A 144,179-nucleotide genomic window follows, 5' to 3' on the forward strand; every position below is an offset into this window, starting at 1 on the left:
GCAATGTTTTTTAATACTCAAAATTAATAAAAATTATTAAAAATATATTGATCACTAATTAAAAATTATTCTTAAAAAATAAACATTTTTACCTACAATTGATATTGTGCAAAGATTTTCAAATTTTTCTTTGTCTTTTTGTTTTATAACAGTAATTTTCTTGAGACAATCAGTATGATAACCGAAGTAATCAGTTGTTTCTACTGGTAATATAATGTCATAATATTCATATTTTTTCGCCGAAATGATAACATACAGAAACATTTCTGAAATGATACTTCTATAAATTTGAGTAAATTATTTGACTTACACAGAAACAATGATGTAAGTTTATCAAAATTACATATTGTGGAATAACGTGGGTAATAGGCAGTCTTTACCACTCGCCAAGTGCAAGTCATGCTACATCCTTAGAACATCTGGAGAGAATATGAACATTATTTCGCTGATGATGCCCTAGTATCGGCTAGTGATAAAGATATAAATAAAGCTATTAAAAAAATGAATGAAGCATTGAATAATATTGCTATATATTAACTATATAACTATCTATAAACTAATGAATTGAAGCTAAATGCAAACAAAACAAAGGCAATGATACTTACTACACTGTTTAAATACAGAGAAATAGATTTAAATCAAATTGAAATAAAAATAGAAAATGATAAATTTGAGCTCATTACTGAATTAAAATATCTAGGATTCATGTTAGACAATCATCTATCAATGAATACCCAATTCACCTACATACAAAAAAAATTTGAAGAAATTATATTTTTTCATAAGAGTATCCCACGGATAACTGTATATAAGACAATTATACAACCACATTTTGAATATTGTCCCACTCTTCTATACACAAGTGATTTGAATAAAATGAGAACACTACAAAAACTACAGAATCACGCAATGAGGATTATTTTGAGATATGACAGGAATACCCATATATCTTTAATGTTACATACTCTATAGTCTATTTCAAAAGAGTGTAGAGTAATAAATCATGAAGTGTCATAAAATTTGCCTGAATTTCGTTGTCGTCCATGGGCGTAAGCAAATATTAGGATTATTAAACTTAATAATTAAAGTAAATTAAAAATTACAGACATAGATAATAATAAAAGGCCATTTTTGGGAAGTAATTTGGTCTAAAACTAAGTACCTACATGTATTTAGGTAAGTAAAATTTCTTAAAAAAAGATTAAGATTAATTTTAGTGGTTCTTGTAAACTTATTTAATATGCAATTTGGGTTCATATACTTGAGCATGATTTCTCAAAAAAGGGTTAACACTTAGTTCCGAGGTGCCATGTCATTATAATAATCCCTTTTTGACCCTGCCCACCAATCATGCAATACCTATTGAACCCAGGTAATTAAGAAAAAGGGTTTAAATATATTGTAATGGTGTCTTAAACATTCGAGTTACAATAGTAATTGTTACTACACCAATTAAACGTACAGTGATATTGTGATATAGAAATAGTGAAAAAGTTATAAAATGGGGACATTTACTCCAAAGAAAAGAAGTGTAAAACATTCTCCGCTATCTGTTTGCGAAAAAGTTATAATTTTAAATGTATATGATTGCATAAAACACGATCACCCTAGTTTGTCTGTGCAAGAAAGTGTTGAGCGATGTGCCCGAATGACTGGAATTGGACAGTCCACGATTTTTAAATTATTGCGAGAAAGAAAGATATCAGGCCAGGTAAGTCCAGGCAAGAGAAAATCAGGAAGACCAATAAAAATCTTAGATGAAGACACCAAATGTGACATTCGAAGAAAAGTTCATTCGTTTTATTTTAAAAAGGAAATACCCACTCTTGAAAAAATATTTATCGAGATAAGCCAAGATAACGATATTCCTTTGATATCCAGAAAACTTTTATGGAAAACTTTAAAAAGTATGAATTTTGCCTGGGAAAAGCACAATCGAAAGGCACTATTACTGGAAAGTGATGAAATTGTTTGCTGGAGACGAAAATATTTGACAACTATAAAGCAGTACCGCAGAGAGCAAAAGAAAATTTTTTATCTTGATGAGACGTGGATAAACGAAGGTTATATAGTCAAAAAAATGTGGCAAGATAAAAATATAACAAGTTCTCGCCAAGCTTTCATAGAAGGCCTTTCGACGGGTATTAAAGTGCCTTCGGGAAAAGGGAAGAGGCTTATAATTGCTCACATTGGAAGCGAAGACGGATTTTTAAAAGAAGGTTTGTTAAGCTTTGAGTCGTGCCGGACGGGAGATTATCATGAGGACATGAATTCGGATGTCTTCGAAGACTACTTCGGGGAAATGTTAAAATTTCTTTCAGCTGATTCGGTCGTGGTTATGGATAATGCAAGCTACCATTCAAGGCGCTTAGAGAAGGTACCAACTTCAGCTTGGAGAAAGCAAGAAATTATTAACTGGCTGTCAAAAAAAGGTATTCAGTTTGAGACGAATTCAGTAAAGAAGGAACTACTAGCCATAGTAAAACAACATAAATCTCGCTTCATGAAATATGCCGTAGAAGATGTAGCAGAAAAGTATAAAGTAACTGTGCTGCGCCTACCGCCATATCATTGCGAATTAAATCCTATAGAACTTATATGGGCACAAGTTAAAAGATATGTTGCAAGGCACGTTACCACATTTAAAATGAAAGATGTCAAGGTATTGTTTGATCAAGCCATTATGGAAATCACATCAGAAAACTGGCAAAAAGCAATCCAGCATGTTTTAAAAGAGGAAGATAAAATGTGGGAACTGGACAACTTGGTCGATCAGGTGGTTGACCCTATAATTATAACACCAGGGGATGATGACAGTTCTTCGGATGAAGACTATACTGATGTAGAATAATTTAATTTAATTGTAAATATACTGTAGCGGGATAAGCAATCTGGACAGAGACCAGTGTATCAGTGACAGTGACACTTTTGCTTAGGTTAGGGTTTAGAATTAAGGGTAGTCTGAATAATTATTTTCTCGGAAGGTTCTCGAAAATTGTACCTAGTAATCTCTAGAACATTCAATTAGGGTATAAATAGAGTGTTGTTGAACGTTAAGGGAAGTTCACAGTTTTAGTATTGTTCAAGTGTCAAATTGTAATAACGTATCCAGTAAAGTTCTTGTCGTTTTTGTGAATAAATTGATTTAAAGTCCCCACAAGTGTTTCAATACGTAAAGTTCGTTCGTGTGTGTTTGTGAGTATTTCCCGATTTCGGTTCGTATATATTTTATTGTTACATTTTATATTTTTTTAATAACACTGTTCTGCTGTATTAAATTTTTATTTCCTTTAATATAATTTTTATGAATGCATATTCTTTTGGCAATTATCCCACTAGCGCGCCTCTGGCTCAGTATTTATCCGTCGATAACAATGGACAAATCCCTTAAAACAGGGTGATACCTACCTGCTCTTTATGAAACGACATAATTTTGCAATGCGGACTAGGGAAGTGACAGAATTTATTGACGGATTACCCTGTAGCGCTTTTGAATACTTAATGAGATTTTATTACTCTACACTCTTTTGAAATAGACTATAGAATGGTTATCTATAGAAAGTAGGCTTACATATTTAACGATGATTTATATTTTCAAAATGTTACATAACCTTCTACCCTGATATTTTGACAAATTTGTAATTTTTAATAATCAAATCCACCAGTATAATACTAGAATAAAAAATAATTTGTATGTAAATAATCAAACAAAAATATTCAACACTGAAACATTAATGTTCAAAGGATTTATTAAGTATAACAGTCTACCTGAAAATGTAAAGTCTTCTAACAGTCTTATTCTGTTCAAAAGAAATTTATTAGACCATTTAAGAGACCATTAAGGTATTATGTGATATTTTTTATCTTTTATTCTTTTTTTGTATTTTCAATTATCGTAGGTAAGACTACTTATATTGACAAATATAAGTAGATCTTTTTTGTATTATTGTATTCATATGTATATTAATGTTAACATTACTATCATTGTTGTATATATTAGGATGTATCCTATTTGAATACAGCATTTCAGTTTCAATTTCAGTTTACTGCAGAAAAAACACTTCGAGATTTTGTTAATTTAAGCTTTACATAAACAATAGTAATAATATTTTAATATTATTGAAACAACAAGAATAAAAGTAAAACGTATCACTAACTGCAAAATAGTTTGGTTACGATTTATAATCAATACAAACCCTCAGCTCAGTTGCTTGACTGAGAACCCTATTTATCGAGACATGCGCAATGGCTCAAAAACAGCTACAGCTGGTATTAAGCGTCCTTGTCTAATCAGTAGCGTCGCTCACTCACTTTCTGTCACTTTATTTTCAGTACCTAGCATCTTTAAAGTCAGGAAACTTTCATTTGCGAAGTACAGAAAAAAATGATCTTTAATGTGGTGTAAATGAAATAAATATACATAATAAACGAAAAGTTTAAACAAAATCATGCATATTTACACCTGGCTGCGTCAATTGATAATATTTCAATTAATAGTACTGGTGGGTAATTACTAATTGGCACCTTATGAGAAATGAATTCTCCCACTTATGAAATTAAATTTTAATTGCCTACATTATTCTTACATAATTTTGCAGTGGGATCCTATTCTAAAAGTAGACGAAATCATTACGAATAATCCAAAACTGGACCTATTACATAATTTGTCGTCTCAGCATAAAAAAGCGACAATTTGATTCTAAACGGTTGCGAAATATTGATTACGACACAAATTTGGAAAGTGAGTTATCTGCATTACTGGATTTTTCTAATTCTAATGCACTTGAAACTGAAGCGTCCAGTCTCTAGTTGCTTAATCCACTAATTCATCTCTTTATATGGCGAGTTACGTTACTTAACTGATTTGTGAGAGTAATTTCAAATCATTGCGAGTTCTCAACGTTAGGTAATAAGATGAGAGGATATTGCATTACAAAATGTGTTGAAAGGTCAGCAACAGTCGCAATAGCTTCATTTTCTAGATGATATTCATTTGAGACAAGAATGTAATGTATGAAAGTAGCAATAAAAATCTGTCTTCAAACAAACTTTACGCATACGCATATATTCAGTGAATCATTTATAATTCGAGTTTATACAGAACGAAAAGTGATTTATGATCTAGTCGTGTCACTGACATCGTTTTTTGCTCGTAGTGAAAATTTGGGAACTTCCATTGTTTAACCGAACGATCCTTAGAATCTCAGTATTGGAGAAAGTCGAAAACAGGTATTCACAAGTTGATGGAGTAATTAGAAACACTGAAAATGCAAGAACTAATCATACAGGTGAATTGGTGAAAGCAATATTATATTGCTGATATATAAAATGAACATATGAACAACATAGGCAACAGGTTCAAAAGTGATGAACAACTATCAGATGATGGATAATACTTCTGTTATGACATAACGAATAAATGCTTTGTTTTTTTTTCATGATGAAATCATAAAACTTTCGGAAGAATAGGTGACCTTCCAAAATATTGAGTTTTGCTCTGAATCGTTCGGGAACATTATAAATGTGAATATTTCCATATATTCGTGAGAACCTGACATGCCTCAGATATTAGTTGAAAGAGGAGGACTACTCTGAGAACAGTTCAAGACAGTTCTATACAATAAGAGGATTTTGGCGATTATCGCGAGGGTTATAGTTTGATATTGTTCTTATACAAAAACTGGTGAAAGTCTACTGAGTAGACAAATTACAGCTCATAATTGGCATCAATGCACGCCCACTGATCTGGGGAAACAGAGACACCAATGAAAAAGTTGAGCATTCGGTACAGATTTTCATAACAAACAACTTACACATCTTGAACTGAGACAAAACGTATCTTCATGGTCATGATACTTAGGACAAAAATAAAAGTAACTTTAGCCACTACAATAATAACTATCGAAGATTGTAAATGTTCAACAGCCGGAGATGATTGTGTCAAAGCTACTTTCCATGTTCTCAGGCCGTGGTCTGCAGGTTTTTATGTCTGACATTTCGTCTACGATTGTGGTAGACATGACTAAAGGTGCAGCACCCCTTCCAGAGACAAATTCCAACCTTGTGATGTCTGCGTTGAGAACAACTATAGTCCGTTCATAATTTGTCGATAGCACAAAATGAGGGCCCAAGTCATAAAACGGTCGTAAAACTCGTAAAATCACAGGCGGAGGTTCCTGAAGTGTTTATTCATTAAATATAAAGCTTCAGTTTATATTCGAAACTTGCCTTGAAAGGGTGAAGTTGTTACGAACGAAAATAATTTTTGGTTTAGTACATTTTTTAATCGCATTTAATTTACGGCTCGTTGGTGTTTCGGCGTCTACGGCAGTAATTAACGTCTCTAATATTTATTTTGCGAATTTTGTGCAGTGCGTGAGTAACTTTTTTTCATATTCCCACAAACATATACGTACCTTTCGTTCCTGCTTGTTCTGTTTGATTGCTTGCGATGGCTTTGTCATCATCATCAACATCATCAAGTTTTACACCGGTACTGTTGCGTACAGTCAGTAAGTCTGTCTATTCACCAAGAGAGAAGACTATTGTTTTGAACGTTCACGATGCTCTGGTTTCTCAGAATCCCACAAACACTGTTCAGAACATAATCAAGAGTTGTGCCAACATGACGGGCGTAGGGGAGTCAACAATATATAGGTTCCTATCAGAAAGAAAAAAAAGGTATAGCTAACCCAAATACAAACGAATACTTAAAGAGGGGGAGAAAACCTATTGAAATTGATGAATTTGCCAAAAATGGTATTCGAAGGAAAATTCACGAATTTTTTTACAAAAAAGAAATACCCAACTTAAACAAAATTTTACAAGAAGTTAGAAACGACCCGGATTTGCCTCATATCGGACGAACCAAATTGTGGCAAGTTTTAAAAGAATTAAATTTCCGGTGGGAGAAATCAGACCGAAAATCACTTTTGATTGACCGGGAAGAGATAATATGTTGGAGAAGAAAGTATCTAAGATCTATACGAAAATTTCGGGCTGAAGGAAGGCCAATTTACTATCAGGACGAAACGTGGGTAAACGCAGGTCATACTCTCACAAAAATTTGGACAGATAAAAATATATCAAGCTCCAGGCAAGCCTTTATGGAAGGTTGGTCTACTGGTATTTCCCCACCCTCTGGTAAAGGCAGTAGATTAATAGTTTCTCACATTGGCAGTGAAAAAGGATTTGCTAAGCATGGTTTGTTGGAATTTGAATCCAAAAGCACAAAAGACTATCACGAGGAGATGACAGCTGATGTTTTCGAAGAGTATTTTGAGCAGATGATTGAACATATACCACCAAACTCAATTGTAGTATTAGATAATGCACCTTATCATTCACGACTAGTTGAAAGGCTTCCAACGACTGCGTGGAAGAAACAGGATATCATTGACTGGCTGCGGAATAAGTCCCTGCCTTACGAAGATGGAATGGTTAAAGCAGAACTTTTAAAAATGGCCCGGCAACACAAATCTAAGTTCAAGAAATACGTAGTTGACAAAATGGCGGAAAGACGAAACATCACAGTCCTTAGACTTCCACCCTACCACTGCGAATTAAATCCAATTGAACTCATTTGGGCACAAATGAAAAGCTATGTGGCTAGAAAAAATACGTCATATAAAATACAAGCTATACGTGAATTGTTATATGAGTCTTTACAACATATTACAGAACAAAATTGGCGAGATGCAGTAAGACATGCAATAGAAGAAGAACAAAAAATGTGGGATCTTGACAATATAATTGATGCGACTGTAGAGACACAACCGCTAATTATTAACCTGCAAGACGACTCGGATTCCGAAGATGATCCTGTTTATTTTGAATTTGAATAGTTTTGTAAGTAATCGTAGTTTATATCATTTAAAAATAGGTATTAATTAAATAAATGTATCTTTTACAAATTGCAAGTAACTTATTATTTTTGAATAAAATAAAGATTTTTTTTTTAAATAAAAATACAATTTACACTACCTACAGTTTAAGAATATTAATATATTTATTTATTTAAAGTAACTAATGTTTTAATCGTATACTCTACGACACTGGTCACTCATTTCCACTCAACATACCTACATAATTGGATTAAAAGGTTTATAGCTGTATTGTATTTCTTCAGTTACTAGGTGGGTTAGTCGAAAACATCTTGAACTGCCAGGTTTAGTTTGGTTTTTGTTATTATATCATATTAGCTGTCCTCTCTGTATTTCAGTTCTCTAATTAGGGTCAAACTTGCAGTGAGCTATCAACAAATTATGAACGGACTATAGAGCATTTCGACCATTACCTCATCGCCTCTGATTATGTCTACTGCGGTAGTAGACGCAATGTTGGCATGAAAACCTGCATACCACGGCCAAAAACCAGGAGAAAAGCTTTGACACATTCATAACTATGTTTCATAACCGTCGTACTGATTCATTCATTTTCTTTCTGAGTGAAATAATGTTTTCCATGTACTTGTGATGCACTGTTTGGAACCTTTGTTATAGTAATGAACATTACTGGAGCTTTTTCCCTACACCAAACGTTATTTTAACACCTCGACACGTGTTTCGATCACCAAGTGATCATCTTCAAGAGGAAGATCAAACACTTCTATCTTCCTCTTGAAGATAATCACTTGGTGATCAAAACACGTGTCGAGGTGTTAAAATAACGGTTTGGTGTTAGGAAAAAACTTCAGTAATATTCAATGTTTTCCATGTTTGCAGGTACGTATAAGCCCGCAGATTGTTAAAATTTAAAACGTTTACCTCTTACTTTTTCATGCTAACGGAACTCGTTTTCTCTACACGATATGTCGACTGTGTATTAACTTCTTATTCATGCTCAGAGTGGATTGAGCATGAACAATTCAAAAGTATATATTTCAAAAGTACCTCAAATTTTTGTGTCAGGGATATTAATGATTTGTTTGTCGCTAAAACTATCAAGAATACTATAACTAATGCTGATGCATTATGCATCTTAAATACTTGGACTCTTGAAGACATTTTAATATTGTAATGGGGTAAGGCGGTCGTGAAAATACTATACTAAGAAGTTGAATTCTGTGGAAAATGAAGATTTTCGTGAAATAATTATCTATTGATATCACCTAAAATACTAAAACTAGCCATGCAATGTCAACTGTCACGAGTATTTAACACAATTCAGGTTATAGCTGTTCGGCTGCTCTGCAGGTCCGTGTCATCGATGATATCATTAGAGAAACAGATAAGAGAATCTGTACTATACTCATTTTATCAGATTTCAGTAGAGCATTCGATACTCTCAATCCCTATTTATTATTGCTCATTTTGAACTGCGAATTGCTGCGAATACGCTGCGAATTGAAAATTACCTGAAGAATAGATCCCAAAAAAATTTTTTTTCAACGCAATCTAATTATATGATTTTACAATACGGAGTTCCTCAAGGACCAATTCTTGGACTACTGTTATTTGCTGTGTATACATTTAATCTCATTATAAGTATTCAACGATGTAACATTCACTGTTATACAGATGATACACAAATTCATTTTTTCCCTTCAGAAACTGATACCTCCTGTCGTATGCTAATCAGAAAACTGGATATATTTATCTAGAATGCTTCAGATCACCACTTGATTTAAAATTTCTCTAAATCGAAAGCTACCCTTTCCGGTTTAAAATATGAACGCTGAGGTTTCTTTAACATTATCAATATAGTTTTTAGTGATGAAACCACAAAAATTGTTGAGAAAGTCAAAGTTTTGGGTGTATTGTTGGATTTCAATATGAGATTCGAGAGACATGTCAAATTTCAATGAATTGTCACAAAGAGCGTAACTCACCATTCCTGTAATATATGGAATCCGGCATTTTCTACTGCCAAAGCTAAAGTTATACTTTGTGAAAGTTTAGAGTTGTCGAATTTCAATTACGCAGATGCTGTTCACGGACCTGTCATAACTAATTATCGAAAACAAAGAATTCAAAAAGTACAAAATTCATGTCAGAATTCATGGAATAAGAAGACGCGGAAGATTGTCCCATAAATTTCACGAAGTTGGTTGGTGATCCAGGAAAATAGGAGAACATCACGTTGTGGTCTTTTTTATAAAATCATTTGCAGATTGACGCCTTCGTATTTACATAAAAATAACCTTTCGTATTACGGATGTGCATAATGTTAATATAAGATATTAGGGAACATTGTTTTCGTCCTCTTTCGACATCAAATACTTCAGAAAGTCTTATAGTCTTCAAATTTCCAAAATTTATGAAATCTTTCCATCCGATTTCAAAATAGGGAGTTTTCAGTTTTTCAAGACTCAGTCCAAACAGTATTTATTCAACCTTTTTTGCTAATAATCTTCAGAATCCTTATTTCAAATTGGCAGCTGTTTAAAAAGTTACAAAACATGAATAATATTTGTTTTGGGGTGCATTTAGTTGCAGTTAGTTTCGTTTTTTCGATTCTTTTGTATAAAAAGTTATTTTTGATGTGAGGTTAGTGGAAGAGTAACAGAGTAGCATTTCCTGCTTCCGAGTTAAACTTCGCCCTGTATTATCTTTACATGTCTATAATCTGAAGTCCTACTGTTAACCATGTAATGGGTAATAATACAGATTATTATTATAATTACCTGTTGGAAAAACGTTTCACTCACCGGAACAAAAATAGAGTCCATATTTAAGAAATAGTCCATAGCTCAGTCCATAGCAGTATCAGAATCAAAACAAAATGGTGTCTCTCGACTCGCATTTCATTACCTATATTAGCATCATTTCCTGATGGCTAGCGGAACGCCCGTCGAAAAACAGCATTTTTGTTCTGGTAAAGGAACAGGGTTTTCAATTTTCATGCCACAGGTTCTTAATTGTAATTATCAAATATGTATTATATTACCTTCATACGCTATTCTTATTTTGACGGTCTTGGAATAATTATTGATACTATTATTTATCAGAGTAACTTGTGTAATGCTGTGTACGTAGTTTTCTCAGATGATTACATGAATAACAATTTCAATTCAATAGGTATTATTAATTTGCCAAGTTAACGTTTATGACCCAAAACATTATATTTATATTACATTATTACAGGAAATACGTGTTTTGAAACGCCTTATGCAATTGATTAGCTATAATATGTTCGGTGTAGTTGAACGAAATTCATTAAAACTGAAATGAAAAATTCTTTAGGAAGTCAGGAGTTATGACGTACTCGTAATTATAACAAATCCGGTGATAACTTAAAATTCAAACGTCATTCGTAAATTGATCTTAATAACTTGTGTGAAAGTGGAAAATACTTGTTCAGGAAAGAGATATGTTTTTCGAATTTTTCTGGTATTTTCTTCTTCCACATATATACCTGAAATCTCTAAAGAAAAATACAAGTAGTAAGTACATTTCGAGTGCTTTCCAGTTAAAAAAGCACGTCAATTACAATTCGATGAATGAAGTCATAAAGTCAGTAGTTTCTCAACAAGATGGGGTTCCTTTCCATTGCGGAATACCAGTGCGAAAATTCCTCGATGGTAATTTAGGGATCGGTGGATTGAAGGAGGGCTTCCATAAAAAAGCAGCCTAGAATCTATGATTTGATTCCACTGGATTTTTTTCAATGGAAATGATTCAAATCAAAAGGTGCTGTAGGATTCAAACATCAGATATTTCTCATAATGTGATGGTGGAAACAAAAGCTCGTATGATAGTTGATAGCGACAAGTAGAATTTGGAACTTCTGGCATGAATTGAATCTACTGAAATGCTCGAGTAATAATCATCTCCTGATGAGATAGCACTCCTCTTCTGATGAGGGAGAAGAGTTTTCAATAGACTAGTTTTCAAACATTTAGTCGTGTGAATTTTCCTGTTTAGATACATTTTCTAGCCTGAAATTAAATAAAAACTGTGAAAAAGTATTTCATTATTTTTTGACATTGTTTATCGTTGTGAGGTCAAGAATGTTTCAGGGTTGAATAAAGAATTTAAACACCTATTCATGCTGGCTCGTTCCAACCGAAATACACTGCAGAAATATTGTGAATGAAAAAAGTTGATTTTTATACTATTACATCGATGGCGAGCTTGTGAACGAACCGCCACTGTCGTAGTCACGCTATCGTTAAAATGTTTCTGAGGAATACATATGAGAAAATTGAATTGGTATAGCAAATATACGAGAATTTTTGGAATATCTTGTATATACTTCACAGCATCAGGCTGCAAGTCACTTCAAATTAGTCCATAAAATGATTAAATAGTGAAGAATGCCTCAAAAAAAAGTTGAATAATTGCAACCATTACAAACTGTAATTGAAGTACAATGTTCAGTTGACATTTGTAACATCGAATACATTTTTTATATTTAAATGAGAGTGTAGCTCATTTATTATTAGGAACTAGTGTTGTATTAGAGCCGGAGTCAAAGCTCAAAGAGAGCCGATATGTATTTATTCGAGGCCCAGCGCGAGCCGGAGGGTCCCGAGTCGAGTTTTCGAGCCATTTAGAGCTTCTTCAAACCATGAGAAGGTTCTGAGCCTTTATCACCCCTTAGAGATGGATTAATGTAAAACCCAGATAAAGATGTCCTTGATTTTTTGACTGAGTGCAAGTGGAGGGTCTCTAGGTCCCATTTCAACTCCTTAAGGCATTACATATGGATACCGAAAGTTGTAAAGTGGTTGTCCTTCTGGTGGAGATAAAGTAATAAACAGTATGGTCAAAGCAGTATCTAATGATGAAGTTTATTTCCAAAATCATTTCCATTTTGCAAATTCACAATCACGAAGGTTCGCGCATACTCAGAAGGAAACCGCGTAGATCTCGATGTTACTGTAATCAAATTATACCAAAATTCTGAAAAAGTTAATAATACACAAACATCAGCTAAAAAATAACAGCAATGCATTCCACAATGCCAACTCTAGTACTCAAAACGTTCTTTTTCTGTACTAAAAAATCGTATATTTTGGAGCTAAGCTCGAGTCAAAGCTCGGCTTGACTCGGCTTTAATACATCCCTATTAGGAACCACCGCTTGGACATGATATTTGTGACATATATTTCGTAACTGTGGTGGCAGCGGTGGGATAAGTATCGGTACTGATAGTCCTGTCATTGAAAGTAAAATACGGCGACACTGTAAAATTTTGCCAAACAGCACCAATTTGCACAAAAAATTGGATATAGGTTTTACTTACTCTCTACTTCAGAGTTGACCAGAAATGTTTCATAGATAATAAGTCTGTAAATAGATATAATGGTTAATTCTAAGCAACTTTTGTTCTATGAAGATTATTTCTGAAAGTCAATATTTTTTAATTGATTGGCGAGCGGAAATGTCAATTTTACAACCAATGAATTCACATTTTGGGAATAAATTAAAACGTTACTAAAAAACTATTTCCACTAAAAATATAGCCCATACAAACAGACTAATAGCTTGTTGAAATTTGTTCTCATTAATCAAACGCTAAAATTGAAAGTTTCAGCGTGAAGTAATGAAAAACCACCGAATTTTTGGATGAAACTCATGTAACCTTTTTTGAACAGCTACAAGAAACCTTCATTTTCATTTTTCATTCAAGTCTCAAAACGAAGCCTCTTGAACCAGTTAAACTTCTAGAACATATTACAAGTACATAAGTGAAGTGACTCGCGAAATGGTAATAATTATTTTCAATTGGAATGGTAATAAGGGGCGGAACTTTCTGTTTTTTGTCGGAAATAGGAAATAGGGATCAACATTATCATCACCATAACACGCTTAGTTTTGATGCTAGAAATTTTTATAAAAAAAGCAGAGGTAAGCTTTTCAAGCACTTCAAAAATATTCTGAATTTCGCCCAAAAACATTGTTTTATTAGTAACTTCAAAAACTACACCTCACGATTTGATCTCCACAAAGTTTATTGGAATATATATATATATATATATATATATATATATATATATATATATATATATATATATATTCCAATATATATATATATATATATATATATATATATATATATATATATATATATTCCAATATATATATATATATATATATATATATATATATATATATATATATATATATATATATATATATATATATATAGCACAGTAGCTTTCAAATTACTTGAGAAAGCTACTGGGCTAGCGAAACATGTTGTGATATACTTTTCAAATAAAGTTTGTGGAGATCAAATCGTGAGGTGTAGTTTTTGAAATTACTATGGATCTTCATGAAGTAACGGCCGAATCAATCAGAAAATTATTAGTAACTATACGTTGAAAATGTCAATTTAAGCATTTGACGAATGAGAATCAACCCTCAACAAGATATTACTCCGTTTCTTTCAAGATTACAGACACTATATCTATACCATTATTCTATTCAGATAATTCATTATTCTACATTTCAGATAATAGCCAGAATGATCAGTAGAGGATCGTGGAGTCTCTGGGAAGCAATACGGTATACTTGAAGCAAATATACCAAATCCAGCTGACCAAAAGGACACAAACAACCAAACGAACTTTATAGAAGTACGGGACGGAATAATGTGTCCTCTTCCCTAGTCCTGTGATATGCAAGTCCTGCAACAAGATAGATATCTGGCAAGAAACGATTGATTGATGGTTGAGTTCCGGCCTACGAACATAGTTTTATGAAGGATGGTAATGCACTTGAGAAGGTTTATTTTGTGAAAAGCTTGTTGGTGGTACAAAATTGGCACAATCATATCGCTGGAATTGCAAAGGCTGCTTCAAAAGCGTGGAAGAGTGTTTCGAATCAGGAAACTGTATACACCTCAGCAACTTTTGAGGCTTTACTAAGCTCAAATAAGACTTTTTTTTGGGTTATTGTTTTCATGTATGGAATTCTGCCCCTAAGCATACCCTAACAGCCTGGCCACGGGACACTCGCCGATGCGATTATTCGCGCGGTGCGAACGGCGAAGCGTCTAGCGACTGAAACAAACGCATAACAATATACTTATGAAGCCACGCGCAATGGCGATCGGCGAAGCGACCGGCGAAATGTACCGAGCGAACCGCCTGGGCGACTTGCGGCGCGGTGGGCGAGCAAAACAAAGGCATGAATCAGTACGGCGCGAGCCACGGAGTAGAGCGGTAGTTGTGGCGAATAGTGCAGTGTTCAAACTAGTTTAGTTGTTTTCGCCGCGAAAAATGAACACCGAGACTTTTATTGCTGAAATACTAGCTAGACCATCTATTTGGAAGACTGATCAAAAAGTTAGAAATTCATTATTCATTCTACCGTCAATTACAAGTTAGAAGTTGTTTTTTGTTTTAGTTTCACGAAAAATTACTGTCATTTAATTTAGATTTTTGCAATGAATAACATAATTATCTGAAAGTGTTTTTATTTCATAAAATATCAATATACAGGGTAACATTCAATTAGCTGATAATATTTTGGGCAAAGATAGTTCCAAATAAAGTTAGATATAAAAAAATCCGTTTGCCACCATTACTTTCTTGGTAAAAGTTGTTCATATTGATGAATACTATAGGTAATTCTCCAAAATTTGATCAGCTAATTAAATATTACCTCTATACATAGGTATACAGATGAATGCGTAATGTAGATTAATATAGATGGATATGTATAGATAGGTAAGTACATACCTTAATGTCAAAAACAATTTTTCAGCGGCACTTAAAATTCTATTTGCATTAAGTTTTTTTCTCCAATTCTGGTTGAATATTCATAAGAATATAATCGAAGGTTTCAATACTCATCCTGATATACTCAAAAAAAGTTTCTGGATATAATCTGTATTTCTCGTACTTCTTGTGGAATTCTCCATCTACACCCCGATTCTTATTCAAATCATGTACTCCACAATCTCTTACAAATATTAGGTCTTGAACCAAAAAACTATTACTTTCCATATACATTTTTATATATATGATAATATAATTTGAATCATATGACCTTCCATCTATTCAATGACTTATAACCAAAAATAATTCCCCTCTGTCAAAAGATGGTTTTGCAAATGTGGAATTGGTCTTCACATTCATAAAATTTCTCCTATGCTCTTTTATTCTTCACTCTTTATGACACGACCATCTTGTGTTACATTTGGAAGAGAAAAGATTGAAACGCAATCTTTTGGAATGCTTGAAAATTGATAGATATAGGAATTCTGGAAATTTACTAAATATCCAAATAAAATTGAATCTCTACCCTCTATTCTATTATGACATTTGAGTTCGTGAAATTACTTTCCTAATGTTCGAATTTTCATTTAATTTTTACTTGAACTTGGGTAAAATTATAAATTATTTTGTAGGTAGAACACAACAAAGTGTCACTTGAATAAAATATGTAATAGTAGTTAATAATAAATGAAAAGTAGACAAGCATTCATATTTTATTCAATCAATTTATAACTGCTTATTGGAAATACATCGACAGTCATAATTTTCAAGGACCCTTCTGAATGGATGTTTCATGTCATTTTGAACATTCTCTTTGATCATATCCTGAACAATTTTATTATACATCTCTTCCTCCTTTCGTCCTTCTTCCAGTTGACGTTCCAGCTCTTGTCTCTCTCGCTCCTGCAAGAATAATTATGTTGTGTGATTATTTTTTACATTGCGGAAAAAAGGTGAAATAGTTGAAGATAAGATAACTTTCATATTAGTCTTGTAGATTAAATTCACTACACTTGTTTGACCGATTAAATGCGCTCAACCTCTGCGATCATTCACTTGGCAAAAGTTCGAAAATTGAGTTTGATGCACTTGAAAAAAATGTTACTACAAGTATGGAGAAACTTTCTTTATTTTTACCAAGAATACAAGTACTATTCTCAGTAATGTGTGTTACATTCCAAATTCAAAAATGGGGGTGGCTCAAGTCAGATGACACTTTATATAAAAGATTCATGGACATATTCTGATAGCCCACATCAAATGCAAACAGCAAAATGTGGACAGATTTTCAATATGTCTGCGAATAAAGAAGATATAGGCAAAAAAATAATTTGGGATTTTTTGGTTTTTCCTGTATATCTCCAGAACCAAAAGAGCTACATTCGATTTTTTTACATCATTGAATAGGTCTCTAAAATACGCAACTTTGCCACGTTTCAACCGACACTCTATCTATTTTTTTCAAACACTATATCGTGATGACTGATACTTATTACAAATTTATTGGTTTAAAGATAATTAAGTGTAATTATATGTGATAAAAGTGGTTTATACATTTTACATTTAGTACGTTTGTAGAATTTGAGGTTAGTTGATGGTATTAATTATTTATCAACATCATAAACTAAAACAATAATTATTTAATATGCAATGAGTGTTCAAATTAATTAATAAAAGATACAAATAATAATTATTAAAGTCTGGAAAAATCTAAAAATTAATGTAAATATCAAATTAAAATGAATGTCTCTTTCTTAAAGTAATCTTACAATTTCAATTGATAAAATGTATCGTCAGGTTTTCCCATATACAGTACAAAATGACGATATTATCAAAATGAATTTTAATAAATATTCGAAATACACAAATACATAAACTTTAACAAATAATCAAATGAATCACAGCAACAAATAATTTTTAAAAAACGAAGTATAAATTCTTACGTGCGTACATGTACACACACACACACTCTTTCTCCAAAAGTTTCAAGATTTGAAAGAAAAATGTATAATTTTTCCTGGAGGGAGGAAGTAAATATTTTGTATTGTATAATGATGTTGACTAAAACGAACACGATATCAAATCGAAATTTTATTTTCAATAGTTATCACTCATTTCCGCTTAATATTCGCAATAAGAATATTTTTCCTAAATACACTTCTAACTGGATCTACTAGATTTTTCAACTGATCTCAATCTCAAATTCTGAAATTTAGAATTCAGAATAGAATAGAAATTTATCTATACTGAACAATTAACACAATGGTTTCCACTTACATGATGAACAGTTTCTTTTTAAAGTTCTTTATACATAATATTCATTGAGTACCATTGATACAGTTAACAATAAACAACAATAAATAATAAAATGCCCGTAAAAAATCCAGACACATTTGAGCATTTGAAGGAGTTGTCCCTCTGTAATACTGAATATATCCAGTTCATATTTCCTGGCCATTTTTTTAACGATTTCGAGACATTGTGAAGAGGAGACAAATTGTTTGAGACACAAAATATATTGTCTGTTCTTCTCAGTTTCACGTCACTTTTCCAAGAATGTTAAAAACAAAAATCACTTCCGAGGACTCACAGCAGTCTTTAAATTGTTGCATATTGAATTCTTATAATTGGCTGGGATACGATATAAATAAAGGCCAGAACATTGTGTTTTCTGAAGAAGAATGTTCTTAATAATCGTTTCTGGACTTTTTCTATAGTATCAGAATATAAAAAAGGTCTTTCGATTCCAAATGACACAACCATATTCCAGCTTAGAATGAACAATGAAGTTAAAGAGTAACAAACAAGTACCGTGATCGAATTCACGACTAGATCTTGAGACAAAGCGCATTTTTCTATAACATTCAGATACTATTGTGCCGAGAGACACTGAACACACCCGTGAAAATGATCCCAAAATCTTTTTTCTTATTGATTCTCTGTAAATTGGTGTGACTAATAAAATAATTCTTGATAGTGGGCGACTTGTTTCGTGTGAAACTCATTATTTTGCATTCCGCTTCGTTGAGAGATAGGTCAAAAAGTATTTAGATAGATTATTGAGATCATCTTGAAGCATATCAGAATCTTTTTCGATTTCGATTATTCTAAAAAGCTTGAGATCATCGGCATAAAGGAGAGGTTGAGAATGCCTGATATACCGAAAAACGTCATTAACAAATAACATGAAAGAGAGAGGTCCCAGAATCGGGCTTCGCGGAACTCCCGAACTAGCGGTAAATTCGATCGAAGATACGTTGTTGAATTGTACGAACTGTATGCTGTAGGATAGATAGCAGAAATTATGGGAATATTTCAAACTTACCCTCAAAACGTTGTTGTGTTCAATCTGTTTCTGAAGATCTTCTCTGTACTGTCTTACTGCCTCAGCTTCCAAACGATCACTCTCAGCTTGGAGGCGTTCGTTCATTTCGAAAGCCATTCGAAGTAACTCGTTTTCAGCTTGCTTCAGTTTCAATTGGTTTTCAGCTTCCTGTCGTTTGTGAACAAGTTGCTCAGCTCTCCCTTGTAAGACATCCTGAAAGTCAATCATTTGAAAACGTATAAATTTCAAAGGTATTGAAACTATGCACATGTGAAGTGTTTCAATGGGGAATACGACCATCTCGTATATTTTACTTCGAATGGATTTAATTTTGATAATAAATTCTTACGTTCATCAGCTACTTCCAATTTTTTTTCGATAGCGAAGGGGGTTGAAAGATACTTTATTTGAAATATCTCTTGGCATCTTTTGATCTCTGGATTGCAAGACCTGCTCTTATAGTGCAGGTCAATTTGTGAATTTTCATTTTCGGAGTTGGAAGAAGCCAAACTTTCTTCATAAACAATTTGTGGATTTGTATTTCTACAGAACTGGTGGCATATAGTTCTTGACCCAATCATCGCATATCTCTGTGTGTGGAGTAGTCATTAGTAATGCCGGTGCACCTTTCGTTATTATATACATCTTCGGTATATAATAGATTAGGTTAGGCCTATTCGACCCACCACTGCAACCTGCAAGGGTTTATTGTGACTCACACCTATTCAAACTCAACCAAATGAACCCAGCTTCTTGACGAAGCCGATTAGTTTATATGGTGAGTGATCTTTCAGGTCAGGTGGTAAAAATGTAGACTGTCTTTCGACAGTCCGAGTCTCTGTATATGATGATTCAGACGACAGTGACCTGTGAGAAGGCCTGTAGACATCGTAGTTCATCCCTACTGAAGTCCAACAACTATTTGGTTCCAAGCTTCGAAAGGTGAATGAACGTCTGGGAGTGAGCCAATCCTGGAAGATTTTGCCAGAAGTCTTTGAAGCTTCTTGCCATCCAGGTGTTCAATGTATGTTTGGCAAACCTAGAGCAGTGCCAATGACAGGTTCTGATCCGATGAAATTACTTGCAGCTCTCTCCTTTGCAAGGGAGTCAGCAGCCTCATTGCCTTCCAGGCCAATGTGGCCAACTTAGGCGTTGCTTTGGTAGAAGTCAAGAGCTTCCAACTCCGCTTGACTCTCCGAGAAAATTTTTATTGATTTGTGTGTGAGGTTTGTGTTCTACTATATAATAACGACCACGAGATGAAGACTCTCACAACCGACTCGGGTCAGAATCAAGGTGGTGGGGCCCAACCCGATGTTTTTTCTATTGATGACCACAACAATAACAAAGGACACTTTGAATGGACAAGTGAACTGAGAGATAGCCTGTTGCATTGTTATGAGTGTAGTGAACACGGTGAACACGCATTTGAGTCGAAATAGAAAGGGGTCACTTCCAGAGGAGGTGTATTTCATGGAGATTCCATCAACTCCCATCTCTTCTCCATCTCTTTATTGTCATTATTGCTTGTTCCCAGGAATACTCTTGTGTACAACTACGGAATCTCCGGGAATAGAAGGTATAAGTATAACTTATTTATTTTATATAGATGATCTATCAATCTGTAGAAGGAAATCTTCATCAGTTTCCAAATGTTGTAGAAGAGTTCACGTATGCTATCAATTAAAAATTTAGAATAGACAAATTTGCAATGGCCCATCTCGAAAGAGAATGATACAGGGATTATGGAGAGGATGTGCTGCTCGTGAAAGGAAGCATACTACATCATTTGGATGCCAAAGAGTCGTAAACTAATCTTGGGGTGGAACAACGCCACTCCCAAGAGGGAGGTACCCCAGAAAAGTGTCACCGCGACATACCCAGAATATGCGGTGATAGCCTATATATACCGACATAATAAGGCCATTAGACTGCTTTACTACAACTTGCGGCACTCCTACGGTATTGACGACACACCGTTGTTGACTAATGCCTAGGAGATATTGAATCCGTGGTGGAGAATAAGAGGTGCTGAATTCATTGGAATTACTCATTCCCCTCCTTCAGGGAGATAAAAGCTAACGAGCTTGATGCTCCTTGTTCATCAGAGTAAAATGATATCCGTCATGGAGTTTTCCTCTTCGAATGAAGCAAATATCGTCCAAGAAAAGAAGTATCGAGATTATTTTTCAAACTTCGCAGACTCTACTCAGATTACTGAGTAGATTACTGATTACTGAGAAATGATTGTTCTGATTATATGAGTCCTATGTGGAATGTTGCCTACACTATTCTTTCATCTTAAGAACCGGATTGCTTCAAAACGGTGAAAATCTTAGACAGACAAATGCAGAAGGATGTTATTCTTGGTTCGCTACATATACCCAGGGAACCCAATTTTTCCCTCCATCCATTCCATTCCATTTCTTTACGTTTATGGAAAGTGAGCCTTGGTTTACTATGCTGCCACGCTTTCTGAATGTGTCGGAGCTTCAGATACAGTGTCTGACTCTTAACACCTTTTAGATAATGATATTTTATACCTAACAAGGTAGAGTTCATACAGAGTGGGTCACTAAGAAAGAGGCTGTATTTCAGGGCCAATCCCCCAATCCCCTTTTTCTGCATCTCATCATTGCCATTATCCATTCTACTCGAAAATAATTGGGGTACAACTGCGGAAACCGAAGGCAAAAGGTATTTCATTTACTTTAAATTAATGACTTCGAATTGTAGCTGTTCTATTTGAAGAAGTAGAAACTTGTGCGAGCTAAGGCTTAACGAGGTCTTACTTTTCAACGTGTGATTCATAACACGGGTTGGACGATAGCAAGTGAAAATCGATTGTTCAGACTAGGGATTGAACCACCGACCAACTCGGCAGTCAATTCGAGTGAGTGAACGAAGCACCCACGTCGAACCGCCTGGCTACCGACCGATGTCTCTGAGGTATGACAATATGCCTTGGGTACCGGTACCTTTGGTTGAGTCACAGCATCGTTGGCCTTATCGAAGAATTCGTGCATAGCGCAGCTGCGTATGGGTATTTGGAGACATTTCTCGCATTGAGAGTTGTCGGTAAACTCAATGTGACACCCGGGCTTTCTGGTGATAACGAACGTAGATATTAGCTACTCGTTACCTGCAGATATGTAATAGACAGTTACTATTAGTTTTGGCTTGTTTGACTGGGTACAAACTCTAGAATAAATTGTGATAACGCTTCCTACGGTAGTTTTGGTTGCTGACTACATTCCAGCCTGAACTATTTGCTTCCCCCCTGAACGCTCTAGAACCTATTTTGTTGCAGAAGAGTATGATCTCCTATAGTCCTGAAGGGTACACGCATTTTATCGGTACAACGGTACATCTCAGAAGAGGACGTTGCGTGTTTTACGGAGATGATGTATAGGTTTTAGATAGAAATATCCTGCACAATCTAGATGCAGGAGAGACGTAGACTCACTTCAGGAACATATAGCATCACTTTTAAGATATGACCACCGTAAGTGTCTGCAAGTGCAAGTGTCATCAGAATTTCGTAACCTCTGCATTTCTTCTTGAAGCAGCTGCACGAACTGCCAATGAACTTGGTTGAGTTTTCTATACTGGACGAAATGAAAAACTTCATTACCAAATTGGAACCCGTTCAGTAGATGTCCCACAGAGATCACTTTATTTCTACGATGGGGTCTTCTTCAACAAATTTGGCTCACATTTGCTCATAAAAGTACTACACTTTCGCTTTCCTCGGTTGATGTCTCTACACCCATTACGCGTCTACCGTAGACGCGTAATGGGTGTAGAGATTCTTAACACCAGGTTCTGCCATGAGACGCCTGAGTTGTGGTATTTTCAGCAGCAGATGTGACGTATAGGAAGGAAGGAAGAAAAACTGATGAAATATCGAGATTTTCTCTACGAACTCGGGTCCGAGCGGGTTTGGACCACTTCGAACTTGCATCTCTTTTTGGTGACAGTTCCTCATCATCTCTTTGAACCAGTTTGTTCCATTGAACCATGGACACTTTAAGTGTGCTATCAACATGTGGTTCTTTTTTGCCTCACAACAAGTTTGTTATTTATTTCGTAATTCTTTGAGAATTTGTGATTGTTTTGGAGTCATATCGTAGTTGATCTCCGTGTCGGAAAAGGAAATCGATAGGTATGTAGGAGATTTTATTGGGTTGACAATTTTGCCGAACTGCATTCTTAAACGAGTAAGGGGAGACCATCTATGTGAACGGAGTTTGCATACTGAAGATATCATCTATCAGCCACGTTTTCAGGCATCAAAGGCGGTAGAAGTTGAGAAGTCATGTGTTTTTGGTGAATCGAATTGCAAATTTGAAGAAACCCGAAGAAATCCTAATATTTAAAAAGTAATGATTCTTTTTTTTCAGGTAGTGAAAGGAGTTCTGACATACTGATGGTGGCTAGAAGATAGTGATAGGTTTTGTACAAAGAATTTTCAGTTCCGGAAAAGTCAATATCCAAGTACATACCAACAAATTATGGTTTTCATATCCTATATCATCAGGTGCAGATTAATTGCGTTAACTATGTATTTGCAGGTAGTGATTAAAAAGAGCTGTCTATCATCACAAAATTTTCAAAGGTAATAATCTAAGCAAAAAAAATTGATAACACGATTTCCTATTATCGAATCAGTGTTAATACAATTTGTCGATAATAATACTTTTCATGTACATTAAAGAAAAAATAATTGGTCAGTTCAATAAAATGTGCTTTTATTAGAAGCATTTATTCTTTATGATTTTATCGTCATAGGAAGTAAAGCAGATCTCTCATATTTGTTCCGGTCTAACTGTCTTTGACCACTATTTCTCGAGTAATTAAGTGCATTTACACAGTCATTTATTGATGTAATATAAAACTCATAGGAAATTCATTTATAGTTTACTTATTAGTTATCAGTTGAAAAAGGATCAATACGAAACAAACGAATTATAGAAAATCTGTATTGTACTAATTTCTTTCAACATTATTCATTTATCATAATTTTCAGACAAAGTGAATAAATTACAAAATTGAATAGGATACAATTTTTGACAACTAAAAATAACACAAGACGTTTTAGTGTCTTTCGGGTTACTATCTAATATAAACCACTGAATATTCCAATTAATTAGTAATTTTTTGGAAGAGAAAGTATCTTCAAATGGATTCCATAATCACTACAAATTCAACAACAACACAAGTACCTCACAACTAACATCATACCGTATCTTCCCTGTTTGTCTGAAAAATTGAGACGAATTGAATACAGATATGAAGTAAGAACAACTTTTAGAAAAACCTACACACTGAGATCTCTTTTGACACAAACTAAAACCGATAATACGGTTGAAAAAACGAAAAAGTATATTCAGAATATATCTTGTTCTTGTAGAAAAATTTATTAGGTGAAATCCCAAGACTACTAGATGCGAGGAACACTTAATATCGTCAATATACAGGGTGTTCCATCTCAGACGAGCCACCCCGTATATTTCTTATCCCATAGTGAGTGGAAAAATTTCCCGTAACACGTCGAATGATTTTGTTTGGGGGACATTTTTTGACGTATATTTTAGGCTTGAACGAGCAACCCCCTAATGGAGGGCTCTTCAACCTCTCAAACTTGAATAGGGGAGAGGGGTTGAGTGATACTTTATTTGAAAGGTCTTGGAAGCCTCTTTACAACGGTGTATGGAAAACGTAAATTTGATGAACCATTTTCGCCAAAAATCTATTTTGCAGCTCAAATGACCCACCTTGAATAATTTGGTTATTTTTACAATGTACAAGCCAATTTTCATTAAGCCCTTTTTACAAACTCAAACAGTCGTCAACCAGATGAGAACTTTCTAAGCAAAAAGAAATTAAGGCAAGATTAAAAAAAATCCATTAGTTTGAGAGAAAGTATTATTGTATGGAAGTCAATGAAGGACAATTTGAACATTTGATTTGAACACGCAGATTTCATTTTTTTATTGTAAGCATGACGATAAAACAATTCAATTATTTCAAGAATGTGATTTTTTGTAGATTGTTTGAGTTTGTAAAAAGGGCTTGATGAAAATGGGCTTGTACATGTAAAAATAACCAAATTATTCAAGGTGACTCATTCGAGCTGCAAAATAGATTTTTGGCGAAAACAATTCATCAAATTTACGTTTTTTATACACCGTTGTAAAGAGGCTTCCGAAACCTTTCAAATAAAGTATCACTCAACCCCTCTCCTCTATTCAAGTTTGAGGGGTTGAAGAGCCCCCTATTAGGGGGTTGCTCGTTCAAGCCTAAAATATAAGTCAAAAGATGTTCCCCAAACAAAATCATTCGAAGTGGAAATTTTTCCACTCACTATGGGATAAGAAATATACGGGGTGGCTCGTCTGAGATGGAACACCCTGTATAAATAGAAGACAGATAACAGGATCGGGTATAGCAGAGTATATTCTAAAATCAACTGGTGATCATGCAATAAAATTAGGAGAAACGAAGATTGTCACCAAGGAATCTTATGAAAAAATTAGAAAACTGAAAGAATTGGCATATATCATTTTAGTAGGCAACAAGTGTATTTCAAATAGCTCTGTGTAAATGGATCGTCGTTGGATCAAGGCGAGAAGTTGGAAATATGACCTTGAACCGAAGTCTCAGGAAAACATTCTTAATTCAGATTATCGAATATGACATCTGGACATTTCATGCTTTTGACGTGTCACATGGTATTTGAGTTATGAGTATAAGAATAAAGTCATTCAGTTTTACTATTATTATCATTATATAAAAGATTCTTAACTAATATTATTATTGTTATAAGTTACATCACTATTTAGTGAGATTGGTTGTTAGGTTACTATCAATTAGTAATACGTTATTGTGAATATACGAAATTGAAAAGTTATTGAAATGTTAGCAATCCTTTTAGAAAACATAAGTGGCTCAGACTTCTATAATTTTCAATAACAACAAACATAATTTTGGTAGCAAAGCGTTGCAAATAGTAATCAATTGAAATTCACCACAGTATAAAACAAAAACATATTTTGGTAACAGAGCATTGCAACTTTGGCAATAAGTCAATTGGAATTATTTTAAAAAGGTACAATCATTTCTATTTCGATTTTTTTTTCAATCAGTTCGAATACAAATATTGACTTTTTAATTAGAATTGATAACAAACACCGTTCAGTAATTCAATGTATTTCATATACCAGCAATCAGCTGATGGGTGCTCCAATTTCAGAATAGATACAGAAATATACATCGTAAAGAAATCATTATAAAACTTCAATGCCTTGAAAAGCCAAAAAACCATTATATTCATTATAACTTTATAACGAAGAATAACTTTTTATATTATTGAGTCAATATATACAGGGCTATTCAAATTCGTTTCTGTACATGAGGATCTCGTAAACGATTTTAGAGACCTATTCAATGAGGTGAAGAAATCAAATATAGCTCTTTTGGTTCTGGAGATAGATATACAGGAAAAACCAAAAAATCCCGAATTATTTTTTTGCCTATATCTTCTTTATTCGCAGACATATTGAAAATCTGTCCACATTTTTCTATTGGCACTTGATGTGGGCTCTCAGAATATATCCATGAATCTTTTATACAGGGTGTCATTTGACTTGAGCCACCCCCATCTTTGAATTTTTAAATACGGACCTGTATTTTTTGTTGTAGTTTTTGGATCGTAGACGTTCACTTCATACTGAGAAATCAAATTAAATTTCATGTTCCAAAATTTTTCGGTAATATTCGATTATAATTGTATGAATTATTCCCTTTTAAATCACGGCCCTGGAAATTGGTTGACTGAGTTGAATAAAAATCAGAATAGCAACTTTCACGTCTCCCTATGTACCGTAGAGTTTTTCGAGAGTTTTTTTTTTCATTTTTAGGTACCTATTCATATTTTTTCCATTGTTCTGAGCGTTTTCTACAATGAACTTCGAATAAAAAAACCTTTTATGATTATTTGAAACATATCTACAACAAAAATATATTATATGTGTTTTGATGAGTAGAAAAAAAAATGGTAGCAATAATAACATCCGAAACGAACACTATAATTATAATGAAAATTGAAATGAAGTAAGTAATTTATACACAAAAAAATTAATTTTGCAATAAGTCCTTCCATATCGAGACAGATAATGGGACAATAAGATGGTCTGCAAGATCACCAGATCTTACTATTTTGGACTATTTTCTATGGGAGACATTGAAAAATAGGATACACGCTGGCAGAGAGATAGAAAATGTGGAAGACTCGAGATTGAGGATTTTGAATGATTTCGCAACAATGCAGCAAATAAGTCTATTAGGGGCAATAAATAATTTGAAAAACCGAGTTTAAAAATGTCTCGAAATGGAGGGACTCCAATTCGAACATTTATTGTGCCAATAATTTTTTTGGGTACCTATATTAATTACTTCATTTCCATTTTCATTACAATTATAGTGTTCATTTCGGATGTTATTATTGCTGTCATTTCTTTTTCTGCTTATTGAAACACATATAATATATTTTTGATTTGGATATGGATAGGTTTCCAGAATGTATCCATTTAATAGGGATATTTTTCCGGACAGTGAATTTATGGCTGTTTATGTTACAGGTAGACCAAATCCTGAACAAGATTTACAAGATATTGAGCAAAACGTAAATCCTGGTGAAGTATTGGGAGTTTAAGCAAATCTACCTGAACTTGGTCAAATTACACCCATCTAAGAGGCTTTAAACCGTGTCGACAACCCCTTGCCAGACCAAGAGATTAATCCCAACGAAGACGTGCAACAAGCTGGACCAAGCAGAATTGCAGAAAGTAAGACGCCCACGCCCCAGAATTCTCAGTGTATCCAGTCATCTAACAAGGTAGCAACATGTAGTTTTACAGATCTCGAAAAGTGAAGCCGTTTACAAAAGCCGCAGAAAGGAAAGTGCTACGGGGTCGCACAAAAAGAAAATCTGAAATCTTGACAGATACGCCTATTAAAGATGCATTAGAAGAAGAAAAAAAGAAAAAATAAAATAAAACGAAATCGATAAAAAAACAGGTCTTTGGTAAAACCAAAAAGAACACAAAAAACAAGCAAATGCGAAGAATTCAAAAATTAAAGACGATTCAAGCAGTGATGAAGAAACCTTCTGCCTACTTTGCTTTGAACCCTGGTCAAATAGTTTGCCTAACAAGAAATGGATTCAGTGCACCCAATGAAAATTGTGGGCACATGAAAAATGCGCAGATGCGGGCTTGTTCTACGCATGTCATAATTGTGATTCGGATGGTTCTGACTAGATTATTCACTTTTTTAACGGATAGGTACCGTTTTTTTTTTGAATTATAATTTTTTTTTCAGGCTGATTCTTACATAAAAAAATAAAAACAATAATCATTTTCTTAGTTTTTGCTTCGACCAACCAACCCCAAGGTATGTACCAACCATCCCCAAATACGGAGTTACTTGGTACACTTGCATCCTTAAGGAAAAAATCAAATTATGGATTTAGGATAGGTCCAAACATTATGTAATTTGAAATTTATATAAACAAACCAACACTAATCTGGATATCAAATGTATTTTCTTGATGTCTATCAATAAAACAATTAGAGGGGCTTCAATTTGAAAAGCGTACCAACCAGCCCCGGTCTCCCCTACCTTATCTTCAAATACATAATTCATAATGAAAACGATTCACTTTACATGCGAAAGAAACTTCAACACATAGCGTTATTGGCAAATTCCGAGATTCATTGTTTGATTCCGTCATGGATAACTGGGTTTTTGGAGAAAAAAGCAGTATACATATTCTTTAGTTTTTCACGCATTTCTTACCGTTGAAACCGCTGATAACTATCAGTAGTACATGGTGTGAAAATTGCTAACGTACTAGTGATTGGTTTGAATATTCGAAAAACAAATTTGAGTAAGTGACGATAAGAATATATATTTTTTGTGGTTACAAAAATTACTAAAACTTTGTATAATTTGTAAAATATCAGTTTTTTTGTATAGTATACAAGATAAAATACAGGGTGTTCCGTTTGAAAAAGTTGAATTATGTCTGTTTGAAAATGAATGGAACGTGACTGGTTTTACCAAGCACCCTATATATCGTTTCCAAAACTTGATATTCCAAAAAATATCATAGATTGACGAACTCATATACTGAGTGTTCTATTTAAAAAACATAACTTTGGTTGGCCACGCTCTTTTGAATCACCCCGTATGCGATAAAATAATTTTGAAAGATAGTATTTATCGATAGGGCTGCAAAAAAATTGATCAGTTCAAAAAATTGTTTTCTCTGATAGCAATGAACCGAGGGAATCTTGTTGACTCACCCTGTATATCGTTGATGATTTTTCAGATCCAATATAAATAGAGTTTGCTTTGTATGTAGTTTCTAGGTTGGGAGCTAGAAGAACTTTGAGCTAAATTTCACCTTGTTGTATTTTATCATCAATGAATACCATTAATATGATCATTTTTATAGTCTCCAGCAGGCATATTTGTATGATTCACATGTTCAGTTTTTCAATCTCCACAGAAGTTTTCGATTTAATTTAGGTAAATGTTTTTCTTAGTCATAATTGAATTTTTGTCACTTCGAATCAGTAACTGCTGACAAGGATTTTCGCTTGATGTTTACGAAAAAAATCAATAATTGTTTAAAATATTACATCTACAATCTTCAAATTTCTATGAGATAATGGCCATTAAAATTACATCTATTCATTTTAAATATGGTAAGATTCATAGTATGAAGATAGTAACTTGAATTCTTTATAACAAATTTAAAAACTCAATGATCGCAGTTAATAATATACGTTCGTTTGAATTATTGGGAACTCACTTTTTGCAACTTCATTTTCGCTTCTGCCAGTTTACATTTCGCCTCATCCTGCTTTCTCTCAATTTCTTTGCGATGTATGTTCAAGAGTTCATTCAACTCCTTTTCCTCTTTCTTCCGTTCCTCTTCGAGTTCCTGTAGATGTTTTCTGTAGAGGGCAGCCTCCCTTCTGTATTGAATTGTGAAATCCTGAACGGCTTGTTTCTCTCGTTCTATCTCTATCTCAGCTAGCTTGGTAAAAGCTTGATCCACCGAGTCCTCTTCCTGTTTTCTTTTGGCTAGTAGCTGTTCCTGATTGGCGATTTGTTCCAGAAGTTCTTTCGCTGTTTTATCTCTTTTTCTTCGTTTTGAATCCAAACCTGAGGGTATGAATGTATACTTCAATAAGGTATGGATTCATTAGAGAATGAATGAAAATTTCGTGAAGATCAGAGTAGCTTAAGTATTAAAACAAGTCGCTTTGGGAAATCATCTTTAACCATTTTCTAGAAAATCTTCTCCGGACAGAAAAGTGAGGATCTCTGGAAGGGAGATCGACTGGCAGGCGCTGGTAAAGTACCTCGGTTTTTAAATAGACCGTAGGCTCTTCTGGAACCTGCACATCATAACCGTGAAGGCAAAGATCGAGGGTCGGATCGAAAGTCTGTACCCTCTGATCAATAGACGATCCAAACTGAGCCTAAAAAACAAACTGACTATTTACAAAAAGTTGTTCAAGCCTGTTATCATGTACGCCTCAGGCGTCTGGAGAAAATCGGCTCCGTCTAATATCTACTTTCTGGAGAGATTGCAAAATAACTTGATACAGATGATTGTGTATGCTTCGTGGTTCATACGGAACGAAACCATCCGCAGAGATTTGCAGCTGCCTTCCATTCAGCAATCCAGTCAGTGAAGGAATCGGCGGGTGAACAAAATCCTTCATCCACTTACCCCCGCCAGGCAGGGGTTCACCGTGAAGGGAGGTACTGATGTCTGAGGACATTCATGTCACCATCCCATGATCAGTTTTGACCCGTTTGCTCTTCTGACAAACTCCAGTTGTGAGGGTAAGGAAAGTGAACTCATACGCTCATTTCCCTATCGATGTCGACTAACTTTTATTCAACTTTTTTAGTCGTGAATTCCATCGTTAGGCATATTCATTTAAGTAAGGTACTCCAATTTGCTCAATATTTCTTGATAGAAAAACTAGCCTTTCTGAAACTTTCTGAACAGATGGAACAGATAAATAATTATCTGATAAGTAAAATTTTCTTTTCTTCATTGAGACGGGATTATATAATAAACACACAATATTCAACTTTCTGATATTATATACAGTTTCAACTGCACATCCGTAATTTGCCCGATTCCTCTGAATAAGGAAAAAAAACTTTATTATTAGTCAGTGGACTATGCTTGAAGACTGGCAGTAAACAAATCTAAAGAAATTAACTTTAAACGTTCAAGCCAGTCTCGAATATACCTACACAGTAGGTTGAGACTGGCTGTGAAGATTCCTGCACTGACGCCTGTCGGATATAATCCAACCCTTCGTGGTATTAGCCAGGGGAGTACTTGTTTTCTGATAGGCGTTAGGCCATTCAACCTACTGTGAAGGTATATTCGAGACTGGCTTGAACGTTTAAAGTTAATTTCTTTAGATTTGTTTACTGCCAGTCTTCAAGCATAGCCCACTGACTAATAAGAAAATAATTGTAAAGGGTTTGAAGTTCAACCTGAATTCAGCTTCTTGAAGGAGACTTACTGGGATTTCCTTTTACATTTGCAACCATCTATTGCATTTAAAATAGAACAGAAGTGAAGCAAGTAATGCATCATTTGTTCCTCACTACTCAGCAAAACATTTCCAAATGATTATGAAGTTATAAAGAAGAGACGACTTTAAATATCAAATTGAACTCGATTCAATAAGTGAAACAATCGTCGAAAGAGCATAGAGAGTATCTTCCCGTATTTCAAGAGGAACAACGGAACCGAAAGTTGCTATCCGGGAGCTGAAGGATGAACAGTGTCACCAATTTGAATTCCAAATAACAATAACAATTCTACAAATACCTATAGAAGAAAGTTTTTCAGCTGGGTTCTAGAATATACTCGCTATTTTGTACTTTTCCAGATCAATTCCAGAAGCTCGAAAAAACTATGTAATAGATAGATCCGTTTAAATATGGAAAAATAGTAGAATGTGAATATTCGGTTTCATTGAGCTGTAATTTTCTGGAGACAAAGTTGAATCCAACTTTGAATCGAACCTTACCACTTATTTTCAAACTCAAGAATGATTATGATTGAGAAATACTAAAACATCAGTTTCCCAACTGAACCTTTCTCGAAATCAACAAAATTCTTTGTTTTCTGAAAATTCATGTTGTTTCTTCAAACAGGAAGGCTCTTCGCAGAATGAAGCTTCAATTAGTTTTCTCTGAGAGAAATTATAAAAACTCTCAATTTAATGAAATCGTTAATGAAATAGTTCAGATATTTCTAGAGGAGGTATTTTTGGTGCGGCTGTCAACTTGTTGATCGTAATAACATGTATACCAACCCTCTATTTCTTCCCTTCGCAACTGTTCGCGTAACTTTTGCATTTCTAGTCTATCTTCTTGAGCTACTTTTTCTTCTTCTGCTTTCAACAGTTCCTTTCCTCTGATTTGTTTTTCCCAAATATTCTGCAGATCTTGTTGATTTTGCTTTCGACCAATCACTTCTTGTTGTTCTCGGTCCGTCTGAAAATTATAATTGATTTCAAAATAGAAGCTTTCATTCATCAATATGCAAATCATACTGAAACTCAAGAACAAAATAACTACATTCAATTCTGAGAGTTGATGAATAATAATTATTCATTTATATATACAAATTTAACAGGCAGAAAAGCAACATAGTACTAGTATAAGAAAGCAACATTTCACATAACTCACTGCTGGACTGATACACAGTATTCATATTGTTGGTGAATGAAATCTCGAAATATTTATCTCTCCCAACTAACCTACATCGTAGGTTCCGGTAAATGTCTGCTGGAAAACAACTACTATATCCCCGGCTAATACCACGCTGGATATTGAATTATATCTGACAGACATTTACGCAAGATACCTCACAGAGGTAAGTCTCACATACGTTTCTCGTTCATCCAGCAACAGGACCATGCGTATATAAATTAAGTTTTTCGAAAATATAGAAACTATTTTGAAAGATATTTTTTATTTCGACAATATTCTAATTTTTCTTTTCTTTATGGACAAAACACAAGCACTACAGAATAATCCTTAAGGCGTTCTCAGAGCGGTGCCTGTGCGGAAGTAGCGATTCACATTGGATTTTAATCGTTAGAAGTTTATTCCACATAAACGCAATTCTCCAAATGAAAGAGTTCTTAAACAGTGAACTTCGAAGTGTACTGAGTTGAGCCTCAAAACTCCAAACTATCAAGGTTGCAAGTGATGTTCGCGTCTCCAATCAGGCGAATGGCTCTTCTTTGGGTGGAATCCGCCGCGTAGCGGCGGAGCTTTATACATGAGAACAATACTCCAAAGAAGGGCTGATCTAAGCTTCAAAAAGCATCAAAAGTTGTTAAGGTGTGAACAGTTTTCTGGTTCGGAACAGTATTTCAAGATTTTGAGAAGCAACCTTTGCAATTCCAGCGACATGATTGTACCAAAACATATTGGTTTCCATGTCAACCCCAAACAAACTTATCTGAAATGTCTGTTCGATGCTTGGGTTTTTGTGGCATTGCATCGAACCTGGTTAGTTTCACCCCAATTCGAAATCACTTCAAGATCCTCATGGTGATATGCAACCTCCAGCTACCGGTGAAGATGTGCATCCGCAGACGATGTACTGGAATCCAACTGGAATGATGAGACAAGTGTGTTATCGTCAGCAAAGCAATATATTGGATTCTCCTTTTTTGTCAATAAGTCATTGATATACACTGAAAAGAGGATTGTAGACAATAGGAATCCATGGGGAACACCAGCGTTGATGGTAAAAGTATTTGAGAGATATCCATCGACGGCCACTTGCTGGAGAGCCATCCACAAAAATGATCCGACAAGCAATAGCATCGAAGTTTGGCCAGCAAACACTAATGCCACATGCGTTTTTCCAAATATTGGTGACATACGACAGAAGGTTGCCTGCCTGTTGATCTTTGTTTCCGAAAGCCATATTGATGATCGCTCAAGATGTTAAAGCCTTTCAAATATTCAAAGATATGGTGATTTGACGCTTTTTTCATGATTTTTGATATTACTGATAGCCTCTTTTTTACGATTCAGGTCAACATTTTCGGTAACTTTGTATAGTCTTCAGGAAGGAATGTCTCATGATTTTCGGAATATCACCTTGCTTGCTAACATAAAACAGATGAAACAGGAATATGATCTTAATTGATATCCGATAGTAATCAAATAAATCTGACGATTGTGTCAAATAGAGATTCATATGTATCAAAAAAAAATTTAATTGAGACAGAAAACTGTTGTGAACTTGCACAAATATCTGAAGGATATAATCTAATGTCTATAGTGGTACTAGTTCCCTAAGGACCTTCCTAAGTAGTTGTTTTTCGGCATGCTTTCATCTGTGTAGGAAGGTTGAGAGAAGTCAATGTTTTGAAATTCCATTTTTTTTTCGGCACGGTGATTAGATTTATGTTATTTCTGTTTAGGTTTTGGTGTATGGAACACTTTCTTTACAATATATATGTTTTGGTAATTTGGGTTGGGAGTCTATGAAATCAGTCAAGTACTAGACGGCACTACTGCCTGTTCTAGATTGAGTAACTCTTCGAAACCGGCCTTTGAGTGATCACTTGATTCGTTCCATTGGAGTTCTGCTGGTGGACGAACGAAATGCATATGCAAGAATCTTTTCTGTGAGATCTGTGAGAAAACAATTTAACATTGTTATCAAATTCCAAGAAATTTGACTCTAACATTCCATTCATCATTCTAGTCTTAGTTCTCTAAGTAATCAGAAGTGACATTGGGATGGTGACCAGTGAATAGCTTCCTAAGACCCAATTGCGAAAAGAATCTTCTAACTAGCAGAACAAATTGTCAGGTTGCATTCTTTTTAACTAGTTCAGCGACACTTTTTATGCCACGCCAGAGGCGCCAAAATCTTGTCTCTCCCGCAAACATTTCTACACAAAATCCCTGCTTCACTCCTTCAAGATTCACACCCTATGCGTAACCGACACCTCAACCAAGAATCCTCCCTACATTTCTGGCTACAACACAATCCATTGTTCTGCAGATGCTCTCTCTCGTGGCAAAGCCATGGCCTTGCCCACAAAACCCACAACCTGCCTCAAAATCTTCAGGAATCAGAACCCCTCGCAATCAATATCCCTACTAATTCTGGCCATATGACTTCCTTCACCCTATACAATCATGTACACTAGAGCCTTCTTGGAAAAATTGTTGAATTCATTTCCACACTCCCCAAAGCCGCCTTTCTTTCAGGGGACTTCAATGCTGATACAATTTTAATACCCAAATTTCAATCCCAAAGAGCGCCCACTCCATTAATGTATGAATACCTGTTTCAGGAACCAACCTTTCTGAGCCATTGGTCATAGATCATATCCTATATTCAGAGAACCTTGTCGATATTGTCGTTGACGATATTTACTTAGGGACCACTCCCTTTTTTAAAGGCCGAGCCTATTATCCATGTATCCCCAAAACCTCATAATCATCTTTTTAAAAATGAAAAATTCATCGACAAAAATTTCTTTCAAAACCATATGAATCAAAACCTACTACTCTTATATATGCCCACCCTAATGTCAATCAAGACAAATCTACTCACAAATAAACAAAATACAATCATTTATTAGCGATGCAGATAATGCAGCTACGCCTGCAATGACTAGAAAACTAGAATAAACACCACAATCACCTCTCCTGGTAACATTACTCCATAACGCACTAGAAACCTGATACTAAAACAGAAGTGAACAAATAAACGCATGCATATGTCTCTTCATAAACCAATTCACACAAAAAAATATGGAAAGAGGAAATAAGCCAACTTGGCTCTACAGACTCAACAGACACCCCAGCCACATCCCACTGGACCCAAAACGCCTACTCAGAGAGAGCTCCACTCCTCAATGGAATCTATTCATTCTGGTAAAAACATCGCTCCTGGGCCGTAAAATTCTAGAAAACCTTCCCAACACTATCCTGCCTTACCTCAGCTATATCTCAAACTGCTACCTGGAAACGAGCAAACACCATTACACCATTCCTGAACCACATGAAACAACACAAACCTCAAATCCTACAGACCCATCAGCCTCCTAAGTTGCCTAGGTAAACTACTGGAAAGACTACTAGCGAAGAGGTTTAACGAATTCCTCTACTTCTTACTAGACATCTCTTCTTGACGTATCAACGGTTGATACGTCAAAAAAAGTACTTCAACTACACCACTGAAGATGACTGCCGCAGTTGCAGCTGAAACGTTTGGAGATTGTAACCAAAAAAGACCACGGCAAACCCGAAAAACGACCAAAACATTGACGTCAGCCGTGAAAGCCTAAATTCCTATAGAAGATATATTATTGTCACTCAGAGATACAACTTTGTGACAAAAGCTAAGCCGGATAAGAGCTATTGTGAAATTGCGATCACTGGTACATTCTTGTCTGTTGGTACTGATTGACAGGCTGTACGAGTCCTGGGAAGTAACAAAATAAGTTACTGTCGACAAAAAATTTGAGTGTAGCACTATGCAGGAATTCACCACCTCGCCGCACCGTTGGAATCCACTAGCCAAGGCCTCCTTCGACGTATTCGCGTCACCAGGACCGAAAACATCTACAACCTACGTAGCTTTGCCACTGCACCGGTAGCTGAGGGGAGGCCCTTAAACACCCGTGTGCCTGCGGAGGCTTTTTCATAAGGCAGATCGAGGGGCGAGGAAGTGTGTTGGTAAGGTTAGGAACTCGTAGATAAACTTTTAATCCGACCAGTCACACCCCTTCTGATACACTGTAGTTCAAAAATAAGGATGTACCGTTGAAAATACAAACAATTTTTCTAACTTACGGAAATAGCTTCGAACTGCCTAAACCACAATAGTATTGGGATCACAATATGCCGCAGATAACCTAAAAAAGTCAGAACCTCCACTGTCTCAGAACCAACCGGTTCTGGTCTGGAACCGGGAGCCAGTTTCGGAACATAACTAATACTTCTACAATGAAAAACATTTTTAATCGAACACTGGCTCGCCGTAACGGTGAAGCAAGTATCAGAAAGCACTGCAGCACTATACTAACGAGGAATAATACTTCAAAACAGATGTGTAGGAGAACACTCGATTGATTTCAGTGAGGTCTTTTGCTGGACAAACGAGAAGTATCTGCAAGAATTTTCTCCATAGGGAAACTTGGAAAACAATCTGTCGGAAATAATTCGATGTTCCGTCATGGTGTATCAGTTGTTCTACAGCAGGCATCTGGCAAATGCTACTGTGTAAAAAAGTTCAGAGAGGTGAATGTTTCGATAGATCAGTTGGTTCATAAAAATACTACCGCTACTTCTACTTACGATTCCATTATCAGTGAATGTTTTGCATGGTCTTAACATATTGTTGTGTAATTAATAGAAGCAAAGTCAGCAATATCCATCACAGTGTTACCGCGTGCGAAAATATCAAATATTTCACAACGAAGCCGTAATGCAACTAGATTGCGAATCAATTCACTGCAGATGAAAAAGAAATCGCACAAGGAGCGCCATGTTTAGCGGTACGAAGTTTACCGGTTTAGTTAATTCTATGAATATTTCTATTAAACTCCAAATAGAAATTTAGACACGAAAGTTTACATATAAACTTGCATATCAATCTATCATGCATAGGACATTTTTATAACCTTTGCTTGCATTTCTTTGAAAGACAAATCATGCCACATCTTATCCAGTTCTCTCTCTGCCTCCCTTCTTGCTTCATTATCTCGAATTTGTTGAAGCTGGCAATTTTTGGTCTCGATCAGATGTTTTTTGATGAGTGATGGTCGAAGTTCTTGACATCGGTCTCTAGAAATTATTCATTTATGTATTTATTGAAACACATCAATCGATATAATGCTTTCGATGAATTTGCGAAGAATAAAAACTCAAAGTCGTCTCCACAATGTATTATCACCCTCGGATGTTAGATTGGTATAACCATCAATCAGTACATATTTCCAACCTATATAGGTTGGTTCCTATATAAGTTCATCATCAGCTAGTTATTGAAAATTCTGGAGAAGTAAATATTTTATGAAGAAAAGTAAATTGTCACATGTTAACAATGAAACAAAAGGTCACTATGACATGTTAATCATAATGATGAAAAAACTATTTTTTTAAGGTAGTGAAAAGAAAAACTGAGAAATTTATAACATCATATTTCTCAGTGATTGAACTATGGGCGGCTTGAAGCCTTTTAGTTTTTATACTTCGCAAATCTACTGCACTACAGTTTGACAAATAATGGACTTCCACCACTCTTTTTATGAAGCTTATAATGGATCAAGAGAAATCAAACCTAATTTTCTTGACGAAGCTTTGAGTAAATATTCAAAGAAAAGTTGTTTTACTTCCAAGTATTCTAGAATCTCTATTTGATAAATCCTCAAAAACTATTAATTTCCTGGTAATGAAAAAATGTGTTTTTTAATTGTACTTATCTATCTGGAATTGCAGTGAAAGGGTAAGTTCCTACATAAAGTAAAATAGATGAAATCATCATGAAATATCTTTATAGTCTTTCACTCCTTCGGAGTTATTACTCTTCGACTTTTTAGAAAATGAGGTGAAATAATTGAAGTCTTCCAGAAAAATACGACGTCATAGAAAATAAGATCCTATTTTTATTTCATCTTCTCTTTTTCTTGGAGACCTAGATTTTTGAGATCTTGACTTAAGGAAAATTCGATATTTAGAAAAACAATTCTAATGAATTATAGTTCTTCTACGGCCTCATAATGAATCGGGAAAACCCCACTGATTAGATAATAGCAAAAAAAATATTTAATGTTGTATTCAAATTTTGAATGGTAGCTGCATTTGGAATATAAATATCTACTCTTTTAGATGAATCCAGAGAAGATATTCTGATAGAACTGCGGTAAAAACGGAACTAGACAGGTAATTTGAACAATAATAAAAATGTTAACTATTTGCAAATATATTCTGATATACTTATACGATGTGTTCACATCTGATATAGAAAAAAAGATGCCAAAAAATAACTTGACTGAAAGTTCAAACGATATTGGGAAATGTAATAAGGAAGGAAAATGTTGACAGGACGACTCAACTGCAAATTATATGGTTGAAAAATAGGCTGAAAATTCAAACTCATACTTTAATATCCTCTTCATGTCTCAATGTTCTCCAATGGTGACAAAAATTACTCCTGTTGCGCCCAAAACTGTCTCAACATGAAGCACATTCAAATAAATCTTTAATTTTTTTCAATCTGAGATACTCGGATCTGATATTCATTCATAGCATTGCACAAGAAATATGATAAATATAATTTTTAGTTGAGTTATTCTAAAATTTTCAAATAGGTAATTTTGAAATTACGGAAACGCGTATTCCTGAATAGGTATGCAACCATAATTTCAGTAATATATTTGGAACGATGAATAGTCAGTGGCTTACTCTAAAAAAATTACTCATATGACATAGGTTTCATACCAGAACAACACTTATTAATATTATATTCATATAAATATAAATTTGTTTATCAATGCTTTAGAGACGTCAAAGTAATAAGCGAATTACAAGGCAACCATCCGTAATGAGTCTCGTTAAGTTGGTCGCCTACATTAAAATCAATTCTTCACAGAAAATCAATCAAGTTGTCAGTTTTCGAAGTGGATATAATAAATTAGAAAGTAAAACATCTTTTCGTCACAATTGGAACATCGAAGGACAAAAATATGATGTGTGATATTATCATTGTGAATATTTTTCAGGGTTAAACGTGAAATGTTCCGCAAATATTTGAAGTTTAATTTCATGAAATTTCCAGAAGAAATAATGGAAATTGTATATCTGAATGGATAATAGTACAATAACTTTGATAACAATAATGATGGTGATAATAATTTTTGGTGATAATAATTCATCAGTAAACATAAATATGGAGTGAAGTATGTGGGGTACCTACATTATATTTTGATGGATGAACTGATACATTCACTGAACTTGAAACCCTATGTGTGTGTAAAGAATAATTGGAGAAAAGAATAATTATGACAAGTTGAAAAAAAGATTCAAAATACTTGGATTAGGATATAAAATGAACATTAAAATTCAGAGTTTTCGTGTAAATAAAAACACTCCAATAAATTGATACAATTAAAAGAGTAACTGAATAAAGCACATTAAATATAAAATAATCACTGAAAGTAGAATTTTTTTCAACTCATATAATTTTACGTACTTCTTTTCTTTCTTTGTTAGAAATATTTTCAATTGATTTTGGAATTTTTTTGAGGGAAGGTTTAGTTTCCAAAGTTTCCGGCAGGTAGTTGACTGTTTTGTTCTTTGTTTGGAATACCATACCCATTCTTCTGTCTCGTACTGTAGAAATGGGTAAGTACTTTTAGTTTTTCTGTGTTTGAATATCAAGTGTGGATCTAGAAATATACCCGAATATTTTTTTTTAAGTTCAATATTTAAATCTTGTGCAATGGTCAAATCAAAGTGGGGAAAAGAAGTTTCAAGATCACTGGATGGTAAGTAATATGTTTTTTTAATATTCAACGAGAGAACTCTACTGTCGAACCATTTCTTTGAATTTTTCAGGTCATCCTCTGCTTTGACTTTCAAATCATACCAATTTTCAGCTGTGTAAACTATCACAGTATCATCTGCAAAACTAAGTGTTTGTCCATCTTTTTCCTGCAGGGAGAGGTTATCCATATATAATGAAAATAACACGGTGCTTGTCATGTTTCCGATTTATACTTTCTAATATACACACATCGGAAAAGTCTAGGGATATTTTTATAACATACTAAATATCATAAAAATAAATGCATGAGGTCGTTTAATTTCGATTAAATTGGTACACTCGACCACCCTGTAGATTTCTATGGGTTGAACGAAGCCTGCAAAAACGGTAACTAATCTTTTATCAAGTTTTTTACAAACTGTAGGTTTTCGGCTAAAATGAATAATCTGAGTGTCGAGTTTGTACATTCTATGCAGTTCTTGCTCAGCAATTGAACTGGAAATATTGTGTTTTAACATGGAACGCCATCACTTACCATTGGCTGAGATGATTAGAGCTGTAGGGCTTCTTCAAGGTGGCATGCGACAAAATGATGTAGCTCTTCTTTCGGGGGTCTCCCAAAGTGTTATCAGTCGATTGTGGCGGCGTTTCCGTGAAACTGGCAGTCCAGTCGAGCAACATCCAGGGCGAGTATGCGCTACAACTGCAGTTCAAGACCGATTTTTGGTCTTAACCGCAAGAAGACAACCGACAATCACAGCACCTGAGTTGGTTAACGTGTTGCAGCAGACGCACCAGGTAACCATTGGTCGTGATACTGTCAGAAATCGACTGCATGAAGCAGATCTCCACAATAGAAGGTCACTTAGATGTCCACCTTTGTCGAGAGGCAATCGCGGTAGAAGATTAGAGTGGTGTCAAGAACATCAAAACTGGGATGCAAATGATTGGGCCTCAGTTTTGTTTACAGACGAATCCAGATTTGGATTTCATCCAGATTCTCGTCGAGTAAGACTGTGGAGACGACCTGGAAATAAAGAACGTTTGAGACACGTCCAGGAAGTCCACACATACAGAGGTGGTACAGTAATGCTATGGGGCGGAATCATGATCGGCGGCAGAACCGATCTCGTTTTTCCAAATCGCTTCCTCACAGCTCGACAGTACCTCGACACCATTCTTCTACCTATCGTCCGTCCGTTTGCTGGTGCTGTTGGTGAAAACTTCCACCTAATGCACGATAATGCTCGTCCACATGTCGCGCGTCTAGTGACTGACTGGCTCACCAACGAAGGAGTTGATGTATTGCCATGGCCAGCACAATCACCGGACCTGAATCCCATCGAGCATGTGTGGGACATGCTTCAACGAAGAATTACTCCGCATATGGGGAACATTCACACAACGTTTCAATTGAGAGAGCTTTTAATCGCTGAATGGGCAAATGTACCTCAACAAGACATTGACAATCTCATTTTGTCGATGCACGATAGATGTAAGGCCGTAATAAACCAGCGTGGAGGCCATACTTTGTACTGATTCCAATTTTTTTTGTATTATGATTTTTTTTCGGGGTGCCAAAGAAGAGCCATTATTTTTTTTAGTTTTGCTTATATGCGCACTCAGTATTTTTGACCATTTAATAAATTTTGTTGTAAGTTACATTCGTTTAATAATCACCCGTCAACTTTTTTTTCCCTAAAGCGATCTAAAAAAAAATTATTGCCATTTTAAAAAATATCCCTAGACTTTTCCGATGTGTGTATATTACTCAAATAACGTTTGAATAGTTCTAGGCTGCACCCCTGATGCCAATGTCATGCAGAGTAGTCGAAAGTATGCCGTGGTAAACGGTATCGAATGCCTTTGATGAATCTGAAAACACTCCTTTGGATGGTACTTCCTGGTCCAGAAATTCATAGACAGTATTTGTTAGCGAGTGAACTGCGTCCTGTGTAGACTTATGTTCCCGAAAACCGTGAAGCAAACAGGATGCGGTATTTGTTTAGAAATTCATTGAGTCTATGTTTAATGATTTTTTTCTATTTTTTCACTGAAAAATTTTATAAGTGAGACCGTTCTGTTGTAATCTGTAGTATTTTATCTATCTTCTCCTTTATGTACTGAAGTGAAAACTGATAGCGTGAGAGCATCAGGGAAATGAACTAGTTCGAAAGATTTATTTATTATATAAACCAGAAGAGAAGTAATAATATACTTTGAAATAATTTTTAGTGTTTTCGCTTTCATGCCATCATATCTTGGAGCTTTTTAATCGGTTTTATTCAGCTTGTCCTGTTTGTTTGGGTTGAATTTAGTAATTGAAGTTTGACCACCTTGAATTTTTTTTTAGTTTAGTTGGTGAATTGATTGTTGAATAAAAACCATATTCGACATTCTTTCACGAATAAAACATTCAGCAATGAAATGTTTTAGATCAGTGTTATATATAGTGACCAAATCAGGAACTTTGTTGACGGCATACTAAAAAACTTTATTATTTTGTTTCGTTTTTTCTGCACTCATGAGTTTTCAACAATCTGATAGGTTCAACATTCAAGATTGATAAATCTGCCAAAACCGATGCTTATTTATCTATTGAAAACACATACCAGAACAAAATTTTCTAATGTGATAGTCGACGCATGTTTTGTTATCGTTTTCAGAAGACTGAAACTAAATGTTACAGCTATGTTAGAGCTTTCATATAGACCTGGACGAACCATCAGCTTAAGTAATGGGTGTCAGTCACTTTGAAATCACCTTTAGATCCTCATCAAGATTTGTAACCTCCTGCTGCCGGTGAAGATGTGCCTCCGCACCCGATGTCCTACAATCCAAATGGAATGACGGGATAAGTGTGCTGTCATCAGTAAAGCTATGTATTGGATCCTTGGTTTTTCCAATAAGTCTTTGATATACAATAAAAAGAGAGTTGGAGACAATATGGCTCCCTGGGGGAACAACAGCGCTGATGTTGAAAGTTTGGCTAGCAAATCCTCATGCCACACACGGTCAAAGGCCTCAGAAATATCTAGCGCAACAACTCTCTCCATGTTTCACGATTGCGTTGTTACAAATATGGATGACATAAGAAACAAAGGTAGCCTGTTGATCTTTGTTTCCGATAGCCATATTGATGATCGCTCAAGATGTTAAAGCCTTTCAAATATTTAAGGATATGGTGATTTACGGCTTTCTCCATAATTTTTTATATCACTGATAGCAAAGCGACTGGCCTATAGTTAATTAACGAACTTTTCTTGCCCTTTTTGGAAAAAGGCTGAGCGCGAGCATCTTCCAACAATAAGAAAAAACCCTTCCTTGTAAGATAGGTTGAAAAGTCTGCAAAATACTGGTGCAAGTTTATTGGCGCACTTTTTAAGTACGATGACGGGCACTTCATCAGGACCAGACGCCTTGTTGATATTAGGCTGTTTCAAAATCGCCTGACTAGACGTTATTGAAAAGTAATTGTTTGGAATGGCACCTTTGTCGCTGTTTAAATATCTAATTCCATTATAAAAAATTCCAAACATTTTTACTTATATTGTGTTTATTTCTTGTAACGTGTTATAACGGTCCACTTTTTTGACCAACATGAATTTTGAATACATTATGGAAATTCATCAAGTATCGATCGATTTCATCACATATAATTTTTGTCGTAATCCGCCTGTCTTTCGGGTTACCCAACATTTTTTGAAGGGTACGAGCAATTTTTAAAGCCAATTTCATGTTCAAATTTTCGAAAATTCGTATAATTTTTTTGGTTATTCGAGTTTTATGAACTTGAGTCTTATTCTCTCCGGAAATCAAGTATTAACAAAGATACTCTCTAAATTTTGTTTCCTGATCTGACTATGTTTGTAAGATATTTTATATGTTTCCTTGATTTCTATTTTTTTTTTCTTTCTGATAGCATATCCTTCTTTGTCTAAAGACAACATGTTCAGCCTATAGACAAGAAAATGTAGTCCCACCATTTTTGTTGTGAACAGTTGAGGGAGTTGTTATGGATATATCTGAAAGTGGTAATTCTCTTCCCATATACATTAAATTCCAAACCTTTTTCGGCGCTTCTTATAACTAGAACATTCAGTAATGGTAGCAGTGGAAAGTAATTCAACTCTTGTCTTGCTTCCATTTCAGATTAGCCATGAAAAGAGACAATGGGTTTCTTATTGCCGTACCCTCCAGCTGCTTGTAGAAACAGCAAACTGAAAAAGATTGTTTGAACTGAACATCACATGCTCGTTTACCTATTAAATATCCTAAAGATATTCAATTGTTTTTGTAATAGAGACACTTCACAATAATGAAGATACTCCAAAAGATACTGAAAATTTACCATCTCACAACCTTACATCTTTGTTTTTTTCCGTAATTTGGCGATCTTTACCGGTGGGAAATCTACAGCCGAGTCAAATGATCGCACCGATTTGCCTGGCTTATAAATTTCTGGCTGATCGTATAATTTTGATACTGTAGGATTCGATACTTGCAAATTCCCACCCCAACATTATGTAATCACTTTTTCATACTACTTGAGTGTAGTTTTAACTTCTGAAATCATATCAGGCAGTGATTTTTTGCATTTCATTGTAAAAACCGTTCTAAATTGAATTATCAATTCTATCAGCGACAGCTGATTAACGGAAAAATAGATTTTAAACAGATTTTTATCATAGTAGGGTAGACTGGGTACGGTTGAAACAAAGGACGGTTGAAACAAAACGAATATCTCGCAAACCGTTGGCGGGGCGGCGAGGGGTCCAAGGGGAGAACGAAGCGGACGACAGTTCTAAACACGAATCTTAGTGTTGCGCCACTCTCCGCGCGCTTTGGCTGTTTCTAGGGGACCCTATTGTGTTTTGATAACCAAAAGTAAGTATTTTTGCTTGGAGATTTTTCCAATTATTGTCGTTTTTATTCAAGTGACAGCATTGAGGGTGCGTTGTTGTTTGAAATGAAGCTCGCGGAATATGACATTGTGACTAGTTTTTGTGTATCATTAGTGTTACAATGACTAATAACTGAATTTTACCTAAAGTAGGAGTTGGGGACGGTTGAAACATTTTTTTTGGGTACGGTTGAAACAGTGTAATTATTTTTTTTCTTGTTTTTTTAGATGCCTAGAGTACGCGTAAGAAAGACATCGAGAGGGCAAATAGACTTGTCGAAGTACAAAGACGCATATGAGGAGGTGAAAACCGGAGGATCATTGCGAAAATCGGCAGAGAAGCACGGATTAAACCAGTGTTCGCTTCTAAGATATATTCGAAAGCGAGATGTCTCTGGCGAGCAAGAAAATCCAGACATGGGATATAAAGCACACAACCGAGTTTTTAATGAGGTGCAAGAGCGAGAGCTTTCAAAGTACTTGATTCGATGTGCTGATATATATTTTGGACTACCTAAGAAGGAGGTAAGAAAACTGGCGTATGAACTTGCAGTTAAATATAATTTATCAAGACCTAAAACTTGGGATGATAACGAGCTGGCAGGTGAGGAATGGTTTCGGATGTTTATGAGAAGAAACCCCGAACTGTCTCTACGCGCAGCACAAGCTACTAGCCTCTCCAGGGCGACTAGTTTTAACAAAACAAATGTAGATTCTTTCTATGACAATCTGACCACTGTCATGAATCGTCATAAATTTGAGCCTCAAGATATATATATAACGCTGATGAAACAGGCATAACCACTGTTCAAAAGCCCGACAGAGTAGTGGCTAGGCGTGGTGCTCATCAAGTAGGTTCAGTAACTTCGGCGGAAAGGGGTACATTGGTCACAGTCGCCTTTGCAGCGAATGCCATTGGAAATGTTATTCCGCCATTCTTCGTCTTCCCGAGAGTGCGTTATCAAGAACATTTTATTAGAGATGGGCCCCCTGGCTCTGCTGGAGCTGCTAACCCCTCCGGCTGGATGCAAGATGAAACATTTATGCATTTTCTGGAACACTTTAAAAAACATACAAATGTATCTCTGTCTCATAAGGTGTTACTTCTGCTCGACAATCACTCTTCACACGTCCACATTAACGCACTAGACTTTTGCAAGAACAATGGCATTATCTTACTATCTTTTCCACCCCACTGCTCGCACAGACTCCAGCCACTTGATCGATCGGCATATGGCCCTTTGAAGAAAGCTGTCAATTCAGCCTGCGATGCATGGATGCGAAACCATCCAGGAAGGACAATGTCCATTTACGATATACCAGGGATTGTAGCGTCTGCTATGCCAGTTGCTCTTACGGCTTCAAATATTCAAGCCGGCTTTCGCAAAACAGGAACTTATCTGTATAATCGGAATCTGTTCACTGAGCTTGATTTCGCTCCTGCATTTGTTACGGATAGACCAAATCCCGAAAATACTACAGAACCTGTACCAAATACTATCCTACCTGTAGAGCCTGTATTTGTAACGGATGTGCCAAACCAAGAAAATGCAGCAGAGGTAGCAATAGTTCCTGTATCAGTTACAAATCCACCTGAAGACGAAACTCCGCCATTATCACCTTCTCTATTGAATTACAAACAACCCGCAGATATGGTCGCTCAACCAGGAGCTATCAATAGTTCATTAGTCCCTATAATTGAAAATCAGGAAACTGTAACTACACCACCCAGACACCACAGCAGCATTAATATTCAGGAAACTTCTCCGAAACCCAGTACAAGTGCTCAAACAATTTCTTCTATTATTCCCGCTGTATTTTCACCGGAAACAATACGACCATTTCCGAAAGCTGCTCCAAGGAAAAATAATAATAAAGGGCGCAAAATCAGGAAGTCTACTATTTACACTGATACTCCAGAGAAAGAAGAGATAAGAAAAGAGCATGAAATAAGATTGAAACGAACAAGAGCTAAACAAGTGAAGAAGCAATTGGATGGAGGAAGAAAGAAGCAATTGAATAGAGGAAAAAAGAAGCAACTTGATGGAGGAAAAAATAAAAGAAACACCATAAAAGGTAAACAGAAAAATATACAAGAGGAGGTATCATCAGAAGATGAGGAGTACTTCTGTCTTGTCTGTATGTCTTCATATTCAAAGAGCAGACCCGGAGAACAGTAGATCCAATGCATCAGTTGTAAACTGTGGGCTCACGAAGAATGCACAGAAAGTGGTCTTAGCTATATTTGTCAGAATTGCGACTCTGATTGATCTTTAAATTTGGCTTATCCTAATTGGACTAATGAAAGCCAAAAATTGTTTTCTTTCAAACTTTTTTTTTAAATATTATTGTTTAGTTTGCTATGTTTTAAAAACAAACAGTTGATTTTGGTTTAATTTACGTAAATTTTATATCAATGTTAAGTAATTTGTAGTGACTTAGTTTTTTGATGGTTGATAATATACCTATATTTTAAATAGTGTGCTTTAAAACATTAAAGGCTGATTAAAAATATCGTTTCAAGTATATAAATATTGAAGACTGATTACTAATGTCAAAGAGTTACTTAATTATACTTAGATTTAAAATAAACAATTAATAAAACGTGTTGTAATATTATATTTTGTATTATTCGCATGTGTTTCAACTGACCCCATTCACTGTTTCAACCGCCCCTGGTATGGGGACGGTTGCAACAAATCCGATTTATTTTTTAATTTGATCTACTTTTAAAAATAACACACCTGGGACTAAAAACATATTGCCTATTAGTAGACAGAAACATGCTCTTTTATTTAACATATCTTCTTCATCGCTCGGGTTATAAAAAGCAGAACTATGGACGTTATAAGTGAAACTGTTTCAACCGTACCCAGTCTACCCTAATCAAATTTGTCCAAGATCACCACTATACTGCCTTAGTCAGTGTTATCAGATAAAGAGATTTCTCTCCTTAAATGTCTTGATGATGTTTTTTTCTATGATTGGGAATTGTTATTAGTTTGATTCTTCATGAGTAGCAAATTGTTTGCAAGCTTCACGAACGAACTCTTCCGATGTCTCCGATGTCAGCTGAATTGCACCCTCACCACAAATCACGACATCTTCAAGACTTACTCCGGAGAGGCCTAATTTCGAGTGTGTTTTTTAGGACGAGATCTTCATGATCAAAGAAGTGAGTCAAAATATTTCCTACAAGCTTTTTGTATCTTCTACTTGCAGATGAAATTTTCCTTACAAATTATGATTCGAAAACAACGCTGAAAAATGATCTTTGATATAATTTGTGGAGTATTTTTTGTCTCACTTTTGTTTTCCAGTCCTTTCAGACGATCTATATCTTTGAATCTGTAGAGTGAGTGTGGGCCCACAGCACTTAGGCCACATGTGACCCATTGTTGTCCTCCTGTCCTTTTCAGGAAGGTGGATAGGTCACTAGGAGACATCTCCTTTATATCGGCATTGCTGCATTGTTGCGAAATCATTCAAAATCCTCGAGTCTTTCACATTTTCTGTCTCTCTGCCAGCGCAAATCCTATTTTTCAATGTCCCCCATAGAAAATAGTCCAAAATAGTAAGATCTGGTGATCTTGCAGGCCATCTCATTGGCCCATTATATGTCTCGAAATGGAAGGACTCCAATTCCATCATTTACTGCGCCATTAATTTTTTTGTGTATGTGAATTACTTTATTGCAATTTTCATTACAATTATGTTTCAGATAATCATAAAAGGTTTTCTTATTCGAAGATCATTGTAGAAAAAGCTCAGAGCAATGGAAAAAATATGAATAGGTATCTAAAAATGAAAAAAAAAAACTCTACGGTACATAGGGAGGCGTAAAAGTTGCTATTGTGTTTTTATTCAACCCAGTCAACCAATTTCCAGGGCCGTTATTTAAAAGGGAATAATCCACCCAATAATAAATTCAATTTCTCAGTATGAAGTGAACGTCTACGATTCAAAAACTACAACAAAAAATACAGGTCCGTATTTGAAAATTCAAAGATGGGGTGGCCCAAGTCAGATCACACCCTATATAAAAGATTCATGGAAATATTCTGATAGCCCACATCAAGTGCAAATAGCAAAATGTGGACAGATTTCTAATATGTCTGCGAATAAAGAAGATGTAGGCAAAAAAATTATTTGGGATTTTTTGGTTTTTACAGTATATCTCCAGAACCGAAAGAGCTATGTTCGATTTTTTTAATCATTGAATAGGTCTCTAAAATACGCCACTTTGCCACACCCTATCTCTTATCGTTCACGAAATCCCCATGTTCAGGAAATAATTTGAATAGCCCTATATATAGCATATTGGAAGAATCTCAAACTGAGTTTATGCACATTCATCATTTCCTTCAAAACCAACTGAAAACATGATAAGTTCCATTCGTGACTGGGTCGCATTTGCCTCATATAGGCAGAGGCGTCACTATGTTTTACAATTAAGATTATTTTTTTAATTACATTTATTCAATGTCGTATTAACCTCGAGGGTTATTAGCGACAATTCAAATTTCATAAAAGTATTGATTTCTTACAATAAATTTCATATACAGCTGCTTTATACGTCTTAAAAAGGCAATTAGTTTTTCATAGTTACAATATTGTCCCAACGCTGCTCCAATTGAAGGGTGGATGTCGTACTCGACTCTCTCGTTGTAGTAAGATGCGCACTAAGATAAAATATGTTCGACACTTATGACACAGTCACAAACTTCACATGTTGGAGGGTTATTACCATTGAGGATGTATTCATATGAGTAAGGCGAGTATGCCCTAGTTGAAGACGTGACAGAATAACTTGCAATTTTCTAGTTTTTGGAAGTGATTTCCTGGATAAGACCATTGGTTTGATAACTTAGAGTTGGAGTCATTCCATTGCTGTTGCCGTACAAGTAAGTATTTGTTTGTAAAACGGTTTCAGGTCGGGGTGGGCTATTCTTTTTTCAATACCTGTGAGTGGTTTAGTAATAGCATCCTTTGCAGCTGGTCGGCCTTTCCGTTGCCTGCTATACCAACATGTGATGGAACCCACATAAAGTTGATATGTTAACGTTTCTCAATGATTGAGTGGAGCTTATTAGGAGTACTGTTTTAGATAACAAAGAAATATCTAAAAAAATGAAATATCACACGTTCCCGCCTAATATCAAAATTTATTTTGTGAAATCTAACGTCAGTGAAAGGATTTGCACATATTCAAGTATCTTTCATCATGAATTATTCATTTCTCTTCCAATTTGGATTGTACCCATAAGTATATGACATTCTGTTTTCATTAAAACATGTCAATATGAAATTTGTCCGCTGGAATAATTAAAGAAAGTTACCTGTATTGCTCTATCCTCTTCTGTTGAACAATTTTCAATCTTTCTTCTTCTCTTTGTCGCTTCAGCAAATCAACACGTTCTTTCATTTCTTTCATTTTCATTTCGTCCATTTTTTGTGACTTGTCTGTAGTCTCATAATAGTACCCTTGTTCTTCTGTGCAAAGCATCTCTCTCAGCCTAAGTTTTAGATACATTTTTCAGAGAAATTGAATTTATAAAAATAGCTACGTAAACGCAAGCGAAACATAAGTGGAACCACCTATTGGTGTGACACCCAAGTCAACTTGCCAAGTTTTTATGCCAGTGTTGGTGGTTTGACCAATCAACCCACAACTGCGGTGGCAGAAATTTGGGAAGTTAACCTGAAATGTCTTCGGAAAATGAATCCACATGTTTCTAGAAATGATATGAAATCGAGAAAGGTTAATGCAGTCAAGCTGCTGGGAAATAATTCCATGAAAATCAAAAGATAAATAGATTAGTACTTTTTGATCATTGCCATATTGATTCCAATTTAAGATAGATAGATAGATAGATAGATATTTTATTCGTGTCATTACACAGAAGTGCATATACATACGTCACATATAATAGATTCAAAAAGTTAAAATGTATAAATGTAAAATATCACAGTGAACAATTAAAAGTAACACAATTTGTCAAATAATAGAACATATATAGACACACTATGTACATATGTCTTGTAAATAAATATCTTCCTCACGAATATTACATAGACTTAACAGACAATAATCATTAATAAAAAATAATTACATATAAAAATGGTAAACCTGAGGTATATATAAAAGTCAACATATATATATATATATATATATATATATATATATATATATATATATATATATATATATATATATATATATATATATATGAAATAAACATATAATCTTGATAGTCATCCTAAGAAATATACATAGAGGGAATAATAGAGAACAAATAATATGCAACGGTCACAATTGCAACGAAATTGAATATGCACAGTTGAACCAGATAGTACTGAAGAGGGTCGTTTCAATGATTTATTTTTTTATTAAATATAAAATACATTGAATTCTTGAAATTAGGGGCGTAATTGATTTTCTATATTTGAATTTACATTTGGTTAAATTGTTGGGAAGTTACGATAATCGGAATTGACGAATGTAAGTTCGAATGTATATATTTAATAGATTGATGAATGAAGCCGTTACTACGTGGTAGGAAATTATCATGAAAAATTTGAATTGAAACTTCTCATGTTTTTATACCACTTTCATTTGTAACTAACGTTACTGCAGAATCGTCCTACAGGGACTTTTTTAACAAGTTCATTGTATTCGTTTGAAAATGTCCTTGTAGGATGAAACTGCAGTAACATTCGTTACAAATACAAATGGTGTAAAAAGTTTCAAATCTCAGTTTCTTGTGTTTATATTTACGTTGTTGTTAAATGAATGGTACTGTATGTATTGTTTTTTTCACAAATTGACGTAAATTTTATTGAGTTTTGAATAAGTTAGTTATTGATATAAAGATATCTTACAAGAGATAATGCAGATTATATCAATACTGCACTGACAGGCATTATTGAAAATACTAATCGGTCCTAGAGGACCAGTGGTGTAGCTTCCGAAATCACCTGATTTAAGTCTGTTACATTTGCTTTTGTGGAGCGTCTTGACAACAAATTATAAAACTCAATCAGCATATTTTCACATACATGATTATTACTTAATGTCAGCACATTACAACTGAAATGCTTCAATAAGAACGTCTGAAACTGCTTTGGGCAAATACTTTATTACTTTATAGAAGTAGCAAGATCTCTTCAATAATTGAATACAGAGAAATTTTGAATCGTGATATTTTTTATTATTCCTTGGTAAGATCAAAACATTAATAGATGAAACAATTCCTACCACACTTTTGAAACTTTTGATTTTTCATATAATTTGAAACCAGAAGGTTTTTAATTATTTGTTTGAACAATATAAATGATATTCATTTGGTTTTACGTTGCTTCTCTAACACGTTTTTATTAGCTTCACTTGTATGTTTGTTTGGACGCGAATTTGACTAATTCAAAACGGACAGATTTATTTCAAACTTTGAAAACTTATCAGGAATCTTGATAAGGATCGCCAGGATTATATAATTTCGATTGGTCTATTGGCGGAGTGGGTTAATGCTCAAGTCGTAAACGGCGCGAAGCAACGGCCTCACCAGGCGTGAGTTTAAATCTTGGACTGGAAACAAATATTCGTTTTTTTTCAGCAATTTCTGGAATTGATGCCTTCCTTGGATGTGGTAATCATGATTGACATATAATCTACCATTGACAGTTGATAAGGCAGAAATTTGAATTATCTCAATACCCTAGAATTACTAAAGTAAACGTGGGTACGATCTAATGAACCAGAACTCATTCAATGAGCCATTCACGAATTCACCTCAATATGATACACAACAAGATAACTTTGACTAAATAGTCACATGATGTAATAAAAAATGTATCCCTCCATTGCTACAAAATAAATGATTTCGTATTGAGACTGACAAATATTCACATATAACTCTGGTGGTACAGCCAGGAAACGACTGAGTTGTCTCCTCAAGAGCGAAGCACCTTATGAAACCGCCTAGCACCAAATTCTTGAGCGGCGTACACAGAATCTGTCCCAGGTGGAGGAGTAAACCCCTCATGAGCAGTTTAGCGAACATTTGGGCTCAAATGATGATTTACGAAAACCAGAGGCGAGAAAGCCCTGCACGGCTGAATCTGAGGCATCGTCAGGTGTAGCTGACGTGCAAGGTTGTCACGGGTATCACGGTGGGAAACATGCACCTTGATTATCCGAATACCTCTTTAACGGCCAATCAGCTGGAATCTTTTCAGGGGGCTATTTTGACGGCTGTAGAGGTTATTCCAGATAATGGGCCACAGGTACAATTCCAAAACTGCGTTTTTCGGCCTGGAAGTTTACAGGTAATCTGTGAGGATCAGGTTAGTGCCGACTGGCTTGCGGGTGTGGATAATACCATGCAACTGTGGGAGGCCGCTTCTCTAAAATGCGTCACAGGGGACCAACTTCCGAAGCTACCCATCTGTGTTGCTTACCTACCTGAAGGAGGCAGTCACAGACCCATCTCCGACCAGGTCCTCACTAGATTGAGGAAAATGAACCATGGTCTGTCAACCTTGGAGTGGACTATTTTCTACAAGGAAAAGTCAGTTCCTGATCAAACATGGACCTTTGCTGTTGACGATGGATTCACGGCCGTGCTGGCGAGGATGTGTTTCAGACCCTTAAACCCGGGCACTCTCCCAGCAGGAAACTACTCAACCGAGTCACATTAATGTACCCGTTAGAGTAAATAAAGCATGGCCGAGTAAGTATCCGTGTATGGAAAGGAATTCAATCAAATCTCCACCCAAACGTAAGGATAAACCAGCGGCTCCCATCCATCCCTAGGCTGGGAAACCAGTTGGTTTTCAGGATACAAAGACGGCTAACGTCTCGTCGGGAAAATCAGGAAAAAAGGCTGGACTTGGCTCTTCGAAAGCGATGAAGAAAATCGTCTCGTCGAAGGGATCCAAAAAACCAGCAAGTAACTCGAAGAAGGCAGGAAGGCACCTCATCATCTGAGCCTACTCATCCCCCGATCTTAAGAGATCGTTCTTGGGAGGTGTTCTTAAGTATCTTCTATCTTCTCTCTCCTAGGGTTGAGGAGTTCTAAGTTTGTGGCAACACTTCGTTAAGTATAAGTGTTTGCAGGCAATTTTACAACACGCCAAGGCCGCTTCATACTTTCTTGGAGAAAACTTCAAGGACGAATTAATCGACCCTGCTTTCCTTCAGGAACCATGGACAGGAAATACAGGGCGAGTAACCGGACTGAGCAATATTCCTGGTGAGGTAATAGAGTACCCTGGGGTGAAGCCCAGAGCATGTCTGGTCATCAGGAAGGGTATCAATTAGTTTTTGCTTACTGGCTTCTGCACACAAGACGTAGTGGTCATTTGAATTTCCCTACTGGGCAGGAAAAGTAGGACGAATATTATCGCCTGCTCCGCCTACTTTCTGGGAGATTCGGATACCGTACCTCTTCTAGCTGTTAGACCACTCATCGACTACAGCTAAAGAAACAAACTCCAAATCGTAATGGGATGTGACGCCCAGTCACACCATACAGCGTGGTGTATAAACCATAGAGGTAAGTTACTCTTTCATTATGTACTAGGGGGAAAGCTGTCTGTAATAAATGAGGGCTCGGAACCAACTTTTGTCCCTAGGCAATAGGCAAGAGGTATTGGGTTCAACCATCACTTCACATTCTCTAAGCAACATGATACACTTGAATGAAATGAATAAAAAACTTTTGTCCAAATACCACTGGTGAATTTTATTTATCCGACCGGTTTCGGGTTTGACCCCATTATCAAGTATAAAACCTAAATCTGTATTTTAAAATATATATTATATTTGAATTTTCAGGTATGTTGCAAGGACTGGTATTTGAAAAACAGGATGCCAACTTAAAATACCACCCTGAAAATTCTAGGGGTTGTTAAACCCATAAATTCCAGAGAGGAGACCTACATAAATCAAGTTGCTCGTTTAGGGGTATATGTTTCTGATTTTTAATTGATTTGTTAATTTCCATGGCCTCCAACAGATTAATTTTCCCCCTTTATTACACATATTATAAGTTTCATTTCTCACCAGTGACCCACCACGGCTCCGTACGGGTGCAATGCTGATTCTGAATATAGCTTCACCCATAGAAAAATTTAAGAGCATGAAGAAACAGTTATGAAAAGATAATTTCGTTTCATGCACGCGCCTTTTTCTCCGCGGCTGGCGCCCTAGTTGGAACATTGTTATTACTCATCTACATCATAAAACGAACCTACATACAAAATTTCAGCCTTCGAAAGCATAGCGGTACGGAGCAAAACTGATTAAAAAGTAATTCTCATATGTTGAGCCACCCCTTTTATTCCTAGGGATGACGTCCGAGTTGGAATATTTGAAAATTTTTCTTATTGCACATCTATAACATGAAACGAACCTACAAACAAAATTTCAGCCTTCGGAAGAAAGTTAAGCGGTACCGAGAAACAGTGAAGAAAAGGTAATTTTCATATGTAAACGCGTCCTTTTACACCTACGATGGGCTACCCAGTTGGAATATTTGAAAATTTTCTCTTAGAGCGCATCTCATACTTGAGAAGCACCTATATACCAAATTTTAGCTACCTAGGACTCACCAGGACTCCTTTTTCAATATTCCTGTTAAAATCATAACTATTACCTACTTTTTCCTTCTTTTTTCCACAGTTTCTTCGTACGCTTGAAGTTTTTGCTGTACTCGTTCACGAATCAATCTTTGAAATTGTCGTTCCTCTCCGTGTCTATCATATTTTATCATCGTCAAATCTCGGATCGCACTCTTTATCCCCTTGTGCTCTTGTAATCTGTCTTCAGCATCTTTTTTCTGTTTATTGTACCAAACTTGACTTGAGTTGTTAGTTTTTGGTTGTCTTGCTACCTGGAAAAATCAATTATAAATTTTCAACAATAAATATTTTTGTCCAAAATCCGTATCCATCGTAGAAAAAAAAAGTTGAAATTATATATATTTTCTTTCTGGTGTCGTACGACACGGTCCCTATAAACCAAACCATTGAGTTCTTCGTGAATTTATCCATTTCATTATATATATATATATATATATATATATATATATATATATATATATATATATATATATATATATATATATATATATATATATATAGAAAGCTGCAGAAAGAAATGATTTTGGAGTCTATAGAGTGGCTCAAAAAAGTGTGACATATAACAGTTGTGATTTTTCAAATGGAACATCCTGTATTTTGTTACACTTTTGAATACGTCAACAAAATATCAAGATTTCATATAAGATACTATGTATCTATTTATAACCGTTCTCAAATTATTGATTTCTTTATGAAAATGCCACATATGGCTGTGGTATGTAGATGGCGTTTTTGCGATATTCGATAAGAAAAAATCAAATATTGACGACTTTGTTTCCTTTTTAAATAACAGATTTCCATCAATAAAATTCACGTATGAGTTAGAAAATGAACGACAACTTTATTTTGCTGACGTTTTGTTATTGAGGAACCAATATGGAAGGCTGGAATACGATTTATTTAGGAAAGAAACAAGCATGTACACGTTTATTCCTGACAGTTCACATTCCTTTCGCGGTGAGTCATATGTTTGGTGTCTGAGATAACGGTCAGGGCCCGCTTCAGATTCATTACATTGTCCCCTTCTTAAAGACGTTTCGTCCCGAAATGTCATCCTTGGCGTGTGTCGATACATGCAGGACTCCCCATATCTGCACTGTAAATTTCGATGGAAATAACACTCCCCTCCACACTCTGTCGTTGAAGATGGTTACCGCACACCAAAATCTGGATCTGAAGATCGTTTCCAACATGCTTCTCACAATTCTCCAGTCCAGCCTGTCGAGCCCAGAGGCTAATTTCGGGATTGCCAAGTCCACGAGATTCTGGTCGAGCATCGTCTCCTTCAGTCTAGTGAGACTCCTCCAGACATCTTCATAAGACGGTTTGTCACGAGGATGTTTTTTGGTCACCAAGTAGAAGATATTTCTCTGACCCTTCTTCAACTGTAGCACTCCTTCGACTTCTGAACTCTGTTCTCGTAATGTTTGGAGCTGACCGAATTTCTTGTTGAATACCACTGCGATACCCTTGGACATTTGGAGATCCTCTGCCACGTAGTGAACTAGTGCGTAATCAACTGGAACCTTGAAAAAGTCTCATGGCTCTTCTCGAGTTACCCCATGTACGACCTTCTGTTCGTTCGACATGAATTGCTGGAACGCCATTCCATCCTATGGTGGTTTGAGGGCGCGAACCTGTTCGTGATTTCCAGCATAAGGAGCCAATCTATTAAAATGGACGACCCTAGGTTTTCCTCGAGGTGACTTATGGATTCGGTAGACGAGGTCATAAATCTTTCTCATGATTTTGTATGGACCTTCCCACGAGTTCCACAACTTCGGTGATAAACCACGGCGTCACTTAGGGTTGTACAGCCAAACTAGGTCACCGGTTTCGAACTCTCCAGCATTCGCCTTGATGTCATAGGCCTTCTCCATTCTATCGCTGGCACTCCGGATGTTCAGACGAACTCGTTCGTGGATGTCGTCCATTCTCTGCCGAAGCTTGTTGACACAGTCTTCCCCCGCAGCGGCAGCATCCCAAACTTCAGGCCGCAAGGAAGCCGCAGCTCTCGGCCCATTATAATACTGGCAGGGGTTTGGCTGGTTGACTCGTGCACTGCTGAACGATAAGCCAGCAGGAACAGGTGGAAGTATTGGTCCCAGTCTCTTTGATGGCCAGAGACTACCTTGGACAAGTGGCGGTTTATGGTCTTATTCATTCGTTCCACCATTCCATCGGACTGTGGATATAAGGCTGTGGTTCTGGTCTTTCGAATGTCCAACAGTTTACATATTTCTTGGAACAGGTTGGACTCAAAATTTCAGCCCTGGTCCGAATGCAGCTCCAATGGGACCCCGAATCGATATATCCATTCCTTTACTAAGACGTCAGCGACGGTAAAGGCTTTCTGGTTGGGCAGGGCATAGGCTTCTGCCCACTTGCTGAAATAGTCCATGGCTACTAGGATGTATTTGTTCCCATGATCGGACTCTGGGAATGGGCCGGCGATGTCGATGGCGATTCTCTCAAATGGACTACACACGTTATACTGGCGCATTGGAGCTTCCGGTCGTATCCGAGGTCCATTACTGGCAGCACATACAGCACATTTTCTGCACCAGTCCTTGACGTCGGCTTGGCAATTAACCCAGTAAAACCGTTGTCTTACTTTCTAGAGGGTCTTTGTTACTCCCATATGTCCTCCAGTGACGCCATCATGGATTTCTTTGAGCACCTCACGTCGTCTGCTCCTGGGTACCACTGTCTGGCGCCTTTCTTCTCCACAGTCTTCAGACTCCAACACCCGCTTCAGAACCCTGTTTTCCAAGGTGAGGGAGTTCCATTGGGTCCAGTAGGACTTAACCGCTGGCGAATAACCTGCAACCTCCTGCCACGATGGTCTTTGATTCCTTTTTTTCCGTCCGATGACTAAACCAAGATCGGGGTCTTTCTCTTGGTCTTCCTTGATCCTATTGTCCTCCCAGTTGTCGTCTACAGCTGTAGTACTACAAATAGCTGCTTCCTTCTCTTCTGCTCGTCGGTAATGTGAACAGTCACAGAGACAGGGTATCTGCGTTTCTTACGGGGCTTGCTGGATACAGGCTGACGATTGCCCTTTCTCATGGAACCTCTCTAGTTTTCTTGATTTGGTGTTGGTTCTTTGAATGCTTGGACATTTGCTACGCACATGTCCAATTTTCCCACGGTTCCAGCATCATATTTGTTCTCTTTCAGACAACTCCTTTTATCACTTTTCTAATAGTGGCCTCAATATCAGCAGAACCCTGTCCATCTTCTTCCATAGTTTGAACTTTGCTCTGGCCCTTGCAGGATTGTTGTATAGCCTCAAACTCCAGAGCTCTTGCCAGTGCATCCACGAGATGTTTGGGACGAGCTAGCATCAAGGCTTGCCTCGTTTCTTGGTCGCGAAATCCATCCAAGAATGCCTGAACTGCTAGGCGCTCCATTACATTTTCCGGTGTAGCAGGATATGCCAGACGAACCAATCGAGTCGGCTTCAACCAATATCGGCTTCAAACTCCTGTAGGGATTCTCCTGATTTCTGGCAGCGGTTCTTCAGCTGTGAATGGTAAACGTGCTCTAGGTAGGCTTGTCCATACCGCAGCTCAAGATGCTTTACAAGTTGGTCATAGTCTTCCTGTTCCTGGGCCGTGAGCGTTTGCAGAATATTCGTTGCTTCTCCACGCAACGCCAATGTTGATGCTACCACGTTTTCACCTGCATTTCATCCATTCGCTCTGGCCGCAGCTTCAAATTGTCGGCGGTTATTTGCCCAAAGAGTTTTTCCGTCGAACTGGGGCGGCTTCATGGAGAGCTTACCTGGTTTAGAACTGGCTTTGAACTCTTTCAGTTCCGGAATGGAGTTTTCGGAAACTGTTTCTGTGGGGTGGGCAAAATTAACGATTTGGCTTTGCAACTTGCTAATTGTTTTCTTCAGCTCGCTGATTTCTGTCTGAACTCCGCCTTTGATTTCCTCTACTTCTGTGTTCATTTCCTTCTTGATTTCATCTATCTCTGTCTCGATGGTTCCTATCTTTTCTTCGAGTAGACTCGCCACAATACATAGTTCTTTCTTTAAGTCTTCTGCATTTCCTAGAAGTTCTTCCTTCAAACTATTCGAATTCTCTAGAAATTTATCTTCCAAAATTTTCGAAATTTTCCAGAAGCTTGTCTTCCAAACACTTCGAGTTTCCCAGAAGCTTCTTTTCCAGGCACTTGGAATTTTCCAGAACCTCCTCCTCCAGACTTACCGAATTTTGTTGAAGTTCATCTTTTAAACTCACTGAATTTTCACGAAACTTCTCCTCCAAACTCTTCGAATTTTCCAGAAGCTTCTCCTCCAGGCACTTGGAATTTTCCAGAACCTCCTCCTCCAGACTTACCGAATTTTGTTGAAGTTCATCTTTTAAACTCTTCGAATTTTCTAGAAATTCATCTTCCAAGTTTTTCGTATTTTCCAGAAGCTTCTCTTCAAGGCTTGCCAAATTTTGTTGAAGTTCTTCCTGACTCAATCATGTTATCCCTTAGTCTCTTCTGGAGTACTGTTTTCTTTCCAGAACAATCTAGCTCTCTCTCCTCCAATTCTTGCTTCAATTCAGCAACTTTTAAGTCCACAAGGCGCACTTTCCTTGAACACATTTTGTCTCTTATTGTCTATTTTCCACAAAACTGAATACGTCCACTTATTTTAATCGAGTACGAAACACTTATTTATTTTTACAAGTGTATTTTTCGCGAGAAAGGTCTATCAGTTTATGTTTCCGTAGTCCGGTACTGTCCACTTCGCGAAACACAATGAATCACCAGTCTCTACGCGAATTTATAGTCAATTTCACCGTAATCCAAAGATTGACCACCAAGCGCTCACAAATTTATTTTTAAAATCCACTTCTGATCACCAATTATAAGGAATTAAAGAATTAACTGTCTCAAACAAATTTATTTTTAACAATATTTCACTATCACAACTAATTTATATACAACACTTAGCAACTAACGCTTAATTTATCTTCACGGTTAGAATTCTTTCTTCTTAAACGCACGATTCACTTTCTAGATACAGACTCTTTTCGTGGCGATTCGTTGATCGCATTCCTTTCGCGGTGAGTCATATGTTTGGTGTCTGAGATAACGGTCAGGGCCGGCTTCAGATTCATTACAGTATAAATAAGGATAACATTGTAAGTATATTTAGTTCAATCTTCCTCTTGGAGATGATCACTTGATAATCGAAACACATGTCGAGGTGTTGCTGTAGGGATAGTACTTCACTGATGTCCTATCCTACTAATCCATTTATTCGGAAAGCACATATTCAAAAACTGTCTGACACTGAATTTGAAATATGCTAGAGCTCCATCCAATTGTACTCATATCTGTTGTCTGATATTTAGCAGAACATTCTCCAGAAACTTAGGCAGATCATCTCGTAAAATTGTAAAAAAATTTGACCATTCAAGTTTCTATCAGAAAAGTATGGTCCTATAACTTGTGCCCCTATAATTCCTACCCACACATTCTGGTGATCCAGAGTGCGAAAAAAATGGAATCCAAAAAAATATTCATCCTTAGTAAACTTATTCGGAACCCATAGACAGAACTCAATTCGGAAGTCTATTTCATATAACTCCTGAGGCATCTGAATACGCTACGGATGAAATTTGTATTTTTTCATTACCCTAGAAATGTTCCGTCTACTTATCGCTGTATCTTTCTCGATCTTACGTTGACTCGTATGAGGGATTTCTATGATTGATCCCGTAATAAGAAATTCATTTTCCTCATTTCCAATGATAGGTTTCGGTCTATTTGTCTTTTCATAAGCTACACTTCCAGTTTCAAGAAATTCATGTAGTTGGTAATCATATCAAAACCAACGTGTTTTGATGATTCCGGTCTGGATATTTTTGGGTATACACCCTCGACGCCCAAAAGACAATTTTCTAAATACTCACCAATCGCTAAAATCATATATATCCGCTTTTGAATGGAATAAGTTTTCATTTTCAACAGTAATAATTCAGTAAAAGTTTTGAATAACGTAAAACTCTCAATAAGAATGCTTCCAAGAAATATCGTTTCAAAGCTATCTAGATCAAATAATGCATTGAAATAAGAACTACTGCTTGAGAAAGCCAATATATAAAAAACTAATTGGGTAAGGTGTAGGGAACCTCCGAACGAAATGAAAGATAATAGAATTTTATATGGTTCAGACAAAAATAATACAGGGTGTTATGTTTGAAATAACATAGTTATCTTTGTCATAAATTATAAAAAGGTGACAATGATTTTTGAACATTGTGTATGATATTAGGAAGAGAGTTTTATCGAAATCAATTGCTCCAAATATGTCATTCTTGTTTGAGCTACCTTGTAGACTCCAAAATAATTTCATTTTGCAGCCTTTAACAATATACATATAATAAAATGGAGAAATTCCCGAAAGAATTTTAGCAATGGGATCCCCATTATCTAGCATTATATCCGAAATATACCTGTAAACCATAGATGAGAAAATTTTAACAATAATAAAAACACATGATGAAAAAGGAGTATGGTTCAGATACGTTGACGAAGGACTGTACATATCACAAAACAATGGAATAAGAATAGATCAAATAACAAAAGAAATTAACGAAATAAATCAAAAACTGTTTTTCAGCATTGAGAAAGAAAACAACTCAAAACTTAACTACCTGGACATAACCATAGGATATAACCACAACAAAACACAATTTCAAATGGCAATATACAAGAAACCTACACAAACAAGCTCCACCATAGCCGCAAGTTCAAACCATCCACCATCACACACAATGGCTGTCTATAATGCATTCATATATAGAATGTTAAGGATACCACTTAGCAATGAAGCCCGAAACAAAGAACGGAAAATCATATACCAAATAGCGAACGAGAACGGATACAACCAAAAGACAATAGATAAATTAGAAAACAGAATAAAACAAAAAATACAGAACAAGGATCAAGCCACCCCAACAGACAAAACAACACAACGATGGACAGCATTTACGTACGTAGGACACCAAACCAAAAAACTAACAAACGTCTTCAAGCCATTGAACATCAACATCACATACAAGCCAAACACGAAAATAACACAAAAAATAAATAGTTATGACAAAGAAGAAGACAAAAACCAAAACGGGAAATACAGCATACAATGCTCGGACTGCAACAAATTCTAAATCGGTCAAACCAAGAAAAAACTGATCCAAAGGTACGATGAGCACAAAAAGGCATACATAAACCCAATAGTATATAATACAAGACAAACATAATTTCCCCCCGCCAAAGAACAAAAAACTCATCAAACAAGTCAATAAGGAAAACCGTATGGACATTTGGGAAAACAGTCATGAATCACTCATCGAGGAACAAGTACAAATCAAAACACAACAAGACCAATTAACAAATCAATACACACTCCTAGAAACAGTAAACGTAGAGAAGATCCAACACAAAGAATAGTAATAGTAATATAAATGACATTTCCAAAAACAATCAACATAGTCCTATCCGTGAAAACTTCAGATTTAACATTTTCATACCTTTACGGGAAGAAGAGGTTAATTGAGAAGAAGAAGAACTCAGGTGAAAAAGCAACACCAACACCAACAGGCAATAGAACGTTCAAGGACATTCTACTACCGAACACGTATATATATATATATATATATATATATATATATATATATATATATATATATATATATATACATATATATATATATATATATATATATATATATATATATATATATTATATATATATATATATATATGTATATATATATATATATAAACGGTCATTTGTCAGCCCGATAATAGAGATGGAGAATTTTTGAAAAAGTTCCTGTTTTGTATGTTTTTTTGTACAAGTGTGCGTGTGCGTGCATCACCCTATATCTACAAGCAATTTAGATCAGAAATTGTTTCGCATATAGAAGTTTTTTCAGAGCTTCGTAACATTTTCACTTGTAGAAAAATGCTTGATCTGAACTCATACTTTCCCACACTCGACTACTTACCCAAAATCAGCTTTTTCGGATAACGGTGATGTACTGTTTTCGTTCTAGTTAGGATAATGATAATAACAATATAATAACTAACAGTGCGTTATTTCATTTAGCTTGTCGAAGCAATTTTAACTTCTGCACTATCTTAGATACAAAAATTTGAATATGTTATAAGTTGAAAGTATCAATATAGTGTTAGGAATCACACGTTAAAAGGTAAGACCTCGTTAATCTGAAGCTAGTACAAGTTTTGACTTCTTCTGAGGGTTGTCGTTCGTAGGGGTGCGACAGCTGGTTAACGGAAAAACAGATTTTAAACAGAAATATTTTAAACAGTTTGCTGTTTGTATTTTCAAATGTAGATTTTCAAATTCTAATGATTTGGTATGGACGCCTCAACAGAAATCGCGTTGTGTAACTTCGGATTTGAGTTTGAAATTGCAGATTTGAAAACCTGACGGCACAAAAATAATCGAAGTGTGACTGAGTAGAAATGAGTAAATGAGAAATGACATTTTTTCACAAACGGAAAATCTAAAATGTGATGAATGATCTGGTAATGAATTTATTGAAAAATGAATAGTGACTATCCAGAATGTCTACCTCTTTCAATGAATTCTATACAAAAAACCGCAGCAGCACTACGGATTTCCGATATATAATTTAGTTCATAAATAAGGTGAAAATCGCACTAAGTATGTTTTCAATGACGAAACGAAATTCTGAGTGACTAACATAAGGTAAGATATAATTTGTGAAACAGATATTAGTTATAAGTTTCAATTCTCTTTTTCTTAGCAATAGTTTTTCGAAAACTTCCTTTCAGTTTTTGGAGGTATGATGTTGTTTAGGTTGAACATAATAAAGTGGAGATTAAAACTTATAAACGGTGAGGATTTTACAGGATGCTCCAATGTTTTTTTATTATGTTGACTGTTCATGACGATGAATACGTCATATCATCATCGATTATAACCTGCAGCAGACATTTCAATCAAAATAAAAAAGACTTGGAACAAACACGTAGTATGAAAAAATAACATAAAATCCAATGAAATGAAACTACAACATGGGTAAAAAAATATAAAATGAAAAATATTAATATTATTTCTTCTTTCTTTAACAACTGTAAACGTATTCTTTGATTGCAGCCCAGTTTCTATTTTTAAATAATGATGAATATTTCTTTTCCTTATATTTTAGATACAAACAAGAACTCAATTCGATTGTAGCACTTCTTTTTTTTTCGGAGCGAAAAACTTTTTGATTATATTTCGTTTTGTTCCTTAGACCAAGTTTGTTTTTGAGAAGGTTTTATTGTTTTTGAAACTGTGCGTGTCTGATGATCTGAAATGAGATCAGTGTATTGACGAACTCTATCAAGATATCAAACGGGTTGAAAATGGATCCAAAAATGAATGAATGAAAATAAAAAATGAAAGGACGATACTGAAAAGTGATTTGACTCATTTCCAACCTATACTCAGAGATACGGATGATTCCAAAACAGCTCAAAATATAAATAATTAATTGCAAAAATGTTTATATAGGGAAATTTTTTCGAAAGGAGCCACGTTTAATATCGCCATGAATAAGACAGTAATGTAAATTTCCCGAAACACTCAATTTTTGTGAAATATTGTAAGGTATCGCTAAGATGCGTACACACTCCCCTTCAAAATATCAAACAAAATAACCCCATATATGCCATCTATTGGATAGGTGATTTTATCAGGAATTCAACGATGATTTTTCAGGGTTGATTTCTAATTTACTTTGAAGAAGGACCTTGAAGTATAAGTGAACGACCTTTTAGATTAATTGATACAATCTCTCACAAAAACGTATACAACAGAAAACAACTTTTGTCGCGTATTACCGTTGATTATATCTGTTGGATTTTTGGCAAAGTTTCTCACACGAAACACTTCAAAATAATTTCTAAAACTCACAGCCAAAAATGTTTCACTAAACAGTTTTACAAAAACGCGACACCTGTTTCGCCATACAATAAGAGCAATAAACGATTGGAATTCACATATTTTTTTATTTAACACAACTTTTTCCATATCATCGTAACTTTTTCTATCCCGTTTCAATCACTTATTGCCTCGTTTCCTGAAATTAGAATAAAATTCCATAATTTGTCAGGTGCACACATCGACATAACCTTATAGGTTATGTCGGTGGGTGCACACAAATCACTTTTTATAAATTGCATTAAGTTTCACTATTCGAAAATACGTTCCTTTTAGAATTTGGAGGTCAGGTTAGATGTTGAGGATACATAGTTTTTTAAAATTCCAAAGTAAGGTTAGACTGAGTTAGGTTAAGTTAGGTTGAGTTAGCATGTGACAAATTATAGAATTTTAATCTAATTTCAAGGAATTTGGTGAATGAAAAGGGAAAGAAAAAAGTGCGATGATATGGAATAAGATGTGTTGAATAAAAAATATGTGAATTGCAATCGTTTATTGCCTCATAAAAAAAGGTAAAATATGATATCATACAAACTTTGACAGGTTATATCTCGAAAACTAATTGAGTCCGACAAAAAATAAAAAGTGTTCTGAATTCCTACCATCACGTAGTATCATCACAGAAAGAATCGCGAAAATTCGTGAGTATCCCATAAAGTAAAATTTTCCCAGAATATGTACGAATATGTTATCCTCGAGAGTTATATAAAATTAAGAGTAATAAACTTACATGCTGATAGTATCCTGGAGTTATGCTGGGTAAAAGTATATCTCTCGGCAAATTCCCTAACTTGGCTTCATTGGTATTATGTTCGGGTAGAACTCTTCGTCGAACCATCTTCTCTGAGCGTAATTATTTCGAGATCAGATGGTATCTAACGGCAGATAAAACGAAATACTGGACTGGAAATTAACTGTGGTTCATAGTAAATGACAATATTGAAGTTATTTCGATAACTCTATGTTGGATCGATGGTAACCAAGCGACGCAATTGTTGGCAAGTACTGTCGCAACTCCGTACTCGCTTTGCTTGTTACGAGGGGATTTTCCGCTGTTTCATCCAACCCTCATTGTCCAAAATAAAATATTTATTGTGAAAAAATTGAGAAAAATACGCTCAGGAATGGGCTAAAATTAAATATTTGAAAAATACAAAGAATAAAAAAAGCTTACATTATATTGCTACCCAGCAGGTTCGAAAAAAAGGTGAATTTTTTAATGTTCTGGAACCATTTCTGGGGAGTGATTAATGAACACCAAATGAATTTCTCAATAATTTTTGTTGGTGATCTTGACCTCCCTCAATATTTATAAAGATTCATATGCTGAGGTTGCAACCTTGCTCCGGTCACCGTACTAAGGTAAAATCCTTAATACGCATCCGTGCAACGTTGCGTATTTAGAGATTGTTTCATATTTCCATATCCTCTAATCGTATCAATTTTGAGGTCTATGAACTTGGAATATTAAAAGATGGAATTGTGAATACTGAGTGTTTTTGAATATCAAAGTCAAGGTTGAAACATCTATCAATTCAAGCATTTGCTTGAATGATTTGAATTATTTCATAACTATTTTCCATATTCGACAGTATCCCATAGGAATAAGTAATTGGTCGATATCTATATATAAGAGAGTCACCTGGAATGAGTTGCACATAACAGCTCAATATTCCAATAGAACTTTTCGGGATCCTATAGGAATATTCTCGAAGCAACGCGATACATAGAATGATTCGCGTTACGCAAGTAGAGTCGAGCGCGACTTCGGACAAGTCACAGTCGATTGACGCAGAGCAGCGGCGCCCTGCATTTTTTTCCAAGTTTATATCATGTGTATGAAAAATCGATTATTCATTTTTATGAAATTATTTGGAATAAATGTTTCTGGGTGGTGTACTGAAAAATTCTCATTACCATCGAATGAAAGTGGAAAACATATATTGGTTTGTTTACCAACCTTCGCGTATAAAAACAATTTCCTTTTCTATACATTTCTGTCGAACTGAGATAAGCAGAACACAGTGTCAGTTGATGAATAGAGTGCGATATTAAGAAGTTTAAATTAACGTAGCGGTGTTATTATTTCAACAACTTGGTCTTTACCTAAAAACTTCCAGGATAAAACAGGTTTTCATACGTTTTCAGTTTCAGGTCATTCGTTGATATATCGAGAAATTAAATTGTACACTTCATTTCAATTCAATACGTTCAAAATAAATTATTTGAGTTATATCATTTTTCAGAAGACTAATTACTTTATTAGTGAAACGACAAGAAAAAATGAAAAGAATGAACTTTATTTCAAATCATACAGTCACAATAAATCATAATCGATATTTCACTCTCTTCGTTTTCATCTACTTGTCGCCTGGAATAACTTGCATTAACATCTTTCTCTTCTTTCTGTCATTAGTGTTCAATATTCCAATGGAACTCTTCGGGAGCCGATGGGAATATTCTCGAAGCTACGTGATACCTAGATCGATCGCGTTATGCGAGTATAGTCGAGCGCGACCGTGGCCAAGTCATGGTCGATTGACGCAGAGCAGCGGCGCCCGGCGTTATTTCCAAGATTTATATCATGTGCATAAAAATCGATTATTCGTATCATATAGTACAAATTGAAACAATTTCAGGAGGCACACCGAAAAATTCTCATTACCAGGTCACTGTCACGAAAAGGTTCTCTTACGTTTTCAGTTTCAGATCATTCGTTGGTATAGCGAGGAATGAAATTGTATACTTCACTTCAATCAACACAGTCAAAATGAATGTTTGAGATCTTCAATCATGTTTCAGAAGACTAATTACTTAAATAGTGAAATGACAAAAAAAATTGAAAATAATGAACTTTATTTCAAATCTTACAGTCACCATCATTCATAATCGATATTTCACTTTCTTCGTTTTCATCTGCTCGTCGCCTGGAGTAAGTTGTGATAAAATTTTTCTCTTGGCTGGAATTGGTTCAATCTGGGATCGTGACCTCATTTGGACTACTGCTTTTCTCATATTGTTAGAAAACATGCTTTCGGTACTACTCAATCGAGAATCCCCGGAGCAAATGTACATCCATTGCGGATTGTCTTTGGTGGCAGCAACTAATGAACATGGGTCCATCATTCTAGAAAAACAAGTCATGTTAGTTAAATGATAGAAAATGAATAGATAAACTTTATATAAATTTTCGGAAATAAAAAAATACTCACCGAAATATTATGACCCATACTTCCGTTGGTAGGGAAAACAAAAGGTAGCAGGAAGCGGCAATTACCGGAAACAAATGAAACATCTTTAACAGTCACAAAACAAATTGGAATTAATAACTGCTTGAATAATCCCACAGCTTTTATAGGTAAAAATTGTTCACTGAAGCGAATATCCCCTCTCCCCCATTATACTACCATAATACTTTCACTAAGCTATCGCGAATATTGGCGCCAATTCACAAATGCTTTATGGTGAGAGTTTTGTTTCGGCAAAATAAATACTTATTATTCTTAAATATAGTTTACATTTTTTTAGAACAACTGAACAAAGTTTAGTTCATTAAGAGTTCAAAGGCTGTATTTTGTTGCGTTTTTCCGTGGGTTCGACGATTGTTGACCATAATGGTCCGTCAATCTCTACTTCATTTCACTACTACACTGCTGAAGCAGTGGCCTGTTCATCACAATTTTTTTTGTGTGCATGCGTCAGTAACAGTCATCTTTTTCGTAGGTACTGCTTTTTGTAAACATCCATGTTAAAGGGCCCGAAACTCATGTTTTCAAAATTAGAATGTTGTATGTGTAAAGAAAGTGAAGAAAATTAAGTAGTAAGTCAAAATAATCAGAAAAAAATTTGTATACTCCATTATAATTATGTTATCTGTACGAAAAGGAACAACGAAACGGTGTTGTTATGGAGTATGTAAAAGTGATGCACGATACAAATCATTCAAATCCAACACATAATATTTTATAAATTTTCCAAAGCCTTGTCTTGAATATCGCAAAAAAATCAAATCAACAAGCAAATTATATATTAAACCATGTGCAAAATGTTCGAAACGTTAATTATGGGTGAAAAAATGTGGCAGGAGTGACCGAGGTTTCAAATGTATTGATGATTTACCAAGGATACTTATATTTATTCACTACATTTCATTGGAGAAAGTGGTCCAACTGAACAAAACCCTGATTATTTAAGCTATCAGGAATTTCAACATACGTACATTATTCCTTATTGCATTCCTGACTGTAAATTTCATAAATTTCATATATATTATGTTGTATTAAATATTTCCTTCTAATAAAAATTAATGAGCATATTCAATTCAGTATTAACATATTTGTCTAATTGATAATGTCAAATGTACAGCCTCAAAATATTAATGGCTTGATTTATTTATTAGTTCCATAAGTAATACTCTTGTCAACTGAAATATATTTACAATTACATCAAATAAATTGACATTATTAATAAGAATAAAACTGTAAATACTATTTTTTTATATGTTTTCAGATAGTAAACAAATGCTGATACCTAACCTCTCAATCAGCTCACTTTTTTTTTGCGGACGCCCATGACGTTTTAACCACCTTTTTAATTGTTCACAATTATGAGCCTCAACTGAACTATAAACAAGAGAAGCACCATCGATGTTTTTTCCAATAATTCATTTGTTTGTAGAGATAATATTCCTTGCACAGCCATTGTTGATTAACAGTACGAAAGTTTGGAATCACCGTCATTTCAATATGACGGCTACGCTTGCGCTCGTTTTAATGATGAAAAGGCCTATACAAAAACTTTAGCTGAACTCCAGACTACTCAAATATATATCGACTTTTTAGTCCACCTCGTACCGCACTTCTCACTGAACTAGCTCCATCTGCCTGTCATTTCATTAGTGCTCAATATTCCAATGGAAGTCTTCGGGAGCCCGTAGGAATATTCTCGAAGCTACGCGATACCTAGAACGATCGCGTTACCAAGTTTAGTCGAGCCGGACCTTGGACAAGTCACAGTCGATTGACGCAGAGCAGCGGCGCCCGGAGTTTTTTTCAAGATTCATATCATGTGTATAAAAATCGATTATTCGTTTTTATAAAATCATATGGAATGAAACGTTTTTGGATGGCACACTGAAAAATTCTTATTACCATCGAATGAAACTAGAGAAAACGAAAAGGTTTTGAAACGTTTTCAATTTCAGATGATTTGTTGATGTAACGAGAGATAAAATGTTTCAATCCACATAGTCAAAATGAATATCTACAATTCTATAATCTCATTTCAGACGACTTATCAGTTTATTAGTGAAATGATTAAAAAAATGTAAAACATGAACTTTATTTGAAACATACAGTTAAAAAATGTTTGACATTCACAATCAATCTTTCATAATCGATACTTCACCCTCTTCTTTCTCATCTCCTGTTCTCCTGGAGTCAGTTGTCCTATCATGAGAACTGTCCACTGAGGTTCAAAAGAGATAACCATAACTCTTCTTGGTAAAACGTAAGCCTGGAAAAACAAAGAAAGGAAGTTCGAAGATTATTCAATCGAACAAAAGAGACAGGTAACTGAGAGCTTTATAAAACTACTCTAATGATATACAACAAGGAAATAAGAAAGTCAAAATGGGAGTCTTGTAGGAATTATTGTGAGTGTATCTCTGATACACATCGCAGCACGAGAATTCACAAGATTCTTTCTAGAGTACCGACTGCTGAAATTGGGTCGCTCAAACGACCCGATGAAACATTCACGACCTCTAGTGAAGGAACGTTAGAGCTTTTGAAGGAAAACCACTCTCCTGGAAATCTGACTCTTTGATAACAATAGACCTTCCATCTTCGAGGGCGCTAAATGCCCAAAAAAGAACGATTGTATAAAGCTAGTCTGGCGTGGAACTGTATACCACCAAATATATATCTCTGAAGTGGGTGTGGGAAAGACCCACACCCATATTGAAGGAGCTCTCGACAATGCACTACCTAAATCTATAGGATCATCACTGGCTAGAAAAGGTATAGAATCGACCATAAGTGGCTGGATCTATGCCATGCTGGTACACAGAACTGCCACTACGACTTTTCAAGGTGACACCAAAATGTTCAGAGTCACAAGAGGCTGCCCTCAATGTGGGGTACTATCTTCCCTTCTGTGGCCGCTCCTGATGGATGGTCTGCTTGATGACCTCGACAGAAGAAAAGTGGATCTGCAAGCTTATGCAGATGACCTTCTCATCTTGGCAAGGTCCACGTCGGGAAGGATAGCATGTAATATCCTCCAAAGCACGATGGAAGTTGTTCACAGTTGGTGCCTAGGGGAGCAGATGTCTGTCAACCCCAGCAAAACTGTGATAATCCCGTTCACCAGGAGAAGTGAATTGGACAATCTAACGCCAATTTCCCTCAGTCAAGCGGCGTTAAAAGCTCTTGGCTCCTCCCGAGCAACATCTAAATTGATAGCAAATTTCCAAAAAGAACTCTACTCGTTAGGAAAACTCATCAAATTGTTTCTGGTCTGGATTATTGGCCATACAGGCCTGGAATACAATGAGGCTGCTGACTCCCTTGCAATGGAGGGTGCTGTAAGCTGCTTCATTGAACCAGAACCTGTCATTAGCAACGCTTAAAGCTCTTTCAAACAAAGATTGAACACCTGAATGGACAGAAAATGTATGGACTTTTGGCACCCTTAGAAATTTGATACCAAACAGTTATTGTTCTAAAGTTCGAATCAGGTTTTTAGAGTTCGGTAGAGCCGTACTCTTACCATCTGACCTGAAAGACCACTCACCATACAAACTAATCGGCTTCGTTAAGGAGCTGGGTTTATTTGGTTTAGTGTGAATAGGTGTGAGCCACAATAAACCATTGCGAATTGCGGTGGAGTGTCGAATGGGCCCACTCACTCTCGACAGAACCTAACCTAACAACACTGCTGATACAATAGAAAAACTTCAGTTGAACTCCGGACTACTCAAATATCTATCGAATTTATAGTCCACCTCGTACCGCACTTCCCAATGGACTAGCTTCATCTGCCTATCATGAAAGTCTTCGATCGATCGACGCAGAGCAGCGGCGCCCGGCGTTTTTTTTAATAATATGTATATTTTTATTATATTATATATATGTATATGTTTGTATTATGTATATACCATTTATATAAAGAAGCGATTATTCACTTTTATAAAATCATTTGGAAAGAATTGAAACGTTTCTGGGTGACACACTAAAAAATTCTCAATCCACACAGTCAAAATGAATGTTTCGAGTTCTTTGATCGTTTTTAAGAATACCTACTAGTTATTTTATAAGTGAAATGACAAGAAAAAATGAAAAGAATGAACTTTATTTCAAATCATGCAGTCACAATGAATCACAGTCGATATTTGACTCTTTTAGTTTTCATCTCCTGGTCGCCTGGAGTCAGTTGTAATGATATTTTTCTCTTCTTGGTTCGAATTGGTTCAATCTGGATTCGTGGCCTCTTTTGGACTACTGCTTTTTTCATATTGTGAGAAAACATCCCTTCGGTACTACCCAATCGAGAAGTTTGGATAGTATTTCGCGGATCTAGGATAACCTCCAGATTGTGTTTTCTCTCGAGCTCTATTCCTTCCCGAATCCTCTTTCTCAAAATAGAATCCCCGGAGCAAATGTATATCCATTGCGGATTGTCTTTGGTGGCAGCAACTAACGAACATGGGTCCAACATCCTAGAAAAACAAGTCATGTTAATTAAATAATCGAAAATAGATACATAAATTTTATATAAATTTTAGGAATCAATAAAATACTCACCGAAACATTATGACCCATATTTCCGTAGGTAGGGGAACCAAACGGTAGCAGGAAGCGGCAATTACCGGAAACAAATGAAACATCTTTAACAAGTCACAAAACAAATTGGAACTAATAACTGATTGATTAATCCCACAGCTTTTATAGGTAAAAAGTGTCCACTGAAGCGAATATCCCCTCTCCCCCATTATACTACCATAATACTTTCACTAAGCTATCGCGAATATTGGCGCCAATTCACAAATGCTTTATGATGAGAGTTTTGTTTCGGCAAAATAAATATTATTCTTAAATATAGTTTACATTTTTTTAGAACAACTGAACAAAGTTTAGTTCATTAAGAGTTCAAAGGTTGTATATTGTTGCGTTTTTCCGTGGGTTCGACGATTGTTGACCATACTGTTCCGTCAAACTCTACTTCATTTCACTACTACACTGCTGTAGCAGTGGCCTTTTCATCACAATTTTTTTTGTGTGCATGCGTCAGTATCAGCCATCTTTTCGTACTGCTTTTTGTAAACATCCATGTTAAAAGGCCCGAAACTCATGTTTTAAAAATTAAAATATAAATTGAAGTTAATTAATTGTAAAAAAAGAGAAGAAAATTAAGTAGTTAGTCAAAAAAATCAGAAAAAAAATTGTATATTCCGTTATAATTATGTGGCAGGAGTGACCGAGGCTTCAAATCTATTGATGATGTTACCAAGGATACTTATATTTGTTCACTACATTTCATTGGAGAAAGTGGTCCAACTGTACAAAACCCTGATCATTTAAGCTATCAGGAATTTCAACATACGTACATTATTCCTTATTGCATTCTTGACTGTAAATTTCATAAATTTCATATATATTATGTTTTATTAAATATTCCCTTCTAATAAAAATTAATGAGCATATTCAATTCAGTATAAACATATTTGTCTAATTGATATTGTCAAATGTACAGCCTCAAAATATTAATGGCTTGATTTATTTATTAGTTCCATAAGTAATACTCTTGTCAACTGAAATATATTTACAATTACATCAAATAAATTGACATTATTAATAAGAATAAAACTGTAAATACTATTTTTTTATATGTTTTCAGATAGTAAACAAATGCTGATACCTAACCTCTCAATCAGCTCACTTTTTTTCTTTTTGCGGACGCCCATGACGTTTTAACCACCTTTTTGATTGTTCACAATTATGAGCCTCAACTGAATTATAAACAAGAGAAGCACCATCAATGTTTATTCTTTATTCCAATGATTCATTTGTTTGTAGAGATAATATTCCTTGCCCAGCCATTGTTTATTAACAGTACGAATGTTTTGAATTACCGCCATTTCAATATGACGGCTACGCTTGCGCTCGTTTTAATGATGGAAAGGCCTATACAAAAACTTTAGCTGAACTCTAGACTACTCAAATATATATCGACTTTTTAGTCCACCTCGAACCGCACTTCTCACTGAACTAGCTCCATCTGCCTGTCATTTCATTAGTGCTCAATATTCCAATGGAAGTCTTCGGGAGCCCGTAGGAATATTCTCAAAGCTACGCGATACCTAGAACGATCGCGTTACCAAGTTTAGTCGAGCCGGACCTGTCGATTGACGCAGAGCAGCGGCGCCCGGAGTTTTTTCCAAGATTTATATCATGTGTATGAAAAATCGATTATTCGTTTTTACAAAATCATATGGAATGAATTGAAACGTTTTTGGGTGGCACACTGAAAAATTCTCATTACCATCAAAAGAAACTAGAGAACACGAAAATATTTTGAAACGTTTTCAATTTCAGATGATTTGTTGATGTAACGAGAGATAAAATGTTTCAATCCACATAGTCAAAATGAATGTATATAATTCTTGAACCTTATTTCAGAAGACTAATTAGTTTATTAGTGAAATGACAAAAAAAAATTGAAAACATGGACTTTATTTGAATCATACAGTAAACAATATTTGAAATTTACAATCAATCGTTCATAATCGATACTACACCCTCTTCGTTCTCATCTCCTGGTCGCCTGGGGTCAGTTGTACCAACATCTGCCTCTTCTTGGTTTGAATTGGCTCAATCTGGATTCGTGACCTCTTTTGAACTACTGTTTTTCTCATTATGCGAAAGTGAGGCCAATCGAGAAGTTTGGGAGATATTCCGTGGATTTAGGATAACCTCCAGATTGTGTATTCCCTCGAGCTCAATTCCTTCTCGAATTCCTTGTCTAAGAACTGAATCGCTTGAGCAAATGTCCATCCATTGAATATGGGTCCAACATCCTAGAAAAACAAGTCATGTCAGTTGAATAATCGAAAATAGAAGCGTCAAAATTCGATTATTTTGGAACCTATAGAAAAATAACTATGTGTTGTGAAATGATTGGTTGTAGACAAAACTGTCATCAATGTGAAAAAAAAACTATGATTTGCATGAAATAGATTACTTAAAGTTAAATACAGAAAATTAACCATCTCTGAAATTGAAACAATTTGAATATCCCGCTGTGCGCGTGGTAGCTTCTGATTGGTCGACTGAATGACGGCAAAAGTGGAGGGGTGGGGTGGATTAAAATTTGGCAACTCCCAAGTTCATTTGTAAGACATCGTTTTTTTTTTCAAATAATCCATCTGTCTTTTATGACAGTTCATGTCATTCGACATTTTTTGACCTAAAAAAATACATATCTTTCTTCTTTTTTGGTTGTGGACCAGTCACGGAAAGAACATCGCGATTTTGTGAATTTGAAAGAATTTTTCCGAGTATTCCTCAATCGAAAATTGATTTATTTCAAGGGAGATAATCAATTATCTACTGTCGTAGGATTTATGTTGGAATTATTCGAAATATTCTAATTGAAGTCTACCTTATCGTCATCTCAAAGACCACACTTCATACCAGGTATGAACAAACATTTTGTGTTTTTATTGATACGACTTAATTGCTTGCAAGAAATTATGTTCAGACATGTATGATTTTTTAGGTCTTCATTTTCCACTTGCCTCTGAAAAATATTTCTAGTAAAACGGAATATGTTCCTCGCCAACTAATGAAACCCTCAAGATCTCTCCAACTTTGAGAATAGCGCTTGGCGAATCTCCACTTCTTAGAATCCTAGTTTATTCACCCCTGTTGGTAGCGGCATAAGAGCAGATCGTAAGCTTCTTTCTTGAATATCAAAATTGAAATGGATCAGAATAGAAAATGTCTTCTCGGCCCCCACCACCAATAACTTCGGTGTACTACAGGGAAGTATTTTGGGTCTTTTATGGCCCATGACTGTGATTTTCTGGATCTATTCGTAGATGACAAGGTACTGTCAATCTCAGGCAATGATCTGCATCATACTGTCAACAAAATGGACGAGCCTGTATGAAAACTACGAGTTTATTCTAACAATAATAAAATTTAACTCAACGTAATAAAATGTGAGGCAATGATTATAAACACTTCCCTCAAAAACATCAATTCAAACCAACTGAATTTGACAATGGATAACGATAAATTTCAATTCGTGAACCAGTTTAACATTTTCCTACATAGCTAAAAGAATTAGTAGAAAACTCTACTTCTTCTCTAGAAATTTCCTTCTGTCTTTCAACATACTCCAAAATTACAGTATATAACACCATTATCTAGCCTCACTTTGATTTTTGTGGTAGATGACTTTACTCCCTGGATTCGAATAAATTCACAATTACAAAAGCTGCAAATCGCGGTATGAGAATAATACTGGAGTGTTATTGTTTTACCAGTATTGCAGCGATGTTAAATGGTTTGCCGTAGGTATCAGAGAAAAAAAGATTTTATAAATTAACAGTGATTTTTATTTATAAGATATTATCAAAGCTATTTCCAGGTTATCTAAGAGAATTTACTCTGATTAACTCCCAAATGCACAACTATATTACTAGAGAAATTAATATGTTTCATCTCCCTAATAGGAAAATGGCAACCTGAATGAAATCGTTATTCTATAAAGGATTACATTTTTAAATGCTATGAAACATCGAGTCAAAGACCGAATTAAAATCGGATATTTCAGTGATGCATACTTCACTGGCTGTTAAAAATCACAAGACCATCACAAAGATAAAGCAACATATAAAGAAGCATAAGGAGGTCGGTACTGAAAGTCACTTACCACAAAAAAGTTCGAATTCATGGAGGGAGTAAAAGCACCCTTCCGCCAGTACATTCTTTAATTTCCGTTTGAAGATATCTGGACGTCTGCAGAATGTTGAATAGACGTATTCCAGTTATACTGAAGCTTTTTTTGCATGGAATGACAAGTTTTCTTCGGTAAGCTATTTCTTTTGTTTCAGGTGTCACACATGTGAATATCGCAATGCCTTCTAAAGGTGTTTAGGTTCTTGAAAATGTGAGTCAAAGGTTTTAATATATAAATAGGGCACCGTGAGAATTTTATTACTTTTGAAAGTGTCTCAGCATGATGTTCTATAAGATCCATCCAATACATCCAATACATCCAATAATACGTTTTTGCAACACAAACACTCTTTGTAGTTCGCTTGACCCCACACAACGATACTATGTAAAATAGCAGAGTATCCCAGTGCATAATGAACTTCAAGCAGACATTCTCGTTCCAGCATGTTTTGGAGTGTGGTGACCACATAAAAACATTTGTTCAACTTGCCACAAACTACATCGACATGCGAGTTCCATGATAGGTTGCAGTCGAATTGTGTTCCTAAGAACTTCACCATTATGGATGGCTCAATGAACACTCCTTCAAATGAGAGCGGTTAATGCAGAGCTGTTCTATGTTTGCTATAAAATTCTAAATATTCCGTCTTATTATGATTAATCATATGTTTATTTTTAAAGCACCAGTCCTTGAACTCTCTCATAATTGTGTTGACCTTTCCGGATAGTCTTACAGATGAAGAATCTGACACGGTAATGCAAGTATCATCTGCATACATAAGCACCCTTTCTTGAGATATGTGAATGGGAAGGTCGTTAATGAAAATGAGGAAAATTAGAGGACCGAGTAGGTTTTCCTGGAGTGTACCAATATCTGTTTCAAATTCTTTCGAGATGACGTCATCAATCTCAACAATGAACTTTCTTCGTTCGAGAAAGTTCATGATCCACTCATTGATTGGGCCGCGGACACCAAGGTTATTCAATTAATTAGATATGAAAGAAATATCGACCGAGTTGAAAGCTCTAGTGAGATCGAAGAAAATTGAGATCACAAATTCGCCAGAGTCCGTTTTGTTGTTGACATATTGCACAAATTCTATCGTGCTTGTTTGAGTTGATAAACCACTACGAAACCTACGTTGTGGTTTACACTACGGAACCCATACTGATTGTCACATGAAACCTGATATGTGTTGAGAAAATTTGTGATTCTATTGGCCATTACCTTCTCTATCAGTTTAGAAAAAATGCTCAGTAAAGCGATTGGTCTATAAGTCTCAATATTACTTGGATCGCCTTTTATAAAACTAAGAATTAAAGGGGCTAATTTGAGGCTAGAGGGAAATTTACCCTGCAATACGGATATATTGATGATATGCTCGAAAGCTGGTGAAATTATATCACTGGGTTCTTCAATTACTGAAATTAGAATTTCGTCCGGACCTGTAGATTTTTTATTCGGTAATGAGTTTATAACCTCAAGTATTTCGTCCTTTGTGTCGGGTTCAAAGAACATTGATGCAGGATTGAATTCACCTGCGGTACATTGTGTGTAAAACTGTTGACCAAAATGTTCATTCAATTTATCAGTTATCACTGTAGATGAATATCGTCCAAACACCGGGGCTATGTTTTCTGGTTCGGTTAAGACCTCGTTTTTAAAATTAATTTCAGATATTTTATTAGATTTATGTTTTCCTTCAACTTTATTGACAATGTGCCAAAGTGTTTCCGTTTTACTATCCGATTCACTAATAATTGCATGATAATGTGATTTTTTTTCGAAAGAAATTTTCTTATAAATGTTCCTCTTCAGTAATTTATAGTTTTTTTACCGTTACATCACATGTCCTCTTGCGTAACCAATCCAAATCCTTTAACCTTCCTCTCATTTGGTTTAGTTCTTGTTAAAATTTGATTTTTTCACTTTTCATAGAAAAATTATTTTTTTTGTAGTTTTTTCAGGAAACGAGCAATTGAAACACCAAAGAAAATCATTCAATCAAATATATGGTATGACTGATATCGAAATTAATTTTTGCAAGTAAATATCTGAACTTGTTTCTGGAGTTCTGATCAATTTTTCTGTAAGAATATTTTTTCTACATTCGTTACTGGATTGAGAACCGAGGACAAGCGACAGGTAGCGATTTGTCCGTGGTGATCAGAGAAACCCAGGTCGAGATTAGTGGTTTCAATTAATTCAGGTCTATTCGACATAACATAATCAATAGCAGAAGAGATTATATAATTTAGTGTTGAAAATGTTCTTGTATCTTCATTTATCATCATCATCTCGTAAGAATTGAAGATATCTTTCAATAATTTCGAGACCAAATTATCAATATATTGATCTATGTTTAGATCGCCTCATAAGAGTACGGACTCAAAGTTATGTGTTGCAATGGATAAAACCTCAGAGAGTCGAGTAAAGAATGTCCTCCTATTTTTTTCATCATTGATGGGAGGCCAATAAAAGTTAATTATGCAATATTCATTATGAAAAGCAACTGCAGAGCATTCAATTACCATTTCAAGAGATAAATCATTGATCGCCATGAGTGGTCTACTTAGAGATATAATTTTGTTTGTGCAGAAGATCGCAACTCCACCGTGAGATAGGTAGATACGGCAGTAACAACTCACTAAACTAAAATTGTTTATCATAGTGCTCTCAATACTGACCTTACTCATCCGATGTTCACTGAATAATAAAAAGGAGAAGTCGTACTCACTGATCACCGATTCAATTAAATTGATCTTATTTGAGAGACATTGGATATTTATACTGAAAACACTGAAAACATCATGATTGTTTGAAGCAGGATTATTTGACCCTGTCACTGCACTTCCTGAGTTGATACGGATTGAGTTTTCAAGTTTTTTGGAAAGGTGAAACGACGTATCGCACACTCTTCAGGCCATATTTCCTCTTGGAGATGATCACTTGGTGATCGAAACCCGTGTTGAGATGTTAAAATAATGGTTTGGTGTTGGAAAAAAACTCCAGTAATATTCAATTCTGAAAGGACCTTGCCAACCTGGGTTATTAGATGACTTCCAAGACTGTCCAGTTTCCAATTACAGAAAATTCAAGGTTTTTTGGTACAAACTTAAAAAAACGACTTTTGGACAGCGCAGCGTACATAGATGGTTAGTTTACTCTCCAAGAGGTAATAAAATGTTTTGTTTTGTATGGTGGCTTTTTGATAGTGCGCATTGTTTATTATTTTTACTGAATCACACCATAACTTGAAGTTATGGTGTGCCCCCCCCCTTCCCGCCCTTAATTTTTAGAATCGCCACTGAATAAGATACAGCGAGTCTAACAGTGAGATGAACGGTACTGATGAACTGTTAAACTTACTTGAAGGTTAACACGAAGAACAAAGTGATATGTAGAGCTCTGAAGCGCATAAATTAAAATGATCATTTGAAAGCGCTTGAAAGCATAAAACATGAAAATGCGTAGCAAAAGAGCTCTGAAGATCATAAAAAAATTAATTAGTGGATAAAATAAAATCTTCTGGAAATCAGCAGATTGCCCTTTTTAATGATCTGTTAATGCTACAACTACTTTATGTTCTACAACTACATGAAAACAAGTCGAGGACGGCTTAATCTCAGGATGGCCGAATGTAACGAAATTACTTAATTAGTGACTGGGTATACATATTGTCATTATTATTATCATTATTTTTGTTGTTATTCAAGTTGTGGTTATATAGAACACCGTATATTTTATTCTAGTCCAGTTATTTAGTCATTTTAGGGTTGAGTCAGAAACATGCTTAGTTTCTTTGTGTTTGGGTTCTTATATAAACATGAGTAATCGAACGAGTGACTAGAAAATATGTTATGTTTGGGGTCAGAATAAAGCATACTTTTGAACGGTAAACATCGTTCAATTCATTTTCCGCTGTTAGACAATCCAACTCACATGTTCTTACATTCTGATGATGGAGAGGCGCTTATTTCGTAAGGGTCAACTTTTCCAATAACTTTTTAATTTGCGATCAAAGGTTTTCAAAAATGATACATTATTTTTGAAAAATCATAAGAATTTATACTTAATCCTCAGATGAGTCAGAAAAAGTTTCGATTCAACTAATCAGAAACAAAATTAAAGGAGTGCAATAAATATATATATATATATATATATATATATATATATATATTGATTTTGTGTTTCCGTTACAGTGAAATAATTTATTATCATGAATAATGGAAACAGGTAATTTTTTTCTCATCTCTATTTACCCGACAACACGTGATAATGTTGATATATTTCGATGATCAACATTTGTTTTAGCAAAATGACTAATACAGAAGTTCACTCCCTGATGTATAATTAGACATTGTATTACATTATGGTAATCGATTATTCACGATGTGACATTCTCCACGTGCCATCAGTTAATAGCCGAATCGTTTTTTGAGCCTAATGCATGCGCATTAGGCTCATTACGGGTACAAGGAAACGAGAACACATTTCCCATCTGTTCGGGGATGTGGGTTGGTTAAATATGGAATCCAGAAGAACATTTCATTCTGCAACATTCTTTCAAAAACTCCTCCTATCTTTTCGAAAAAATATCCTTTAGAACTGACGTACACCATCTTAACTTGAGATTCAGGATACACTTAACAATACCACAGCATAAAACTTCTCTATTTCGCGGATTTTTCAATAGCCATATTACCTACTCATATAATTGGATACACGTTGAATATAAACCTCTGCCATTAGGAAGCTTCAAACGAAAGATAAAAAAATATCTTCTTACAATAAACAGATCCAACTAATTGAATTATCTCTAAATCGATCAACCTTTCTCCAAGTTCAACAAAATATATATATATTTGTATTTCAATTTCGCTGTACATATATATTTGTTGCACTGTTCTAGATAGCATACTGTTTTTTTTTTGTTTTCTCTCTTTTTTTTTTTTGCTACGGTTGGATGGAAGAGCAACCTCTGCGATGATTTTTCATACGCAGATATTGAATCCTGCCATTTGATTGGTTGTAATTGTATGGAACCATCAATAAAAGCCACTATTATTTTTATTATTATCATTATTATTATTATTATATATTCGTCAGCAGTTTCAGTTCAAAAAGTTCAGTCCTCTACCAACCATACCACCACACAGCAATTGAAGAATTGTTTATACATTCAATGTTTGGCTGAACTCTACGTAGATACATTTTCCAACTACATAACTCAAATCAATGGCAAAAAAATTTGAATTACTGTTACTATACACAGAATGAGCCATCAAGATCTCCTCGGTCCAATGCTCTCGTGTTAACGTCTATTTTGATGTGTTCATTTTTTTATACATTGATATTAATTGATTATATCTTCTGAAATTATTTTCTCACATACTGGGTGATTCATGTGAGCGTATCTAACCAAACTTTATATTAAATTGAAATGATAAATATCTAATAATCGGGTTCGATGGCGAGTACAGTTGACTCAGTGATTAAAGGAACTACTTTTTATCGAGATCAACTACCATAAAACTGATACTGAAACTGAAAAATCGTAAATATCTAATGATTGAAAATCAAATATGAGTTTGTTGTGGGCAATAATTTTTCTGGATCCTAACAAATTTAATTGATTATAGTTCACGTATAGTGTGCCTCTAATGAAAAATAGAGTAAAATTCTGGAATATTTTGTCCAAATGAAAAAATACAGGGTGTTTCATTTGGAAATATTAAATTAATATTGTTTGAAAATGAATAAAACTTGAATTAAACAAATCCAACCAATGGCTTTAGATGTGTGGGTGGTGATTTTTCGAAAACTTGCCTGCAAAATAGTTTTATCAATAACTTACTAACGCCGCAACGAAAATTCAGAATTCAAAATTCCTCAGAAAGTCTAAAAATATTAAATAAGATGTGTAGGTACTTGTATTCTGAGAGTTCCGTTTTCTTTTCTGAATCACCAAATATGTGAGAAATAATCTCAAAAGATGGTCTCCAGTTGATTGCGAGTATAAACATATACAGAACGACTCTTTCGTGTAACCAAAACTAGCTACATGAAAATCCTTCATATGTTACTCAGTATAAAAGACAATGAAGCTTTATTAATAACTGATAAACCATCTATCAGGTTGAAGTTATTACATATGATCGAAACAGCTGATCTCTTTAATATATATGATCTATCATGATCACCTTTAAATGCCTATTATTGAGTCCTAGTACATTAAATGAATGTTTTGCTACAAGGCTCATTGTGAAAATGTTTTATGAGATTTGCTTCCTAACCATCAGCTCACATTCTCTGAGCAACAAGATACACCATTGGTCTGTATCTACTGAACCTTTTTGTTCAGACCATATATATATATATTCTTTTCAATATTGAAACAGATCTAAGACCAGTAGTGGAATATGGTGACTCAAAATGTACTGAGTGGAGGGGGCATAAAAACTCCCTTCAATCGTACTTTGAGGACAGATTCAGTACTATTCACAGTTGTAGCGACGCAATTTTGCGAAGCAGTGATCTCATCCTTTCATGAGAATTGTCCACTGAGGGTCAAAAGAGATAATCGCAACTCTTCTTGGTGTAACAAAAGCCTTAAAAGTAAAAGAAAAGAAGTTCGACGACTATTCAATCGAGCTAAAGAGTCAGGTAACTGGGAGCTTCATAAAACCACTCTAACGACATACAACAAGGAGATTAGAAAGGCAGTCTTGAAAGAAGTTCTGTGAGAGTATCTCTGATTCACCTCGCAGCACAAGAATTCACAAGATTCTCTCTAGAGAGCCGACTGCTGAAATTGGGTCGCTTAAACGACCCGATGGAACATTAACGACCTCTAGTAAAGAAACGTTAGAGCTTTTGATGAAAAACCACTTTCCTGGAAATCTGACTCTTGATAACAACAGACCGCCCATCTTCGAGGGTGCTAAATGCCCAAAAAAAAAGAACGACTGGGACGTCGCAAAAAATGTTATCACAGCAACGGCAGTTGAATGGGCTATCAAGTCTTTTCAGCCCTTCAAATCCCCCGGAGAGGATGGTGTATTTCCAGCTCTTCTTCAAAACGGACTGGAAATAATTTCACCTATTCTCACAAAATTTTATAGAGCTAGTCTGGCGTGGAACTATATACCACCCAGTTAGTTGGCAGCAAGGGTGGTATATACAGGGTGTAACTGAATAAGTGTAAAACATTTAAGGAGGTGATTCCTCATCGAAAAAAAAGATAGGATCTTTCATATAAAGAAACTTCATTGGAGCATCCCTTGTTAAGATACAGCCCCTTAAAGGGGGTACATAAAATTTGTATAACAATATTTTGCACAAGCACTGAAAAAGTTACAATATTGAAATTGACCTCACGTTTTGTACTACCAAAAAGACACTTAGCCAGTAATTTATTTGGTTTACCCCATGGTTGTAAGGGGTGAAAAACGCAACCCCTAAAATTTATTCCAATGTAACTTTTTGTCTTATCATTTGTTTACCATTAAAAATTTATTTCTGATAGCCTGTTTCATTCTAAACAAAAAATGTCTCTTTGGTTTTTTGTCCAAAATAAACCAGTTCGCAGAAAAAAATTATTTTACGAACAACTACAGAGATACATCATCATAAATGCGAACTGAATTTATTGTTATTTTGTAGTTAGTACCTGCATTAATTGATTAAAGGGTAATGAACCAAACTAATTTATTAATAACAAAACACACAACATGTAGAAATCATAGTAAATGTTCAATATGTCTACCTTCAGACATTACGCATGCGTCTAGACGTCGGCGCATTGAGCCACGTATTCGCTCAAATATTCCTGAATTCTCTCTGATTACCCTGCACGCATCGATGATGCGGTTTCTTAAGTCCTCTACATCGCGAACACGAGTACGATAAACCAAATGCTGTAAATGGCCCCAAATATAGAAATCGAGAGGTTTGAGATCCGGGGATCGAGCGGGCCAGTTCTGTGGTCCTCCTCGACCTATCCACTGATTTGCATATATTTCAGTTAAATGCATTTCCAATAACTCCGAGTCACACGTTAAGAGAAAACTGTTTTTGATGGTTAGTTTTGACAATAGCGTGAGGGTTTTCATCAGCCCATATGTGGTAATTATGAAAATGAATAATCTCGTCCCGAGAAAAACTACATAAAGTACATAAAGTGGGCCGGAGAGACCCACACCCCAAATCGGTACGACCAATCAGCCTTACATCCTTCCTGCTGAAAGTACTTGAGAGGATACTGGATGGACATATCAGGAGGGTAGCATTATATGTATCCCCCCTGAATAACCACTAGTATGCTTATCAAACCGGCAAATCGACAGATTCAGCATTAAACAACCTCGTTGAGAATATCTCTCAATCCCTTGACAACAAGGAGATTGCGGTTGCTGTATTTCTTGATATTGAAGGAGCATTTGACAATGCACTACCCAAATCTATAGGATTGTCTCTGGCTAGAAAGGGTATAGAATCGACCATAACTGGCTGGATCTATGCCATGCTAGTAAACAGAACTGCAACTACGATTCTTCAAGGCGAGGCTATCAGGTTCAGGGTCACCAGGGGCTGCCCTCAAGGTGAAGTACTTTTTCCCCTTCTGTGGTCGCTACTGGTGGATAGTCTGCTTGATGCCCTCGATAGAAAAAAAGTTGTTCTGGAAATGACCTCTGACTTTATGCCTCCAACTGTCAACTACGAACTGCCTTATAAAGTACTATTCCCGAGTAGAGAGGACTGGATCCTCCGGGAAAAGGAAATATTAAAAGCAAATAGTTATGCGAACTCATGCGACTGTATTTCAAGCGAAAATTTACGCTATTGAATTGTGTGCGGAGAGATTGGATAAATTCAACTTCACTCACAAGTCAATAAAAATATTCTCGGACAGTCAAGCGGCGTTGGAAGCTCTTGGCTCCTACCGAGCAACGTCTATTTTGGTAGCAAACTGCCAAAAAAGACTTTTTTCGATAAGAAGACTTAACAGATTGTCTCTGGTCAGGATTCCTGATCATATTGGCCTGGAAGGCAATGAAGCTGCTGACTCTCTTGCAAAGGAGGGCGTGCTGCAAGCGGCTTCATTGGATCAAAACCTGTCATTGGCATCGCTTTGGATTTTGCCAAACAAAGATTGAATACCTGTATAGTAAGAAGATTTATGGACTTCTGGATTGGCTCACTCCAAGACGTTTATTCACCCTTCTAAGCATGATTCCAAACACTTGTTGGACTACAGTAGGGATGAACTACGATGTCTAACAGGCCTTCTTACATGTCACTGTCATTTGAATCATCACATGCAGAGACTTGGACTGTCGGAAGACAGTGTGTGTCCCCTCTGCCTGGAAAATGATGAAACAGCAGAGCATATACTTCGTGCCTGCCCCGCACTCTCATCATCTGACCTGAAAGACCACTCACCATACAAACTAATCGGCTTCGTTGAGAAGCTGGGTTTATTTGGCCGAGTGTGAAAAGGTGTGAGCCACAATAAACCCTTATGGGTTGCGGTGGAGGGTCGAATAGACCCACTCACTTTAGACCTACCTACCTACCTATTTAGTAATTAATATTGCAGTCTGGGCAAATACTAGGTAAAGTACTGATTTGTGTTGCATAATATGGTTACGATGATAATTGCGTATCCAAAATAACACTTTATTGTGAGATTTTTACCAAACAGTTTTACAAAACGCAACACGTGTTTCGGCATACAATGTCTTCTTCAGGCGTTTCGGGAATAAAGATACGCCCGAAGAAGCCATTGTATGGCGAAACACGTGTTGCGTTTTTGTAAAATCGTTTAGTGAAAAACTCACAATGAGGTGTTTTTAGAACATGTCAGTTATGGATTTTCATCAAGTATCAGCCAATTCCATCATATATATATAATATTTGCGTACATGACAATAAAACAGTAATGTTGATGGATTTTGAAATTCCCTACCATTTCTTAATGGAAAGCCCATTTCATTAGCTGAAGACATAGTATTCTGAATATGAGGATTGAATGATTTTGTTGAGGTCAAGAATTTGAATTGAATTTCTCAGGGTTCTATAGGTACATTAAAATTTCAATTGGAAAAACGATGACGTTCAATATTTTGTGAAAATTGACATTTTGGTGGCATCTGTTGACTAATGACGTGAAGTATCAAAACGTCCTATGGCTAATGGAAAAAATAATTGAGTATCACTAAAAATGACTCTGAAAAATACATTACACGGTTGAAGAATTATGAGACTTCTGAGCGCCCTATAAAGAACGACGAGGTTTCAGCTCTCCAGTTTTTTGCACATTTCAAGTTACCTTCTGTTCACTGTTTTCTGTGATTATCACAGGTTTGTTCTGATTTTAACATCTGAAACTGTTTGGAAACTGCGCAAGACACGATGCGTACACACAAAAAATCACAAACAGTCCGAAATAGTCTCTGACACTTGGTTGAACCAGAACACATTTTGAGGAGACCACTGTGCCACCTATCGTATATATGAAGTGATTAAGACGAGAAAATACTGTCCATTTTGTTATGTAGCGTATCCTTGTAGTCAGTTCAAATGTTATCTAATCTCAATCATCAATTATTTATTCAAATAAATAAAAAACATCCTAGCAAATAGCCCAAACAAATTTCCATATGAATGCGCGTGAACAACGGAAACAGTTCCCAACAGTTCAGCCTCGAGAACAAGAACGATTCGGGACGGTTCAAGACAGTTTAGGATCATTTCGCAGTCGAAACCAGAACAGGGGATTCATCAATCCGAACTTATCCTCAATAAACCAGAACGCTCTATTACAATTGCGCATGATCCTGACGTCCTAGAACCTGAATTTCGTAGAACCAGAACAAACCTCACATTGTTGTTACCAACTTTTGGCTTGTCTTGCTTATTTTATGAAACAAATTAAACGCAACTCTCCGGGCAAAAATAATCCTGTACACTAACACTCAAGACTTATTGAATATGAATTATCCGGTGCCAATTCAGTACTGTCTAAGTTTATTCAACCACCAACCACAAACCTTACATTGTCCTCGAAAAACCTCAACTGGTGTCATCTGTCCCAATTGAGAATTATTTCTCATTTCAGTTTCGAATGAATTGATAAGGGTTGAAGAACCATCAAAGTTTAAAAGTTTATCTGCCTTACATATCAGTGAACTGGTTCTTGTGGAAATATCGCCCGCTAAAGATACTATGAAAATTCTCAACCCAGGTGTTGTGCCGGTTGGTTAACTTACGCATCAACGAATTCACATCAAGAACAAACAAACCCAAATTCTTGCTAATTCCAATTACTTTAGGTCTTTCTGGTAAACGGCTGAGGCCACCGGCAAAAATTTCACCAATTCCACAACTCTACCTATCGGTGAAGATGGTAATAGCGATAGTAGAAGCTGATAACTTGCCTGAAAGAGCTAAACAGCAAAACCTGGTCAAAAACTCCTTTATGAGCGATGAATTTGTACAGTGGTTAAGAACCGGATTCGCAACCCGGGGGCGAGAGTTTGAACTCAACTTTGCCAATATCTAGTTGAAGAGTCTGCCAATAGTCATGATACTCCTCACATGAAGTATCATTCAGTCAGCTGTATCGTTTGAATTAAGATAGTAATATGCCATGCTCAATGACGTTATTAGAACAGTAAATTCAGTTTTCGAAAACTTCGTAAACTACTTTAAACTGGACAGTTTGTTATGGAACGCCGTTTTACTTTTTATTGTCACAAATATTCATTCCTCAATTTATTCAACTAACAATGTATTTGTTTGAATTTAATTGATTCATGCATTTGTTCGACACATTAAAAACGATTGTTCCCAAAATTTGTTCTATTTTAAATGACACTTGATTTAAAATGTTACATGAATTAATTTGTTTGATGAAAAGTTGCGAACAGTTATAATATGGATCCATTGTTTGAAATTTTTTGAAGTATATACTTTTTTTGTAACTATCGAATAATTTACTACAATTTCTGTGAAACATGAATAAAATGGTTTGTTGATAATTATAGTTACATGAATTAAAACGATTATTGATAATTTCAATTCGGCGCTAGCATCGAACGGATTCTTGCAGAAGCTGAATTTTTAAATCTGGCAGCATGATAGTTTAGTGATAGTAACACAATATTCCGTCCGACCGCAGCGCCGAATAAAAATTATCAACCATCAATTTAATTCATGTATCACCTAAAAGCAACAATCAAAACAATTCATTTTTACAAAATACCAAAAGAAAGTAAAACGGCGTGCCACGCCGTTTTAATTTTTTTAATATTCCTTTGAAATGATCTGAATTATTTTGTTTGTTGAATTTCAGTGATACATGAATTAAATTGTTTGTTGATAATTTTAATTCGGCGCTGCAGTCGAACGGATTATTACCGTACTATGACCAATGACATACATATTATATGCAGTTATGTAGTTCCGCAAAAATACGCCCGACGTCAGCGCATTGTATTGCATTGTATATGTTTCCTTCTTCCAAAAACCTATTTACCTCTAGTATAGTTTGACGAATCCTACGCTTCACATTAAAACCACTCATGATAAATATAATATTGTAATGTTTTCACTATGAACAACCTGAACCATCAATTTCTGTTCAGTTGGGTAACCTATTTCTTGGTATCAGTGTCAGTATTAGGCGTATTAGACTATAACTATAAGCTGTGCTTACGTTAACTATGACGTCTAGACATCTTACGTTAGACACAGTCTATAATGTGTTTCTCAAAAGTCGCATAACATTTGCCATCTATACAATCAAACAAGATATACTAACTTACTAACCACAGAATAGTAACATTAACGAAAACTTGATGACATTTTACAGACACCAACCAAGAAAACTGTAAGAGAAACTAGTGTGACCAAAATCCGTACGACCGCAGCGCCGAATAAAAATTATCAACAAACAATTTAATTCATGTATCACTGAAATGCAACAAACAAATTAATTCAATTCTTTCCAAAGGAATAATAATAAAAAGTAAAACGGCGTGGCACGCCGTTTTGCTTTTTATTAATATTCATTTGAAATGAGCTGAATTATTTTGTTTGTTGAATTTAAGTGATACATGAATTAAATTGATTGTTGATAATTTTTATTCGGCGCTGTCGTCGGGCGTATTTTTATGGAACTACTAAACTGTATATATGTATGGCGTTGGTCATAGTACGGTAATAATCCGTTAGACCGCAGCGACGAATAAAAATTATCAACAATCAATTTAATTCATGTACCACCTAAATGCAACAGTCAAAACAATTCATTTTCACAAAATACCAATAGAAAGTAAAACGGCGTGCCACGCCGTTTTACTTTTTATTAATATTCCTTTGAAATGATCTGAATTATTTTGTTTGTTGAATTTCCGTGAAACATGAATTAAATTGATTGTTGATAATTTTTATTCGGCGCCACGGTTGAACGGCGTGTTGTCGTACTATAAATGAACTAGCATGTTGCCATATGTAACAATTGAAGTTCGTGATGAATCCGCTCGATACCAGCGCCGAATTAAAATTATCAACAATCGTTTTAAATGTATCTTTCAAATAAAACAAACTTTTTAAATCATCAAAAAATTTAATTTTTTGTCAGAAATTAGCTTTTTAAAAAGACTGATGAAATAAAATGATACTTGCTTGAGAATGTTTTGCACAAAAGTTGTAACCAAATTTTAAATTGAATGCATTAAAATGAATGTTGCAAATATTGAACACTTTCAATAAAATTGAAATATAACAATCTTTATTATAGAAAGTTGATTTGCTATATTTTCAGACAAACGAAAGTCTATTTTTATTACCAACAATGTTTCATGGAAAAACTTTGACAGTCATTCAAATAAATTCATTGAAATTTTATTCCCAAACTTACTTTTAGAAAGTGAATTTAAAAATTCATTGTAATTCAACAGTCATATAAATAACTAACATTTTTTTGAAAGGTTAAAATTATATGCGGAATTGAAACGTTTGTTGAATTTACTCGAATAATACATTCCATTGATTGTTGAATTAAAATGTTGGTTTATTGCTGAGTTGAACTATATGTATATAGATTATTTTTCAGCATAATATATAATAAATTGGCGTTCCATTTTCCAATACTCTGAAACAATATTTTTCTTCGGAATCAATAAAGGCTTCAAGTTATTTCATTACTCTTTTTTATTCAAATAACAATTTTATTCATGTAACATTTTAAATCAAGTATCATTTAAAATAGAACAAATTTTGCGAACAATCGTTTTTAATGTGTCGAACAAATGCATGAGTCAATTAAATTCAAACAAATAAATTGTTAGTTGAATAAATTGAGGAATGAATATTTGTGACAATAAAAAGTAAAACGGCGTTCCATAGTTTGTCTCGTGTTTTTCCTGATAACAAACCATTTGGTTTTATAACAGTCCATGTTGGGCCTAATCTCATTTATTTGTATATCAATCAGTTAACATCGAAAACTAATGAGGACTGTTTACTGGACAAGAACATTGAGATATGATAATAATTCGCATAATTGATGATAATCAAACTGATCATTTGCTCTTCTGAAACTCATTCGAACATTCGATTGAAACATTGAAATACTCTTAGCTGACGTGTTATAGTATGGTGCTTATTCGAATTATCTGGGAAAATTTTTCCGCGCATGTTTAAGGGTTGTACGATACTTCATAGTAATTCATAGTATCACATTGACCTAGTCAGTATGTATTCGAACGAGGTTTAAAATCGAAATATGGATTTACAGTCAACGAAAATCCTGGTGGCGGTGCTCTTTTCCTTTGTCAGATTTTTTTTCGGTATTCTGCCGGTGAAGCTCTATAAGTGTCTGAGGAAGTGGGAAGGAGATGACGGCTCTGGCAAGTTTGTGAACAACAAAAGACATACTCAAGTGAACTGTGCTATAGCTTTGTGTCAATCTTTCGGAGGAGGAGTTCTGTTTGCCACTTGTTTTCTGCACATGATGTTAGAGGTTAGAGCATTCTTGTTTTCGACTTACAAAATCTACCGGAATATCACAATATACAGGGTCACCATTGAAGTCACCACCACAGAACTTTTCTTTTTGATAGACTTACATTAATTTGAACTTTGTCGTTGGTTCGTGTTTCGAATAAAAGAAAAAATAACACTTGCCGTTAGTTTTTACCATTCAAATTTCATCATTTGGAACCCAATTTGAAAGAAAATTTGAATGACGGTATTAAATTTGTGTAATTGATGACATGTTTATTTTGTGGAAATTCATAATCACTTCAATGAAATGAATGAAAACACTTTTGTCTAGTTTTGACTAGTTATTTGGTTAATATAAAAATTGGTTAAAATAAAAATCAGATAAACTGGGTGTTCCAAATTGACTCGACACCATAGTCAACTTCGATATTATTTATGACAGTCGTGTTTTCAAAATATATCATAAAATTATATTTTTTTAAAAGAAACACCCTATATTTCATTATGCATTTCGATTCATAAAAACATTCTTACAAACGAAGCTCATATCACCTTTCTTTCTAAAGTTGAAAATAAGCGACTTATGTGGAAATATTTATTTATTTCACTAGTACGAAAAATTTCTTTGTTTTGGGAAATAAACCTCATAATTGTCCAAACACCCAATTTTGGTATTTTACGAATGACAATATTTTGTTACTAACAACAAAAAGAAAAAATTTGAACTCGTGAAACCCTTGATCATCATGTCGTACCACTCACTTGACACCATTGAGTTATTTGATAATAATTTTCAAAACGATAATTTGAATCTTGAAGCCGTTCTACTAGCCGTATTTGTTTTGCGAATCAAAATATGTCTGCTATAATGATAACATTGAAGCCGTTTTTGAACATAATAGAAAATACTGGAGAGTCATATTAATGCGGTTGGAAAAAATGTGTTTGATTCGATATAACAGTATTATTATGAGTAATCATGTCGCTTTGAAATTTTGTTGAAATACTCTTTGTCAACTATTCTCAAGTATATCATGACAATGTCATAAATTATTGTAACTGTCACCTACTGTTCGAATATTTTTCGAAATGCCGTTTTCCCATCAAGAAAATAGTAATATGTCAGAATCTTACTTGATTAGCCAGAAAAATAGCGTGAGAGCATTTCAACACTACAGCAATTCTTTCCCATATCGTGAATTACCTAATCGGTGTTTTTTGAATCGTCGATTCAGAAACAATGAAAAGAAAATTTGAAAAGAGAACTAAAAAACGTTCTGTAACATCTGAATATGCAGAAATTGACATTTTAGCCTTCTTTGAGGTGAATCCAAATAATCCCATAAGAGATTTATCTCTATCCACTGCCTATTATTCAACGAATTCTGAAGATTTCTCCTTATAAGTTAAGACCAGTGCAAACACTAGAACCTGGTGACGATTGGGATTTTGTCGGTGGTTTATAAATAAATCCAGACAAGATCCAAACTTCTATAGGAATATTTATTATATGGAGCAATGGAGCAAATTGTGGAGTGTACTATAGAAATAATTTTTATTATCGGACATAATCTATTTTTAGTCCAGAGAATTTATTATTAATGTTTGGTGTAGTCTATTTAGAAGGAGAATTATCGGTCCATTGTTCTACCATGGTTCTTTAAACGGACCCCGTAAACGGACCCCGTTGTATTAATTTATCAACAAGAGTTTTGGAAGAGTTCATCGATGATCTTGATCTGGAGGCTCGTCAGATGATCTCTTTTCAACAGGATGGAGCAGCAGCACATAATTTCAATGGCGTAAAAAGAATGTTACGAGACTGTGTTGGAAACAGATGGTTTGCTACAAATGGTAAGTGGCCTCCTCGTTCACCAGACATGACAACTCTAGATTCTTATATTTCGAGATTTCGTGAAAAGGACGAGTACAATATAAAACGTATTAATGTAGATGAACTGGAAAATTATACTGAAACTATAATTAATTGAATTGATGGCCCAAATATGTGTTAAACAAGAAAGCGGTGTTTTTGAATATTTCCTCGATATTTTATAGCTTTTTATTCGAGAAAAGAAAGAAATTTTTTGTACTAGTGAAATAAAAGAATATTACTACATGAGTCGCTCATTTTCAACTTTAGGGAGAAAGGTGATATTAGCTTTGTTGTTGAGAATGTTACTACGAATCGAAATGCATAATAAAACATAGGGTGTTGCATTTGAAAAAATATCATTTTATGAAATATTTTGAAAATGCGATTGTCAATTTGTTTTTTGTTTTCGAAATCAAGAAGGTCATTGAAAATTCTACTAGTTTGCCCATTTGACTGAATTTGTAGCACCAATATTAACGGAGTTGGCAATGGTGCCGACTTAGTTCGAAACTTTCTGTATATAGAATAGAGTTTGGGGGATGCTCTGCAGTGTATACAGGCCAAATCGGTAGAAATTTTGACGTGAGGCTTCGTGAACACATCTGTTTGACCAAAAAATCTACAATGTATAAATATCTGCAAGAATCAAAACACAAGATAGGTAAAGATAATCCCAAAATCCTACACACACGTAATAAAGGGAAAAATGAATTTGTTGGGAGCCATGAAAATTGATAAATCAATTGAAAACTGGAAATATATAACACCAAAAGAACAACTCGATTTATGTGGGGGAGAACAGGGCAATGGGAGCCTACTAAGGGGAAGTTTGAATAAAAACCTCGTTAGCCAAAATTCTTTTTTTTTTATTATAACATTTTACTTTTGTTATAAGAGAACACTTCAATCAAAGTTATAATCAACTACAGACATTTAGATAAGGTACAATCACAGTTTTACAAAAAAAGTCAGTCGCTTCTGTTACCCGACAAATGCGGCTAATGAGAGCCCATTTAACGCTCATACGGGAAATAGTAGCCATTATAATTACTAAAGAAAAAAAAATTAACAAAACGTACTATAAATGATACCTTACTTATTATAATTATCAACACAATAAAACTATCAGTAACTCAAATCAAAATAAAAACAAATTCAAACAAAAAGGAGAAAAAATATGAAATTATTAATGGAAAACAAAAAATCTGGATTATCACTGCCTGAACACTCTTTATGGGTCCAATTTCAGCAACTTCTGCATCGGTACCACATCTCTCCACATTTTCCAGTATCTAAACAAGTTGCACTTACATTATTCTCTTAAGAATATTCTGACTCATCATAGGAAATAGTATTTTCGTCTACTTGATCAATAGATGAGTCTTCATCATCACTTTTAAACAAATATTTTGTTGCCTTTCTGATACTTGTGTTTCTTGTTGTAGTTTTCTTAATTTTAATCTCTTCATCTTTGGTATATTTCTTTTCAATACATTTACCTTAGGTACATTTTCTCTTGACACAATTTTATTTATCACAGTTTCCTTTATTTTTCATAATTATCTTTGTCTTATTATCTTTTTCAGTTCATTTCCTTTTTTTTTTCTCAAATACTGCTTCATTTGGAGTACTTGTTATTATTACAGAATGCTGTTTGTTCTTCAACGGTCTTTATTTTTGAGAGGTGGGTTGTTGGAGCAGTGGACTGACAATGGAGACGACATTAGCAAAGTCAATATTGGACTGAGATGCGTTAAATCTGGCGGTGTGTGTCTTCAGAATAGCAGGCGTTTCCGGTGTTAAATATGATGTGGGTGGAATTGAAGGTTCCCTCTGAATGATTTATCGTTCAATTTCCAGACCATAAAAAATAGATGGACTTATTACAGGGCTAGTACATGGTTGCTCAGCCTGATTTAACGTTGATAGAATAGAAGTGATATTCGTTGGCTGCTGTCGAGCGTCAGCCACCGGTACAGTTAATCTGGATTCCTCATTAAAGAAGTCATCATCGCAAAAAACTCCAGGATTCATTGGAAATATTCTCGTTGCTTTAAAGTTCGACACTCCTTTTTCTATAGAAGCAACTCTAGTATAGGTTTTATTGAACAGTCCAGCAATGTCGTATAAAGTAATTTTTATCAAATTCGTAGATTTTATATACAAGTTGCACTCTTTGTTGTAAACTCTCTTGAGCGGGGAATAAAATGCAACGTTAAGGAATTGTAGACTGTGGGACTGTAGACAGCAGCAGCTTTGGTGTATTTGATAAAATTACGAAGCCATACAACAAATATCTTTTCGTTAGTCCATCCATTTTGTGAACATGTGTAAACGGCTCCCACTGGTCCATCTTTTTCCAGCTGTGGTGAGTGACGTTGCCGGGGAAATATGAAAAGTGGAGGAACGAAAGATCCAGACGCACTCATAGCACATATTACTGTGGCCGTCTTACCTCTTTCCCATGATGTTACAGATCCGATGAGTTTTTGTCCTTTGGGAGCTATAAGTTTTTCAGTCTCCTGGATGGTCGTTATACCAGTCTCGTCTACATTGTAAATCATTTGAGGCTCGAAGTTATGTTGTTTCATCAATATCTGCAAATTATTGAAAAAAAGCGTTATCTCAGTCCCGTTGAATCCAAGGATTTGTTTGATACCAATGGCTTCAGACTTTCTAATACTCAAATCTGGATGACGCTGCATAAATCCAGCCAGCCAATCTTTTTCTGCAGTCTAATTGACTTGGTTAAACCGTTCCTCAATACCTAATTGTTTAGCTACACTGTAACATACTTTGCGAAACGGTTCTCTTGTCAAACCATAAAACTTATTTGACATAGTCCGAAGATGGTTAGCCAGTATTTCTTCTTGGGCAACATTAAATACAGTACCTCTTCCCAGCTTAGGAGAGTTTTTGTAGCTACTATCGTCATATTTCGCTAAATTGTATCTCTGTAAGAGTGCTGTAAGGAGTGCCAGTCTGTTGAGATACTTTGTACACCAATACACCTCCAGATATCGCATTTTCTAATGAATCCAATGTCCAAGAAGCTTTTGTGGTTGTCCGAACTCTTTTACGTGGCATCTAAAACAAAAAAACAAGGCATTATGTTTCTTAAATGACTAAGTAGGGTATGAGAGCCTAGCTAGGCTGCCATTAGCCGCTGACCACCATTTTGAAAAGTAATAACAAAAATATGTAATTCTATTCTCAATCCCAATTTAACTAATTGGACTTGTTAGTAAATGAATGAATGAATAAGAATATAATTTCATGCTTACCTTGATGCTGGCAATCGGCAATTTCTTGTAAGCGTGGAGCGAAAAACATACAAGCGTTCCTAGTGACTAAACGAATGGCACTAACGGTTTGAGCCAGCGTTGTTCTAGGGAGTTTGTTTTTGGTACTGAATTTATCCATCAAAAAGTACTGAATTTGTAGTGAACAGTACTGAATCGATCAATTTCTCACATCTTAGAAAAAATGTTCTGACTATAGGGCATAGATATGTGTGTTTAACAGGTTGTGAATTATGAAAAATTCAAAGACAAATTGGCCTTTATGTATCAGATATGATTCATCAAAGGACCATAGGTAAAATAACAGTTCTGACAATAATCATTGACAATGTTGACTACAATGACAATGGCCATGATTTCTTAGATGATTATGAAACTGACCCACCACGTTTAACGTATATTTGTAATTATCAACAATTGACGATATTCGATAAGGATAAAGTGGTGGCCCGTTTCCATAATTCCTTATTACCAACCATGATTTCTGAATCAACTGTCAATGTATTTTCATATTATCACAATATTTAACCCACATTATTCATTGGCAACTGCCAAAGAACAAAAATAAACACTGAGTAATAACAATTCAGAAGTATTTTATTCAAAATGGAGTCAAATATAGCTTAAATTATATTGACAGTTATGACAACCATGAATTATGTCATAACTGCCACTATAATTTCACGCTGTCACAATAATTTTGCCTATATATGACTCCATTTTGAATAAAATACTTTTGAAATGTTATTGCGTAGTGTTTATTTGATTCTGAAGAGCATTGTAGCATTTTGTCATATGTCAACTATATGAATAGGTTGCATTAAAATCCAATTAAGTGAGGCCTCGTTTGGCTTCATAAACGACATCCGTTACCAAGTAGTCGAATAGCCCTAGTTGCTGAGGCCACTAGCAGATTGAGGCATTTTTTGGTTTGTCATATGGGAAAACTGATTTGATAAAAAATAGCCCTTTTTTACGTGTCTACGGCTTAGGTCATCAACCTAGTGACCTGGGTAGGCAATATCTGGTCGAGGTGCGGATCAACGAACGATCTTCCATTCATGATTCGGGAGCACTGGCACTACGCCAATTCGGTGCTAAAAAAAATCAATCAATGAGACAGGTTTCTTTCTATTTTTGTATCAATATAGTTAGACTAATAAACCTTCTTCTCATTAATCTTGGTCTGCTAGACAGCTAGACCAATAGAATGACAATAATGTATGAAATAACAAATATGAAACGAAAAATAATTTATTGCATATTGAAGGTTAATTACAGCCCTCTGGAATCACAAATTGAGATGTACTTCTAATAATAATCCAATTCTAAATTAATGTTTAAAAATAAATTGTCTGTTCCCGATGAACATATTCAATAATTTCATCATGAAAATAAAATGAAAATTCTTCTTCTTAAATGATCCAGTAATAAGAAAGGGAGATTGTGTTCTGCCAAAAACATTATCATCAGAACTTCTGATGTTCTAATTTTTTGAATCAATCTCATTTCAGGAGACGATTCAATAAAAGTCTTAAATTTTGGAGTTCTGTGTGCAGATTTCATATTTTTGAGATGTTTGAGGGTTTTTCCATGACGTTTAATATGACTGAAGGATCCCATTAGTTGGATATGACATACTTGACAATAAGATGTTTTTTCTTTGTGCTTACAAGCCAGTTTAAGTTTTCCCATTTTTTACTAAACCCCTGTTTGTACTTTTTTCGCTTAACTTTAATTTGTTCTTTTTCGTCATCACTACTGCACGATTCTGATCCTTCATTATTTATTTGGTTTATATTTTCTGCTACTGTTGTTATTTGAGTTCCAGTCTGTTTAGACTCCGGAACTTTTTTTTAATCAAAAATCTGAAAAAAAAGTGTGAAATCTAATTTTTTGTCTACCATGTCGGTTACCTATCCATTGTTTTCTGGTTGTTTTAGCAGTAGATAATATTTTTTTAAATTATCGCTAAAATATTCTATAAAAACCAATGACAAAAATCTCAAAACAAAACACTCAGATTTCAGTTGTCAATTGTCAAGTCGAAGCAAAGGACCAGTTCTTCTTTTAGTTTTTCAGGTTCAGTTCTTAAAATTACATATGTTTTGATATTTCTCATTACTTTTGATCATATGTTTTATTTGACTGATAAATAATTCAAAAAGATCTAGTTAGAAAGAATTGTTTATTGTTATAAAGTACTGACGTATTATGAATTCTTGAAAAGTACTGCTTTTAGTACTAAAGTACTGAAAATCCCAACGCTGGTTCGAGCGCGTCAGGCGAAGTTTGCAGATACTTCACGGAAGCAGCCGAGTGCTTACGATCGCACAAATGTGCCTGCATTCTGTTCAATCACCATAGCCCTCATTGTCCGACCGCTCTCATTACCCCGCGTTCCCCTAGGTCTTCTTTCTTGAATTCATAAATTTGACAACCATGGTGATTTCCATAATCTCCGTTGTTGATTTTTTATAGTTGGCACCCCTGTTCATTTATTCACCTTCCATCCAGCTTACCTACAAACTCTTTAAAAAAAAGATAATTTGAATAAATAGTAAGAAAAAAATTAAAGAAAAACAGCTTATTAGGACTAACCAAATTCTAACTTTTGGAACTGAGGAAGAATGTATTATACTTACCTAAATCTTGAAAATATCAAAATATTGGAAAAATTTTACATGTTGAAATATACTGTCAAATTGGTTATTATACCACCGCCATTTGAATTCATCACACACACAACTCCATATATACCATAACCACATTTTTCGATTTCAAATATATTAGTTAGTTCTTATACTTGAATTTACGATAAAACCCGAAACCGCTCGGAAAAATAAAATAACTAGTGGAAATTAGACAAAAGTGTTTTCATTCATTTCAATGAAGTGACGGTATGAAAACTTGAATACACGTGTGGCAAAATCTGAATAGTTTCAGGATTGTTTGAAAGAAATAGTAAAAGCTTGATTTTTCACTTAGCGAATACAACTGAAATACTCATAATTCATATGAAATCACCAGTTTCATTTACTTTCCAAGAGGTTCTTTTAGAAATAACTTGGGGAAAAAATCACCCGAAGCTCAATAATGCCGATGATTTTTCAAGAAAAATTAAAACTATACGGTTGAATCGCTGAGGTACTAGAAATTTTGATCGTATATCTCCGATAACAAATATTCATTCGAATCAAATAGATAGGTCATGTCAAACAAATTATTACATTCCGTATTTTGTCAAACTTTTATTCTGTCAAACTTGATTTTTTTGTGAGTGGTTCAGCAGAAAATCATTAAAAAACATACCCAAAGTAACACAATGAATATTACTGGAGTTTTTCCCCAACATTAAACCTCAACACGTGTTTCGATCACCAAGTAATCATCTTCAAGAGGAAGATCAAACTAGTTTGATCTTCTTCTTGAAGATCTTTATAATTTGATATTCCTCTTGAAGATAATCACTTGGTTATCGAAACACGTGTCGAGGTGTTAAAATTACAGTTGGGTGTTGGGAAAAAATTACAGTAATATTTAATACTACACCAAAGGTTCCGAACAGTGCATCACAAGTAATACAATGAAGTTGGCCAACTCAATGTTTGTTCGAATGTTGTAGAATGTGGACAAACCAGTATGGCAAATATCACAACAAAACGGTAATAAAAGAACAACTTCATTCTCTGAGCTGATATTTCATTGGCAAAGCCGGGTTGATCTAGCATCTTATGAATACACATCTTGCTAGCGAACATTCAATGAACTGTTTGTGTTACCATTGTTGTGCTCGAATCAAATTCTTTCAATATTCCCAGATAACAGTTTTACGTAAAGAAAGTATTATACTATTTGTCTCATTGTTTATCTTTATACACCCCTTCCTCTACCTCTATCAAAGTTTTTTCCTGAGGCATCCTTTCTAATTAGTGTGAAGTTACCCACAACTTTTCATCCACAGTTTATGAAGAAGGACAATCGAACAGGGTTTAGAATGAGATTTGAGAACAGTGTTGCCAGATTGCAAATATTAATAATTTTACCTGTATTTTGATGTTATCATTTTAAAAACACGATATATTATTGAAACATGTCGAATAAATGAGTCAGCATTCTACATAAACTCATTATATCAGCCATCTGTCCGTATACAAGCAGTAATACCGAAAAAAAATGTGAAATAAGAGTAAAATATTATTCAGGAAAAATTCATTTGTATCGAAACATGTAGCGAATGAGAACTGGAAAAATAGTTTCTCGGTAAAAATTTTCTGACTTGTAAAAAGTATGTCATTTGAAATATGCTGCGTTAAACAATACCGAATGCCCAGGAAAGACTCATCCACAAAATATCAAATTTCTCACTGATCAAAAATAGTTTGTTGACGAAAATTTCAGAATTAATTCAGCGAAAGTATATCTATCGACGTGCTGAAACAGATTTGCGTACCATACGTTCCTTCGGTGCAAAAAAAAAGTTCCGTATATTCGGAACTGAATTACTCATGAAAGTCAAATTTCTCACTTATCAAAAATAGTTTGTCGATGGAAATTTCACAATATATTCTTCTGAAGTATATCTATCGATGTGCCCAAACAGATTTGCGTACCATACGTTCCTTGGGTGCGAAAAAAAATAGTTCCGTATATTCGGACCTAAATTACTCAAAAAAAGTCAAATTTCTCATTTATCAAAAATAGTTTGTCGATGAAAATTTCAGAATGTATTCTTTGAAAGTATATTCATCGACGTGCCACAACATATTTGCGTACCATACGTTCCTTCGGTGCGAAAGAAAAAGTTCCGTATATTCGGAACTGAATTACTCATAAAAGTCAAATTTCTCACTTATCAAAAATAGTTTGTCGATGAAAGTTTCAGAATATATTTTTCTAAGGTATATCTATCGACGTGATCTAACAGATTTGCGTACCATACGTTCCTTCGGTGCGAAAGAAAAAGTTCCGTATATTCGGAAGTGGATTACTCATAAAAGTCAAATTTCTCACTTATCAAGAATAGTTTGTCGATGAAAATTTCAGAATATATTATTACAAAGTATATCTATCGACGTGCTGAAAAAGATTTGCATACCATACGTGCCTTGGGTGCGACAAATTATTTCTGATAAGTGAGAAATTTGACTTTTATGAGTAATTCAGTTCCGAATATATGGAACTTTTTTTTTCGCACCGAAGGAACGTTTGGTACGCGAATCTGTTTGGGCACGTCGATAGATATACTATGGAAGAATATATTCTGAAATTTTCATCGACAAACTATTCTTGATAAGCGAGAAATTTGACTTTTATGAGTAATTCAGTTCCGAATATACGGAACTTTTTTTTTGCACTGAAGGAACGTATGGTACGCAAATCAGTTTCAGCACGTCGATAGATATTCTTCAGAAGAATATATTCTGAAATTTTCATCGACAAACTTTTTTTGATAAGTGAGAAATTTGACTTTCATAAGTAATTCAGTTCCGAATAAATGGAATTATTATTTTTCGCGCCCAAGAAACGAATGGTACGCAAATCTGTTTCAGCACGTCGATAGATATACTTTCGCTGAATTAATTCTGTTATTTTCGACAACAAACTATTTTCGATCTGTGAGAAATTTGACTTTTATGAGTAATTCAGTTCCGAATATACGAAACTTTTATTTTTTTGCACCGAAGGAACGTATGGTACGCAAATCTGTTTAGACACGTCGATAGATATACTACAGTAGAATATATTCTGGAATTTTCATCGACAAACTATTTTTGATAAATGAGAAATTTTACTTTTTTTGAGTAATTCAGGTCCGAATATATGGAACTATTTTTTTTCGCACCCAAGGAACCTATGGTACGCAAATCTGTTCGGGCACGTCGATAGATATACTTCAGAAGAATATATTGTGAAATTTTCATCGACAAACTATTTTTGATAAGTGAGAAATTTTACTTTTTTTGAGTTATTCAGTTCCGAATATATGGAACTATTTTTTTTCGCACCCAAGGAACGTATGGTACGCAAATCTGTTCAGGCACGTCGATAGATATACTTCAGAAGAATATATTGTGAAATTTTCATCGACAAACTATTTTTGATAAGTGAGAAATTTGACTTTTTTGAGTAATTCAGTTTCGAATATATGGAGGTATTTTTTTCGCACCCAAGTAACGTATGGTACGCAAATCTGTTTAGACACGTCGATAGATATACTTCAGAAGAATGTATTCTGAAGTTATCATCGACAATCTATTCTTGATAAGCGAGAAATTGGACTTTCATGAGTAATTCAGTTCCGAATATACGGAACTTTTTCTTTCGCACTCAAGGAACGTATGGTACACAAATCTGTTTCAGCACGTCGATAGATATATTTTAGAAGAATATATTCTGAAATTTTCATCGATAAACTATTTTTGATAAGTGAGAAATTTGACTTTCATGAGTAATTCAGTTCCGAATATACGGAACTTTTTTTTTGCACCGAAGGAACGTATGGTACGCAAATCTGTTTCAGCACGTCGATAGATATACTTCAGAAGAATATATTCTGAAATTTCCATCGACAAACTTTTTTTGATAAGTGAGATATTTTACTTTTTTGAGTTATTCAGTTCCGAATATATGGAACTATTTTTTTGCACCGAATGAACGTATGGTACGCAAATCTGTTTCAGCACATGGATAGATATTCTTTAGAAGAATATATTCTGAAATTTTCATCGACAAACTTTTTTTGATAAGTGAGAAATTTGACTTTCATAAGTAATTCAGTTCCGAATATATGGAATTATTATTTTTCGCGCCCAAGAAACGAATGGTACGCAAATATGTTTCAGCACGTCGATATATATACTTTCGCTAAATTAATTCTGTTATTTTCGACAACAAACTATTTTCGATCTGTGAGAAATTTGACTTTTATGAGTAATTGAGTTCCGAATATACGGAACTTTTATTTTTTTGCACCGAAGGAAAGTATGGTACGCAAATCTGTTCAGATACGTCGATAGATATACTATAGAAGAATATATTCTGGAATTTTCATCGACAAACTATTTTTGATAAATGAGAAATTTTCCTTTTTTGAGTAATTCAGGTCCGAATATATGGAACTATTTTTTTTCGCACCCAAGGAACGTATGGTACGCAAATCTGTTTGGGCACGTCGATAGATATACTTTAGAAGAATATATTGTGAAATTTTCATCGACAAACTATTTTTGATAAGTGAGAAATTTTACTTTTTTTGAGTTATTCAGTTCCGAATATATGGAACTATTTTTTTTCGCACCCAAGGAACATATGGTACCCAAATCTGTTTCAGCACGTCGATAGATATAGTTTAGAATAATATATTCTGAAATTTTCATCGAAAAACTATTTTTGATAGGTGAGAAAGTTGACTTTCATGAGTAATTCAGTTCCGAATATACGGAACTTTTTTTTTGCACCGAAGGAACGTATGGTACGCAAATCTGTTTCAGCACGTCGATAGATATACTTCAGAAGAATATATTCTGAAATTTTCATCGACAAACTATTTTTGATAGGTGAGAAATTTGACTTTTTTTGAATAATTCAGTTCCGAATATATGGAACTATTTTTTTTCGCACTCAAGAAACGAATGATACGCAAATCTGTTTCAGCACGTCGATAGATATACTTTCGCTGAAATTATTCTGAAAATTTCGTCAACAAACTATTTTTGATCAGTGAGAAATTTGATATTTATGGATGAGTCTTTCCTGGGCATTCGGTATTGTTTAACGCAGGATATTTCAAATTACATACTTTTTACAAGTCATAAAATTCATTCATAGTCATTCGCTACCTGTTTCGGTACAAATGAATTTTTCCTGAATAATATTTTACTCTTATTTTACATTTTCTTCGGTATTACTGCTTGTATACGGACAGTTGGCTGATATAATGAGTTTATGTAGAATGCTGACTCATTTATTCGACATGTTTCAATAATATATCGTGTTTTTAAAATGATAACATCAAAATACAGGTAAAATTATTAATATTTGCAATCTGGCAACAATGTTCGCAAATCTCATTCTAAACCCTGTTCGATTGTCCTTCGTCATAAACTGTGGATGAAAAGTTGTGGGTAACTTCACACTAATTCCTTTCTAACCCGATCAGAATAGAAGATGGGCAATCTAGCTTACTGATGATTTCTACGAAGCTTTGAATTCACGCGAAGTTACATCAAATTCCTTAAGATAAACGATCGAGATAATGAAGAGGTTAAGTTCTGCATAACACCTACTTCCAGATTATATCGGTCAACTGTTATGTGGAAAGTTGGTATTCGCTACAATACCAATTCAGGCATGGTAACGATCTGGGTAAATTTTTTTTTCGGATTCATTTTTCAAACTGGATATAAAAACTAGAACATACTTACATGAACTTATAAAAAAAGATTCGAAAATATATTTTTATAAACAATTTAGGCAAAATTTCTATATTTGTCTGCAACAAACTTTGTACCGGATTGTATATGCACCCTGTTATCCTAGTACAGTGCGCCCATAAAGTAACGTCGAAAAAATCATCATGAGTTAGCTGAATAAAATCATTAAAAACTCCCGAAACAGGTCGATTTTCCATTATGATTCATTGTTTTTGAAATTGTACATCTATGTGCAAGCTGACCTACTTTGGAATAATGATGTCGTCACCGGTATTTCAAATAGAACTTTAGTGATTACAAAAATAATTCCAAATTGCCTCATTCGGTGCAGAGAGTTGGCAATGAAATCAAAATTACATGTTATTCAATAATAAAAATGATAATAAGGTTCATGCTGGCTTGTCTGCCTCAAGATGGCAGAAATCTTGGCTGGACAAATGCAGAAGACTGTCTTGGCTCACTCCGTTGCTTAGCGTACATGATTCTCGGACCCGATGATCAACATACCTCACGGTGTGCTGCGGAATGGTAGTTGGTTGAAAATGGTGTCGTGCCTCCTCGAGTGTGTCGTAGCTTCGAGTGCAAGGCTTTCACCTCTGGTGAAAAAATAATGATAATCATATCCTACAAAAATCAAATATCCACTTATCCATGCACACAAATATATACAAAAACAATAATAACCAAAACTGGTATAGTACATTGGTTAAGGCTTCCGCAACCGAGATTTTCAGTGTTATAATCTTCATTCTGGTTTGAAGGCCGTCGTAATTTGGAACTCTATCCTAATGTTTCGCCACCACGAGTGGCTGGCTCCTTCAGAGGTCTATTTATCTTGATGATTCAGCGATGACTGGTGATTTCTAGTTCTAGTTGTATTTTTCTGATGGGCTCGAACACTGAAGCATAACATAGAGACAGTGTTCAATCCACTAGGAAAATACAACAAAGCCTGAGATCTGCGAAAAACAAAAGAGATCCACTATCAGCTGCAGGGGTGTATCGTATACCATGCACCTGTGGAAAAGTTTATATCGGTACCACCAAAAGATCGATGGGTACGAGGCTGAGTGAACATCGAAGAAACTGTAGATTAGGTCAAATAGAAAAATCGACAGTAGAGGAACACGCGCCTAGTGATGGAGATCACACGATACTGTTTGAAGATTTGGAAGATTTGGAATCTCATACTGAAAGATGCTATGGTGGCAACAGTGCAATGCAATGCCACGTCATCAATAGGTAATAACACTTCGGCCAATACGCATCAACAAAAAAGGCGGGCTACCTGAGTCAACGTAAATGCAACCTACGAACTAGAAATCACCATTCATCGCCGAATCATCAAGATGAATAAACTTCTGAAGAAGCGCGTCATTGGCGAAACGTTAGGATACAGTTCCAAACTACGACGTCCTTCAAACCCGAATGAAGATTATAACACTGGTATAATATTAAGCACTAATTTCTCAGAACTATTATTGCATTAAAACGAAAACATTGTTGTCAAGGTTGTGATTCTATATATTTTATCTCGTCATTCCTTCTCATCTGTTTAGTATAATTTCTGTACACCACTGCAAGAAACACATTAGGGCAAAAACGTCAGTCATTTGTGAGAGTTTAGTGCCTAATATTTTGGAATTATAGTATAACACGGTCCGTAATTATTTAGAACCCCTAACATAAAAAACAATAACCTTTCCACTCACTTGGATTTATCCTGTGCAAGAAGAGAAACCAGTTAGTACAACTTCAATTCTTTCATACTTTTGGATACTGAAATATCATTCGCAATTTATGGAGTCTGAAAATGTTCATAGCAGTTAAATAGGGCCCGTAGACATATTCAAAATGTTTGGCAAGAGACTGTACAGGCATTACAAAAATGAGTTACTATACCTCTATCCAAAATCTGTCTACGAGTTTCTAATAATTTCAGTTTAGCATACGCCTTTTAAAGAATAAATGTCACTGTAGCTTACTTATTATTTATAATTATGCCTACATTCTGACAAGTTAGTTTTCCTTCAATTGTGTTTCTACATTATTTCAATTTACTGGCAAAAGAAGACTCAGATATATGGATTAAAATCATTTGATTCGGATCTTCATACATTTTGTATTGAGATTCCAATATTGTTTCGAAACTGGAGAAAGGTAGATTTGGGTATTATCTGCTTATGATTCAAAACATTTACAAATGTACATGTACAGAAATTTTGAATTGAAGGGTCTAGTATTGAACCTTGTACGACTCCCTGTGCTGTACTTTTGCTAGAATATAGATTACCATCCAGTACCACTCTTTGAGACCGTCCGCTGGGATAGTTTAAAAAAAAACTTTTGTGGGCTAATCGAGTCCTATGAAGTGATTTAGCCTCACTGTAATCTAGCAATATCAAGATTCCACTTTAAGTTTGACTATTGAGTAGCGTAGTACCACAACTATACCCCGGTCGAAATCCTAAGTCTACTGAAGGGATAACGTTGTATTTTTTCAGGTGAAATTCGAAAACCCGTTCGACTAACTTTGATTGGGTTGGCAGAGTTTTAATTGGTCTAAGATCTTGGAACTGGTTGTCTCTTTTACCATAATTTCGGATACACTCCATTTATTAGATAGCCATTGAATATGTGGGTTACGTAAGGTATAATAACAGGACACAATATTCTTAGAAAAAAGTGACATTTATCTGATCTGCATCACTCGCAAAATCATCTGAGAGACCCATTCCTTGATAATTGGTTCAAAGAATATTTTTTTATTAAAATCAGTTATGAGATTGTTGGCATAATGATTTATTAAAATGTGGTCAAGAGTGTTCTTCACATTTATTATCTTCAGAAAATCATTATTTATCTCTTTTGATTGATTTGAGATTCGAAGTCACTTCAATTTTTATTTTCAGTTAGGGTTCGTCAGTTTCTGAACGATATGTTTACATGATCATCCATCCAATAAATTCCGAAAATTGTTGGAGAAACTATTTGTAGCTGTCAAGTTTTAGGCGACAGCGATATTCGAAATTGTATTTTCAAAATTAACTAGGAAAGCATTAGCGTCGAATTGATGGGAAGGGGGTGATGAATGACTCCGATTCCTATTTTCTCTGGACTGACTTGCGCTGTCAGCCATAGTTGTTCTCAGGTATTATCAGAGGTGAGCATAGGTATTATCTTTGTTGGTGACTGATTTTCTTAATGAAGACGAATATCTCTTGCTGTTGCACCTCTATCTTTCTGCATGAGTTTATATGCGGGAATTGCGATGAAATTATTAGATACAGCGTCAGTCAGCTGGGTTTCAGTTGAGCCTATCATATCATGATCATTCTCAAAACTTAACTCTTTCACATCAATAATTTTCATTATAATCGAAAATAAATTTAAGCATGGAATATTACTACATACTAATTGTTATCAGTATTACTCTTTCAAACCGATCAAAAACAAGCCATATATTTTTAACTTTGATCAAAGCACTTTCATTAATGATATTTGCCCTTTGGCCATACCGTTTATTTTTCTCAGCATCGAACATTTTCAAAAAAGTAAAATACCACCCCAATGTGATAAAATTCTTCTCCTCCCTTACATACCTCGAAAGTTTGAAATGCCTGCTAAGACACCTATAGCCCGTTAGACTTTCTCATGATATTATCTGAAATGCAAAGTCTATACTAACAAACCTGATAATATTCGTGACCTGAGAAACTGAATCAGTTAATAAATATAACACCCGTTGTGTTACAGAATATTCGATATGATGAAGTTAATACCAGAGTGGATCATTGTTTAGTGCTTCTTTATTTGTTATTGGTAGTGTTTTCAGTAGCTGCATAACAACGTAATTTAGTTCAGTAATATTCATTGAGTTTATTCTTCTTTCATTATTTGACGTATAACTTTTCAGTTGAAATGTTTTGAACATTTTTTCCTGTTGCAATTTGTTATACATTGAAAGGGGTATATTTTAAGGAGAGATTAATTTTTGGGAAAGAAATGTTTTGGCTTTTTACTTCTCCATCTTCATACAAAAAAATGGATGACTCTTTCAAAGAAAGAAAAAAAGCAATGAATTTCAAAAAATTAACTTTATATAAAACTGTGTATTCATGCAAAGGAGTAACTTTCAGACACAAACTGGAAGAGTAGCTACTCTCATATAAACAATACATCAAAGTAAAATACAAAAACTCTTATATGACTTATACAAAAAAACACTTTTCTCTATTTAGTTTGTATTCCAATCATTCGTTATGAAATCGAATCAGATATCATTCACAGGATTGCTACACAATATAGTAAATGAAAGAGGTAAAATTTTACTTACATAGAACACTCTTATAGAATGATCATTTCATTTATTATACAGTTTTCACTTAATCATATCAATTTCAGAATCATGTCAAATTCAAAATTGTCAAATAAACAGCAATATTGAAATATTATGATCTATTTCCAGAAAATATTTCATAACAAAATTGCAATTTTAATATTTATTTATTTTCAGGTATACCAATCCGTGGAAGACCTGAAGAAATTTGGCAACTTGAACACGAATTACCCCTTATCACAACTAACGATTTCGTTGGGATTTTTCTTGGTATATTTCTTGGAAGAGTTATCTCACTGGGTTATCACAAGAATACCGGATAAACCGTACCCACCCATTGAGAAGAAATTCAACAACTTCACGAATGCCTCCGTGACTCCCATAGAGAAAGACGAAACAAAAAATCCCAAAGCATTTTTAGTCGAAGATGAATACGAAAAAACTACTAGAAAATGTAAAGCTGAAGAAGAAAATGTAACAGAAAGCAAAGAAATAAGTGACGCAAATATGTTAGAAAAAGGATTCAGTGTAGACAATCATCACGAGAATATAGTGTACGATTCCTTGAGTTTTAATTCGGATGTAGCTAGAAATAATCGTAAGAACTTAGATAATGATAGAGAAATAGACGATGTGGAGGAGATTCAAGAAGAAGTCCTAGAATGTGAAATAAAATCTCAACAGCAGATTATGAGGTACATTCTGATTGTTGTGGCACTGTCGTTTCATGCTATATTTGAGGGTTTGGCCATAGGTCTTCAACACAGCATAGCGAATATCTGGTACTTATTTATTGCAGTTTCTATACACTCAGCAACCATTTTATTCTGCATAGGACTCGAATTACTACTGGCTAGAGCCAAAACGAAATTTATATATTACCAAATGTTAGCCTTAGCATTTGCTAGCCCCTTTGGTGTATTTTTGGGGCTTTTGGTGACCATTAAAAGTGATATTCAGACCAGAGCCAAATCAATTGCTGTGGTGTTTCTGGAAGGACTTTCCGCGGGGACTATTCTGTACATTACTTTTTTTGAAATTCTCAATAGAGAAAAAGAGAGAAGAGTTTATAGGATACCAAGAGCTATTTGCATACTAGCAGGATTTTTTTTGATGGCATTTCTACAGTCTTTAGAAGTATACGATTAGGATGCCGTGACATTGAAACGCAGTCTAAGATAACATTGATCAAAAGAAGTAATCATAAATGGAATAATGGAATGGAACCTTGGTCAAATTGAAGAAAATCGATTTCGTTAGTGATAGTGTCATTCATAAAAATCAACTCTTTGTATTATTTTATCGATACATTAATTGAAAATGTTTATAATAAATTCATGAAATCAGTTGTGTCGTCTCTGTCATCTTTTGAATCTTTACTTAATTTTTTTTTGTTGAAATTGCCGTATAACATTCTCACATCCACAAAATTATCAATTCGTTAAAAGTGGAATTTCAACCAAATTTTGAAATACATAGAATAACATTTCGAAAGTTTCTCTACGATTAATTTAAATAAATGCGTCCCTCAAACTGATGTCTTAATAATTTTTCTATTACGCATTCGACCCCAGAGGACAAAATAGAATGATCGACCTGTCTATTTTCAAATCCGGTTCAACGATATGATTCAAAATTAAGACATTACAATTCGCTTCATGAATAGATAACTATATAACTAAATAATTAACTATTCATTCAGAAGTTTATGAATCTTTTACCCAAACATATGAATTCGACAATTCCACCTTCAATTCAAATTCATTTCCAATGAATATTTGATTTTCCGATTTCAATGAATATTTCTTTTATTATTAGTCAATGGGCTATGCTTGATGACTGGTAGTAAACAAATCTAAAGAAATAAACTTCAAACGTTCAAGCCAGACTCGAATATACCTACACAGCAGGTTGAATGGACTGAAGCCTATCAGAAAACAACTATTCCCCTGGCTAATACCACGAAGGGCGTAGGATTATATCCGACTGCAGAAATCCTCACAGAATATTTGCTGCATATGCAACTGAAAAAGTCGACCTTCAACTTTGGAACGGGCACACTTGCAGACCGGTTTCGGGCTCATTAGCCACTCATCAGTGCAAGATAGTGGCCATCATCGACCTAAAGTCAATGATATTCCATAATTGAAAATCGGAATTCTTTCAAAGTATTTCATTCCTCTTCCTAAGTTGGAGCGAACAACAAAATGCCACTCCGTCTAGTGGACGAGGTACTAACCAACTGCATATCCGAAATTTGCCCGATTCCTTTGAATAAGGAAAAAACCTTTCTTACTAGTCATTGGGCTATGCTTTTGTGAAGCATAGCCTTTTTGCTTTCTGTGAAGATTCCTGCACTGACGCCTATCGGATATAATCCAACACCCTTCGTGGTATTAGCCAGGGGAGTAGTTGATTTCTGATAGGCCTCAGTCCATTCAACCTACTGTGTAGGTATATTCGAGACTGGCTTGGAGTGAGGTAGTAGGGTCTCCTCGTTAACTAGCTGGGGGGATGGGAAGCTTCTACTTCACGGCAATCAACCCGGGTGGGGGCATGGGGGCTTCCTTGAATCATAGCCTTTCTGCTTTCTGTGAAAATTCCTGCACTGACGCCTGTTGAATCTGTTTAAATCTGTTTTTCTGTTAATCAGCTGCCGCCCTGAAAATATATCATAATGTTAGCTCTTGCATATCTACTGCAGGTAATAACAGCCTACGTGCGAATTAGAAATGATTGAAATATCGGTTGGCAATAGCTATCGTTTCTGAACAATTTCCCATATATCAGCTGGGTCAACTAGTTGTTTTTCCGTTGGGTAATCTGCCGCACGTACCTACAAAGTCGTAGGTCTACATGAGAGGCAAGGGGTAAGTTGTTTTCACCTGAAGCTATAGCATGCTATATGCACCTCTCCGGAATATTATTCATTATTCCGACTCCCACCCCGGAGTATGTGATTGTGGAGTTGTTTTCTGGCTTTGTCTGCAGATGGCGCAGTGGACATCCCACTGAATCAACTGCAGAATTATATTTGTTTGGTCGTGATACTCAGACGGTCCAATCCATAGTCAGTGTTAGATCTCAACCTGCAAAGGTTGAAACCGTAACGCGTGAAGTGAAAGTGAAAGTGAAAATAAAAGCGAAGTGAAGTGATAAGTGTACCTGGACCAAAAGGATCAAACTCCAAAGTCCTACAGTGTGAAGAGTGCCTGAGACATACTCGTCCGATCGTAGGAACCAGAGAAAAATCCCAAGGAAAAGGTCCCCAGAACCCAAAAAATATGGAAAAATATCAGGTGGTACATTTTCTTTTTTCTTTTACCTTAATAATGAAAAGACAAACCCGACAAAACTCCCAAAAACCACCTCCTCTTCCTTTATCATCCCCCGTATTCTCCGGCTCCTCGCCGGAACACGTTCAATCCCCCCCAGAATCACCTAGACAGAACGAACCCTCGACTAGTCGCGAGAGCGGCCCTGTCAGCCCGGTAAAGATATACAACATCAGAGAAATCCCCACAGAATACAGCAACCAAAGAACATTATATAACCCCCTAAACTCGCAGGAGTTTATTCGAGGGAAAATCACCGAACTAAAAGTCAACTACAATAATACGGCTCTCTTAAAAACAATTGACCAATCCAAAAATGCAGAAAAACTGCAAAAATTACTTCGTGACCGTACAGGTCACACGAACTTCAAGGTCATTGATCTTCGACCGACATCCATCACCCAGAACACTCCTAAAACTCCCCATCTCTCTTTTTTCATCAAAGGGGTACCACTAGATATTACATCAGAGGAAATATATTCGTTCCTAGAAAATTCAGAAATAAAACCATTAAAACATTGGAGGATCGTCTCCAGAAAAACAACAAAAGCCACTACTCTAACCCGAGTCATCATAGATGACAAAGAAAAATACACAAAATGTCTTACACACGGTGTAAGCATATACGGCCGCAACCACGAGTGCGAAGCATCAAACATAAATCCTCTCCCCCCTGTACCAAAATATTGCAATATTTGCAGCACCAATGGGCACTTAGCAACGGAGTGCCCAACTCACAAAGTGAAATGTCCCCACTGCGGGGAGGCTCATCAATCAACGAAATGCAGCAAAACTGCAAATCCTAAATGCCCCAATTACGAGGGCGATCATCCCGCCTATTCGTTAAAATCTCCAAAACGGGTAGAAACCCCTATGAATCCCAAAGAAACTGCCCCCATTTTCATTAAAAAACCCCCACAATTACACCCATTACGCAACAAACCGAAGCTATAATAAAAATACAGACCACTTTACTCTTAAACTTAATGCCTACAATGAGAACCGAGATACTAGCCATTACAAACGAACTCTGTAAAACAATACTAGGTCATTCCCTGTTCGCCACGGCCAGTGGCAGCAAAGTAGACTATACCTTTACGGAGCTGACAGGAGAGTTAAATGGTTGAAAGACCAAAAAATGACACGGGGCGTTTAATCCTCGGAACCGTAAACGCCCAAGGACTCACAAGAAAAAGACCACACACAAAAAATCTCCTACACACCCAAAACATCCATATCCTATGCCTTACTGGCACCCTAACCAAAAATCCTACTTATTTCTCCGGATAAAATACTATTCACCGCCCAAAGGATCAATACTCACGAGGTATCGCGATCCTTATCAAACACGGGATAACACACAAAAAACACGCACACGCAATTTGGCGACTCGAACTCAAACGCCAACGGTCGACTCCTCTCCAACTTCCTTCTAGACCACAACATTTATACAGTGCCATGTATGGACCCTACGTTTCTGAGTCACCAGCGGGCCTCGATAATCGACCACATCTTATGCTCAGAGAGCCTTGTAGAAACGGTCGACGATCGGGCCTACACGGGGGGCACAATCACGTCGGACCATATTCCCCTTCTCGTTAATATCACAATAAATATAATAATTCCAACAGTCACTGAAACCATCTCATTTAAAAACCACAAATTCACGGACGTGAAACGATTCCAATCTCTAGTAACTCAAAAACTCTCACTTCTAAACTTCCCCCTCTCAATCACCCCAGACAAATAGACAATCAAATTAATAAAATCCAAAAAATCATCAATGAATCCGATGACATCGCTACTTCTAATTCAATCAGACGAACAGACTCCAAAACACTTCCACCGTATATAATCACCCTTATCAAAAACAAACGAAAGCTGTACAGGAGCTTCGTAAGAACTAGAGACCAGATAATCAAAACGGAGTGGAATCGACTTAACGCACGCATCAGACTTCTCATCAACCAATTCTCCCAGAAAAGGTGGATGGAAGCAACAAAAAACCTAGACTATCGAGACGGCGCAGCTTTCTGGCATAAATTCAAAGTAATCACAGGACAAAAACGGAAAACCGTCAGTCACCTTGAGATTGACGGCAACATCATCTCCAGTCCACCAGAAAAAGCAGAAGCCTTTCGAGAAAATCTAGAACGCACATTCCAACTTCCAAGAGACATCCATTTCGACAACCAACACTTCAACCTCATTCAACGACAAGTCCCCGCCAGTCTAGGCAGACATCCCGGTCAAATTCCCCTTGACCCAAACTGTCCACTAAGAGCCCCCTTCAGTGAGGAAGATATCCTCCAAGCCATCCATCAAGGAAAAAATACAGCCCCTGGTCCCGCCTCACCAACATGGATTCAGACCAGAACACTCCATCCACAATGCGCTAGTCGAAATAAACACACACATCACCCAGAACATCAATTCTTCCTTTGGTACTGTTGCCATCCTTCTAGACATAGAAAAAGCATTTGACAAGGTCTGGCACGCAGGCCTGATCTGGAAACTAATCCAAATCCATCTCCCACCACACTTCATCAGACTAGTCGCTTCCTATCTCACCAACCGACAAGTCCGCGCAAAAGTCGGTGAATCCCTATCTCTTCCAATCACTCCTAAAGCCGGAGTCCCTCAAGGCTCTATACTCGCTCCCACACTATTCTCAATCTACGTGCACGACACCCCCATAACTCAAAAAAATCTGCAATACGCAGACGATACTATCCTGTACGCATCCGCAACTAGCACCGCATCCTACAAACAAAAGCCCAGAAAATGATCGGCCACTTCGAGCAATGGTGCAACAAGTGGCGAATCAAAATAAATCCTATCAAAACACAAACAATCCTGTTTAGTCACCCAAACACCACTACGCGTCCCAAACTCAACACCACAGACTTGAATCTCAGACTTTTAGGAGAGAACCTCCACCTCCAAAACTCGGTGTCCTACCTGGGGGTCAACTGGGAGACCGACCTCAGAGAAACTCTGGACAAAGTCCGGAAAAGAGCAAATCTTCTGAAGGCACTGAGAGGCAAGTTCGGTAGATGCAGCAGCAAGACCCTCTTGCATACATACAAAACTTTCACAAGACCGGTCGTGGACCACAAAGCCACGATCTACAGCACACTGAACCAAAGACAAGTCCACCGAATAGTAAGAACCGAGTCGCGGAGGCGCCAAGAGGATACCTCGGAGAAAGCTACCGTTCCCCCCAGCCAGACTCCTGGTGTTGATAGAGGACCCTACGGAGCAAATCCAGAATATCCTTGAGGAATTTCCATTAGCCATCAGATAGCGGAATCCACAGCCTGGAAGCCCTGAGAGATCAAACGAAATCGCCAACACCTCAACACCACAGAACCATCACAAATCCACACCCCCAAGACAACCGTCCACAGAAAAGAACTACTTTTTGTAAAATTTCAATATATATATATATATATATATATATATATATATATATATATATATATATATATATATATATATATATATGTATACATATTTATATATATATATATATATATATATATATATATATATATATATATATATATATATATATATACCGGGTGTCCCAGAGCTTTTAGGCCAGCAGATATCTCAGTTACCTGCAGAACAAAAATTAAAACAAAAATATGTATCATAGGAGAACACAAGCACTTTCATGCAGCATAGCAAAATCCACCCCCTGGTAAACAACCCCCAAGAAACCACCCCTAACTTTTGTTTTTCAAATGGCACGCCCATGTTTGTTTTGGTTCAACTTACAGTCTTTTTCATTTCTCGGTCAATGATGTATCATGGTAGGTAGAATGACATGCAGAATCATAGAAAATAAAAACACAAATGAAATATTAATGTTTAAGGTCATCTGTATTTTGATACATGATACTACAGAAAATGTTCAAAATGTTGGCCAGCACTTGCCACACATGCTTCAAGTCGCCGAATCAGCGTGCGAGTACAGGAAGCCCTAATCATTTCCGGAGTAACGGTATGACAAGCCTCTAAAATTTTTTGGGTTAAATCGTCAATATTCATTGGTTGTGTTTCGAAGGCAACTCGTTTCAGATATCCCCACAGGAAAAAGTCCAGTGGCGTGAGATCTGGAGAACCTGCAGGCCATCGCACAGGTCCACTATTTCCAATCCAACGGTCTCGAAAAGTATCATTGAGGAATGTAGTAACTACATTATGGTTATGTGCAGGAGCACCATCTTGTTGCCACCACATTTGTTGTCGTTCTTCAAGTGGAATATCTTCCAGGAGGGCAGGTAAACAATTTTCCAAGAAATGTAAATATCGGTGGCCCGTCAAAGTGTCTTGGAAAAAATGGGGCCCGATGAGTCGTCCATTATGTAAACCACACCACACGTTCACACCCCACATTGTTTGGAAATTGGTTTCTCTAATCCAGTGAGGGTTGTCCTGTGATCAATAGTGCATGTTATGTCGATTAACAGTACCATTATTATGGAAGCGGGATTCGTCACTCCACAAGATTTGATTGAGGATGTTTGGATTGTCATGGACTAAAACTTGAGTGTGAGCAATGAATGCCGTTCGTCTTTCGAAATCGGTAGGTCTGAGTCCTTGGTGTAAATGAATTTTGAAGGGATGATACTTGTACTGTTTGAAAATTCTTTGCACAGATGACTTACTGATCCCAATCTCTACCGCCAATGCACGAACCGAAATATGAGGATGTGCTTCGGCGTAGGCCAACACATTTATGCAATTTTCCTCAGTTCGCACGGGAGTAGGATGTACTTGATCTGTTTTTCCTGGAAATGATCCCGTTCGCATGGTATTTTCTACATACGAAAACGTATTACGACCTGGTTGTCGACGATCAGGAAAGCACTGCCCATACAGCCTCTCCGCAGCACGTTTATTCTTTCGGCATTCACCAAAAATTAAAAGCATATCAACGTATTCGTTGGGAGTGAAGGTAAAAGGCATTTTGATATACAACAACAATATCACGACTGATGGCAATGTGTCATCCAGATATCAGAGGACTGAAAGGAAGCACAAAAAGTTCTAACATTTTATCGCCTCTTTTTCTGCGTAGCGTCCACTTTTTCTGGTGTCTACAATGCAGAACAATTAGATCAGTCCAGTTAATAGTACCCACTAACGTATTCAATTTTCTCGAACAATTATGATATATCGTTGGTTGAGAAATAACAAGAGCTGTCAGTTGAACGACAAACAACATGGGGTTGCCATTTGAAAAACAAAAGTTAGGGGTGGTTTCGCAGGGGTTGCTCGCGAGGGGGTGGATTTTGCTCTGCTACATGAAAGTGCTGGTGGTCTTCTATGATATACATATTTTTTTTCAATTTTTTTCTGCAGGTGACTGAGATATCTGCTGGCCTAAAAGCTCTGGGACTCCCGGTATATATATATATATATATATATGTAGGCAGATATAAAACTGTTACATGCTTGCTAATGATATTAATATGTCTTGTTATTGGGATTTATTTCTGTTTAGACATTGAACAATTTTATATTGATAAAACATAAGATATGTCAAAATCCAGTTTCTCTTTCGGATTCTTCCTCTTTGAAAGAAATTAATCAATAATCAATAAATTGATGGATATAGCAGTTACTACGTGGTGGGAGATCACCATAAAAAATGAGAAATAAAATTTTCTGTTTTTTTAATCACTTGGTAAAAAAACACAAAAAGTTTGATTCGCCATTTTTCATGATAGTTGACGTCCGTAGAAACATAAACTACGTGTTGAAAAACGATTATTTTCAAAATGTAAAACTTTTCGAAAAGAGGAATATGCATTTGATGAGAACGATTTCGTCAATCATATCAATCATACAGTTATCACTATTTGGCACGCTTGCTAGTTTCACCCAATATAATATTTATCTTCCTACTTCCTTTCTTATGTTTCTGACATTTGATCTTTTCCAAATTTAGACAAAGTTCAAAGGTGGCAAGCTAAGAATAAACTGAAGGGCAAAGGGTAACTTGTTGAAACCCCCAGGAGATGGCTCCATAGCTGGTAGAACCGGCCTCAATCAATATATTCCCGCAAAGCTAGCCGGGATAAAATGTTCAGAATCGGCTTGCAGGTGAGATCCTTCACCGTGAAGGTTAGGAAAATTTGTTGATGCAGATTCTTTTCAGCTATGCTTCTTGTTGACCATTGGCTCAAACTTGGTGGAAAATAAGGTGATAATCAAAAGGAACATAGATAGTTCTGTCAAAGTATATTTAACAGAGGTATGTACATATTCACTCATTTTTTTTATTATCATAGACAGTCAGTTCTGTGGAGAATATTTTGAAAATCAATGCTCAACAGTATTAAAGGGCTCTTGTTCAAATTTATGTTATGAATTTACATTCACTCGGTATTTAGGAATATACATGAATGTAATGGATTCTCAGAAATTGAAAAGTGAGTGCGTTTTTAAAGTGTTGGAAATAACATGTCGAAACTGAAAAATCATAATAGGACACATAAGAAATACGGCTACGTTTATTCCTTTTCATTTTATGATACTTCATACGTTTATGAAATAAACAGGGGTCTGACAAGCAAGAACCAATCTTCAACGTTGATTTTCAAGTGAAACATCACTTTCTTCCGCTCTCTATAACTTCACAGCAGGATAGCCCATTTGCAAAGAGAGACAAAAAATAGTTTCGGATTCAGTGGATTACTTTGGAATTTTTACGAATCGTTATGAGATCTTATTCATCTTGGACTCATATGGTTGGACTCATATGGTTCCAAGGTATCACAAGTCTATTAATTCCATTGAAATGAAAATTGTGTGCTCGGGATTCTATGAAGTCGACGAAGGCTGTTTCTGCCTGGTCCTGAGTGGCGAAAGTTTTATGGGTTTCCAATACATTTTTAACTGTCAAAAATCGCATGGGAGCTGACGCACAGTTCTTCCGCCATCCCACGCACCGTTTGCGATGCGGGTCAGTCTCCAACAGGGTCCTCAAATCCTCGTCCTGGATTGCTCTAGGTCGATCACTTCAGGGTTCATCTTCGAAGTTAAAATCTCTGGAACGAATTTTTGCAAACCAATGTCGAACCGTGTGTTCATTTACACTATCATTTCTAAAGAAATGAACTTTAAACGTTCAAGCCAGTCTCGAATATACCTACACAGTAGGTTGAATGGACTGACGCCTATAAGAAAACAACTACTCCCCTGGGTAATATCACGAAGGGCGTGGGATTATATCCGACAGGCATCAGTGCAGGAATCTTCACAGAAAATTTCCTGAATATGCAACTGGCAATACAACTGAAAAAGTCCGCCTTCAATTTTGGAACGGGCACACTTGCAGACCGGTTTCGGGTTCATTAGCCACTCATCAGTGCGAAATAGTGGCCATCATCGACCTAAAGTCAATGATATTCCATAATTGAAATTCGGAATTCTTCAGAGTATTTCATTTCTCTTCCTAAGTCACTCCATCTGGTGGACGAAGTACTAACCAACTGCATATCCGTTATTTGCCCGATTCCTCTGAATAAGGAAGAAAAACTTTCTTATTAGTCAGTGGGCTATGCTTGAATACTGGCAGTAAACAAATCTAAAGAAATAAACTTTAAACGTTCGAGACAGTCTCGAATATACCTACACAGTAGGTTGGATGGACTGACGCCTATGAGCAAACAACTACTCCCCTGGCTAATACCACGAAGAGCGTTGGATTACATCCGACAGGTATCAGTGCAGGAATCTTCACAGAAAATTTCCTGTATATGCAACTGTTGTGTCGCTCCAACTTAGGAAGAGGAATGAAATACTCTGAAAGAATTCCGATTTTCAATTATGGAATATCATTGACTTTAGGTCGATGATGACCACTATTTCGCACTGATTAAACCGGTCTGCAAGTGTGCTCGTTCCAAAATTGAAGGCCGACTCTTTCAGTTGTATTGCCAGTTGAATATGCAGGAAACTTTCTGTGAAGATTCCTGCACTGACGCCTGTCGGATATAATCCAACGCCCTTCGAGGTATTAGCCAGAGGAGTAGTTATTTTCTGATAGGCGTCAGTCCATTCAACCCACTGTTTAGATATATTCGAGACTGGCTTGAACGTTTAAAGTTTATTTCTTTAGATTTGTTTACTGCCAGTCTTCAAGCATAGCCCACTGACTAATAAGAAAGTTTTTCTTCCTTATTCAGAGGAATCGGGCAAATAACGGATACGCAGTTGGTTAGTACTTCGTCCACCAGATGGAGTGACTTAGGAAGAGGAATGAAATACTCTGAAGAATTCATTTCAAAATGAACTACGGAAACTTCTATAACCATTCATATAAACTACATTAATCTGACCTGAATTGAAAATAATTTGAAAATAATAATGAAAAATGTTTTGGAGATTTCATGAAAATAGTTTATGTGAATCCTGTCTTGCAAAATAAAATACAGTGTGGTCAAAAGCATGTGCGAAACAGTTGTTAACGTATACCGAGAGTAAACCAATTCAGACTAGACTTTCTAAGTTTTTTGTCTCTACTGGTTTCTAAAGGAAATTTTGGCAATTCACATAATATAACGAATAGGTTTGATTGGCCCGAAATTATATATTTATATATTTTTAGCCTGTTGAGATCATCTATTGCCAGATCTGTTGACTTACCTGGCTGGTACGCATATTGGCGTTCGTTGAGAGGGTATATTGATAACACCTCATCTCTTATGTATCTATCTATCAGTGTATTGTGCAGGAAAGACACAAGACTAATTTGTCGGTACGGTTGTCATATCGTTTACCTTCCCTATCTTGGGTATGTAGATGACTCTGCCTTTTTGCCACTCATTCGGTATGTATCTCATGGCTATGCAAGCCTTATATATTCTACATAAGTATGGAATCAGTGATTCCTTTTGAAGTAGGATGGGATATATTGTTGCGGCCGGAAAGTGTGTCTTGATGAGCATTTCTATGCTTTCCCCAAATGTTGTTGTGTAGGTATCATCGTCCTTTTTCAGGAACCCTATCTAGTTTATAGTACCCTCCTCAGCTAGCACTTTGTGGGTTCTCGAACAAGTGGGGGTATCCATTACCTCTTCACAAAATTTCCTCCACGATTGTCTCTCAGCCTCACTAATTTCTTTATTATACTGTGTGAATGTAGCCTTGTATTCCGCCCAGTCTTGGTTGATTTTAGCTTTGTTAAATAGCCCCCGCACTTCCCTTCTGAGTATTTCTAAGTGTTTTTTCCACCAGACTGTTTTGTTAAACTGTTGCCTTGTTTTCTCCAGACAGTTCGCCTCGTAAGCTGCAATTATTGCCTTGTTTAGTTTTTTCACTGCCTCTTCAAGGCTTTTATCGTTCTCTATTTCAATCACCTCCCCTTCGAGAGCCTCGTTGAGTGACAATGAGTATCCTCTACAGTTTGTCTCTCTAGGGTGTCGAAAAGTGATTAATGTTCGAGAGGGGGTGACTAGGTCAAACCTAATCTGTCTATGGTCGGAGCATGAAGGCTCCTCTAACACATGCCAATTGTCTATATTGTCACATGCTTTTTCCGAAAAAAGTGTGATATCTAGTACCTCTTTTCTCGCTGCGGTGACAAATGTTGGTTTGTTACCTACGTTGGCTATTGATAGTCTTTTTGTTAGTATGAAGTCTAGTACTGACTCACCTCTTGTGTTGATGTCTGTGTTGATGTCTGTGCTTCCCCATAATATATGGTGTGCATTTGCATCGCATCCTATGATGAGTTGGAGGTTTTCCCTGGCCGCGTATGCGATTACTTCGCCTAATTGTGGTGGTGGGCAGATCTTCTCGCCTGGAAGATATGCTGAGCTTACTAACCAGCCTCTAGTGCCTTCCTCTGTTGACGTAGTCAGGATAGCTGTAACAATATCAGCGGTGCAGAGCACCGGGATTAGTGTGCAGTTTACCCTATTACTATATACGATACAAGCGCGAGGTTTTTTTGCACCTTCTTTGTATAGTACCTTGTTGTAGTTGGTTTTTAAGCCTGAAACCCTGCCTCCATGTACCCAGGGTTCTTGCAGGAGGGCCACGTCCAGTCTGTCCTTGTCGAATCTCCTACAAACAACAGCGCTTGCTGCCTTGGAGTGGTGGAGGTTCACCTGTAGAACCCTGACCCTGGTTGTACTCAGCTCTGTGAACTGAGCTGGTATGAGACAGGTATTCCATGGAAATACCTGTCTCATTTGCTGCTTGCCTCTTGAGAGGGATCGTTCCTGATGGGTCTACTGTTTCTTCCTCGTGGATCTCTGCGATCCCCGGGGAAGGTTCTTCCACCTCTTCCCGGCTCGTGCCTTGTCTTGGGCTGTGTCTCCCCTTAACACCAAACTTTATTCTTCCTAGGTTATAATATGGAGACATCTCGACTTTCTGTAGCTCCTCAAAGGATTCACTGTCCATCGAAAACGCCTAAGTTTGGCCATTGTCCGATGGAGTTTTACCCCACACCGTCCACAGATCTGTGTGGAGCCCATGATTTGCGAGTTTTAGCCTTCGCAGATTTTTTCCGCTTCCGGTCTTTGTCCTCTATCGTCCGGGATGTAGGTGGTGCAGCCGATTGCTTCTGGAATATCCTCCCCTTCCAATACCTTCAGGGTTGCCCCTTCCCAGGGCTTTATGGTGGGTATTGTGCGATCTGCGCACGTCATAACTAGGTAACCCGGTTTATGTGTGCCACATCTGCCACAGCTACCTCAACTGAGGTGAGGGCATCGTTGAAGGAAACTCCTTCTTGCCTTGGTTTCTTCCTCAGCTGGCTTTGTTGTGGCGGTGTGCTGCTGCTGGAGCGAGGGCGTTTTGTGGATGTGCTCGTTCCAGCTTCTTCCATGCTTTTTCAAATCTCTTTCGTGCTTTTCTTAGCCTCTTTTCCTGCCCTCTTCTTGGTAACCGGCCTTGTGGCCTTTTTCGGTTGCCTCTTATGACGAGCCTCTGAGCGACTATGTAGTCGAGTCCACTTTCTAAGTGTTTTTGAGCCTCATTTTTGAAGCTCCGCCTAGATGAGCAGTTTTCACTTCTTCATCCGATAGTAGTTCTACCTCTTCTAGGGAGGATACAAGAACCTTGTGTTTAGGTGCTTGCTTTGGGGCTTTAGTACCAAGCCCTTTTGGTTTTTGTGTGCGTTTGGGCGTGATCGCCGCTGTATCTTTTTTTAATTTTTTTGAATCCACATGAATCCCACGAGTAGCTAGGGAAACTTAGTCCGCCACGACAGAGCCCCGCATGCCGCGGTGAGGTCTAACCTAACAAATGATGCGACCTGGTGTCTCAGAGGTACCGTTTTCGACAGCTTACCCTGCTGCCATTCAGTCCTCAGCACGGTAATTCACACCTTGACTTGGGGGATTTTGTCAACTTGCCTTGTTTAGATCCGTTGTGTTCGATTCACAGCCCCACCTCGTACAGGGTGCTATTCTTCATAGCGCACAACGGTCTTGGGATAAGCATCCACGAGAGGTTGGTCTGACCTCCTCGGCTATTCTCCTGGAGTCAGTGACCTAGTGCCTGACTCCTCGACCCCTTCTTCCTCTCAACTCTTGCATCAATTGCATGTGGTAAGGATGAAATTTGCTTTTTCGTATCATTCGAGACACGCTGGTTTAAGGAAATCCTAATTCCCTGCTCAGGTCTCGGGTACTCACATGGGGATTTTCAACAAGGTGAAGAGCAATTTGAAATGTATTCTCTCCATCTGTTACAGGGCAGACACGTTCGAACTTTTCGTGATTGACTTTACCAGTTCTTTCAAATCTTGTTTTTAGAGCCTGAAATGCTCTTCCATCTCGTTGTTTGCTTTCGGGCAACTAGATGCAAGGAGGCACTTTTCGTCACTTTGCCCCAAAGCATAGACCATGTGCACCATATCTTCCAATACATAAATCATAATGAAAATGATTCAATCTACACGCGAAAGAAACTTCAATACATAGCGTTATTGACAAATTCCGAAATTTATTTTTTGGTGTCAGTCATGGATAACTGGGTTTTTAAAGAAAAATGCTAATGTACTAGTAATTAGTTTGAATATTCGAAAAGCAAATTTGAGTAAGCGAACGTAATAAAATACATTTTTTGTGGTTATAACAATTACTAAAACTTGGTATAATTTATAAAATATCAGTTTTTCGTGTAATATACCTCTGATAAAAAAATATTGTGAAATATTGAAACATTTCATACAAATGAAAAATACAGGGTATTGAATTACGTCTGTTTGAAAATGAATGAAATTTGACCGGTTGTACCAAACACTTTTTATATTGTTTCCGAAAGTTGAGATTTCAGAAATTATCATAGTGATGTTGACTAACTATTCCAAAATTGCTGTAGATATGCGGGTGGTGAATTAAAAAATATTTTCGGCAAAACAGGTTTTTCTAAAATAACTTGGCAATGCGGCATTAGAAATTCGGAAACAAAAATTCTTTAGAGAGCTAAAAAAATATGGAAGCGAATGACATATTCATATAACTTTGGTTGGCTACGCTCGGCTGAATCACCCAGTATGCGAGAAAATAATTTTAAAGGATAGTATTCATCAATATTACTGCAAAAAATTGAGCAGTTCGAAAAAGTGTTTCAACTTATAGCAATAGACCGAGGGAATCTTTTTGACTCACCCTATACATACGCTTTACAATAATATTCCCATGTTTCAGTTTTAAAAAGAAACAACTAATGTTAACACTTTGTAAAAAGTAAAACAATTTTGCGTATCAGGTTGGCCCAAAAATATCAAAAATGTATCCTTAGACTCAAATTTTTACTGGAAACCTAAAAGAGAATATTTACTTATCCAATGACAAAAATTATAGTTTCGTCATCTTCGAGAAAAGAAATTTTGAAGCTCATTCATGAAAGCCATTTTGGTATAGAAAAATGTAAACTAAGAGCATGTCAGGTACTTTACTGGTCAGGATCAACAAAAGATGTAGAAAATGTAGTTCAAAATTTTGAAACCTGACGAACGTATAAAAAATAATAATGATAATGATAAATGCTTTTATTGAAAGGTTACTCTGTACAGGAGATACTAATCTAACCTAACAAATGATTTATTAGAATTTAATGGTCAAATTATTTTCCCATAGTGGATATATATTCCAATTGGTTGGAAGTAGCAAAAACGAAATCTAAATCAGCTGACGATGTCATCATCTTTTGTAAGGAACTTTCCTCTAGATATGACTTTCCTGATATATTTCATTCAGTCGAAGCTAAAAAGATTCGCTAAAGAATGTTCCTTTGAATTAATTTTCAGCAGTCCTTACTACCATCAATCAAACGGTCTTGCAGAGAGATATGTTGGTATCGTTAAAAACAAGTTGAAAAACTGAATGACGAAAATAATTTATCGTTCCCCATACCAAAATATCAAAACACTCCTTGTCCTTAAAATGATTGTTTCCCTGCCCAAATATTTTTACAGAGAATTCTGAAAACAACAATTTCTACATCAGAAAAAAATCTCAAGACTTCCATCATATATTTCAATTCATATCAAAATGAATTACTGTATACATATGCTCAACAAAAACATTACTATGATAAAACCGCTAAAGATTTAACAGCAATAAAAGTAGGAGATAATGTAATGGTACAGAATGATAAAACCTGTAGGAAAGGTCAAGTGAAAGATATAATTGATTCAAGATCCTACAATGTAGTTGATGAGACTGGAAAAACAGAAAATAATAAGAGTCAGTTTACTGGTCATTTCAATAAGTTGCCTTTGATATATCATTATGAAGTTCATAATGACACTGGTCATTATCTTCCTTGTGATTTAATGTTTTTAAGTCTATAACTTTAAAAAAATCTATATTGAAATAGTAAGAGTAGATGATATTCTATTGTTTACACCAAAAACATACTGCGCTTATCAAAATGTTTTCCTTTCATCAACAAACACACAAAATTAGTAGATATACTTTTTTTTTTCAAATTTCCTCAAAAAAACTATTAAAACTCATATTGGAAAATCTTAATCTGCAACTTCTGAGATAATCTATATGGGAATAACAAGTGCAAACAATGGATACAACTCAGACCGAGTTTCTTTCCTATTCGAAATCAGTGAAGTTTACGAAATTAAATAAATGTAAGTACGGACAGACAAAAAAATCTATTGAAATAAGATATACACTTAGCAGACTCAAAATATGGAAGACCAGAAAAATCAGCAGTCGCCCATCATATTTTGCAACAAAACCATTCCATAGATTTCAGTTCATTAAGATTAGTTAGACAAGTTAACAACAGGCATGTAGATGCCTATGCGAGTGTGAAAATAGGTAAACATAATAATATTATGAATAACGATAGAATAGAATAGAATAGAAGTTTATTCATCACTAAAGTTCACATGTACAACATAAAAAAAGTGTAAATACATGAAACTTATTGGGCTAGTCACAAAGAGAGCTTAAAAGTAATTAAAATTTACAAGATTATACATATACATTTTTGATAAGTGAAATATTAAAATATACAATGAACATCAACAATTTAAAAATTCTTGAAGAGAGTAGAACACCTTATTTTTTAAAAATTCATTCAACCAACTCCTAATCGTGAGTATGGCTGGTATAATCTTTCACTGTTTCTTGTACAGTAATTATGTATATCTTTTTTTTTCCTCAAATAATTTTCATCTTTTTTAACGTATAATATGATCTGCAGCACATAAAGTGAGAGGACTGTGAGAATTCCTAGTTGATTGAACCATTTTCTACATGATGTTTTGGAGTGCACTCCTGCCATACATCTCATAATTCTTTTTTGCATAACAAAAACTCTATTCATATGTACAGAGTTACCCCAAAACATTATTCCATAACTTATTGTCGATTGTACTATTCCAAAATAAGCCAGTTTAAGGGTTTCAAGAGATATTGTACCTTTCAATTGCCTGATGATGAAGCAACTTGTGCCTAATTTATTTGTTAGATCATTAATATGAGGATCCCATGTCATTTTTGGTCTACTTTGATACCTAGAAATTTGATGTAATTCACCTGTTCTATTGTTTGATGATTAACTCTTATTAGAGGACTGAAATCATAATTTATATTTTTTGTTGTAAACACCATAAAAAATGTCTTGGACAAATTCACTAGCAATCCGTTGAACACACACCATTCATGAAAATCATTAGCACAAATATTTGCCTTGATTACAGTATCCTGTAATTTATTCTCAGAAATCAGAATATTAGTATCATTAGCATACATAATGATTTTTTTTGGCTCAGAGCATGAATAAACCATACCATTTATAAAAATTGTGAAGAGAACTGGCTCCAATATAGACCCCTGAGGGACACCAATGATCACAATATTTTCTTTAGATTTTTTACCGTTTATCACCACTATTTGTTGTCTGTCATGGATATATGAAGCAATCCAATCACTTGTAACTCCTCGTATGCCAATTCGGTGTAATTTTTCCAAGAGTAGTTGGTGATCAACTATATCAAACGCTCTACTTAGGTCAAAATAAAGAGCAATGGGATTTTGTTTATTATTAAGGCAGCTATAGACGGTAGTATTGAGATCAGATATGGCGGTATTTGTTGATTTGTTCCTTCTAAATCCATTCTGACGATCAAATAATAAGTTATGTTGATTCAAAAATTTATTAAGACGTTCATTATATGCCATATCAAAAATTTTGGCTAGTTGGCTCTGTAAGCAGACATTTCGGTAATTATCTACTATCTCTCTAGATCCTTTGTTTTTGAAAATTGGTATAGATTTAGAGACCTTTAGAATCAATGGGTACTGTCCTGACAAAAAAGATTCATTGATTATGTGAGCTAAAGGCAAACCTATCGTTTCCTTGACAAACCTTACAGCTTTTCCACATATATCATCTATCCCAGAAGCATGTTTACTTGTTGTTTTAGTTATATATTCTTCAATCTCCTGAGGAGTGGTTGGACAAAGGAAAAAGCTATGTTCATTGAAAGAACCTAATTGCAATTTATCAGGCTCCGACCTTGTACATTTTACATTCATAAAATGTTTACTGAAAATATTACTTATTTCTTCGTGATCTGCTATTTTTTTATCATTAACAGTAAGTTGATTCACTGAATTGAAATTTGGTTTATTTTTTGACTCGTTAATTATTTTCCAACTTTCTCTCATCAGCTTTGGTGCCCTTTGCAGCCTATCATTGTTATATGTGTGTTTTGCTATTTTCACTTTTTCTTTATAGTAGTGCTTTAACATGTTATACCTACTTTTGACCAAATCATTAAATAAACTTTTTACAATTTTTGACATTTCACATAACATGTTATGGAGTTCCTTTAATTCAGAAGAGTACCATGGTTTCTTATTTTTGTTAACATAGGTTTTTTTTAAAGGAAAAGCAATGCTGTAACAATATTGAAATGTGATATAGAAGCTTTTAAATTTATCATCGGTATTAATTGACGTGAACACGTCTTCCCATGTTTCCCTTTCTAACAAATTTTTGAAAGTTATTGAATTATTTTCTGACATATCGCGTTTTAATAAAACTTCAACAGTTTTTGTTCTTTCATACTGGACTTTAAACTGGCATATTTGGAAAGTGTGATCAGATAAATTATTTTCTTTGATTAGTTGCTTTTCAACATCAATGTTAGAAAAAATTACATCAATAGAAGTGAGACTTCGATTGGTAATACGAGTAGCAAGTTTGATATGATTTACCATTCCAAATTCATTGAGAATATTGTTTATCTCTCTAACAAACAAAGTGTCTTTCAAAAAATTTATATTGATATCTCCGCATATTATCAGATAGTCTTTGTCAGTATATATACTACAGATCAGTTCATATAATTTATCACAAAATATTTTAATATCACTATCAGGTGTACGATAAATATTTACTACAAACATTTTAGGTCTGCCTTTGGTAAATTCTGTACATATTATAGTGGCTTCAAAATGCTTTTCTACATTGCCATGGAAGTTTATTGGCTTTGATATTGTAACTAGATGGTTCTTCACAAAAACGGCAGTGCCACCATGATTGCGATCATTACGACAAAAACTATCAACTAAATGAAAATTATTCAATTTGAAATATTCTAATTGTTGGTATTTTAGCCAGTGCTCTGTAACGCAGCAAATGTCTATATTGTATTGATCCAAGATGATTTCAAGATCAGTAGCCTTACCAGCTATTCCTCGAACATTACAATGCATTATATTTATTTTTCCATTGTCATTTGCTCCTTTTGGACCAATACCTAATATAGCTCTTTAAAAAAAATATTTTAATTATTAGATTCACCTGACTGTTATGTAAGGACACATTGTAAAATTAATTCAAGACTATCAGATAAGGCAATATTGTGAAATTAATTTAAGACACTCAAGACACCTACCTAAGATACCTAGAACAGGTATCTATTATATAAATAAAGATAACATTGTAAGTATATTCAGTTTAATCTTCCTCTTGAAGATGATCACTTGGTGGTCGAAACACGTGTCGAGGTGTTAAAATGACGGTTTGGTGTTGAGAAAAACTTCAGTAAAATTCAGTATAACTGAATAAGAAATTTGTATACTTTATTTCTGAACATTTTTTTTAAATTAAAATATAAAAGTTTAACTTCAGGAGTTCTATGTTGAAATCTCACATACATACTTAAAATAAAATTAACTCAATAAATCGTACAGAGAGAAATAATATTGTGTAAATATTCACAAGAAAATGCGCTCAGGCAATATTCCCTTTTATTTGGAGGGATTTTCAGCAACTAGCCAGTTTCTATATATGCCGTTCAGGAAACAACAAAAACACTAAACTAAATTCAACAGGTAGAATTCTAACCTCTGACGTGAAATGAATCAATCAAAAACACAATTTACAATGCACAGCTAACTCTTCAAATTTGTTAATTGGAAACGAATTTTTTTTTCAGAGAATCTGCTGGTGGAACGAAATCTGTAAAGAAGAATTTCGAAGCCAATTTCGTTGTAAATGTCCTGAATGGTCGTACTGCAGAGCCCCTGGAAAGTACTATAATGCTTTTTGTACAATGACAACAACGGGTTACATTTGGCAACAACCAGGTTGGAGAGAAGCTGCTGAAAGCCAATCCTGAATGTGTTTTTCTCACTGAATTACTTTGTTATTTATATAATTCTTTTGTCAAGAGTGAATATTTGAAAAATGTGGTTCCATTGATTACTGTCCCCTAATATAATTCCGACAGAATTTTGTATTGATGATATATTCAATTAAATCTCTCAAAAGCAGAATCAATGTAAATGCCCGAAGATTCAACTACTCGTGTATTCGCAAAAGGTTTTGAGAACTACTCAGAAAATATTGAAATAGTGTTTCCAAATGGGCAAATATTCGGATATTTTTCACAGCAATTGAATAATACTTGTATACTTTACCATCGAGTTAAAGAATGTGTTCCATTAAGTGACATGGATACTTCATTTATCAATACTGGTATTGATAAGTAAAGGTTTCACTAAAAATCAAGAATGATTGGTATTTGTTGTCAAGAGTTCATAGTATTATTTCCTCACATATAAGTACAGTAAATACTCCAAAGATGGATTCCAGGAGGAGTAATGGGGGTAATTTCCCCACCTCTCGACATCAAATGAAAGGTAGAACTGGAGCCGCGGGCGTAGAATAAATCCAAAAGCAAGCACTGTTTTCAAACATCAGAACTGCCACACAATTAGTGTAGGTACAGAAGTTCACTAATTTCTCACTCTAATACTAGTCTCTATTTAATTCTAATAGGGTACAATTTCACTTAAACTTAGACACAATGTTCTTTGAATTTCAATGTTTGATCTAGTATTAAACCCAAGTTCTTTGCACTCCCACGAAAAGGTTTTGTATCATTTCCCATCCTCAGTATAAGATTGTAAGATATATTATTCCTGACATTGTCATTACAGAACAAAATAGCACATGACTTTTGAGGATTTGTTTTGAGTAGATGTTTATCACATATGTCTTTTAAAGACTGTGAGTCGATATTTATTTCTCTGTTAGTTTGCATGATATTATCGGGTTCAAAGGTTTTATACATCTGTGTGTCATCAGCATACATGTGGTAGTTACAATGCTGCAGAGCCTCATGAAATGTTGCAATGAATAAGGTGAACAGAAGAGGACCCAATATACTACCCTGAGGAACACCGCATGAAAAATGAGAAAAATTAGAAGTTTTATCATTCAGAGTAACACGAAGAAGTCTATTTGATGAATATGAATTAATAAGTTTGGTCAAACTTCAAATAGTGAAGTTTAGATAGGAGAATTCTGTGGTTTATCAAATCAAATGCTTTCAAAAAGTCCACCAGAATGAGTACAGTTGCTTTACTTTCATTAATACCTTTAATGTCATCCGTTATATTTGCAAGTGCACTCACACAACTGTAACCAGGTCTGAACCACGATTGCTTTTAAGGAAGAATTTTAGATTGTTCAACAAAGATTCATATTTGTATTTCCATAATTTTTTCTAGAACTTTGGAAGTAGGAAGTAGGAAGAATACTGATTGATCTGAGGTGATTGGTTGGTTCACTTTCGGCAAGGCAACTATGTTGTTCATTTTCCAGGCAGAGGGAAAATCAGACTTTAAAATACATTCATTCATTATATGTGTTATATATGGAATTATAGTAGGGCAGCAGAAGTGTAAAAATGTGATGTTGACTCGATCGGTACCAAAAGCTTCAGAGCTGATATTGTAAATCACATTCGATACCGTTGTTTCGTCAATGTGTTCGAACAAGAAGCAGTTATTGATGCCATTTTTTAAGTTTTCGGAATAGAAATCATTAGGTTTCAACATGTTATTCGAAATATTCGTAAAATGATTATTCAGTTGGTTAACGTCGCTGAGATGCTTTGATATTTTCCTATTTTTATTTTTGCAGATGTTTAGTTTCTTAAGTTCATTCCATTTTTCCTTTGATAAACAATTTTTAAATTAAAACGTCAAAAATGCTTTTTTTTCAGATTGTATTGCGCAAGAAGTATAATTCCTCAATTGTTTGTAGCAGTCCCAGTTATGGGCTTGTTTAGTGCATTTGAATTTTTTCAATGCCTTATCTCTTAGTTGTTGCATATATTTTATATTATCAGTTATCTAAGGAGAATATTTATAATTTTTTCTTTGTCATACTTTTCTAATGGGTGCATATACTTCGAATAGAAGTAAGATTTGTTCTGTGAAAAATTGTACTTCATGGAATTGCTTCCAAATCTTTATAGAAATGTCCTCGGTTTATGTTTTTCAAGTCTCTGAATAGAAAAAAATTTGACAGGTGCGAAGAAGGAATCTCTTTTTACTAATTTGTGTTGTGGACCATAATATGAGCTATCGGGATTGTATCTAAAAGTACTGGTATTTTTCCTGTAGATGTCAAATTCTAGACCCTGGTTGCTTCAGATCACATCAACATCCAAGAATGATATGTTCTCGTTGTTATCTGAACAATGTTGGGGTTCTGTTCGGAAGAATTGAAACAACCTTAGATTTTTTGTGTCAAAAATAGCAAATATATCATTTCCATATCGGACCTATTTTTTGCTTCCAATTCAAATCTGCTCGTGAACATATTAAGTGTAAAAGGGAACAGTGTCTGTAGAAACAGTTGAACTGGTGATTATTATTATTTGTATGTTCTTTGATTTTTCTCGACTGAGACCATTGATCTTCAGGAGATTCCTAAAATATTCAATAGTTCTTGGTAAAGAGACACAACGAGGATACATCAAATCATATCGAAATCTCTAGATCTTGCAACTCTACACATTCAATGTTATCCATAAATTCATGTGAATTCGACCAATTTTTCTCTTCGAATTCAAATTGAACCAAAGCGCTGCTGAAACAGCGTGGGATGGCGGTAGAACTGGACATCAGCTGCCACGTGGTTTTTGATGATTTAAAACACATCGGAAAGGTCAAAATAAGCTCGGAAAGTGGGTGCCCCACGATTTGAACGATCGACAGAAATTGTCAAGTTTCGAAGTCTGTTCTTCTTTGCTATTTTGAATCGGATCGTCACGTGTGATCAAAACTGGATCCTCTACGACAACAGAAGACGTTCATGATAGTGGTTGGACACCAATGAGCCACTCAGGCACTTTCCAATGACGAAAACGCACCATGTTCCCTAGATCTCTTGGAACTCGATTGTCATCATTTCAAACACTTCGATACGTTTCTAAAAGGCAAAACCTCCGCCAATCAGGACCAGGCTAAAACGTCCTTCGCCGAGTTCATCGAATCTCTGGCACACAATTTCAGAGCTGACGAAATTTATCGACTCGTTTTACGTTGGAAAAAGTGCACTGAGTCAAATGTTGCTTATTTCGATTAAATTGAATGAGTTTTCACTGAGATATTAAAAAACGAATAAATCTTTTAAAACAACCTAATATTTTGAAAACTGACCACAATGAGTGAGAAAATCAAAAATCTGAGAATGCTTATTTGTAACGAAAAGAAATTATCGTAACATGAAATTGCAATGAATCCATAAATGAGTTGAAATAAGTCAAAATGTTAGTCATATACCTACAAACAATAAAAATGAAATTAACAATTGATAGAAATGATAAAAAATGAAAAAATAAAGAAATGAGGAAAATATTTTAAACCAAAATACTTCACGAAGTTTCAATTGTTGATATTCATAGTCATTTACGGATGATGATGGTTATCACCTTTTCTTTGAAACAATCATCAATTTTTGAGAGACTTTATCACAGCAAGTAAAAAATGAAATTTGTGTGTGAATTCGTAAATATGTTATACATATCCTTATTCGCGATAAATCAGTGACCTTTTAGGGGCAGCAACTAAAGGAGAACACCCCTCTATTGAGAGTTGTTACTCTCAAAAGTGTGTTGGGCTCTAACTTTGGAATATCTGAAATTTTAACACTTTTTATGCCACAACTAAGTTGATACGAGATTTTACGTCAGGTTATAGAGACGAATAAAAGTTTCAAACATACACTCTAAAAATTATAGACCTCAAATGTTCCACAGTTGCTACAACATTTTTTGTTTTCTATAACAGAAACAATATACGAGAGCCAAAAATAAATAATGATGAAGATCTAACAACTATGGACTCATTATTTTTTTTTTTTTCAAATCAAATCAAACTTTATTCATCCATTCCATAATTGTTATTTTTTACAGATTGTTACAGATAATATAATAATATAATATAATATAATCCTGTACAGAGGTTACCTAAGCATAAATGCTTGTAGTGCATATCTCTGTACAAGTATATGTTTATGTTTATATGTTTTTATGTATATGTTTCTTCGAGCATGCCAATAATCTTTTATTTTTGTCTATAACAGCTGTCTTCTGTGATGTTTGGAAGTGGAATTACGAAATTTTTTATTGCTAGAGGTTAGGAAGAGTGTTAACAGTTTTGAAATCTGTGAGAAAAAAATTAATGAAATATAAAATATATGTATAATAAGTATTGAAAATATTGGGACCGCAATATTTCGATGAACTAGTTGAAACAAAGAAAATGAAATGAAAAGTAATGAACAAACCGTATTAAAAAATATAAAAACGCTTATTTGTGAAGAAAACAAATTTTAGTGACCCGAATTGAAAATTAATTGTGGATGGATTGAACAATGAGCGAAATGTCAATTAAATATAAACAATAAAAAATGAACAACAAAAAAGAAATAATGAAAAAATATAAAAAATCACCTTAAGGTAATAACTGTCCTATTCCTCATCCTTCGAAGCTACTAACAATTTCTTGGTTCAACGCCATGCACCATACTTTGTTTTCCAGTTTGATTGAATGCGTAGTTGGTTTGTAGATGTAGATACTCCGCTTTCTTGATCACTGTTCCTCCCTGTGAATGTGAAATCGTCGTGAAATAGCTCTTTTTGTTTTTTTTATTCTCTTCATTTTCCCATAATTTTTTGCCTATTTTTATTCATTTTTCATTTCAGGTCACAGTAATTTATTTTTTATAATCAGCGCACTCACCCTCGCCAATATTTCGATCCTGGTATTTAAAAATTTCATTCATTTTTTCTCATAGATTTCAAATCTTGTCAACACTGTTTTAGAGAACGGAAGTCCAAACCAAATGAGTCAGACCAGTGAAATAATCACATTCAGATTTTATGAACTTTGACTAATGCGGGTTCAAACTGATTTTCCTCCGCTACCTGATTGACATTAGAATGCAAGTCATGTTATTTGAGAAATGATTGTGTTTCTGTTTTCGATGCTACGGTCACGAATATTTCATTTATATAGGTGAGTGGGAAAGTAGGAATTCAAATAACGGGGTGATAATTGAATATATATATATATATATATATATATATATATACAGTGTCACCATCAAAGTGCGCACCATATGGGGAACTTTTTTTTCGAAAAGTTTCAATGAAGTTCAACTTCGGAACTTGTTTGTGCTTCAAATTTAACTTGAAATGATGCGGCCAACTACGATCAGTGTTTGTCAAATTCAACTTTTCTTTTTTTCTAAATTGAAAAAGTGCATTTCTAGATCGAATTTAACAAAAAAGTTACTTGAAAAAGTTGTGTCTACGGCAATTTTATATCCATATGTCAAATTTTATGCAACTAGGATAAAGTTAACGTTTTGCTTATTTTCGACAGATATCCACTTTATTTTAAAAAACAAGTTCGGTTAATTGTCATCAATTCATGTATACATAACAAACTCATCATGGAGTTTAACATTTCTGATAAATTTTTACTTATATGGACATTTTTAGAGAGAAATTAAAAATTTGATATAAAAATTTTGACATGACTGGTGCACAGTTTCAATCACTTGGCTATTTTCTTAAACAAACGTCAGTACCTTCAATTTTGAAAAAGCAGACACAACTCAAAAACTGCAATAAGTTTTAATAAAATTACTAAAGTTAAAATTACATTAAAATGTCAATATTCAGTATTTACAGATTATTTATAAACACTAACTAGGGCGGTAAAGATGCTCAATCACGTTGAATAACATTTTTAAGTAGGTCTTGACAAACAAAATGCATGCTATGGTACTGTGAAGTTGTTGATTTACTTGTCAAATTTTTAACAGTTATTGTTGCAATAATGTTGTCTCTTCAGGAAAGAACAGAAATAGTTTTATTACGTGGTGAGAATACACCATACCGGCAAGTAGCTAAAATTTTTAATGAACGGCATCCAGGAAAAAATGTTCAACATACTACTGTGTCAAGATAATGTCGAAATTCAGAGAAACAGGATCCGTAGCAAATCAATTTAAGAAAAAGCACACTCCAAGTAAATATGATGAGGAGGCCCAATTTAACATTTGTTTAAAAGTTATTGAACACGGTCAAACGAGCATAACCGATATTATAAAAAATACCGATTACAAGAGAGAAAGTGTTAGAGAAATTTTATTAAAGAATAAATTTTGGCCTTACAAGCCAAAATTTATTAACACATTGAAAGAACGAGATTTTGATGTCCGTTTGGGGTTTTCATTCTGGTTTCAAGGAGAGAGAGAAGAAAATGTAAAGTTTCCGTATAAAATTTTATAGACAGATGAGGCAACGTTCTCTTCAAATGGAACGGTAAGTTCTCAAAATTGCCAATAGTGGGCCCAAGAAAGTCACAATTTCACAGTTGAATGTCGTGATCAGTATTCCTTTAAAACTAATGTATGGTGTGGGATACTTAACGACCAAATGATTGGGCCATTTTTCTTTAGGAAAAATTTAAAATCCGTCGGTTATCTCAACCTTTCAAATAATGAGGTTAGTGAGGTTTTAGATAATATGCCTTTAAATATTAAATACGACCTATGGTATCAGCTTGATGGCGCACCAATACATGACAGCGTTGCTGTAAAACAGTTCCTCCAACAAATGTTCAGACTTGACGCCTTTACTTTTTCTTGTGGGGTTACCTGAAACAAGAAGTACTGAAGTAGACCATTTACTGACATACAACATCTGAAAAATACCATTCGCGAGTGCTGTGCAAATATAAATCCCCGATTTATGAAAAATGCAGTTACAGATGTCAGTAGAAGGACCATAATTTGTATTGCACGTGGAGGACGACATACTGAAATGTAGGCTATAAGTGTTTGACAACTTCATTTAGATCAATAAGTAATTTTTTGTACCCATTTGTATTTTCTATAATATTATTGTTGTTTAAAATTTATAATAATAATAATAGTTCCATCAAGATTATTTGAATTTTTTTTAGTTGCCTCTGCTTTTTCGAAATCAAAGGTTTAAAATCTGTTTAAAATCTGTTTTTCCGATAACCAGCTGTCGCACCCCTACGAACGACAACCCTCAGAAGTCGAAACTTGTGCGAGCTGAGGATTAACGAGGTCTTACCTTTTAACGTGTGATTCCTAACACGGGTTGGACGGTAGCAAGTGAAGATCGATCGTTCAGACTAGGGCTTGAACCACCGACCAACACGGCAGTCAATTCGAGCGAGTGAACAAAGCACCCACGCCGAACCGCTTGGCTACCGACTGTTCATGACCGACTGTTCAAGAAAATAGCTAAGTGATTGAAACTTTGTACCAGTCATGTTAAAATTGTTATATCAAATTTTTAATTTCTCTCTAAAAATGTCCTTATAAGTAAAAATTTATCAGAAAAGTTAAACTTCGTGATGAGTTTGTTATGTATACATGAATTGATGACAATTAACCAAACTTGTTTTTTAAAATAAAGGGGATATCTGTCAAAAAAAAGCAAAACGTCAACTTTATCCTAGTTGCATAAAATTTGGCATATGGATATAAAATTGCCGTAGACACAACTTTTTCAAGTAACTTCTTGTTAAATTCTCCATATAGTCAAATAAAATTACTCTTTCAATCCTTTTCTGCCAGTCTTCTTCGATACTTCATCAGATACTTCAGATACTTCATCAAAATACAAATTGTTATCAATTAAAAAACTTTGTATTTCATCTTTCCTTGAATTTTTATTCGGTACTCTGTCGCAAATAATAGGGAGCGTTGTCAAGAACTATTACACTATTAGCATTCAAATTTGGGATCAATGTGTTTTCAAACCATTTTTTGAAAATATAAAATATAATTTCAAAGAATTCCGAACCCACCCTTTATTTCCTCCGCTCCGCAATGCACGATCTTAAGTCGCGATCTTTTGCTTGCAGTCATGTTAGGCGTTTACATTCTCAAACCATCAGTCCACCCTTTCGTAACTGTGTCGTGAGTGTCATACCAAGTTTTGTCCGAATACAAAATTTGCCGTTGTTCTTGTCTATATTTAGTTATTCGTTCTAAGTATTTATTAGGCAATTCCACTATTCTTTTGCTTTCCATAACTGCTTGACGTTTGTTCATTATTTTAAATCTAAATCCTAGTTTCTTTATCCAATTCTCAAGAGTTTTGTCACAGTAGCTCACGTTATGGCAGAAAGTATTCAATTTCTTCCTCATGATTTCAGTTGTAATAATCTGATTGCTTTTGTAACAGTCATATATTGTTTTTTTTCAAAGATTTTATTAGATGAACATCTAAAGGTTTCGGTAATCCTGTATCACATCACATCTTGTGTTCATAAGGTTTGTTTTTCACTATTTGAGAAAGGAATTTCGGTCAAATCTGATGTTGCTCGTAATAGTTTGTTTCCCTCGAAATCAAACTTGAAATGTAGATTCTTATTCATACTCTATGTGTTTCGATATTCAAATGCATTCTAATCTTATTCACCGGTATCTATTTTTCGCATTGTTCACCATCGCAATTAAGATCAGTACACTGAAAAAAGTCTGCGTTGTTATCACACTCGTCATTACTATAAGTACTTGTCCAAGGACACCACATTTTAAATACATAACAGGAATTTTGAGTAATTGTAACTGCACCAATATCGAATTTCAACACTCAAATGGAGATGAGTTCCTAAACTGAACACGACGACAATAACAATCCCCGCATTCCCCGATTTCTATTCGTCACCGAAACATACGTACCGCCAAGTTACTTTCCACGTGGACTAATTCGCTGCCGGTTCATTTTATGTATTGTTTTTTTTTGGCCTTTGAGAGTGCCGCCAACTTTAAGAGTTCACAATATCGTTTACTTCGACTACACCGCCACAGCTGATTCAAGGGCCATTCAAGGAAGTGATGATCCAAGTCTTTCACACTTATCATTTTTTCAATATGTGTCCTGGTATTTTTATAGGCCAGTTCGTTCATGACATTTTCAGAGAATTTTCAATTGTCGGTCTTCTGAGTTCATCAATGTCCCAAATGCTACCTGGGTGTCTGTAAAGAGATTGATCCGATTGTTCAATTGAGGCCTCGATTAAAAAGAACAAGATTACATACACTTTCACGTGTAGTGATCTTGCGGGTAGCTGTAATTTGAATTCAACAATTTTCCTGCTAAACAGTTATTTGGATCCCATTTTCACCCTTCACAGTTCGTGTCGAAAGTGTGAGTCTGTGGCATGTGGTCCTTGAACATATTTGATGTTTATTTCCCTCTTACTATCCCTTGTAACTTGATAGATTTTCCAGTCCCACTGTCCCACTTTTGTCTCCTCCATTAATTCAAGATGTGAAGAGCATAGACTCAAAATTATCTTCATAGATGTTGTTGATGAGGCAAGTTAAGATAAGTTTCTAATAGACAACAGGACATTGTACAGGAATATTCAAAAAACAACTTAATCTACATAAAAATACAGAAATCTAAATAAAAAAAATTTGAAAGTCAGAACATACCATTTGAAATTCAAAACATAATCTCAAATTCGAAGTGAAAGACTTCAAATTTAGAATTCATAGCCTGGGCCAATCTTTCTATTTCTTTTCTCTGTCTTTCTCTTCTCTTGATGTTGTCCTGCGATCTAAAAACGGCTGATACGTACACCACAGGGCCACAAGTTTGGATTCATAGCCAATCTGAAGTTTTCTTCTAAAATTCTCACTTCAAAGGATGAGTAGACATCAGGAAACTTAGAGGTCATGGATATATTTGGTATTTAACAATGAAATACATAATATATATATATATATATATATATATATATATATATATATATATATATATATATATATATATATATATATATATATATCTTTTCTAACGTTTAACAATTATATTTATCGCTTCTTCAGTGCTTAGGCGCAAATCATAGTACATAGTACCTTGTGAATAAAATATTATAAATAAAATTAATCCACGAAACTTACAGTCAGATTACTGAAACCAAAAATGTTATCAATTCAACGCAATTCCATCTGCAAAATTCTAAACAATCTTTACTATTTCTCTGTGATACATCTCAATCACGTACCTGCATGTATGCCCCGCAAAAATAAATTAGAACTGTTGCAAAGTAGACATTTTTCTCTCACTACAGTCTTCAAACAAGAAATTAATTTTTGCTGTAATAATATTTCATTTTGGGTTGGATATTTTTTCACTCCTTAGGAGTTTTACTTGTCCATTTCTCCCAAGTCTCCGAAAAACACTAAGGCTCATTTTGTTTTTATTCCACTTTTTTCTTGACACCCATTTCAACAATCTTGTTACCTGTAGTAGGTGAACCACCCTGGATATGTGTCATATTCTTCTGGATATAATTTGGGTTGTTTATAAATTGTTCGCCATCTCTCACATTCGTATAAAATATGATGAGCTGTATCTGTCCCTTTGTTGCATTACCTGCAGTTCAGATCTCCGTTCTACAACGCTATTTTGCTCAGGTGTCCTCCTTATAGACAGTGTCTAGTGAGTATCTCTGTTATTGTCCTCATGGACTCCACTTCTCAATCTAGTTCCGTATTAAATACTCTGGTACTCCCACAGCTGGTATAGGGACTATATATGGAGTTGGTGATACCTGTCTGGCACACTCGTTAGCTTTTTCCACCTGTTAGCTTTTTCGTTGCCTGCGATACCTGAATATCCTAGAACCCAGTGTATAGTCAATCTATTCCTGTTCGTCAGTTTCCTCACGGCATTCCTAGACCATTCTAGATGTCACTTCTGGTGCCCCAAGTGTGTGAGAATATTGATTGGCTCATTTCGTTGAGGCCTTAAATTAATGATCCTTGTGCATTGAAAGTTTGCGTACATTTCTGCCCGGAAGACTGTACTTAAAGAACGAGTAAATGAATTTTTTGCCACACAGTAAATTTCAGCTCTCGTCCCATGTTCTGTGTCAAGACCCTCTGTATACAGCGTCTGCCGAGCATGTTCTAAGCCAGTCTTTGCGGTTTGAGACTTTAACCGAGAACATGTTTGATATTCGTTCCTCTACATAATCCAACATTTCTGTCTGACTTGAACCCATCTAGTCTGAATTGGTCCACCCTTGTTCCCCCCATTGTTACAAGATGTGAATGAGAAAAGTTCAATTGTCTGAACTTCAACTGTTGGAATAGTTTTTTTCGTTGCTGCTTAGTTTTTTGATAGCGGTCATTCATTTTGTTTTCAGCTACCAAACCATAGATGCATAAGTAATCATGGATATAATCACCATGGTGTAGAGCCAATACGTCTGGTTTGAATCGCCATGCCTTTCCATAGGGGCGTCTGGCCAGTTTGGCAACTACCTTTGTCTTTCTTTCAATACTTTTTAGATGTTGGTTCCATGTCAGCCTGGGATCTAGTATCACTCCCATATATTTGACCTTCCCC

At 35.4% G+C, this 144,179-nt stretch overlaps 3 protein-coding genes across 4 annotated transcripts; 2 read left to right on the forward strand and 1 right to left on the reverse strand.

The window, feature by feature from the left end:
• Positions 1–16,365: 16,365 nt before the first annotated feature.
• On the reverse strand, positions 16,366–67,149 carry LOC111507316 (cilia- and flagella-associated protein 53). 2 transcript variants are annotated; one of them, XM_074180736.1, is made up of 8 exons: positions 66,907–67,147; positions 56,207–56,439; positions 50,887–51,063; positions 37,781–37,943; positions 32,426–32,606; positions 29,878–30,233; positions 18,996–19,208; positions 16,366–16,573 (listed from the first exon to the last, which is right to left on the reverse strand). In XM_074180736.1, the coding sequence occupies exons 1-8, from the start codon at positions 67,012–67,014 to the stop codon at positions 16,397–16,399; spliced, it is 1,608 nt and encodes a 535-aa protein (XP_074036837.1). In that variant the 5' UTR covers positions 67,015–67,147; the 3' UTR covers positions 16,366–16,396. The 2 variants fall into 2 exon arrangements, with proteins under 2 accessions (XP_074036837.1, XP_074036838.1); XM_074180737.1 differs by lacking the exon at positions 50,887–51,063 and having other exon boundaries at positions 66,907–67,149.
• Positions 67,150–92,818: 25,669 nt separating this feature from the next.
• On the forward strand, positions 92,819–112,442 carry LOC111506735 (zinc transporter ZIP3). Its single transcript, XM_023161927.2, has 2 exons — positions 92,819–93,174; positions 111,288–112,442. The coding sequence occupies exons 1-2, from the start codon at positions 92,938–92,940 to the stop codon at positions 112,257–112,259; spliced, it is 1,209 nt and encodes a 402-aa protein (XP_023017695.2). The 5' UTR covers positions 92,819–92,937; the 3' UTR covers positions 112,260–112,442.
• A 7,952-nt stretch (positions 112,443–120,394) lies between these two features.
• Positions 120,395–132,694, forward strand: LOC111506734 (uncharacterized). The gene is made up of 3 exons (XM_023161926.2): positions 120,395–120,562; positions 120,618–120,713; positions 132,399–132,694. The coding sequence occupies exons 1-3, from the start codon at positions 120,542–120,544 to the stop codon at positions 132,579–132,581; spliced, it is 300 nt and encodes a 99-aa protein (XP_023017694.1). The 5' UTR covers positions 120,395–120,541; the 3' UTR covers positions 132,582–132,694.
• Positions 132,695–144,179: the final 11,485 nt, after the last annotated feature.

The sequence above is a fragment of the Leptinotarsa decemlineata genome, unplaced genomic scaffold (assembly GCF_025532065.1).
Source record: "Leptinotarsa decemlineata unplaced genomic scaffold, Ldec_3_MD MMD2_tig00026299_RagTag_RagTag, whole genome shotgun sequence".
NCBI classification, from domain to species: Eukaryota; Metazoa; Arthropoda; class Insecta; order Coleoptera; family Chrysomelidae; genus Leptinotarsa; species Leptinotarsa decemlineata.

Coding starts and splice junctions, on each gene's coding strand:
- LOC111506735 (XM_023161927.2), top strand. CDS start 92,938: ATGGATTTACAGTCAACGAAAATCCTGGTGGCGGTGCTCTTTTCCTTT. Junction 93,175..111,287: donor TTCTGCACATGATGTTAGAG/GTTAGAGCATTC, acceptor ATTTATTTTCAG/GTATACCAATCCGTGGAAGA.
- LOC111506734 (XM_023161926.2), top strand. CDS start 120,542: ATGTTCAGAATCGGCTTGCAG. Junction 120,563..120,617: donor TGTTCAGAATCGGCTTGCAG/GTGAGATCCTTC, acceptor GATTCTTTTCAG/CTATGCTTCTTGTTGACCAT. Junction 120,714..132,398: donor TCAAAGTATATTTAACAGAG/GTATGTACATAT, acceptor TTTTTTTTTCAG/AGAATCTGCTGGTGGAACGA.
- LOC111507316 (XM_074180736.1), bottom strand. CDS start 67,014: ATGGTTCGACGAAGAGTTCTACCCGAACATAATACCAATGAAGCCAAG. Junction 51,064..56,206: donor GTGGAAAAAAGAAGGAAAAA/GTAGGTAATAGT, acceptor TCTAAAACTTAG/GCTGAGAGAGATGCTTTGCA. Junction 16,574..18,995: donor AACACAACAACGTTTTGAGG/GTAAGTTTGAAA, acceptor TTATTCTTGCAG/GAGCGAGAGAGACAAGAGCT.